General features: G+C 45.4%; 3 protein-coding genes across 5 annotated transcripts; 2 read left to right on the plus strand and 1 right to left on the minus strand.

The window, feature by feature from the left end:
• Nucleotides 7637–52247, minus strand: STX6 (syntaxin 6). Its single transcript, XM_018060677.1, has 8 exons — nucleotides 51972–52247; nucleotides 34407–34576; nucleotides 32513–32607; nucleotides 21839–21901; nucleotides 18851–18976; nucleotides 17523–17629; nucleotides 13264–13358; nucleotides 7637–9235 (listed from the first exon to the last, which is right to left on the minus strand). Exons 1-8 carry the CDS (start codon nucleotides 52004–52006, stop codon nucleotides 9159–9161), a joined length of 768 nt encoding a protein of 255 aa, XP_017916166.1. The 5' UTR covers nucleotides 52007–52247; the 3' UTR covers nucleotides 7637–9158.
• LOC102190537 (major histocompatibility complex class I-related gene protein) lies at nucleotides 52423–85389 on the plus strand. 3 transcript variants are annotated; one of them, XM_005690943.3, is made up of 6 exons: nucleotides 65075–65236; nucleotides 76046–76306; nucleotides 76973–77248; nucleotides 78270–78545; nucleotides 79145–79246; nucleotides 83180–85389. In XM_005690943.3, the coding sequence occupies exons 1-6, from the start codon at nucleotides 65182–65184 to the stop codon at nucleotides 83218–83220; spliced, it is 1011 nt and encodes a 336-aa protein (XP_005691000.2). In that variant the 5' UTR covers nucleotides 65075–65181; the 3' UTR covers nucleotides 83221–85389. The 3 variants fall into 3 exon arrangements, with proteins under 3 accessions (XP_013825871.1, XP_005691000.2, XP_013825869.2); XM_013970417.2 differs by lacking the exons at nucleotides 65075–65236; nucleotides 79145–79246; nucleotides 83180–85389 and adding an exon at nucleotides 52423–52521 and having other exon boundaries at nucleotides 78270–79137; XM_013970415.2 differs by lacking the exons at nucleotides 79145–79246; nucleotides 83180–85389 and having other exon boundaries at nucleotides 78270–79137.
• Nucleotides 113167–115364, plus strand: IER5 (immediate early response 5). Its single transcript, XM_018060679.1, has one exon. The coding sequence runs from the start codon at nucleotides 113413–113415 to the stop codon at nucleotides 114394–114396; it is 984 nt and encodes a 327-aa protein (XP_017916168.1). The 5' UTR covers nucleotides 113167–113412; the 3' UTR covers nucleotides 114397–115364.

Below are 144179 nucleotides of genomic sequence, written 5' to 3' on the forward strand. Positions count from 1 at the left end.
CTCCTTTAATCTGGTCCCAGGTAATCTCAGGATGAGCTTCTCTGGTTCCTTCAATCCGGCCTCAGGTGGCCTTCTCTGGAATGAAGAATGCTAACTTCTTTCATTTGTTGGGAGTTTTAGTCAAAGTGGGCTTCCCTGGTCACCTAGTCAGTAAAGGATCCACCTGCAGTGCAGGAGACCCAGGTTTGATCCCTGGGTCAAAAAGATCCTCCAGAGAAGGGATTGGCTACCCATTCCAGTACTCTTGCCTGGAGAATTGCAAGGACAAAGGAGCCTGGCAAGCAACAGTCCATGAGATCACAGAGTCAGACATGACTGAGTGACTAACACACTTAGCCAAAGATACTGTTATGTGTATCCCTTCCTTGAGAAGGAACCAGGACCCTGCTGCAAGGCTGCACAACTGTTTCTTGACTGTTTCTCCTTTGTCTCTCTTCCATTTCTTCCCTGATTAGCAGCTATTCGAGTCTGCCCTTTGGAATTCAGGGAAGGGCATGGAGGCTGGAGTCTGTTCCTTACAAACAAGAAAAGGGGGACAGAAAGGCTTCCATGTCCAGGAGCCCCACTGGGTCCTGCTCAGTTTCAACCCCTGCATGCTGACTATGGCCCCCTCTGCTTAACTCCTGTAGAATCTCATCTCAAGGGCTCTTCCTTGCTTTTCTTTCCCCCATGGAACTGCTTGTTTATCCTCCACCAAACTTACCTGGCAACAACTGGACTTCCCTGGTTCATCTGCCCATTTCCCACCCCAGGCCGTCACCTGATCCTCTTCCTTCCCTCCCTCTCCGTCATGCTATCTGAAGTTTCCCTTTCTCCTAGACAGCCAGAGCACCTGCTTGAAAATGGCAACAGCCTTCCTTGGCAGGCAGCTCTGCCCAGCTCTCTTAGGCTGGGGTTTGGCCAGGTCGCAGTGCTGGGCACCGAGGAAGGGGCTGCTGCAATTGGCTCTGACACTCTGCCCACAGAGCCAGGCCTTAACAGCTGTCCTGCCAGGCCTGGAGGGTATCCGGGCTCTCCGGTGGATGCCCAGCTGCCTGCTGGGCCTGGCTTTGTCTTGCCCTTCTGCAATCTGGACTCAGGCCCCGACTCACAGTGTGAAGCTGCCCTTAGGGGTCTGGCCCGATGCCGGGTACCGGGTAGAGGCCTTCCCTGTCCTTGGGATGCCCAGGGTGAAAGCAGCTACAGCTGTGCTTAGAGACAAACCAGTGTGCCAGGGGCTACGGTGGTAGCCCCAGGCAGGTGGCCCCATTGCACCTGGTGAGCAGAAAGGCTTCCCAGGAGAGGCAGCTTTCCTCCCAGCTCAGTGTTGTCTCAGGAACAAGGAGCGCTGGCAGCCATGGGGCTCACGGTGACCTTTGGATGCCACAGCTTTCTCATCCTGTGCTCCTCAGCCTGTCTCCAGGCTTTTCTGAGTTTATATAATGAGCGTGGCTCACCTATTTTTTTCTACACATTTCCAGCCAAAGGAACAAAAGCTCCAGAACATTTTATCAGCAAGGCTGACCTGCCTGAGGTCCTTGACCAGATTTCTTGAACTCTACAGCAGGCTTATAGGGTTTGAGTTATGGTCAAGTTCAAGGTGGCTGGTGTCCATCATTGCCATCTTCGGCACTTGCAGTCCAGTGCTTTCACCTGCTGCTTACTCGTGCGGCAAGTTATTTATTTGAGCCTTCTTCCTGTCCTCAGCTTTACCTGTTTCTCCCGTTAGAACAATGGCTTGGCGAGAGAAACATCTGCTCGCCACCCGAAACCTAGATAGTGACTCTTCAGAAGGGCTGCACCATCCGTCAGAACTTGGTTCCCATTCTATCATACACTGGTTGTAATCTTGGGGAAGATTTGTAATTGCTCCATGCCACAGTTCAGACATTACAATGGGCCTCAACAGTATTTCCCTCATGGGGTTGTGAGAATAAACAGAAACAGTCCCTCAGGCCTTGGTCAAAGATCTGCTGGCGTACCAGATTATCATCAAATATTGGCCAAAAGTATTAGCTTGATTAGCTACTAATGAGATAAAAAATTTTTGGCAATTTGCTTTCCTGGAAGAGTTGATGATCCTTCCCGAAGGCTGCCCAATCTGGTGAGCTTTTGTGAATGGAGACAGAGCCATTTAATGGTGCTCATCCGGGTGGACAGAGACTGGGAGGGAGGAAGCAGCCCTGCAGAGGTCAGAGAGGCTGGCTTTGGGAGCCCACGTCCCAGGGCAGGGCGACTTCTGGAGCCCATCACTCCCTCCCTGAGAGGCGCTGGTGGGGATGTTTGTGCTCGGGCTCTGCCGGTACCAAACAGGGGCCACTGCTGAGTTCTGACTGCCAGCACCCTGTTCCCAGACAATGGGCACCCTGGACATTCCGAGGATGGGGCACACATTCGAAATGTGTCCTCGACAGTGAAGACATCGTGGTGGCACAGATGGGTCTGCCCTTCCTGGGGGTTCCGTTTGTGCCTCTAGCGTTGCCTTTTAACATTCCCAGTGTGAGCTTTGTGTAAGACTTGCAGCCAGTGGGACCTCTGGAACAACAGCAGAGCTGGGAGTAGGGCCAAGGTGCTGGGGGAAGAGGACCTCTCAGCCGTGGGGATGTGCGTCTCCCCTTGGTCCACGCCATGGGGTCCATGTTGTCCCGAGGTGTGGGGAGGTGATCGGCTTTTATCAGGAGATACGAAGAACCATTTCCTCCCCTGGAAAGTTACTGAAATTCTCAATAAGCAGGCACTCCTCTAGTGAGGCTGAATGTTGACTCGCCTCTGCCCCTTCTAGCTATCAGGTCAGGGGGTCATGAGGCTGAGGACTTGGGAAGCACTGCTGGGCCGATTTCCAAGCGAGGTGCGGGGGACACGGTTCACAGCTCTGCCCCTCGCCAGCTGTGGATGGACCTTGAGACTCCTCGTGTCTGAGTTTCCTTAGGTGTGGATTTGAGGTAAGGCTAAATGAGGAAATTTCTCCAGTTCACATAGGCATTTCCAGTACTAGATGCGTTAACAGAACGTACTAGAACAGTGCCTGGCACATACACAGAACGTGCTCAATCTGAGGACGATGATGGCAAAAGAAGTGAAGACCCCGTCCTGAATGAGCTCACATAGCCCGACCTTGTCCCACAGAGCTCAAGGCAAGCTCTTCTGACTACCAGCTGGCATGGGCAATATTTTTGTATGCCAACACTTCAGTAAAGGGCAAGCCGGGGACTCAATTCCTTTGTGTTCTAGTCTCTCTGACCCCCAGGTGCCTCATCCCAACTGAAACTGTGCTGTATGATATTGTGAATGCATAGTATGGCCGGCTGGGGGTTTAAGAATTCATATATAACTTAGCCAGAGAAAACAATTTAGAACTCACATCTCACACCAGCCACAAACTTTCCCACCCCAGACATATGTGCATGCCCATGTTTATTAGTGCGAGCAGGAGGAGGGGAGGCAGCTGTTTCGGTCTGAAAAGAACTAAAAATAAAAACCAACCAAATAAAAAACCAGGACAAAGTTCATGGTCTCTCCATTTCTCTTTAATACTGAACAGTATTCTTTGTACAGTTGTAACGTGATTTCAAGAGTAGAAGTAAGAAACATTATTTACTGATAAACTTCTGGGTGTAAAAATATCACTTTTAAGGATGGCTAGTGGAGGCTTTTTTAAACACAAGTATTTTTCAAAAGTTTTCAAGTTTATTGTGTCAACAAATTTTAATGTCAGGATTACAATCAAGGCCATGAAGCTGTTTATTTTACAACAGGGGTGGTTTACTGTAGCCTAAATTCCACAATGCAGGGAGCAGTGGTTCTCAAACTTGGGCGGGCATCAGAATCCCCTGGAGGGCTTGATAAACAGCCCATGGGCCCCATCCAAGTCTGGAGGTCTGGGGTGGGACCCGAGAACCTGCATTTCGAGCAAGTCCCCAGAGGATGCAACTGTCGCTGGTCCCACTCCACACTTTGCTGAGCTACTGTGTAGAGGAAGCGAGACCTACCTACAGGGAGGCTAGAACTGCTGGCCCCAGGGCTCTGACACTGTTCTCCTGGGGTGACAGAGCTGGGGCAGAAGCACCATCTGGAAATCACCACGGCTTTTGCATTTCTAATCACTGATCTCACCTCTTTTCATTTGTACCTTCTAGCTAATTGAAAATAAAATGCTCTAAGGTTATTTATCCTTGAAAGAAAAAAACAATGGTTTAGTCCTGCTGAGCATTGCCACGAATTACACAACTTTTAATTACACTAATTTCTGATTACAAGTGAGCCAGTGGAAGCATATTTCCACTTACGAAACCCGAATCCATCATCATTTACAGCTTGCTTGCTTCAGCCCTCTCCTGGTTTCCAGGCGGGCCCCACCCTGGGCGTTCTCCCAGCCCGGGTCAGTCAGGACGTCATTGCGTGATGCTCACAAGCAGTTCCAGTGCCTTATTAGTGGGACACCTGCCTGGCCTCCCCTCGCCCCGCACAGACAACAGGGTGCACTCACACTGTTTTCCTGAGAATTAGGACGGCTGCCTGTCCCGGAACCGACTAACCGTGGGGTCACAATTCCCATTCAGTAGCCGTCTCAGCCAAAACCTCCTTTCTGCAGAGCAGGAAAAGAACCTCCCTGACTTGGTCCCAACCCCGGGGCTGCCAGAAAGCTGGGCTAGAGCAGGGCGCTGGGCTGCCGCCAGGGAACAAGCCTGCGCGCTCCGGTCTGCGGACAGCGAAGCTGGGTGGTCTTGTTTCTAATACCCTCCTGGACAATCAAGTGGCTTCATGTTGGATAAGTTGTAACTTTTAAGAAAAAAAGAAAAAAGGCAAAATACACTTTCTCCCAAAGGGTCAGGACCGTGAAACGCTCGCGTGCAGCCCAAGCAGCACGGCAGGCGCCTGGATGCTGCCGAGGCACAGGTCGCCTCGGCACGGCCTCGGGGAAGCGCACTTCTGGGCACGGGGCACGTGTGAAGGAAAGAGCTCCAACACGCTAGCTTGGATCAGAGGGAAGCCAAGTTCTGGTCCGTCCTTTCTCACCTCCCCAAGTGTCTGCCCTAATAAAGAGACGGTGATATTACCTAACAGAGAACTTCCAACCCACGGACATTGCAGCAACACGGCCAGAGCGCCACTGTAACATTCAGAGCCTCGTGTCCATCCAAAAGCAGAAGATGTCAAGTGGCTGGGCTCAGCGGGGAGCACAGGTCGCTACGAGCCTACGTCCTGCCACTGAGGTCAGCCTGTCCCAGAGAGTGGGTGGGCTCCCTGGTGCCAGGTCTGGAGTGCAACCCACCCAGTGACCCCCATGTCTGCTGAGGGAGCTGAAAGTGTGTCATCTCTGAAAACAAGAGGACTGAGCTAAGTGACAAAGTCCTTCTGAGTCTACTGTTAAGGATGCTAACACCCCAGAAGTCGGCTAGTTGGGAGCTTTGGCCTCCAGGTTCACAGCAGGGCTGTTCTGGTCTCTGAGGGTTGTTCTCTTGACTCAGAACTTTCCTGGGTTTCTGGACTCGACAGCTGATAGCGGTCGGCAGTGTCCCTTTGAGTGTTACCAGGCAGACCAAAGGAGCTCCTTGGTTTCAGCACAGGCTGGGAGCTGGGTACAGGTAACCAGATGGGGCAGAAAGGCTACCTCCTCCTGCCAGGGAGTGCCCCCTGCTCACCCCACAGACGTAAAGGCTGGGAGGGGGAGGCTGCAGGGTCCTACCCTGGGCCCCATACTCGCGCCCTGTGCTTGGGCATGGGGCTGCCTGACTGCGGGCCCTGTGGCTTCACCTGCTCTCTGCACTTGATAGACAAACAACAGTCTTTAAAAAAAATTTTTTTTTCTTAAAAAACCTGGAAGGCGGGGAAATGCCAGTGAGAGGACGACAAAGAGGGAGCACTGGCAGTACTGTGTTCCATATTTTAGAACTTTAGCTTTCTAGACAGTCCGAATTTTGTTTACAAATTTGTCCTGTGTACAAGGTAACACCAAATGGTCCAAATTCCAGCGTGGAAAAGCAACTCGTATTTATCAGTTGGTTTTAGATCTTCGGATGCTATGAATTCTCGAGAAAGGTGGTAATGGTCTCACTTGACAGCCAGGGAAATAACCAAAAGAAAAATCTTGGCTCCGCCACTTTCACTTACAGAAGGTAGAACACTTCACAGAGACAGATTTCTGCTGGAGTTAAGACTGCATTTCTCTTCGCAGCCCTTAATCTCACGAGGTGAGAAGGAGTGGAAGTTGCCAAGTTGTTGGCTACCAGACCCATCAGTCTGTCTAACTCTGGCTAAAAGCAGAGAATAATGGGCAAGTTACCAAGCTTTTCCCCCAGCTCTGGCGTCAAGAGCCTCATGTAACACACATGCTGTGACATCCAATTGCCACGCGGTAGCAGCATACAGAGCGCGTTTGTGATTTTTCACAGTTCACACAAAGACAAGATAAAAAACCAGGACTAAACACTAAAGGTGTTCGGTTTCCCAGCTGGATTCCTGCTCTGGCGAGTTCTCTCAGTGGTTCATTCCCCCATTCCAACCACCCTGCCCAACCAATTGATCAGTAAAATGTTCTCCCAGTAAACAGAAATTGAGCTCTTTCTGTTATCCATCATATCCTGCCAGGTTTCTTAGCAATGACGAGTATGGCTGAAGTACATGCTGAGGAGGGGAAAGGCCCCATGGCTATAGGAAGTGCCTTTAAGCCTCATGGAGGTATCGTGGGCATCTGCTCCACCCTCCATTCCGCTCAGGGTCAGCAGACCACTGCAAGGAACTCACAGCATTAGGTCACTGATGAGGAAACATTTATCCTTAGAGATGAATCTAAGCCCCTGGCATGCTCTGTCTGCCACAGTCTGGAATTTCACTGGAGAGCCTTCAAATGAACATTGGTCTGCAGTGACTGCCCAGTCCTGATATACAACAGCCAGGGTCAGACCCAGGATCAGGTCACCTGGGGCTGTGTGGCTCCGACAAACACATTAAGAGGTGGCCTATCAGAGAACACCTCCAAGGTCAGAAAGGGAGAATGCTGCGTTGCCTGGATTTTAAGTAAACTTTCTAAACAGTTTCCTCTTCAGTCTGGCCTGCAACAGCCACAGTTTAGCAAACACCTTAAATGAGCAAGTTCGCCAACTCTCAACATCCCCAAACAGTTAGTAGTTAAGCCTCAGCATCACAAAACTTGGTCCCTGAAGCCTGGGGAGAACCTTACTAATGACCAGTGTGTTCCCAACAGGCCCTGCAGACATGATGTCAGTTTCGAAGGACATCGTCAATCTGATAACACCCGGAGAACAGCGTGGCGTTTAAACAGGGGAATCATGTAATTCATCAAGAAGCTGGCTGCTTTGTGTAACATGGAAGGTGGGGATCACAGTACTGAGACAAGGTCCACATGGATGTTTAACAAAGACATTTTAAGGACCAGCTGTGTCTTTGGCTTGTAGGACACTATTTTAACAAGCTCAAAACTTGGAGAAGTAATCTAGTACCCTACATCTGAAGCCATTTGTAAAAAATCACTTTTTCCCCTAATTTGAAAAGAAATAACTTACATATCAAGTAGAGTGGAGTGTAAACGTGGATGTCAACCACCCTTTTAATTTTATAAACCTGCTTTCAGCTTCTCATCCACAGGCAGATTTCCTGACCTACCATGATCCTAAACATGAGAAAATACCCTTCTTTAAAAAAAATTGTTATGAGAATTTATTCCAAAGTGCAATTCAAGAGTTAGCTGGGCAAGCACATCATTGCAAATCACACACACACAAAAGGGAAAACAGAAGCTCAACACAAACAAAAAACCAAGATACAAACAAAACAAGGGGGAAAAAAAGTTAAGTGTGCTGAGGAATGGACCCCGAAAGATGAGGAGACGGGAGTCGAAGCCAGAATTCCGCCCAGATGTTGCTTCACAAGTGCAGAGGGAGATGGTGGGGAGGGATCAGCAGCCGCCACCGCCACACGCTGGCTCTCGGCTCAGCTGCTACTTCAATCCTAGGTTTTCATCAGGGAAGTTATAAAAATATATACACATGTACACTGGAGGCATTTTAAAAGTCACCAGAAGCTTGGAGTGTATAGTGTCTCAGCAGAGTCAGCAACTAAAACCCAATGAAAGCATCTGTCATTTAAATCCGGAAGGGCTCAGTTATTTGAATGGATGATAAACCACATCGTCTTAGGGAAAAATGAACCGTGTTCACCTTCCCATCCTTGCAATTACAGGGTAAGAAAAATCTGGTCCAGAACTAACCTTTTTTGACATTATGGTTTTTAATAAATGTCATTAACGTACTGACCACTCCCAGCCCTCAAGGCAGAGTGCTGCTGGAATAAAAGAATTGCCGTGGACGCCACCCTGGGACCTCAGGCCACTCACATGAGCCGCTGAGCTGCTCATTTCAGGGTCCTCCTAGGAATGCAAGTTGCCCCTCTGGGATGGTGGCTGTAGGAAAGTGGCACGAATCCAGCAAGGGCCTGACCCTGGCGACCTCACCCGCCCTCCACAGCTGTGCCCTGCTGCTCCGTCCTCCCTTTAATTCAAGCCACAAGCTGCCAGCAGCCCCAAAGCCCAGAGCTTTTCAATCTTTTCCACTGGTTATTCCTACCACAAAAAACAGCGCCTAGAGAAGCACTTTCACCCTAGCACTTACCCCTGCAAAACCAATCACTGCATCTTCTGTCACAAAGTACTTCTGAGCTCTCTGTCCCCACTAACCACCAGCTCTCAGGGGTGAGACAGCACTGCCTCGACAGGATGCGAGACCTATCCAGGCACCCACACCCCGCATGGGTGTTTCTGCAGTGGCCAGCGCCAGCCGTCTGAGAGGCGAAGGGTCTGAACGGGAGAAAAGAGCTGCCAAAGACGGATGGAATGAGCGTCAGCCAACGTGAGCCGAGTCCGCGAAGTTTTCTGGATTCCTCCAAGGCCCTCCAGGGGGAGTGAGTTCCGGGGGTGCAAAGCAAGGCCAGCTGTCCTCAGAATGGGAGCCGGGGAGCCGGGAGAGTGTAGTTGTTGACTTCCTCTGCCCACCGGCCCTCCCCACACTGGGCTGGAGGTGCTGCCTCCACGGTGGGGTCATGGAGAGAAAAGTCAGCTCAGGCTGTGCTTCCAGGAGAGGGTCGCAAGGAGCGGGTCGCTGCGCGCTGCTTCTCCCTGTCCCCCGGGGTGTGTGTGCAGCAGGAAGCGAGCCGGGGCCCCGCCGTCACAGCGCTAAGAAGAGGATCAGCACAATGAGCAGGACCACGAAGAGGACCACGATGGCACACCACTGGCGCCGATCTGGAAGGCAGGACACGAGAGTCAGCTCTCCCACGACCCGACATTCCCCAGGACACGGTTACAGGACAGTTAAGGCAACACCTGGGCACGGAAAGGGCACAGAATGGGCAAATGATGGCAAAGAGAGGCCTGAATCTGCCTGGGCACCTGGCACTCGACTGCTGCTATTCCTGGCCTGCCCATACCCCAGAAGTCAGCCTCGTAAGAAGTACTGGCTTTGTGTAACGGGTCTCTTAAGACCTACCGGCTGCAGCTTTCTGCTGGCAGTTATCACATCCCTGGAAAAGGTGTTGGCATTGGTGTTATACGTCAAAGCTCATCCGCTTTAATCTCCCACCAAAGTCACATCATTTAACTAAACAATAATCATGGTCTTTTCTCAAGGAGCACGATGGGAGGACAGAAAGGAGACAAAAGCTGCTGGTGGTCACTTCAGGAAACAAAAAGCTGAAAAAGCAAGCTGTAGTATCATGGGTGTGTGATGGGCTTCGCACCATCCTGGGCAAGAAAGATCGCTTTAACCAGTATTAAAGCAACTGACATGAACATCTCTAAGTCAAAGTGTCTTTTCTGAAGCTTTCTGCCCTACTCACAGTTTAGAACAGGCACAGCAAACAAAGTGGCCAGAGCCCATCTAAGTGACCCCAGAGCACGGTGGGCCCGAGGGACGGACGAGAGCAGGGCCCCCACAGTCCTTGCTGAGCGCCCCTAACTCACAGGGCTGCCGGAGGACCACGCAACACGAGTGTTCGCACACTCTGTGGGCCCACACTTGGCACAGGATGCTGTCCTCCTCAGGATGCGCCCTTTGCTTGGGCAGATGTAGGAAGAGCAAGCCGGCTCCCCGCAGAGGACCCCTGCCATTCTGCACAAAAGGTCAAGCTGAGATATAGCCTGTGACACTGGAGATCAGCTGCTAGAAGGAAGAGTTCTGTTTAAGTAGAAGTAAAAAGGTATGTCTACCAATTCATCAAAAGTTTATTTGAAAAATTTTAGCACAACACTACTATTGAGAATTACATTGTAAAAAGGTCTGAATCTAGGGAAATAGACCACGAAACTTTACACAAAGCAATGCTAGGTCCATAAAAGAAAGAAAGTCATATAACTAAAGGAAATGTCGCAGACAGCAAAGTCTTAGAACCGGTCAACAGAACCGCTACCAACCAACAGTAAGTAAAGCAAGTACCTTTCCAGTGGCTCACTGTGCTCTCCGTCACACACGCCAGAAACTCACTTAAGCAAGTGGGATTAAGATCAAGACCTCAAGTCCACCTATTCCTTTCTGAGACAGGACTAGTCCAAAGGGCGTGGGGAGGGTGAGTCTGCCTACTCCAGATAACAGTATTCACCTGTTTAACTATCCTTTCAATGGTCCAGAAAACTCAAGTATCTAGCCTTCTTTCATCTACTTAAAAATGTTTACAACAGTTTAAAAATCCTCTCATTAAAGTGATTAATCTATATTCTTCTAGGATGATACAGTCAAGGTAAATACCTCCTAGCTGCCTTGGCCAAGGCATCCTGCCATTTTAGACCTGAACTTCCAACAGTGAACCAGCTTCCCATCAGCCTCTACCCAGCCCTCCTCCCACCTCCAATCACTTTCTCTTCTGCAACTGCACTAAACAGGGGTTTTCATCAAAGAGCACACAAGCCAGCACAATCCAGGAATGTGCTTTTAAATCCACTTTCCTTTGAAGTGGTAAGTTGCTTCTATGAAGTGTGAACTGGGTGACCCCAGGGAGCTGTGTTACCCTGGCAGACTTCTCCCCAGAAGGGGTGGGTACTAACCACAAGGGTTTTTGTGACCCCAAGTGAAAGGTCCTAACCAGCCTTTTTGCAAGCTTGGACCTGTCTCAGAAAGTCAGGTGGCGGGGAGGGGTGGGGCGCGGAACCCCAAAGGGGCCTCTACAGGATTTTCCAGCTCTCAACAGTCTCCTCCCCTAAAGAGAAAAGACCAACAACAGAATTTTGGAAAGTGAGGGGAAGAAAACCTGGGTATCCACTCAAAACAACATACTTCTTTGGGGTAGGAGAATGACAAGACCAGTGTCTCTCTTGGGTCATTCAAAAAAGTAAGTATGGCACCCTGGCAGATTTCTGCCAGGAAAGCAGCCAGCCTCGGGAAGGGCAGGGGTCTCGCCTCTGCAGGCCTGTGAAACGCGGGCGTTCACTAACTGCCTAATCACACGCAGTGTGTCCTGATACTCTTTCTTTATATGGAGGCTTGATCAAAAAGCAGTGAACTTTCCCAAAAGTTACGAAGAACAGAGACAAACACCAAACGGCCCCGTCATCAAATCAAAGCCAGCACAGCCAAGGAGGAGGCCCTGTGCTCGCTCTCTTTGGGGAGCAGATATTACAATGAAGGCCACAGGCAAGCTGTCCAAACCCAGGGGCCTTTCAGCGTAAATGCTCTGTTCCCTGGCTCTCCTTCTTGAGGTATGGCAGGACATACCTCAAGTTCTTACTTGCTCCCCAAACTTTTTTGGGGGGAGAAAAAGTAGAAGACAGCGTGAGCAGACTTCAGTGCTGTTTATACACACGGAGCGGCTGATCACAATTCAAGTTCTTTTCTAAATTACTCCCAGAATGCTGGAGACAAGGACGCAGTGCGTCTTCATTACACTGTCTTCTCCACCAAACCGGTGCTGAAGCAGCCACTTGACTTTGCCACTAATACAGACACTAGTGAAAGACCTGGTTGAAACTGGTTATATAATACTGCAGTAAAAAGCTTTTTTTTTTTCCTTTAAAGGAGAAAAAAAGAGGGAAGGGGTGGAAGAAGAGAGAACAGAGGTAAGCGGGGAGAGGACTTCACAAAACTCCCTTTAGATGTGTGGAAGATGAAGTGAGCTGGGGCCTGCCGCAGGCAATGAAGAGCCTACTAGAAGCATGAAGCGTATCTGCCCCTAGAGAGAAGGAAGGGAACCAGTCTAGGAGCTTCCCTTTGTCTTAAGTGTAACAGGTCCTTGGCCCCCCAGGGCCATCTTCTGCCTGTCTTACCGCCCCCCTTTTTTTTTTTAAACAAACACTTACTATGTACTAATACATGAGAGACACTATTAAACATCTGTACACTAATTATTATTGATGACCTTGAGAGGTAGGCATCATCCTATTTTTTTATATATAAAAGAAACAGAGCCCAAGAGAAGTCTTATGTAACTTGACTATGAGTTAAACAGCTGAAAAGCAAATATACACTTGTATTTAAATTTTGCCTCAAAAGGCAAGAGTGGACTGTTAGATTCTGTCATACAGATGTAACAAGAGGAAATCAACTGAAGAAAGGTGTCAAGACACAGGGGATGTTCTGATGGGGGAGGGGTTGCTCTGGTTCAAGAGCACTTAGGTGACCTTGAAGGATGCCTCAGTCCCTTCCTTCACCCAGAGTCTCCCACCAAATAGAGGAAAAAAAGATACTCTATTTTCTCTGATTTAAAAAGATGTCATTTCTCTTAGAGAAGATAGGTTGTAGTAACAAAAAATAGTCACTGGTACACATTTTCCTACACAGTAATTTGAAAAAAGTTACTTCTTCATCCCCTGCCTGGTACAAATTTGCTGGAATAGTTCACTACGGATTCAAATAAAAACAGTTTAAATGAGATCTGCAAGGCTATCCTCTTCTGAAATGTAGAGGTTTTTCCTTCAGTGAAAAGTCAGTGCAGGAGAAACAGTAACTAGCTCTTACTAGTTGGGAATTGGGAAACCAATTCCCTCTTTTGGCAAAGAAATAGGAAAAAAGGAAAATGAACGATTTTGTAAGTGCAAAGAAAGTTACTCCACCAGAAGAAACGTCAGCACCAGCCTCGCATGGTGGGGACCACGAGGCTCTTCCCAGGTGAAGGCCACAAGCCGAAGACCAGGCCTGTGTGTGCTAGTCTTCCATCTCCTGACCCCAAAGTCTAGCAAAAATGTGCCACAGGAAAGGGATCTGAACAAGCGCACCCATGAGACACCCCCTAGACTGTGTCTCTCGAATTAAGTAAGAATTCTGGAGCTTCAAAGCACATACATACCGCTGGTCATGTGCGATACTTTTGCAAGTTTCTTCATCACATTGTCCAGTCGAGACTGAGTGCTCTCCAACTCGTGAGAGAAATCATCCAGCATACTAGAAGGACAAGCAGACACAGGAGGCGGCTGCTCAGCACCGCTCCAGACACAGTGCCCATGGAGCTAAATTCCTGGGATCTGCGCCTCAGTCTTCGCAATCACCAAACAGACAACATTGGGATTCAGAGCCCCCAATCTTTTTATCCTTGGGACATATCTGTTTTTGATTTCGGAATTTTGGAAATCTGAAAAAGTAGTCAGTTACATACACTGTGTATTAGCCAACACCCCCAGCAGAGTCTGGGGCTGTCTTCAAACACCCGAGCTAATATTTCTGCAAAGAAAACTATGAGGATTCATGGCTGCAGTCAGTTCAAGTCAGGTTCCTCTGTAACAAGAGCTTGCTGTGAATTTTTTTAGAGCTTTCTAGACTGCAGAACTGCAGCCAAGGCCAACAGGGACCTGAACATACAATAATACAAACTCAGCTGCAGTGCAGTGTAGCAGAAAGAAGGCTGTGTGAATCAGACAACCAGGCTTTGCCACTTGGTACTTTGGACAAGGGACCCTTATCTGTAAAAGCAGGCGATCCTATCAACAGGGTTCCCATAAAAGTCAAAGCGTTTGTTGCTCAGTCATGTCTGACTCTCTGGGACCCCATGGACTGTAGCCCCCCAGGCTCCTCTGTCCATGGAATTCCCCAGGCAAGAATACTGGAGTGGGTTGCCACTCCCTTCTCCAGGGGATCTTCCCAACTTAGGGATCAAACACTAGTCTCCTGCACTGCAGGCAGATTCTGTACTGTCTGAGCCACCAGGGAAGCCCCACACAAAGCACTTCACAGTAGCGTGAGTTAAGAAATGTACTTTGATCACATCATCATCTGCTTTAAGCCACCCCGTGCTTTACCATAAAGCCAGGCAGCCTCAGGACTGGACTCCGTGCGCCTCGTCTACATGCACAGAGAACCAGCTCCCTGAGGCTCACACTGCTTGTTGCCTAAGGTGTGGCTAGGAAAGAAAACACCACAATACTCATACCACCAGTGTTTATTTCATAAATTACTAAGCATTCCAAACTATTCAACTTTGGATTAATGTATGATTATGCTGAGGCTAGAATATGACATACTAATTAGTAACCAGAGGGCTTACTGACAAGGCTTTATTCGCTCCTCTGGCAGCACCAAGGGCAGCGAGCATTCCCGGTTTGGGTCTGGGCCCACAGGAGGCACCTGAGAGCCCTGCAGGATTCAGGCAGCCAACTCCTCATTAAGTCATTAAATGACCCCCATGTTGGCAACTACACCAACAAGCCTTTGTCCCTTACCTGAATTTTCAAATTAAAACATTTTTTAGCTCATTTTAGATTCCGGTAGCATCTTGGCCCTGCAGCTGGCAGACCTATCCACACAGGGCAAATGCTGATAAACAAGAGCTACCTCTGTGTACTGTGTAAGACCTTTCTTACTCAAGACAAAAACGGGTAAGTCATCCAACCTCCAGGCCAAGGACACGCATTAACCACGCACTAACCAAGTTTCTTAGGTGGCTCAGTGGTAAGGAACCTGTCTACCAATGTAGGAGATGCAGGTTCGATCCCTGATCCAGGAAGATCCCCCTGGAGAAGGAATGGCAATCCACTCCAGGATTCTTGCCTGGGAAATGCCATGGACAGAGGAGCATGGAGGGCTACAGCTCTTGGGGTCAAAAGAGAGTTAGATACGACTTAGTGACTAAAGGACAACAAAATGAAAAGAACCAGGTTTCTAGCCTAGCTCTGTGCTGTCCAAAAGAAATACAATGTGAGTCTCACATGCCACTTAATATTTTTCAGTGGCCGCATTTTAAAAAAGGGAGCTGAAGTTAATTTTAATAACCTGTTTTATTTAGCCCAATATACCTAAAAAAAACTATCATTTCAATATGCAATTTTATATTTTTTCACACTAAGGCCTTCAGAACTTGGTGGGCATTTATACCCAGGGCCCTTCTTAGTCTAGACTGGCCACATTTCATGTACTCAATGGCCATGTGGGGGCTGGTGGCTACTGTACTGGACAGCACAGGTCTAAGTGCAAGACCCACTTTTTCCTTTTAATTTACCTATTTTTATTAGAGTTACATACATACATAGTTTGTAGAGCCAATCAGTCCTTTTGTAAAAAAACCACAGTTGTCCGCCATCCCCGAGGGCCACCGCTTTCAGCCCCTCCACTATTCTCTGGGTGTATTTTCCAGTTTTTGAAGCTACATGCTGGCGGCTCAGTGTCCGGATCCCACTGACTCTGCACAGTGAAAGCCTAGGGCTTAGCCCCCTTCCATTCCATTCCCCACCTCTGCATCCTTCCCATTTCTTTTCCTCCTTCCCTCCTTCCAACAGAACTGTGTCCTGGTTGGATAAGGTCGACATCCAGGATTCCCACTGTCACCAGTGAGTACATGCTCTTCCCAGCTGGGGGTCCGGGGCCTCAATCACACTGCTCTGGGCTCTCCCCTCTGCTCACCGAGGACCCCGTTTTCTCAGGTCTGTTGAGTTGGGCACCATTCATCTTTCTGCTTTCCAGGAGCTAAAATGTTAAGGTCACTGTTTCTTATTCCAAGCTCTATGTCCCCATAGATTTTATGCCATTAAATACAAATTAAAACCTCTGTTACTGTTCTAGTGGACTTCAGAGTAGGAACGGAGATAAAGAGGTTGTGTTCAGTTCACCATCTTTATCTGGAAGTCTGCCAGGCTCTATCATCTACCCAGCCAATGTAACTGCTCAAATAATTAGTTCTTTCCCATCCGCATAGTGAATTTTAGGGTAAGAATGCATTTCAGACAAATTAAGCTGCATGCCTAAGCTCCTGTTCTGCCACCTTCCTACGTGGCCTCCCTGCTTCCAGTCTTTTCCACTGTGGTTCACCATCAAAACCACAGATGGACAGATCTCCCCCAAACATAAACCTGATCATGGCATTACTAATACAACCTTCCCTGGGGTCGTGTCTCCCATTGCCCTTTGAATGACAAGTCCTAACTCCTTACCGTAGCTTCTGGGGCCTTCCCTGATCTGTTCTCTGCCTCCCTGACTTGACTCCTGTAACCTCCCTCTCAACCCCCGTGCTCTAGACACACTAAACCTCTCTGCTGAGTGCACATATCACCTCTAAATCGTTACAAGGACTCTTCCTTCCAGGAGATCCTCCCCTCATCCTTTCCTCCCACCCCACCTAGTACCTTCTACTTATTCTTCAGTCCCAGTTAAACCTCTCTTCTCTTCTCAGGGAGTTTAGACTGAGTCAGGTCTCCAGTTCAGGCTGTTAGGGCCCTCAAGGCACTACGCACTCCCCCCACTGGCAGCCCTCCACTTCTGTTACCCTTCATGACTTGCACCATTTCTGTAATATCCGTTCCACTCAGTGAGCAGTGAACCCTTGATGGCAGAAACCCTGTCTATTTCTCTTGGCTGCTTTGTGGACCACCCTGAGGCCTCCCAGGAGAACAAGATGTCCAGTTTGAATTTGTAAGAAATGAATCCATACGGTTAAACAGAAAATCAAGGTAGGAGAGTTTCTGAAATATCCTACTAGATTTTTTTTTTCCCCAGAAAAAATATTTTGTGAAATGGTAAAGGTAGCATATTTTAAGAATTCTGGTTTTGGTGTCATACTTTAGGAGTGCAAAGAGAGATTGTTCTTAAGGAAAAACGAATCCAGATGTTTTTCCTGTGCTTTTTTCTAGAAGACTTTTTCACTGTAGGAGAAGATTTTTTTATTAGTTGGAATTAAACTTGTACTCCCCCCCCAAAAATCAAAATTTAAGATACAGAGCAAAAAGTTCCATTTAATACAGCAGGAAGGGCATGCAATGATGAAGTTAAGTTAGCCCATGTTCTATCCTCTTTGGGACAAAAAACCTCCATGGAGCTTACACAGCCCTAACAGTTTCACATTCCTATTCACAGCAACACTTGAAGTCAGCTGTTCAGAGGAATTGGTACCTCTTTTGCAGATGTTTAAAAATACTAATAACTTTGCCTAAACCTTCTTGAAAATTGTATCTGACGGATTTGCCTTTTTTGGAGAGGCTAATCTGTAAAACAGAGTGAAGATGCAGCTAGAAACAAAACAGCTTTCGGCTTTACTAGCCATGTAATCGGCAGGCTCTTCAGGGGTCTCCTAAGATGGCTCTTTCCTTCACCTCTCTGCGGCAAGAGGGGCATCCCAGTACTCACACGGCCTGCTCCTCCAGCTCCCCTCCGATGCGCTGGGACATGTTCTTCAGCACTCCGATGCTGCCAGAGACCAGCTCCAACTGCTCATCCTGCTGTTCCACGATCAGCTGGTGCCAGAGAAATGGGAAATAAGCAATTAAAATCCATCTTACCTGGTTCCAAGCCCAGCACTCGAGCAGCTGCTAGCTTCTTTGCCAACTCGGGACAATTCACATTCAGAAGCAAAGCCCAGAAATCAAAGGACCAGACCGTCCGCCTCAGAGAACACGCTGCTCAAAAGGCTGGGCTGTCAAGCTACTGATATCCCCTGCTGATCCAACTTGTGAAACAGTCAGCGGGGCTTGAAACCACCCAGAGAGATTTACCCTGGTTGGCTGAAGTCCAGCAAGGGACAGACAATGGCCAAAAGCACCTGTGCAGTGACCACGGACACGTGGGGATGCTTGGGAAGAGGAAGCCCGCTGCCAGGGTCAGGGTCTCAATTGGCAACAGCTGGCCACAACTTAACTGTAAGAGAAAGTCTGACAGGTCTCTGGACATGGGAAAACTACACACACAGAGTCCTTTGCTCCCTCCTCAAGGACACGTGCGAGGAGGCTCTGCGGCAGTAAGCTACCTTGCAGGCAACTTCTGAGCACAAGTTACTTTTAATTGTGCTGCAGTAGCCTCACTTTTCATTGAAAAAAAAAAGTTCGCTTGGTTAATGGCAATTTAAGTAGACAAATGGTTAAGCTGATGTGCTAATGGAAAAAGATCAACACGTATATATAAAACACAGTATTTAAGAACTAATAGTTTTGATGGGGTGGTAATGCTCAAATCCCCAGACACTTTACTATTAGCTTCCTTTAATTAATACAAATCAAAAGCAACCACACAAATGTAATCAACCTTTCCTTCTACCCCTTAACCTCCACCAAGCAATGATTTTTTACGTCTAATGGAACCAACAACCATTTTCAATGAAAAAACAAGGACTCAATTTTTCTCAAAGTGCCTTTGTTGAAATGAACAAAAAGCTGAGTACAGAAGTGGAGGCTGGGGAAGAAGCTGCTGTGCTTTTAAATCAATGGCCTTCTCTGTCAGTTGTGGGTGTCTGGTCTGCTTGTCCTAAGAGGTCTAATCAAGCTTGGTTCTCTTGAAACTGTCATGCTCTGAAGGGTGTCTTAAACACCCTTTATGTAAGCAACCTTCACACAGGTAGACTCCGGCAGCTGTGGGGCTAGCTCTGGCCCCTCCTGCCTGTCATTAGCAACAGGGCCCTGGCTGGCAGAGCAGTGGGGAGGGTAGTGCTGGGCCTCCCACCTCCCCGTCCTGCACTCAGGTACCTGCTGCTGTGCCTGCTGCTCCTCGATGAAATGGGAGTTGGCCAACTGAAGCTCCCGGTCGAGGCGCCCGTATTTATCCGACGTTCCAGCGCTCCAGTTCTGTCCGCCACTGTCTCCTAGCAGGGCCTGTGAAAGCGGGGCCAGGGGCAGCAGGGCAGGAGGGACAAACCATTACTCTCACTAAACAAGGGCCCCATCACCATGATATGAAGAGTCCTCCCACTGCTCATGAGCTGTCTTTCCAGGGATCAGCTTTTTATGGATTGGTGCAGGTTGGTGCCTGCGGAGTACAAATCAGAGAATGCCATGAAGGGCACTTTCTATGGACTCACAAAAGAGCTCTGTCCCATTAAAAATGCAAGTGAGAGTCAACTTTAAAGCAATCTTAAAGCCCCTCTGTGCACTGCTTTGTGGATCGTAAAGCACTTGTTCTCACAGGACCAGCTCTTCCTAGCACCCTTGGAATTTCACTGGAGACCTGTTGAAGGTCCAAGTCTAACTGATTCCAGACATCTAGAGTCCTTTCTATTTAAGTATGAGCAAGGAAATTTTTGGTGTTCAGAGGAGGGAGGAGATAGTTCCCTAAAGTGACAAGAAACTAAGTCATAGTCCCTCATGCAGTGAAGGCACAAGAACCACCAGTGTCTGCTCAGTGTGACCCACAGATGAATCCCAATGCCCTTCAGCTGAACTAAAAGGCTAGAGGTTTCCCAGATGGATCAGGGGTTGCTTCAGCAGGGAGCACGGCCACAGTGGGGGCCTGACCCTGATAACCCAAGCAAGGGTTGGCCCTGATGTCAGGGTTGGCTCCACCCGGGCCCCCAGATGCCAGGGCTGGGTTTCCTAGTATGAATTTGAGGAATTCTGTAGTCAGAAAAGGTTAAGTTTGGGAATGTTTTCCTTCACTGAAGAGGCCAGCCAGGAATGTAAGCTGACCCTGCCTGGGATCCCCACAAGCCTTTTTAACCAAAGAACTGGACCAAGCTAGTGGCGAGGATTCTTCTATCTTGTAGAGCTGCCAAAACTTCTTACCAGGTACCCTTTAGCTCTGGAACTGTTAAAAGTCTACCTGATTCCTTGGTTCTCTGTCTGCAAAGCCCCTCAATAGCCACACTAGCCTTGCCTGACTTTCAGACATGAATTTGGCCAAATGGCCACATTTCAGAGGCTACATTCAGGGAAGTTCAGGATGTATGTTGAGTTCTGGGGCAGATATGAGAAGAGGACCAGGATGCCTGAGAACTTCCACAGCCCAGAGCCTTAGTCAAGAGTCTGAATGGTGACTGTCTCTGGTGTAGAGCAGACATAACGTTCTGGGGGGATGCTTCTGCTCCACCTGGTCATAGAGCTGTTAAGATTGAAAGGATCCTGCTCGTTTTGATGCAAAGACTCTAATGAGTCTATGGTGGATACTGGGGCCTAGTAACAATTTTTTCAAGGTCAGAAAAAGTCTACAGTGCATCATTAGGCTATGGATAGAGAACCAGAGCTCCTGGGGCCACAGTCATGGCTATTTTTTCCTAGCTTATCCATGGTCTACACTTGGGTAGGCATATGGCATGCTGTTAAGAGTTACCCGTGAAGCTGTCGAGATCCCCTTGGTCTGACCTCCAGGAGTTGGTTAGTGAGAAAGAAGATGGAGAGAGGGCCCAGAGCACTGGGGACCAGCCCAAGTATAGCTGCCAAAGCAGGAGGCCTTGGCTTTGCGAGGATCAGCCCAGCACCCGGTGCTGGAAACAGCCGTGAGGTGGACTCTGTCCACCTTCCATTCCTTGAATGCCTGTGACTCGAAGACATTTTGTTGTAGTGTAGTTGCTAAGTTGTGTCCGACTCTTGCGACCACATGGACTAGCCCACCAGGCTCCTCTGTCCATGGGATTTCCCAGGCAAGAATACTGGAGTGGGTTACCATTTCCTAGGGGGTCTTCCCGTCCCAGGGATCAAACCCAAGTCTTCTGCATTGGCAGGTGAATTCTTTACCACTAAGCCACCTGGGAAGCCCGAAGATATTTCACTCATCGCCTGAAACAAAATTCCCAGCCACAGTCAGGAAGCCTCTGCATAAATGTACGTTTTATTTATGTTAGTTCACTGGCTTTTCCAAGAGTCAGCGCCAGATGGGATGGCTAGCTAACATCTTTTCCTGTCTGCACTGTTGGGTGGATGGGGAAAAAAACCAACAGTGACTTGGAAAGTGGCATGTGGGGAAAGAAAACAGGAAAATTAAGCTAGAAGATATTCAGAGAGTCCTCTTCCCTTTAAGTGGGTCAAGAAATACCTACAGGTATAAAGTGAAGAGTGTATCATAAACTACTGATTCCTAGTTAATTAAAAATGGTGAGCTGTTCTTCAATTATCAGCTGACTAAATTCAAGGACTGAGTGTCTTGTAGCTTTTATTTTTGATGTGTCAGTATCTGGGCTTTGGTTTCTGAAATTTATTAGGTTTCATAATTTATTTGTAATAACTTACAAAAACTGGACCTCACATCAAAAAAGAAATAAAAAGATACATGAAACAGTGAAAGATTCAACACATATTTAAGTTTCTTCAACTACTTTATGTAAAGTTTCAGTCATTAAATGTCTAGAGCATCCTACACATGGGCAGCTAGAAATCTAAAAAAACAGAAGAGAAACACCATGACACAATCCCTCCCTACTCACAAAGAAGCTTGAGGTCCAGCAGAGAAAATGACAAGCAAGCAAGCAATTACAGCTCTTAACAAAGCACCTGGCACACAGAACGTGCTCCACAGGTGCAGAATAAATGGCTTGTGGCAAGGGCTATGAGGTACACAGAGCGTGCAACGGGAGCCCAGAGGCGAGAACCAGAGGGTGTGGCGGGGGAGGGGGGAGGCTGCTGCCCTCACTATGGGCTCAGCACCAAGGTCTTCTGCTTGAAGACATGATACATGGATGTCAGAATTTGTCAAGGCCACGTATCTGTGTATTTTCTGTGATACTGTATATTCCAACGTTTACTCACCTGTCTATTTTTCCTCTCAGCTAATGCCTGCACAGATGAAGCTGACATCTGATCCTTCATGTCCTAACAAGATAAGCAGAAGACCAGAAAACAAATGAACATCCTTAAACAAAACTGTGGTTAACATTCTGCACATTAGCAAAATATACATAATTCAATATTAACTTTTTAAACAAAAAGACAGTATTTTTTGCCTTCTATTTTCAGTCTCAAAAATAAAGGAAATAAAGAGAAGGACATCCCCTTAAAAAGAGGTAACCTGGATACTAAATTTAAATATGAGGAAAGAGAAAGTATTTTCTGGGTACCTACCACAGCCAAAACCCTGTTAAACACACACACATAAGATCACTATGTGATCCATCCACAATGACCCTATGAAGCTGGTGTTACCTTCATTTTACAGTTGACAAGACTAAGATCTAAGAAGATTCAGATACTTTCTCAAGGTCACACAGCCAGTAAATGGCAATCCTGGGTATACACACAAAAGCTTGTGTTCAGTGCTCGTATCTTCAAGTATATGCTGTGCTTAGTCTCTGTTGTGTCTGACTCTCTGCGACCCCACACACTGTAGCCCACCAGGCTCCTCTGCCCATGGGTTGCCATGCCCTCCACCAGGAGATCTTCCCAACCCAGGGGATCGAATCCAGCTTTCCCACATTGCAGGGGGATTCTTTACCATTGGAGCCACTAGGGAAGCCCAAGAATGCTGGAGTGGATAGCCTATCCCCTCACCAGGGGAACTTCCTGACCCAGGAATCAAACTGGGGTCTCCTGCAGAGCAGGCGGATTCTTCACCAGCTGAGCTACACGGGAAGCCCATCTTAAAGTATAATACATGTTAAAAAAAAATGCATACTTTAAAGTATACTTACCATTAAACACCAGAGAATACTTTCAAATAGTGATGAACTGGTCACTTTATTTCTGAGTTGGATTCATGGGACATATGGACTATTTCTAACACGAGTATTTTCTTGAGTGGTATAAAAAAAATTTTGTATGGAAAGAAAAAAGAATGTACCCATTACTTAATCTATTGCAAAACATCTTATTAAATATGAGCCATCAGCTGCATATGTAACTACAACCCAATACACCTTAAAATATTCCAGCTAAGTACACGATTACTGTAAGTTTTCTTTAAAAAAAAAAAAAAAGGATGCCAAAATATTCTTTTCTGTTGGCTCATAGGCTACTTTAGAGGTGCAAACGTTGACGTATTAGGCTTTTACAAACTTCTTGCAGGACGCGTGACAAGGGACAGGTAGATGAGGGTGCCACAGCTTTCCTGATTCCTCCTATGGGAAGTTTGATAACCACCTCGCTGCAACCTTCAGTGTGCCCGGTCCCTCCTTCAGCAGATACTGACTGCTGCGTGCCCACACACAGCAGTGATGATACGGACAGGGCCCCTGCCTGACAGAGCTCACGTCACGGTAGACAAGCAGCAGCAAATGGCAATCACACACACACACTTCAACAAGGTGACGACCATTCTGGAAAGAAGGGAGTCAATGGGGCTGCAATCCAGTGGGTGAGCACCACTCTAGAAAGACAGCGATGATATCTGATCGAGACCTGAGGGCCTAGAACAAGCCCAAAGCCAGAGAATTCCAGGCAAAGTAAACAGCAAGCTCAAAAGCCTGCAGGCAAAATGGCTCAATCAACGGTTTAGCTTTTGAGGAGACTCGCTGCTGAAGGAGCCATTGCGTGCTGGGAGCTGGACACGGGCGACCAAAACAGGCAAGGGCCATCAAGGTGCTTAGAGCTTATACAGAGGCAGTGATTGGCACACTAGCCCTGTAAAGAAGTAGATGTTAAATATTCAGCCTTTGTCATGTTTTGTTTTTTTTAAACCACCCTTTAAAAATAAATGTAAAACCATTCTTAGATCTCATGGGCCACAGAGTGCAGGCCCCTGTTCTAAGGCAATGGGAAGCCTTAAAGTATTTTGAGAAGGGCTGTGGAGTATTCCGGGTCATGTTGTAAAAGATCACTCTGGTTATTCATTGGGAAAAATGCTGGCAATTGAGCAGAGCAGAAGTGAAGAGATCATCTTACTGTCACACATTCAAGGGCTGTCCAGGATGGGAAAGAAGTGCCCTGACAGTGGGAGCCTTCAACAGGAGGGCACAGGAGCCCTTGGACGTGATATTGGGCAAGTAAGTAGGGCATCTGAGGGTGCTCAGTTAACCCATAAATTCTAGGAATCTTTACCTAAGTTAATCTGTTCACAAACCTCAAAAGAAAAAAAAAAAAAAAAAAGAATGCCACCCATAGAAACAGAGAAAAAATTTACTTAGTAAAAAAAAGTATTCACCATAAAGATCCAGACACTGGCATACTTAAAATAAGAGAAATGGTGATATAAGCCATATTTCTTGAATGTTTGAGATTTACCTGAGTCAGTCACCTGAGGTATTATTAAAAATGCAGGTCCCTAGCCCCTACTCAGAACTACTTACTAAATGAGACTTTAAGGAACAGGTCTCCCAGACGAGAAGCTGTTTGACAGGCTCTGATCCACACAAATTCTAGACGCCTTCAAAGGAGACCAGTATGCTATTACCTCCTGGACTGCAGGATTCCTTTTCTAATTATCAATTAGAGTTTAAGATGACATTCTGATTTTCAATCAAACAATATGAATAGTATAATCTCACTTATTTAGTGTATGTCAATAATGACACAAAGCAAGTATCAGAATTGCTCACTGGCTAGGGTGATGTACGCTTTTGAGAAATGCATTTAGGGGGACTTCCATGGTGGTCCAGCAATGCAGGGGGTGTGAGTTCAATCTCTGGTCCGGGAACTGGGATCCCATATACCCTGGAGCTACTGAGCCTGCGCACTCCAACTACTGAGCCTGCACAGCGCGACTAGTGTCCATGTGCCCCAGCGAAAGATCCTGCATGGTGGAACTAAAACCCAACACAATAAATAAGTAAAAACATATTTAAAAAACCACATTCAATACACTTTATAATAACCTTTTAAAAGTACTGAACACTGTGTGTGTTAGTCACTCAGTCATGTCCGAGTCTTTGTGACCCCATGGACTGTAGCCTGCCAGGCTCCTCTGGCCATGGGATCCTCCAGGCAAGAATACTGGAGTGGGTTGCCATGCCCTCCTCCAGGGGATCTTCCTAACCCATGGGAGGAACCCGGGTCTCTTACATTGCAGGCAGATTCTCTACCATCTGAGCCACCAAGGAAGCGCCCTATTGAATATTACTTGCATAATAAAAATAGCAGCACACCTGTATGGGAAAAGTAACTTTGAAGTTCTAGTTGAACTCTGAACATTATCTGTAGAATGCATTTTTGCTCTTAGAAGGTAAGACAGTGAGGGGGAAGTAATGGTACACACGAGGATTTCTGGGGGTTGCTGGGAATGTTCCGGAATGCTTCCAGGTGTTGCTTCCATGGCTGTGATCAGTTTATAAATTCTTCAAGCTGTATACGTGGGGTGTATATACTTTTCTATACTGTTATATAATTAAAATGTTAAAAAAAAAAAGAACTATTGCTCCTGAACAATGGCTAGAAGGCAAACCAACCCTCTGAAAATAAATCTGGCATTTTGTATTAGCAGTTTTGATATTTGTAACAAATATCCACTGCCTTGACCTAGTAATTCTAATAGGATTTACTTTAAGGAAATAATATAAAATACATACCAAAACAGATATACAAAGATGTATATCGCAGTTTTAATTATAATGTGAAAGAATAAATAAGCATCATATCCAAGCAAGAGAATAGTAACTGATAGCAAACCCATACAATGTAATATCATGTATCAGATATTACACTTAGGAAGAGAGTTCAGTGAACAATTCACAGAAAAATACAAATGCTCAAACATGAAAAGATGTACTAACGCATTAATAATCAAAGAAGTACAAGCTAAGAAATATTTTTCCTGGTTAGAGTGGGAGAGATGAAAAAGATGAACACTACTTAGTGTTGCCTAAGGTATTAGGAAATACAGAATATGCAGTTTGCTATTAAGAAATATCATTGATAAGGTCTCGATACTTTGAAAATATTTATCTGTGTTTAAAATGGGCATTTTCATTGAACTTTTTAGTACTTAAATATCCAGGATACGCTCACAGAGATAGTTTCTGAAGTATGGTTTGTAATTGCCAAAAATTAATCACATAAATATGTACCAACAGGGTCAATGATCAAACAAATCGTAATAGAAGCAGGTTAGAGAAGAGAGCATAGCCTCTCATGTCAAAGACCTGGGTTCAAGCTTAGTTATGCTTTTTAATAATTATGCAAGGTTGGACAAATTACTCAATTTTTCAAAGTGTTTATTTCTTCTATATAAGATAGTATTTTATAGGGTCATTGTGGGGGATTAATAAAGTATGCAACTATGAAAAAGAATACTCTAAATCTACTCTGTCCAATAGCCGTCAGCCAACTACGGTTATGCACTGAGCATGTCAAATGGAGTTAGTACAACGGAGGAATTAAACTTTTGACTTAATTTTAATTAATTTAGATTTAAATTTAGTTACTGGAAAACTTTCACATATGTCTGGAAAATCTGGGTATTTTCCAGTAAATCAACCTTTTCAACTGTAAGTTTTATAAACTCTAAATACAGATGAAGTATCCCCAATGAAAAGTTCACTTCTGAATTGAGATATGCTTAAATATAAAATATATGCCAAATTTGTAAGTTTTAGTAAAAAAATTTTTTAAACTTTATAGAAATCTCAATTATTTTTATATTGATTACATGTTTAAATAACAGTCTTCTGGGTATACTAATTTAAATAAAATATATTAAGTTTGTTGTTCATTCGGTAAATTGTGTCTGATTCTTTGTGATCTCATAGACTGCGGCACAGCAGGCTTCCCTGTCCTTCACTATCTCCTGGAGTTTTGCTCAAACTTATATCCACTGACAGAGAAGGCAATGGCACCCCACTCCAGTACTCTTGCCTGGAAAATCCCATGGACGGAGGAGCCTGGTAGGCTGCAGTCCATGGGGTTGCTAAGAGTCGGACACAACTGAGCGACTTCACTTTCAAGCACTGGGGAAGGAAATGGCAACCCACTCCAGTGTTCTTGCCTGGAAAATCCCAGGGACAGCGGAGCCTGATGGGCTGCTGTCTATGGGGTCGCACAGAGTCGGACACGACTGAAGTGACTTAGCAACAGCAGCACGTCCATTGAGCTGGTGATGCTATCCAACCATCTCATCCTCTGTTGCCCCCTTCTCCCTACTGGTTTCTTTTTATTTTTTAAATATGACCACTAGAAAATTAAAGACAGCTTGTACTTTAGTGTTTCTATTAGACAGCATGTATCTGTATTGATAGAAAACTATGTCCACAGTATTTTTTCATATAAAAAAATTACAGACTAATGTCATTTCTTTAAAAAATATTTTCAATTTCATTTTATAGAAATGGCTAGAAAAAATATATAAAACTGATTATTTTTATACAGTGGAATTACAGAACAGAGGCGAGGCACATTTTCACCTTTCTTATTCACCAAAATTATTTGCATTTTTTAAAAAGTACAGATTATTTTTAATTTTAAAACTTAAAAACGCTTATGATTACATAATAGTATAATCACAACTATGTACAAATAAAACAAAGTTCTGGTTTTGCGTTGTATTTTGAGTTTAGGTTTCTTTTTCTGTTTTTTCTTTTTGTAAAATTCTTCTAATTCTCTTTAAAAGCATATGTGTGCGTGTGCTCAGTCGCTTCAGTTGGGTCTGGCCCTTGGTGACCCCATGGACTGTAGCCTGCCAGGCTTCTCTGTTCATGGGATTTTCCAGGCAGGAATATCGGAGTGGGTTGCCATGCCCTCCTCCAGGGGCTGTTCCCAATCCATGGATCAAACCCATGTCTCCTGCATTAGCAGGCAGGTTCTTTACCACTAGCAACACCTGGGAAGCCCTTAAAATGGGCATGCATTATTTTAATGAAATACACATTTAAAAGTTCCCATTTTAAAGTTTTCCGCTTAATAAAATATGTGTGTATGTGTGGGTGTTTGTTAGCTCCGATAGTCAGTGACCTCAATAGCTGTGTGGTGCGATTCCTGAGTTTGGCATCACAGACGGCAAAGAGCTGTGGCTTTCACATTCAGGATGGTCCTTTCTTTATGCAGGGTAAAAACTGCCAGATACCATGCCACAGATCACCTTCTTATTAGGATTTGGGATTTTAAGTTACATTACTAAACAGTTTTGAGTATTTCGTAACACCTGTCATGCCAAAAACGTAATTAAAACTCATCTTCTTTCTAATATAAGAAGTTTAGAATAAGCAGTCAAGAAGCAGTTAATACTTATAAAATATGGATCACTTGTCAAAAAAACAACAAATAAATGAAACAACTTCCTGTGTATGCTGTTCCCATTTTGCACCATCTTCCAAGCTGAGTGAATAACACACTGTAAATCCCAGTGCTTCCCACTCAGAGGACTCACATCCCGGCGTCATTTGTAGTGACACAGTATGCCTCACTCTTTTTGATTAACCAAAGCCATTTCTATCATGACTTATAACTGACTATAAACAATTCTTAGATTTGAAGAGATTGGATTTTCGGGAGAGGGTGCTATAGTTCTGATTGCCTTTGAAAGTTCAAAAAGTTGCAGACTGTTAGTGAGGATCATTTACTTGTTACAGAAAACCAAGATCCAGAGAGGCTAAATGACTTGCCATGCTGAAAATTTACTAAGGTCTCAGGAGAGCCTAGAACTCATGTCTTCTCACTTCTTAGTCACTATTTTGCCACTGACTGCAAAAACCTTTCACTATTAAGTTAACCCAACGTCACTTCTGCAATAGATCTCCGTAACACAAATATATCACATGTGAAATCTCTGATATATAGGCAACTCTACAAATGTAAAAATGATTACCTCAAAAATACCAAGGCTATATCCACAAAAACATGAATGTTTGCTTTCTTTGGGCTTCCCTGGTGGCTCAAGAGGGTAGAGTCTGCCTGCAATGTGGGAGACCTGGGTTCGATCCCTGGGTCAGGAAGACCCCCTGGAGAAGGAAATGGCAACCCACTCCAGTACTCTTGCCTGGAGAATCCCCATGGACGGAAGAGCATGAGGGGCAACAGTACATAGAGTCGCAAAGAGTTGGACACGACTGAGCGAATTCACTTCACTTTGCTTTCTTTAGAAAAAAAACTGCTGATAAGACTTAATAAAAACTGCACAAACTAAAGAGACACTTGGAAAAACATACATAAGACTTTTTATATAAAAATGGCTTATTAAAAAGCAAAAACAGTGGACATTAATTGAGAAGAAACCCAGAGAAAGGTTTAGTTCTTCAGACAGGATAGCTACAAAAAATGTATAACGTATCACTGCCTGCCCAAAGGAGAAAGCACAATTGGCACAAATGCATCAAAATGCATTCCGTTCAGCAACTGAATGAAAGCTAACTGATACTGGTAACAAAGGAGTCTGCATAAACTTGTGGTGTACAAAGTCCTAATCTGAGCCTGGTCTTGTGCTAACTCTCTGAACCCAGGCTATCAGTGTCCTTGAAGTGGAACTCAGAGAGCTCTGGATACAAATATTGTCTAGTTGAATGTAACAATACTGAATCAATACAATGCTTCAAAAAAAAAAAAAATCAAGTGTCAATTACCACTTCCTTTTCTTCCACAAAACCTCAACTAGAATTTATTAAAATCAGAGAAGCAAAAAATCAGTTCAGTTCAGTTCAGTTGCTCAGTCGTGTCCGACTCTTTGCAAGCCCATGAATCGCAGCACGCCAGGCCTCCCTGTCCATCACCAACTCCCGGAGTTCACTCAGACTCACGTCCATCGAGCCCGTGATGCCATCCAGCCATCTCATCCTCTGTCGTCCCCTTCTCCTCTTGCCCCCAATCCCTCCCAGCATCAGAGTCTTTTCCAATGAGTCGACTCTTTGCATGAGGTGGCCAAAGTACTGCAGTTTCAGCTTTAGCATCATTCCTTTCAAAGAAATCCCAGGGCTAATCTCCTTCAGAATGGACTGGTTGGATCTCCTTGCAGTCCAAGGGACTCTCAAGAGTCTTCTCCAACACCACACTTCAAAAGCATCAATTCTTTGGCGCTCAGCCTTCTTCACAGTCCAACTCTCACATCCATACATGATCACAGGAAAAACCATAGCCTTGACTAGACGGACCTTAGTCAGCAAAGTAATGTCTCTGCTTTTGAATATACTATCTAGGTTGGTCATCACTTTCCTTCCAAGGAGTAAGCATCTTTTCATTTCATGGCTGCAATCACCATCTGCAGTGATTTTGGAGCCCCCCAAAATAAAGTCTGACACTGTTTCCACTGTTTCCCCATCTATTTCCCATGAAGTGATGGGACCAGATGCCATGATCTTCGTTTTCTGAATGTTGAGCTTTAAGCCAACTTTTTCACTCTCCTCTTTCACTTTCATCAAGAGCCTTTTTAGCTCCTCTTCACTTTCTGCCGTAAGGGTGGTGGCATCTGCATATCTGAGGTGATTGATATTTCTCCCGGCAATCTTGATTCCAGCTTGTGTTTCTTCCAGTCCAGTGTTTCTCATGCTATACTCTGCATATAAGTTAAATAAGCAGGGTGACAATATATAGCCTTGATGTACTCCTTTTCCTATTTGGAACCAGTCTGTTGTTCCATGTCCAGTTCTAACTGTTGCTTCCTGACCTGCATACAGATTTCTCAAGAGGCAGGTCAGGTGGTCTGGTATTCCCATCTCTTTCAGAATTTTCCAGTTTATTGTGATCCACACAGTCAAAGGCTTTGGCATAGCCAATAAAGCAGAAATAGATGTTTTTCTGGAACTCTCTTGCTTTTTCTGAATCAGTTAGGTACTATTAACCCACCACTGGCAAATAGTAACACATTTCAAATTAGAAGAAGGACAAAAAACTCTAAAACATTCAGTTGGATCACACTGTTGAGTCTAGTTTAGCTCTCAACTCTAAAAGACTCTGCAATATTGTGAAGTATAGATGATTTAGAATACTTATTTCAAAGAATGTACTTTAAAAAGCTTTTCAAATACTAGAAAATAAAGTTTGGATTACACTTTCAATTATACCAACTCACTTAACTTTTCTGTATTGACCTCTGAATTTTAATGTGCAGAACTTATAAGTACTACCTTGCAGAAAGAATATATATAATGATTAAAGAATATATGCATCACTGCAAGGCATCATTTAAATATCAACATCTACAGAAGTCATCTTCAGAAAAACCTATCACAAAAAATTTAAAAAGCACATGCTATATTTATAAAGTAAGTAACTCGAAAATTGTTTACCTTACCAAACAATATACCACCTAACAACAGGGCTTCCTTATCAGAATATCCTCTGAACTGGCTCTGGACTAGGAATGCCTAACCCAAATGTTCACTGTGCACATGGGGTGTACATGCATGCTCAGTCACTCAGTAGTGTCTCTGCTACCCCACATGGACTGTAGCCCCCAGGCTGCTCTGTCCATGGGATTTTCCAGGCAAGAATGCATGAGTGGGTCGTCATTTTCTCCTCCAGAGGATCTTCCCAACCCAGGGATCTAACCCACATTTCCTGAGTCTCTTGCACTGGTTGGCAGATTCTTTACAACTGAGCCACCAGAGAAACCCATAGATGAGGCTCCTAGATCCAAAAAGGTTACCGCCCCATTAAAACATGGGTTTATTTCTAAACAATTTTTAGGTATATGGATACAGAAAGACAACTAACGAGCAAAGCAAGGAACAAGAATCTTTTAAAGCTCAGTGATAACCTACCATTTGAAATAATTTCAAAAGGAAATCACATGACATGGAGTCTTTGGCAAACACATAGCAAGGTTCCTGCCTAAGATGACTCTTAAAAAGCCATATGTTAGCACTGGTATGATCCCAAGTCTTTTTATTCAAGGAAGCTGCTTTCTAGTACATATGTTAAAGACAGCTGGTTCTCTTACATCTAGTTATGCTAATCAACTGGCTTAGCCATATAGTTTCAAAATACAAACATATCTTAATGATATTTCACGTACATGCTATTTTCTCTTAGGTCTTTTTAACAATAGGTTAATATCTAAATAATCTGAGACTAAAGATTTTTTCCCCTTGGATTGATTTCTTATGGGCTGATGATTGCTTGCTTGCTCTGGATAACTCCCGAAAGGCTGTCAAGCAGTTGTATATGGAAATGTCAGTAACTGGGTTGCAAGAGTTCCAGAAGCAATTCAGATGGTAGAAGAGGCCGCCATCCAAACCCAGTAAGAGCACTCTTCACAATGCAAAGTGATTACCAATCAATCAGGAAACCAAATGGTTTCTACCATAGCAGTTCTTTTTGTCTAGCAACACAGCATACTAAGAAATAAAGAGGAAAAAAGACAACTGGTCTGGAAGAGTGAGACGGATGGACAGGAAGGACACAATAACCTTCCCAAAGCCAGCAGTCTACTCCCTCATTTTTGCTCTGAGAAATAAGCCTGATGATACTAACATCAGATTTCTTTTCTATCAGAGAAATTATATGTGGAAACTGTCATTTAACTCATTTAAGGAGGAGTTTCAGAGCTGACCTAGTAGTTCACATTAAGGGAAAGAGTTTGGAGTGGTCCGACTTTTTCTTGTACAAGTAATACAATAAGATTTCATTCCTTACCCTGACAACCTGCCGAGTACTTGTGATGAAGGCTTTTCTTACACTCAATTCGGTTGCATCAAGGTTGAATTTCCTAGGATTTGCTTCAACTATGCGTGGGTCAAAAAGTCAAGGTAAAGCAATTTCATCAGCCAAAACCTAACAACCAACATCAGTGTTAAACCACAGATCTCTCACAAGTAAGCAATAAAATCTGGCCCAATTTTTGAACACACAGTCAACTTACACTGATCATCCTCAAACTTTCTCTGCCCACAGCTATACAAGGGTCCTTGTGCCCCAAGGCAGAGGTGACCTGCCTGGGTTCACTACAAACCCATGGGTGTCTGGCCACAGCTGAGCTAGGCTCTTCCACACGCCTGCCACTGTTTTGACTCCAGATCATCTTTGCAAGCTGTTTTCATTTGCCATCCCGCTTCTGTCAAGATGCTAACTCTGCTTTTTAATCTAGAAATCGAGGCTTCCCTGCTCTTCTCACCCTGACCCTGGGTCACTCCATGGCTCTCTGCACTCATCTCTTATCATCTGTAAGGATGCACTTGTGATGTTATGTGACTAATGTCTGTTCTCCCTCCTCCAAGCCCCCTTCCATCCCCACCATAAGTTCTACAAGGGTTGGTACACTTTTGCTTATCAATCCAATATCAGTAACTAGCAAGATGTCCAGCACATAGCACACTCAATGACTATTTGCTGAATGACGAATATCTATTAAAACTTTTGTTCTCCTTATCTCACAATTTCTCTATCTCCCCCAATCTTTTTCTCTTCCCTCCTATCACGAGGTAGGACATATCTCCCTGTAAGGGTGCTTTTGTTCCCACCCCTTCACGTATTTCTCTTCTACTAGTTTTAGAGAACACATCTGTCTTTTAATAATTTAAAAGGTGCCCCAGGGTCATTTTGATGAAAAGAAATTATTCACTCCACAAGTCAACTCTATATGAACTTGTGTGCTGACTATAGACTGATCCTGACAAAATCTGGTTTCCTTTATGTTTTGTTACACTCAAAAAACAAAACAGGCCTCAGAACAGCAAATGGCATATCTTCAATCTAAAGTTATGATTGAATATTTCCAGTTGAAAAAACGGCCATGTAATCCAACTTTTACAGTTCCCTGGTTCATCCATCATATCAGCGAACTTACTTAACATCAATAGCATGACTTGGCATAATAGATCTGCTTTAGTAAGTGCAGTTTCATGGGACAAGATGCCTCTCTAATGCTCACTAGCACTTAACAGGAAAGTCTGGGGTAGGATTTTCTTTTGATCTTTAATTACCAATGTATGACATTGGTCTGTATACACCTCCTCAAAATAATGACAGCTAACATTCACAGAAGCTCTCTGTGGGGACTTCATGCAAGTCCAGTGGTTAGGACTTTGAGCTTCCAATGCAGGCATGCAGGGGCACAGTCTGACCCCTAGTTGGAGAACTAAGATCCCACAGGCTGCATGACTCAACAACAACAAAAAAGAAAGTTCACTGGGTCAGGCACCATCCTAAGCTCTTTACCTGATAAACGTCCAACAATCGTATGAGCTAGGTACAACTGTTACCTAACGTTCTACTGAAAAGCAAAGTGCCCAGAGTCACAGTTAGCAACTGGCGGAGGCAGGACTTGAACACCCAGTCTGACTACAGGGTCCAAGCTCAAAGCCACTGCACTATGCGGCCTCTATCTTGTAGAATCTGTCATGCACTGAAGCAGAATTTGATGATTCTACCTTAGCCTCCTGGGCAATGATTTTAAGTGTGCCATGGTACAAATAAGAGCGACATCAATGATAAAAGGCAACATCTAATCTATGTATTTGAGACATCTGAAGGAAAACCTGTCCATTTGTCTGTCTGCCTCACATGGCACAGATGCCTCAGAAAAGGATATTGATGGTTTCGTCGAGGTCCTCTAGGTCCCACTCTATGCTCCGGAGGTTGTTCCTCAGCTCGTTGGTGGTCCAGTCGATTTCTTCCCTTGTGGCTGTGGATGGGTCCTGGAGGAGTTCTGTCCATCTCTGAAACAATCCCTGTGCAGTGTTGACTGCTTTCTGAACCTCTCTGTAACCAGGTAAAGGGAAAGGAGAGAAATGAGACAACACTTACTATGAACAAGTTAACACAAGACTTATGTTAATCGTTACAATCAGACCCCACCCTCAGCAATGAACCACCATTCCCCAAAGTGTTTCTACGTTGTTACAGAAGGCTCTTCACGGACAAATATCAAAATTTAAAATTTAAAAATAACAGTCTGAGTATTATGTTTTCAGTTGATTTCAAAATGAAACAGCCACCACTTAAGCAGCTATAACATCAAGCTTGTTCGTAAAGTCAAACTGCTAGCCGCTCAGTTGTTTCATTCTTTGCGACCTCTGGCTGCTCTGTCGGTGGGATTTTCCAGGCAAAAATACTGTAGTGGGTTGCCATTTCTTTCTCCAGGGGATCTTCCCAACTCAGGGATCAAACTCGCATCTCCTGCATTGGCAGGTGGATTCCTTACTGTCTGAGCCACCAGGGTGTCCTTTAAATTTTGTAAAGAACAAAATTTAATTTTTCTAACAGACCATACTTAAAAGCAATCTAAGAAGCTATAATACAAATTGACTAAAGGACCATTAACATTCACACATGCTGCTAGTTGGTGCAAAGTAATTTGTATTCAGATGAAGATTCTAAAACAACTGTCTTTTCCTTAGGAAGACTGCTGTGAAAGGGGGGTAAAAAAGGGTAGATAGAAGAGTTACTGTTACACAGCTTGGCTTTTAGAAGGTAAGTATTTTAACCTGAGACATTTTAAAATTCAAAATCTCTTTAGAAGATTCCCCAACAGTATTAGCTTTAAATATCTCTATTGTACTTTCTACTCTGCACTGAAGATTAGTGTGCTTCAAGTACAGGGGGTGAGACTAGGCCATTAAGTACTATGGTCTATTTTCTCTTAGATTACAGATACAGCCGCAAGGTCTTAAAATCCTTTCTCCCCACCACTGGGCCAATATCTACTATTACATGTTATAATCTAACACTACCATGTATAAAAGCCAAAAAGGAGTCATTTTATAATCATGGTCTCTTGTGTACAAAGATTATAACCTTCATGCTCCTAAACGAAGATATCTGTTATGATCCTTCCATGATTTCTTAACCAACTCTTCTGGGTGTTCAATCAGTGTGCTTGTTGCCTATGGCTTTAAAAAAGGGAACTGCACGCATCCTGTTCCCTCTGACATTTCAAGTGTCAGAGGAGACGGCACTAACAAAATGAAGAAAGGTACCTTATAATATCTTGGACTGTGAATACTGATGAGAACTAAAAAGCTGAATGTTAAATACAGAATTACAGACACTGGATCCCGCTGAATAACTCACTGAGCTATGTGGCCCACAATCAATCTACCACGAACAGCCTACTACGTTCACAACCAGTTCGTGGGTTAAGCAAGTCCCCTCAGTGTTCCTCTCACATCAGCCCTAGGCTTTCAGTGCTAAAGAGAAACTCTACCTGAGACAAAAAGAGGAAGGACTAAGTAACTGAGATGCAAATCTACTATTTTTACTCTTTATTGAGGTTTCTGGCTGATCTGGTAAAGAAAAGGGCATACATTTTCCCATAATATGAAGTACTTGGTGAAGGGAAGTTTGTGTTGAATTGTGTTGAATATCTTCTCTGATAATAGAAGGCAGAGTTAAAAAGTTATCTAAGATGATACATCTCATTCTAAAGGACATAAAAATTACCAGTTCTATAAACGAAATCTGAATTCTGAATTGCTTTTTGAAAACTAGAAGTCTCAGGCTGGAGCATACCACATTCTCCACCACCAACAGACTGTATGATGCTGGAATTAAAACTCTTAAGCAGTGATCCATAAACTTTCAGTCTCAGGGCTCTTCTGCACTTTTCAAAATTACTGAAGACCCCCAAAGAACATATTTTGATGTGGGCTCTTTATCTGGTGTCACTTACCATATTAGAAATTCAAACATATTTTAAAATATTTACCAATTAATAAAACATTACAACGAAATTACTGTATGTTAATATTATGCAAAAAATTTCTAAAACAAAAATATTTAGTGAGAAGACTGGCACTGATTCACATTTTTGCAAATCTCTTTAATCTCTGGTTTAACAGTAGGACAGGAATATTCTTACAACTGCTTTTACACTGACTGTTTACATACATTTTGGTTGAAGCGTATGACAGAAATCCAGCCTCATACAGATATATAGTTGGAAAAGTGAGGAGTACTTTAACAATCTTTTCAGATAACTGTGGATATTCTTTTTTGTCGCTCTAAGAAAACTCGACAAGTGGCAGTTTCTTAAAGCTTAGTGGCAATATGGAAGCTGAAACTGCACCAAAGACCTCGTGAACCCTCATACATTACAACTCACTGCTCCATCTTCTATAGTGAATGAATCTTTTACCCACACGTACTGGTCATTTGCAAAGTATTATTTTACCGAGCATCAAAGATCTTCCAAATGCTGACTCATTTCATTACACAACATCCAAAATCATACAATAATATCACCACCAATCCCACCACAAAAACTTTAACTATTTGGAATCTGTAACATGATACAAGTTGAATCAAGCTTCCCAAAACTCTTTTCTTAAAAAAGGCTCTAATTTCATCATCCGTAAAAATATTGTCAGTTGTTTTCCAAGAAGTGACAGGATCACCTCATTCATTTTTGAGAAAATCTCAAGGTTTTTAATGGATAATTCTGATCCTTGTGAGCACATGCAAGTCTCAATAACCAGTCTGCAAGTCATTCTTTAAAGAAAAAATGAGAGTCCGTGGAGGAAAAGTGAGCTATTTCAGCTTGCAACTGCATCACAGAAGTGCCTCCTGTGGAGTCAGTCATCTTACAATACAGCAAAAGTGCCCCGTACACTCTCTCATGCTGTCACAAAGAATATTAAAATGTGTACTGAGGTCGGGAGAAAACAACTGTGAAAACAACTTCTGATTAAATAACGTGTATCTACAATATACATATATATATTAAACTCTCAAAACTTAACCCAATTTTAAAAATGGGCACAATGAAGACCCAGCACATTCCAAAATAACCAAATAAATTTTTAAAAAAGAAAACTGATTTCTTAAAAAAAGGGGAGGGCAAAAGATCTACCCAGTCACTTCACTAGAGATAACATACAAGTGACAAGCAAGCACATGAAATGATGCCCAATACCATTAGTCATTAGAAAAATGCAAAATAAATCCATAATGAGATACCACTCCAAACTTGGAATGGCCTCACACAACCAACTGACAATGCCAAGTGCTGACCAGGTAGTGGAGTAACTGGAACTCTCATGGATTGCTGGTGGGAACATAAAATTGTACAGCCATTTTGGAAAACAGTATAGTCGTTTCTTAAAATTAAACACACAAAACATACATTTACCATATGACTCAACAACACCACTTCAAGATGACACAAAAACACACACACTCACACAACAACCTGCAAATTCTTACAGTGGTTTTAGTCATAATAGCCAAAAACTGAAAACAAGCCAAATGTCCTTCAACCAAGGAATGGACAACTCTGGTACACCTTCACAATGGAATACTACTCAGCAATAAACAGGAACAAACCATGCCTACATGCAACAATAAGGACAAATCCCAAACGTATCATGCAAAGTATAAGAAGTTAGATGGCCACACAATGTATGCTTCCATTTCTGTAACATTATGGAGGAGGCAGAACTATAGGGAGAGAAAACAGATCAGCAGTTGCCAGGTGCTGGACATGGGGGGAGGGGCACAGAGAGAAACTTCTAGGGGTGATGGATCTGTCCTACAGCTTATTTGTGGAGGTGGCGGTTACTGACTACATGCATTTGTCAAATTTCACAGAAGTATACACTAAAAAAGGTCCGTTTTATTGTTGGCTAATCATAACTTTTAAAAAGTGAGGAAAATGGAGAAGGAAATGGCAACCCACTCCAGTATTCTTGCGTGCAGAATCCTTTGGACAAAGGAGCTTGGCAGGCTGCAGTCCATGGGGTCACATGACTAAGCATGTGTGCATGAGGGTGGAGGGTGACAGGTTGGTAGTAATAAACTGGTAGAACTAAAAAAAAAAAAAAAACAAAAAAAAGTGAGGAAAAGGGGGGACTTCCTAGGCAGTCCAGTGGTTAGGGCTCTGCACTTCCACCAGGGGCCCAGGTTCGATTCCTGGTTAGGGAACTAAGATCCCACGGGGTGCACACTGTAGCCAAAAAAGAGAAAGAGAGACAGAGACCAAGTAGTTTTTTTTTTTAGAAACGGAAAAGTGTTATTGGGAATCGATGAGATAAAATTAATATTTCTTTTACTGTTTCATGAAGAACAATCTGAAGGAAACATGATTCTCTTATTTCTTTTTCACCATGAGGGAGGAATAGTTTTGGAGCCATTGCATTGATTCAGGAAAAGGCACAAGCAGTTTTACCTGCCACTGCTTTTGCACCATCAGTTTACGTGTTAACATGATGAAAAAAAGTAAATAACATCTGAGTAGCATCATGAAAAGCATTTGAAGCTAAGGGGCTCTGCTATGAAAGGATCTTGAGGTGGCCCCCACACTGGGAGCCAAGGGCCATACTTTCATCACCACAACTTTAAAGACACTGATCACTCAGACTTGAGGGGAAGGAGGAGCAGGTGGGTGGATTCAATTCTAGCAACAGAGAGTGAAATCAAAGAGTCCTAAAGCATGCAAGAACTTGAGCATGTCCTAAAAAAGAAATGAAAGAAATGGCAGGAATTAGAAAAATGCTACTAAGCAATCCCAGGATAACATTCAAAACCCCACAGGCCCGGCCAGTGACCTGGCTCGTATCACTCTCAATCTCTTATTTTTTTAAGAGAGGTTTCATTTTTAGTTTTCAAGTAGTAGCACAGACATAAGAAAGTCAAAGTAGTCTTATTTTACTTTTCTAAGATGTGTTTTAAGGGACCAGAAAGGTGGGAATGGTCAGCAGTGGTTCTGATCTGAAAAGCCAGAGAACCTGTAGTATGTCAAGGAATCCCATCTTAATAGCATCTATAACAGGGTCCCTCAAAGTTTATAACACCTCCCAATTTTTCTTCTTTTAATATCACTTCAGCTTAGTATTAGCCTGAAAAAGCAAGCATGGAGAGAAAATGTGTGTCACAAACAAAACCTGTTTTTAAGCCAAATATTAATGGTAACCAGAATATCCAAAAGAACTTGGGATTCCTGAACAGTTTCAAGACACATGTAAGAAGTACAAGAAGCTAACTAGTGATACAACCCACTCAACTCAGAACTATTTGTAAATACCTGGGACTAAATATTCAGAATCACCTGTCATTCCAAGTAAACCGATGAACAGGACACAGGAGTACACAACCAGGCCAGCTATTTGGTATTTGGGAGGATCTCAATAGAGAAGAGCTGGTGGAGCTTTCTTCACCTGCTTTTTCAGGAAAGGTACAGGGGTTGTTTCTGCATGAACTGGTGTGCATTCCCACTCATGTATTTGCACCATCCTCTGCTCATGGTTAGCGCCCACCACACACTGCGCCCCTGTGAGCATGCTGCACCCTGCGAGGAGCTCTGCAGCTGCCAACTCCTTAGTCAACGGTGACCCACTGTCATCCGCGGTCTCTGCAAAGGTCGAAATCACAAGATACTGCCTCTTTCTCCTGTTGAGTCTGTTTCAGCTATTTTCAGGTTTTTCTTCCAAGTGCATAATGGGAATGATTAAAGTCCGGTGCTCAGAACTTTCTACGAGGGGCCATGTACACTTTGAATTTCTGGAGTTCTTTGGCTCAGCTTCTTGGTACAGAGGCTTCCCTGGTGGCTCAGACTGTAAAGTGTCTGCCCACAATGCGGGAGACCCGGGTTCGATCCCTGGGTCAGGAAGATTCCCTGGAGAAGGAAAGGGCAACCCACTCCAGTATTCTTGCCTGGAGAATTTCATGGACAGAGGAGCCTGGCGGGCTACAGTCCATGGGGTTGCACACGACTGAGCAACTTCACTCACTTCACTTCAGCTTAGCTATCTTCTTGGTAAGTAACAATCTGCTCACGGACAGCTTTGGGTATCATGTCTGACACCATTTCAACAAAAATCTTGCTAATTGCTTCCCTAGGCATTACAGGGTTAGCTCCTGACCAGGAGATATCTTTCAGCCCCTTGAAGGAGAGAGATGGCTAACTTCCGCATCTGCTGCAGATGCTTCGAAGTCAGTCTTGACTCACATATTTCATGGATAACAAGAGTCACAGCGTGGAAATACCAGGGAAGAGGCTTTTCCCCTTGCTGTCCACCAAACGGCCCATCAAAATGATGAGCCCCATCACATCCTCACGGATAACAACTTCTATGACCAAGAGAATGAAGGCTCTTCACTGTGAGTCATACCAGGGCCCATGGGACCACTTGTAACACAGAGCTTCTTTCCAGCAAGCAAATGTCAAAAATGAAAACACAGCCCACGTCTTTGAAGAATGTATCTTTTAAGCAAAATTAAAAGTAATCCAAGCTTTCAAAACTGGATTCTTCCATTCCTTAAAAAGAGTTGAGACTGGCAGGACGAAACCAACCCAGTTCTTCTGTGGGGTTTGTCTTTTTTTTTTCTTTTTGGCCACACCATGAGGCATGTAGTTATCTGAGTTCCCTGACCAGGGATTGAACCCTTGTCCCCTGTATTGGAAGTCTTAACCACTGGACCACCAGGGAAGTCCCCGTTTGTTTGAAGCTAGCCCAGCACTAATTGGTTAAGCCCCTACCACACAACATTCTGCCAAAGAATTGATGCTTTTGAACTGTGGTGTTGGAGAAAACTCTTTGAGTCCCTTGAACTGCAAGGAAATCAAACCAGTCAATCCTATAGGAAACCAATCCTGAATATTCATTGGGAGGACTGATGATGAAGCTGAAGCTCCAATACTTTGGCCACCTGATGCAAAAAACTGATTCATTAAAGACCCTGATGCTGGAAAAGATTGAAGGCAGGAGAAAGGGACAACAAAGGATGAGATGGTTGGATGACATCACCGACTCAATGGACATGAGTTTGAGCAAGCTCCAGGAGATGGTGAAAGACAAGGAAGCCTGGTGTGCTGCAATCCATGGGGTCACAAAAAGTCAGACATAACTGAGCGATTGAATGACAATACAACATCCCAGTCTGTGCCACCATGGAGAAAAGTTCACCATCCCAGCCAACCCTTTGTCTGGGTTTCAGGCAAAGCATCCAGATGTCCATAAAATCATTTCTTAGCTGGATCTCACCAAATTTGTTGGTAAGATGGGAGGAAGAAGTGTTTCAGCCATTAGGGAGCTTCAGTTTCCCTGAACCTGTCATTCAGTTGGGCCAACCAACTGCAGGATAATCATAGGTGCAGCCTCTACCAGCCTTTTGATTTCTCCTTTCTTCTTTGACCATCCTGATAGGCTATGAACTGGCATCTGTTCCAGTCACTCTGGTTGTATAACAATGACCCCCAAAATCAGTGACAACAAATGACCATTTCTTCAGTTCAGTCGCTCAGTTGTGTCCGACTCTTTGCAACCCCATGAATTGCAGCACACCAGGCCTCCCTGTCCATCACCAACTCTTGGAGTTCACTCAGATTCACGTCCATCAAGTCAGTGATGCCATCTAGCCATCTCATCCTCTGTCATCCACTTCTCCCCCTGCCCCCAATCCCTCCCAACATCAAAGTCTTTTCCAATGAGTCAACTTCGCACGAGGTGGCCAAAGTACTGGAGTTTCAGCTTTAGCATAATTTCTTCCAAAGAAATCCCAGGGCTGATCTCCTTCAGAATGGACTGGTTGGATCTCCTTGCAGTCCAAGGGACGCTCAAGAGTCTTTTTGAACACCACAATTCCAAAGCATCAATTCTTTGGTGCTCAGCCTTCCATGCATGGATTCTCTGGGTCAGGAATTTGTGCCAAACACAGAAGGGATGGCTTGTTCCTGCTCCACACTGTCTGGGGCCTCAGCTGAAAGACTCCCTGGGAGAGTGGCCGTGGCAGGAGGCACTCCTCAGCAGCATCTCTGTGCCTGCGTCGTCTCACCGCATAAGCGCTGCAGTAGAGCTGGGCTTGTATTCCAAGTCACAAAGATGTGACTGGAAGCTGAACTGGGTGTCTTTTGTGACTTAATCCTTAGGAGTCGAGCAGTGTCATTTCTGCCTCATTCTGTCAGTCAAGGCAGTTACAAAGGTCTGCCTGGGTTCAAAGAAAAGCAACGAAGATCCCAGCTTGATAGAAGAAAGCCAGCTTCCCAATTTAAGAAAAGCAAATGGGACAGGATAGATATTGGACGGCCACCTTTGGAAAAACACCACGGGCTGCAAACACCTATGTCTGGAGCAGCACCTATGTCTGGAGCAGCACCTATGTCTGGAGCAGCACCCATCGTGTATGTCATCCTGTATGTACGAAACAGGGGTCCCTGTTTCACCAACGCACTGAGAGGCTACTGAAGGCAGATGGTTTCCACTCTACTGATGAAACTGAAAAACATAGGCTGTGCGAGCCTCTGCAGCCCTATCATTTTCCTACCCTGTACCCCATCGGCCTGTCCCACCAACAACCCCTCAAAGGAGCTCTTTTTACTGCCTGACTTTCACACTCAAGCCATTTGTGAGGGGAAACACATAGCTGCGACCCTTGACCTTCCTGCCATTTTCAAATTCAACTTCACTGTCATAATATCTTTTGCAATAATTCTCCTAGAGGCAAAAAATAAATAAATAAATAAAAGCCTTTAATCATCTACAGTTCTAGACAATTTTGACCTCAACCTGCCGCTGCTTCCACACTCCCCTGGGACAGTACTACTGCCCCAGTGACACTGCAGGTCCCAGTCACGGTGACTTGAACTCGTCCTCGTTTTCAGTGTACTTGACACCACAGCCTTTCTATTTTCTTGAAACTCTCACTTCCTTGTTTTTGTGATATTGTGCCATTTTAGTTTCTACTAATTTTCTCTTTCCTCTTCTTCCACCTGGTCCCAGTATTTCTCAGCAGTACTTTTACAGCTTCTAGGTGCTCATCAACACTAGTAGGTTCAAAGGAACCCTTGAAGCTGATGACTTCCCAATTGCCATCCCAACCCTAACCAGTCACCCAGGACTAATTCCTATATTTCAGCTGTCTCCAGGATCATTCCATTTGCCCAGAACCAAGCTAATCATAATCTCCCTACAAAAAAGCAAGTATTCAAACAACAAAATAAAAGAGAGAAGAAAAACAACTGTTCCTTCTCTAACTTCCTCATTCTAGTTATTAGTGACACTGTTTTCCAAGATTTGAAACTTGTCTAGACAAGCATCATCTTTGATTCTTCCTCTTACTTCTCACCTTGCACAACCTCTACTTAAGCTGCGTCACTGGATTTTAGATCTAGAAGGAACTTTCACAATAACCAGTCTGCATTCATTAAACAAATAAGAGAACAGGGGCTCAGACTTCTTGGCTTCTGATCTCAAGTTCTTCTGACCCAGAGCACAAGGTGCCTTCCAGTAACAAGACTTTTCAACCCCATCTTTGCAAAGCCTCCTGACAAATCTATTTTCTTAGTGAATCAGAAGACCTGGGTTTGAGCCCTCAGAAGTTGTCTGAACACAGGCAAGTGGCATGGTTTTAACAACTGCTAAAACCGCCTCCTCATTAAGAATTTACAAAAGCAAACATTAAATTTAAACTCCTCAACTGGGTATTCCATGCCTCCTCCTCCCCACAAAGGGGCCAACTTTAATTTCCAACCTGATTTCTCACTGAAACAAAATCTGTTTCAGTTGGCAGCTCTTCTTCTCATCCTCCCTTTCCTCATTTCTGGATCTGGACTTTCGCTCACCGCTTCCCCATCTGGAAGAGTCCTTACACCTCTGCAAATGAAAAGCAGACACTTCCTCCATGGCTCAGATTAAGGCCCTACTTGCTTCATGAAAGCGTCCCTGACCAACATTCCCCGGGGAGTCTTTTCCGTCTCCACAGCATCTCAGCTCTGTTCCAAAATCTTACATGCAATCCCTATCGTCTATCACCTAAACTGCTTCACACAGCTGCACAGTGCTCTTCAAACCAGGAGCCAAACAGAGTATCAGGAATTCAATAAATGTGTAACAAATGTCTGCAAAGTGATTTTTACAATGAAACATCTGATTGGGGAGTTGCCTAGGACTCCACACTCTCACTGCCAAGGGTGTGGGTTCCAGTCCTGGTTGGGGAACTAAAATCCCACAAACTATGCAGCAAGGCAAAAAAAAAAAAAAAAAAAAAAAGAAAGAAACATCTGAAACATCTGATGGATTTTCAAAAAGGAGAAAATGAGACTTGACTTATATTCAATCTTATTGGATAACAGTACTCTGTAAATAAGGATAACTTTTCTCAACATTGTGAATAAAGTGCACAATGCTTGCCTTCAAGGAGCTCATAAAAGGTTCTACACAGAGACAAGAGATAGAGGATAAGACAATGTAACACAGATTGTTTTGCTCATCTGCTTACTTATACCATTATTTCAACAGGATCCATAGCCAAGAACATAGAAATAAAAACTATCCTCCTTTAGGCACACAAAACCTCCAAACCAGCAAAATATTAAAGGAACACAATATTTATGCCTTTTCCCTACAGGAGAGGCTCACTTGGTACAAAATATTCTCATATTCCACCACTCAATTTCTTAATGGCTTATTTTGATTACAAGCTACAAACAAAAGAGAGGTAAAAACTACAGATCCCAAAACTCAAAACGGGATCATTCATTCAACAAACACTATGTAGGACTTTACTGAACACAATGATGAAAAAAACATGATTCAAATATGGTGTGTTTCACCTAGCAAATTAGTCAAGGTTTCTTCAAATGAGCATCTCAGTACTGGCAAGGGATCAAGGGAAATGGGTCTGTCAAATTTTGCAGGGTGGAGTGGGCTGTAGAGTGGAGAGGAGTGTATCCTGGAAGGCAATTTGGTAACATGTATCAGAAACTTTGAAAATGTGCTCGCCCACTGAATCAGCAATTCTGCTAGAGGAATAAAGGCCATGGAAATAATCAGGAACAGCAATGAAGACCTGTGACAAGCAGGGCTTATCATTACAATAATTGTAATAATTAGAAATTTAGAAACATCATAAATGTCATCCCAGGTGATGAATTATATTACATTTATATGACAAAATACAAAGGCAGTCATTAAAAAGCCTCCCCACCAAAGGCATGCTAAGGATATACAGATATACAGATGAAAAGTTTGTAAGACAGTATGATCCCAATTTCTTCATGATTAATAGTAACAACAATACCAATTTATATAAATCCTGGCCTTTCCAATTACAAGCTTATGAACTTGGAAGTTTGTTGTTTTTTAACTAATTTTGTTCATTTGTAAAATGGTAATAACAACAGTCACTAGTGAAGTTGCTCAGTCGTGTCTGACTCTTTGCGACCCCATGGACTGTAGCCTACCAAGCTCCTCTGTCCATGGGATTTTCCAGGCAATAGTACTGGAGTGGATTGCCATTTCCTTCTCCAGGGGATCTTCCCGACCCAGGGATCGAACCCGGGTCTCCTGCATTGTAGACAGATGCTTTACCGTCTGAGCCACCAGGGAAGTCCAATAATAATAGTACTAGTACCTAGTTCATAAGGATTAAAACGACAACACCTGGCAGGTTCTCAGCACAGTGACGGATATATGATAAGAGATCAAAAACTGATGGGTACTATTACATAAAACTATTAACAGAAACAGATAAGAAAGACACCAAAATTTTAACTATTTCTGGATGATGGCATTTCAATGAATTTTTTTTTTTTAATATTTATGCACGTGGCTGCACTGGGTCTTAGTTGTGGCACGCGGGATCTTTAGTTTCAGCATTCAAACTCTGAGTTGCAGCATGTGGGATCTAGTTCCCTGACCAAGGATTGATCCCAGGCCCCCTGTATTGGGAGCTTCAGAGTCTTAGCCACTGGACCACCAGGGAAGTCCCTTCAATGAATTTTTAATCCTTTAAAAAATAGTTTTATTTCCTACGTTTTCTAAAATGAGCATATGTTACTTTAAATGTTACTCCAAAATAAAAACAAAACAAAAAACCAGTAAGACATGGTCTTTCCTCTTAGAAAGGGCAGACTGTTTGGAAGGAGACACATAAACAGACGTTTAAAAGAGAATGTTTACTGAGCACTTGATGGATGCCCCAAACTGTGCCAAGACAACATACATGCCTTAACTCATTTAATCCTCATAACCGATAAAGCAGGCATTGTTAAGCCAATTTTGTACCTAAAGAAACAAGTTCAGAGAGGATAATGAACATGTTACATCAAATAATGGATAGAGGTGAGATTCCAACCTTAGATCAGCCTGATTTACACAGTTCAGTTCCTTCACCAAATCTCACTGCCTCTGGAAGTCACATAAAAAGAAAAATAACATGCAGAGCACGCATTTCCTTTCCCTTTGCACCTAGCTTTGTTTTTCTTACAGAATCTACTACCACCTGATATACCGTATATTTGTCCACTTGTTTACCAACTGTCCCTAGAATATAAGCTTTATAAGGACAGGAAAGTCATTTGCTCACTGCTGGAGCTTTCGCCCCTGGTAAACAAACAGAGAACAGACCCTCGGTAAGTGTTTTAGAATGAAGGATTCTGGACAGAGCTGTGACCTGATTGCGTCTCCAAGGTCACATCCGGCAGCAGTGCAAATGAAGCTTGCTGAAGAGGCCACTTATAAGAGTCCAGGTGGGAGAGGACAAGGACATGAATGAGGGCGGAGGAACCAAAACCAGAGAGGAAGAGAATTCCAGAGATATCCCGGGGATGCACTAAGAGGACCTGGTGACCAAGTGGACACAGGACTGATACAGAGTGTGGAGTCAGGAGTGAACAGGGCGAACAGGAGGAAGGCATTTTTAGGTAGCGGGAAGGAACTGACAAAGAACTGGGGGTAAGATACCCACCCCATAGCATGGGAGACGTCAAACAATTAGTAAAATACACAGAAGAACACTTGAGAGAGAGTTGGGTCAGAGTGACTAGAGTGCGGGATGTACACAGAACCACCTGATGCAATGGGAATGATCAAGCTCACCCAGTGAGAACACACATGAAGAGGGTCAACTAGGCAAACTACAAGTGAAGGGCCGGTCTCAGTTCATTCAGCAGGGCTAGGAGTTCTGGGAGCAAACATACCACTGAGAATATTTGGGCCAAAGAGCCCAGCTGCCCAACGGTGGTGGTTCTCTCCCATGTTCTGCTGTTCTGCTCTGAACAAGACGTCGACAGTATCAAAATCTCACAAAGCACTCAGACACTGATCACTGAATATTTAAATTAAAATAGCTTTCTAACTGGTCTCCTTTTTAATCTTTCTTCACACAGATGCACCCAACACTACTACCAAATCAATATTCTCAGGACCCTAATTTCATGTCATTTCCCTGCTTTTCATAACTATTCATGGGGTTCTCAAGACAAGAATACTGTAGTAGTCTGCCACTCCCTTCTCCAGTGGACCACATTTTGTCAGAACTCTCCACCATGACCTGGCTGTCTTGGGTGGCCCTACGCGGCATGGCTCATAGTTTCACTGAGTTTCAAAAACGCTGAGTGCCAAAAAAATTGATGCTTTTGAAACTGTGGTGTTGGAGAAGACTCTTGAGAGTCCCTTAGACAGCAAGATCAAATCAGTCCACCCTAAAGGATATCAGTCCTGAATATTCATTCATTGGAAGGACTGATGCTGCAGCTGAACTCCAATACTTGGGCCACCTCATCTGAAGAGTTGACTCATTGGAAAATACCCTGATGCTGGGAAAGATTGAGGGCAAGAGAAGGGACGACAGAGGATAAGATGATTGGATGGCATCACAGACTCGATGGACATGAGTTTGAGCAAGCTCTGGGAGTTCATGATGGACAGGGAGGCCTGGCGTGCTGCAGTCCATGGGGTCCCAAAGGGTCAGACACAAATGAGCAACTGAACCGAACTCCCTGCTTTGAAAACTTCCAATGGCCTCAAGATGAGCTCTTCTTGATTTTATTCTACCTGTTCTGTGAAGTGTTATCAGTATGAGGAGAACTAGACAGCTGAATGTTGAATCCTGGGTCTACCACCTATTAGCTTTGTGACCCTGGGGAAGTAACTCAACCCCTCTGTGGTAGCTCAGTCTCTCATCTGTTAAATGGGGCTAATACCCACACCATAGAACTCTTCTTACAAAGCGGTAATTCTTATAAAATGCTTACTGAGCTTGCAACACCTGGCATTGATGTGGCATCCTTTAAATGTCAGCTATTATTATTATTACTTCTCCAAATAAACTTCCTACTCCACCTGGGATGCCCTCCTTGATTTCTAAACACACCATGCCCATCTGAGGGCCTTTGCTGGCCGTGTTCTCATCTACGAACCACCATTCCTTACCAACCACAACCACCAAAGAGAACTTATTCAACATTTATGCTATATTCAAGGTGGCAGGCTGGACATACAGGAAAAACAAACAGTTCCCACCCTCAGAGCTCACAGTAATAATGACAGAGAGCCAGAGGAAGAGGTGCGATAATGTGTTACAGGTGTCAAGGAGGCACTTTCTGGAGGCAGTGGAGATGCTGACTTTGAATCCTGAAAGCTGAGTGAGTGCATCCGGCAGACTGGATGCATATGGGGTCAGAGCACCCAGTCCCATAGTCACAGTCACTGTACTGAGTCTGGAGATCCTGGAGCTCTGGGCAGGTACAGTAGGCAAAGGGTAGAGGAAGGCTGCATCACAAGGCCAGGAAATCTTGAGACTTTCCTCCAGACAACAGGCAGCCACTAGATGATGTTAAGTAGGGAACTCCTGCTTGGGTTCTAGAAGAGCTACACCTGTCCTGCCCAATATGGACGCCACATGTGACTGCCGAACTATGCCAGCCTGACTGTGGCACTAAGTTTTAAATTTTAATTAATTTAAAATTTAAACCTGATACTCAATTCACTTACCAAAAAATTTAAAAATATACTTGGAACAATTTGGGTATGTGAATCTACTTTTTCAACTGTAAGTTTAATGAATTCTAAAAACAGATCAAGTGTCTCTGATGAAAATTCAGCATCCAAATTGAGATGTGCTGTAAGCGTAAAACACACACCAGATTTGAAGACAGCACAAAAAGGGTGAGAGTCTTCGTTAATAATCTTTATAATTATCACATGTTGAAATATTTTGACTATATCAGGTTATCGATGACATTAAAATTAACTTTACATGTTTTTCACTTTCCTTGTCTACTAGGAAACGTAAAATGGCATGTGTGGCTCACACTGCATTCTGGAGAGCACTCGTCCAACAAAACCAAGGCAGACGCAAGAGGAAAGAGACTGGAAGCAGGAAGACCAATTAGAGACTCTTCTTGATGAGTCCAGGAAAGACACCCAGGACTGAATCACCTAAGTGATACCCATCTTCAAAACCCAATTCAAGACCTGCGACTATGTCCAAAGCTTTTCCAATTGTAACCTTTCCTAATGGGATGCCTTTCTCCAAACTACTAGGGGACTTAATCATCTGTAGGATTCACTTCAGCACTTAACCATTTCCACCAGTCATTTCTACTTAATTATTGGGTGACTTGTTTCTCAGATTAGACTACCAGCTCCTAGGCTAAAGGTCACAATTTAGGCTTCTTTCATTTTTCCACATCATGCAGTGAGTGTATTTTCAAAACTTTTAATAAACAGAGGTACATGGCTCCCCATATATTTCACCACATTATCTGGAGACACTCATGTAGTTAATTTTACTTCTCCATAGCAAAAGGTTTTGATATCTTAAAGATATGAGCTAAAACAATGTACAAGTCAAACAAGACTCCTGGCCAATGTTCCAATAAAGCAGTGATATCTAATCAGTGAGCAAGCCCTGGCAAACTGTACTATCAGGAAAAAAAGTCAAGATGGCAGAGCAATTTAGCATTTTCACAAATTCCATTTTAAAATGAAACAAAAATTTTTGATTATCTACAGCCTCCACTGCCAGACATAACCTTTGAAACCTAAGAATTAAGAATGTTTAAAGGAAAAACACACAGCTTTCACATTTAAAAATTAACCCCTAAAAAAAATCAATTCTTCTAATAACATTTTCCAGGTAGAGATCTATGTATTATTAATCATCTAAACTCAGATTTTCCCACCTAAAGTCAGGTAAAGGCAAAAAATTTTAGGGAAATGTTAAAATATATATAAATGTATCTTACTGTATCATGGATAATAAAGTATTTCACCTAGAGTATCACTTAAATTTTCTTAGAAGAACCTTTAAAAAAAAAAAATCACATACACCCTCAAGCAACTGGTCAGCTTTTACCCTTACAGAAATAGAAATAGGGAGCTAGGAACTAGTTGAAAGCAAAGCAGTACTTTAGGGTGATTAGCACTGCTCTCTCAGGAACTTTGCAGTTCTCAAATTTTTAACGTGTTTGACATTTAAAACAACAGTTGTAACAACAGGATCCATCTTCCCTGTATTTGTTTAATGGCTACAAAGCCTATGTAACAGAGTGCCATTAAAGTTTCTGGGTATCTGCAAACAACTGAGCAAAGATGGAGTCACGACAGCTCATAGAGAAAAATAAGTTTAAGGCTATTCGAGTCTGAAAGGCAAAGGAAGAAATGGGGGAAACCTGTCAAACAGCCTGGATGAAATCAGGGAGTTAAAAAGCAAGCGCTCATTTCCTTTAGCACTGTGGGAAAAACCCAGTGCTAACAGAAAGCTAAGGAAAGTTTAGTTTGGCTGATTTCATTTTGTTTTCCTTCCAACATCATCACTGAGTTTGAACGGCTGCTTTCCTCCCCTCCCATTACTCAGAAAAAACTCCCCCACTGAATTGAGTCGTCTTCCGGAGCCAGGCGCCCCCGCCTCCAAGCCTGCTAACGTGCTCAGACGCCTCTGGGCATGTTGTGGTCTCACCAGTCTGCGGGGCCAGCGCTCCGAACTCAATGGACAATAGGAGCTCACCCCCGTCTACGCCAACTACAAAGCTCAGGAGGGCCATTTCCCTTTTCCTGCCCAGATGCTGTTTTTCCCCCTTCGAAGCAGGGCCCCGTGCTCCACTAAAGCCCCATTTTGGTCTGGGACGCCTAAGCTCCCTTCCCACCTGCAGAAATGCTGAACCCCTCCTCCCGTTCAAACAAGTTGTAGGGCAGCGCACAGGCCAAAGGGGACCCCCTCCCCAGGGGCTTGACTGGGGGCGTGGGCTTCAAAGTTCAGGTAGGAAGGGAAAGGGATGTCTCCGGACACTTGATCATGGCCCTCCAGGCTAAGCCGTCCCCACTGTCCCCACGCCAGCCTCTACTTGCCTCCCATCCCCCCTACAACGAGGAGAGGCGGGGAGGTGCGGGCAGGCAGCACGGCCACCGCCTCTTCCAGTGGAGCCCTCGGCAACACTCACCCTTTCACCACAAAGAAGGGGTCCTCCATGGACATGGCGTCCCGGCCCCCGGCCGCCTCACGTTTGCTCCGCGCACAGGGCGCCCGCGCCCTCCAAATTCCCCTCTGCCCACCCTATCCGCCTCGCGTAGCGGCCCGCGCCTCGGCCTGAGGGTCCCGAAGCCTCTGCGCGCGCAGGGCGGGGTGCACCGGCCAGCCGCTGGTCCAGCACTCGATGGGCACTGCCGACCAAATCCAGACTCTGAAGCCGGCCCCGCGGCTGTACCCTCCCCCGACTCCTCCCGGAGCGTCCGGCCGCCTGGCTCCGCCCCCAGGTTCCTCAGCCTCGGCCAATCACGAACGCCATCCGCCGCACCACTTCCGCACCCGTCCACACGTGATCACAGCCGACCCCGCCCCTCGTTGCCGGGTCCTAGGCACCTTGTCACACGACCCTGGAGGCGGGGCTCTGGGGGCGGTGGAAGAGGGCGGGTATTCTCTCCACTCGCCCCTCAGGATTCAGGGGCCGGAGCTGCTTGTCCCTACGCGGGAAAGGCATTCGGGTGTCCTAGGTATGCATTAGTATCTCCTTTGCATAATTCTTTCACCTTTCCTCTACTTTTGATACTTGATTTTGAAAACATATTGATTTAGAAATCCATCTCGTCCTCCACTTACAGTAAATCCTGCTCGTATACATTATCTGACTATATTGCACAACTTTATGTAGGTCTTACTATATCCAACAATGCGCTGAAGGCTGTATGTACATCATCTCAATATTCTTGGGGGGAAGGTATTATTACCATTTAGTAGATGAGAAAAGTTCAAAGAGGCTTCGAGATACAACCTGAACAGGGCAATCAGAGAATCTGTGCACTTTCCACCGGACGGCTGTGTTTTCTATTGCTGTGTACCTTTCTCGAAGTGACCAGTAAGATAATTTTTTCATACAGCATGTGATGCTTCCCAGGAGGAAGAACTTTTGAGGGACGAAGGAGGGGCCAGATATGGCAACTTCTTCTCAGCTAAATGGTTCAAAAGCACTTCCAAAAAGTATTTTGGTCAGAACAGTTATCAAATTCATATGCTAGATATGCTGTGGGGTTTGTGAACGTTAATTGCTGACTATCTTTGAGCACTTCCTGTATGTCAGGCACTGTGCTAGTGTTATCTCAGTTGCTCTCAGGAGGTAATTACTGTTGTTATCCCCATTTTACAAATGAGAAATCTGAGACTCTTGCAGGTTAAGTGACTTGCTTAAAGTACCAGTCTTTTTGGAGATGGAAGAGTCCTTTGAACCAGACAAATCCTGTTTGAACCTGAGTTCTGTTATTCAGTCCCTCATCTATAAAGCGTGCATAATAATATTTAGCTCGTGGATCGTTGTGAGGGTTAAATAAAAATGCACGGAAACCCCAAGGCCCCAAGGAAGTAAGGCAGTGAAGTCAGGGAAACTAGTCTGGAAGCTGCTGTGGTCATCCAGCCTGAAGGGCTGAGGACCAGAATAGGACAGCAGAGCAATTGTAAATGGAGAGGAAGCAGACAATCTGATAGATATTTCCAAGGAAAAACAAAACACCTAGACGTGATGAAAGGCTGAATGGGGTTAAGGGGGAGAGAGGTGAAAATCAGACTCCAGGCTTCTCTGAGACCCTGGAGGAGCAGCTGAAGGAGGTCAGATGTAGGGAAAAAGAAGCTGTTGGAAGAGAACTGTTTTGCTTCCGAACATATTGAGATGGGGAACTCAAAAGGGATCAATCATTTTTCATTCATTCAACAAACACATGGAAATTGAAGAGAAGATGAGAATAAAGATTAAGAGCCATAGATGCAGCCAGACTGTGCTCAGTCACTCATTTGTGTCCGACTCTTTGCAGCCCCATGGACTGTCGCCCACCAGGCTTCTCTGCCCGTGGAATTTTCCAGGTAAAAATACTGGAGTGGGATGCCATTTCCTACTCCAGGGGATCTGCCTGACCTAGGGATTGAACCCATGTTTCCTGTGTCTCTGGCACTGACAGGCAGACTCTCTAGCCCTATTGCCACCTGGGCAGCTGGATTACCTGAGTTCAAATCCTAATTCTGCTATTTCCTGAGTATTGTGTCTTGGGCAAGCTGCTTAGTCTCTCGCTGTCCTCAACTAAGAAATGAATGCCATAATAGCACCTTGCTCATAGAGTGTCCGGAGAAGGCAATGGCACCCCACTCCAGTACTCTTGCCTGGGAAATCCCATGGACAGAGGAGCCTGCTAGGCTACAGTCCATGGGGTCGCCAAGAGTCAGACACGACTGAGCGACTTCCCTTTCACTTTTCACTTTCATGCATTGGAGAAGGAAATGGCAACCCACTCCAGTGTTCTTGCCTGGAGAATCCCAGGAACGGGAGCCTGGTGGGCTGCCGTCTATGGGGTCACACAGAGTCGGACATGACTGACATGACTTAGCAGTAGCAGCAGCATAGAGTGTCATCAGGATTAAATGAATCAGTGTCTGAGAAGTGCTTAGAATAGTACTAGCATGTGTTGTAGTCTTACTAAGTGCTAGGCACTGAGGATACAGAAATGAACAGGCTTGGTCCTTGACTTCAAGGAATTCTCAGACGAGCAGGAGAGCAAGGCCAGTTACATAATGAAAGAAAGGCGTATGTTGCCAGAGAAACACGGAGACAAGCCACCAGTCTATTTGTGTGTGGGGGAGGGTGGGGAGGACTTCTGAACAATGGCTAGAGGCAGCCAGGAGACAGCAGGGCAGCCTTTAGAGGAGCCATGGCAGGGGGCATTGCTGGAACGGAAAGAATAGGATTGTGGCAGCAGGAGCTAAGGCTGGAAATGGGCAGGCCCTTGATTGTGATGTTAAGAACTGTGAATACTCAGCTGAGGGAATTGACAGGATAATTCTGGCATTTGACATAGGTGCAGCAGTGGCTGAAAGGTCAGCTGGCAAGTCATGGCCCAGAGAAGGGGTGAGGGTGTCCTGAGATAGGCTCACTGCAACTAGGATGGAGAGGGGGGATATTTTTGAGAAATTCTTTAGAGGCAACATGCGGGGATTTGGTGAGTGAATGGTTCCGCGTTCAGCGTTTTCAGAGTAGATGAAAGAAGTAGTGTTTTGGAGTTGGAAGTGGGTTGTTGTTAGTTCCAGTCACTGAGAAAAAGAACATAGGAGGGCTAGATTTAGGGTGGACATAAATTAACTGCTAGCTGGTTGATTTTCCGGGGCTTCCTGGGTGGTACACTGGTAAGGAATCCACCTGCCAATGCAGGAGACACAAGAGACATGGGTTTGATCCCTGGGTCGGGAAGACCCTCCTGGAGTAGGAAATGGCAACCCACTCCAGTATTCTTGCCTGGAAAATTCCATGGACAGAGGAAACTGATGGGCTACAGTCCATGGGGCAGCGAAGACTCGGACACAACTGAGGGTTAGAGCATGTATGTTGGTTCTCCCCACTAAACTGTAAACTCGCAAGGGAGGGAGACTTCCAGTGTTACTACCACCTCCATGCCTGGCAGAGCCTCTTATTATCTGTTCCATGAAAGGGGTGTCTCTTTCTTTAATATGTCATTATTTCTCAAACCAACCCAGACCTTGGCCTCTGCTGCCCCAGGGAAAGGGAAGCATAGCTAAAATGGAAGGAAAAATAAACGAAGCTCTTTCTTTTCCCTCTTCTGTTCTTTTTTTTCTTCTTTTCTTTTTCTCTTCTATTCTTTCAAATTTAACAGGCCTCAGATCCTGGCAGAAACAGAAACATAATAACTCAGGAAGAATACTCAGCAAAAAGTCATCTCCTCTACCCACTCTCCACCCTCCACTACCTTTCGAAAAAGAAGAGTGAAAAATTCTCATGGAGTGAAAAAATCAAAACAGTAGTTGCCTTTGGGTGGGGAGTATGATTAGGAAAGGAAACTTTCTGGGGGCTCGCGATTTTCTGTATTTTGACAGGACTGTAGGTTACACGGGTATGTGAATTTGTCAGGACTTGTCAAGCTATAGCACTTAGACTCTGTCCATCTTGCTGGAAAAGGCAAACATTCCAACTCTGAGATTTTGAGTGGTCAGCCGTGAAAACCTTGGGTCTCTGAGCAAGTCTCCAAAGTTAGGAGAGTGAGTGGAAGATACTACTGGGATCCTGCAACGCATCTTGTGCTTAAATAGGAAATGCCAATGCAGAAAGAGGGCACAGGCCACCAGGTCACGAGCTCATGAGGATGAGCATCAGAAAGGATCAAATCACACCCTGTTGCTAGGAATGCCAGAATAAACCCGGGCCACTTCCAACCCCTTAAAAGCTGTGAGAGTCCCATATCACTCCTACAAGCGGATCTCTTCCATTCTCAGATGGGAATGGTATCTAAACTGCTCCCTCACTAGGTCATTTTAAGGATCAATTGGAATGTTAAATGTGACTACGTTTTGCAAAGTGTTTAAAATACTCTGTGTCCCCCTAGGTCCTTTTAAAAAATAGTTTTGAAAATTTTAATTGTGGTAAAATACACATAACATAAAATTTTCCATCTTAACCATTTTAAAGTACACTGTTCAGCAGCGTTTACAGTCACATTTTCAACCAACCTCCAGAACGTTTATTTGCAAAACTGAAACTCTGTGCCCGTTAAACATGTCCTTAGTCTCTCCTCCCCCATGCCTGACAACCACCATTCTACTTCCTACCTCTATGAATTTAACTTCTTTAGATACCTCGTGTAAGCGTTTGTCATACTCTCCTACAGTATTTGTAACACATGTATCTCACACAGTATTTGTCTCTTCATGATTGACTCTTCACTCAGCAGAAGGTATTCGAGGTTCAATCATGTTGCAGCATGTGTCAGAATTTCCTTCCTTTTTGAGACAGACATTCTATTGTATGTATACATCACCTTTTGTTTGTTCATTCTTGTATTGATGGACACTTGGGTTGCTTCCACCTTTTGACGATTGTGAATAATGCTGCTATGAACATGGATGTACCAGTATGAAGTTGAGATACTGTTTTAAATTGCTTTGGGTGTATACCCACAATTGGAATTGCTGGATCATAATCTTCTGAAGAACTTCCAGGCTGTTAATAGTGGCTGCACCATTTTACATTCCCGCTAAAAGTGCACAAGAGTTTCCATTTATTCACATCTTTGCCAACACTTGTTATTTTTTTATGTGTGGTTTTGTTTCTATAGTAGCCATCTTAATGGATTTGAAGTATGTCTCATTGTGGTTTTGATTTGCATTTCCCTAATAATTAGTGCTGTTGAACATTGTTTCATGTAAACATTTCACTGTATAAAATTCCCAAACTTAATTTTTATTTTTTAAAATTTTCTAAATTTTTATTATGTATTGGAATATAGTTGATTTACAATGCTGTGTTAGTTTCAAGTGTACAGCAAAGTGAATCAGTTTTACATATATCTATTCTTTTTCACATGGCTTTCCCATTTAGGTTATTACAGAATATTGAGCAGCATTCCTTTGCCAAACTTTAAATACATGGTTTTCTATATAAATAAACAAATGGCTTATTGGCCATTTGTATATCTTCGTTTGGAGAAGGGAATGGCAATCCACTCCAGTATTCTTGCCTAGAAAATTCCATGGACAGAGCAGCCTGGAGGGCTACAGTCTATGGGATCCTAAACAGTTGGACTCGAGAAAGAAATGGCAACCCACTCCAGTATTCTTTCCTGGGGAATCCCATGGACAGAGGAGCCTGGGAGGCTACAGTCTGTGGGGTCGCAAGAGTTGGATACACCTGAACGACTAAGCACAGCACATATCTTCTTTAGAGACATGTCTATTCACGTCCTTTGCTCATTTAAAAATTGTGCTTGTCTTTTTGTTGTTGCATTCAACTTTTTGAAACAAGATGGAGTAAGGGAGAAAAGTGCTATGTAGACGTTAGGTATTATACTCTTCATCTTTATCCCAATCTTTTAAACGCCCTGAGATGCATGCGTTTGTTCTGGAGCACTCGAGAAGACACTGGCTCTTGTTGGCATCCAATGACCTGGCCATGTCTGCATTTCCCAGCACCAACCATAGGGAATATCCACATGCAAGTTGTGTTTTCTTTCCTTATATATCTAACACAAGAAAGTGATTAACAATTTCTGAAACATCCATTTAATGGTCACCAAAAATGTTGTTTAAAATTATGTATGACATATATAGAAAATAGCAAGACAATATTATATTTATAATATGATTTTAATTCTGCTCATTTTTATATAAAGAAACACTTTCACACATAGAAAAAAGAAAATGTACTTAAAGTTTGACCATTTTCTACAATGGAGTATATACTTGGATAATCAGAAATATAAAAAGTAAAAAAATAAAGAAAAATTGAAGAAACATAAGTGAGAAAGCCAAGTGACCACATATGCAAAAGTATAACAAAGGTTCAGTTCATTTCAGTTCAGTCGCTCAGTCGAGTCCAACTCTTTGCGACCCCATGAATCCTAGTACGCCAGGCCTCCCTGTCCATCACCATCTGCCGGAGTTCACTCAAACTCACATCCATTGAGTCAGTGATGCCATCCAGCCATCTCATCCTCTGTCATCCCCTTCTCCTCCTGCCCTCAATCCCTCCCAGCATCAGAGTCTTTCCAATGAGTCAACTCTTCGCATGAGGTGGCCAAAGTACTGGAGTTTCAGCTTTAGCATCATTCCTTCCAAAGAACACCGGGGCTGATCTCTTTTAAATGGACTGATTGGATCTTCCTGCAGTCCAAGGGACTCTCAAGAGTCTTCTCCAACACCACAGTTCAAAAGCATCAATTCTTTGGCACTCAGCTTTCTTTATAGTCCAACAACATCCATACAGGACTACTGGAAAAACCATAGCGTTGACTAAATGGACCTTTGTTGGCAAAGTAATGTCTCTGCTTCTTTGCTGTCTAGGTTGATCATAGCTTTTCTTCCAGGGAACAAGTGTCTTTTAATTTCATGGCTGCAATCACCATCTGCAGTGATTTTGGAGCCCCCTAACCCCCGCCAAATAAAATCTCTCACTGTTTCCACTGTTTCCCCATCTATTTCCCATGAAGTGATGGGACCAGATGCCATGATCTTCGTTTTCTGAATGTTGAGCTTTAAGCCAGCTTTTTCACTCTCCTCTTTCACTTTCATCAAGAGGCTTTTTAGTTCCTCTTCACTTTCTGCCGTAAGGGTGGTGTCATCTGCATATCTGAGGTTATTGATATTTCTCCCGGAAATCTTGATTCCAGCTTGTTCTTCTTCCAGCCCAGCGTTTCTCATGATGTACTCTGCATAAAAGTTAAATAAGCAGGGTGACAATATACAGCCTTAATGTACTCCTTTTCCTATTTGGAACCAGCAGAAGATATTAAGAAGAGGTGGCAAGAATACATAGAAGAACTGTACAAAAAAGATCTTCGTGACCCAGATAATCAGGATGATGTGATCACTAATCTAGAGCCAGACATCTTGGTATGTGAAGTCAAGTGGGCCTTAGAAAGCATCACTACGAACAAAGCTAGTGGAGGTGATGGAATTCCAGTTGAGCTGTTTCAAATCTTGAAAGATGATGCTATGAAAGTGCTGCACTCAATATGCCAGCAAATTTGGAAAGCTCAGCAGTGGTCACAGGACTGGAAAAGGTCAGTTTTCATTCCAATTCCAAAGAAAGGCAATGCCAAAGAATGCTCAAACTACCGCACAATTGCACTCATCTCACATGCTAGTAAAGTAATGCTCAAAATTCTCCAAGCCAGGCTTCAGCAATAAGTGAACCGTGAACTCCCTGATGTTCAAGCTGGTTTTAGAAAAGGTAGAGGAACCAGAGATCAAATTGCCAACATCTGATGGATCATGGAAAAAGCAAGAGAGTTCCAGAAAAACATCTATTTCTGCTTTATTGACTATGCCAAAGCCTTTGACTGTGTGGATCACAATGAACTGTAGAAAATTCTGAAAGAGATGGGAATACCAGACCACCTGACCTGCCTCTTGAGAAATCTGTATGCAGGTCAGGAAGCAACAGTTAGAACTGGACATGGAACAACAGACTGGTTCCAAATAGGAAAAGGAGTACATCAAGGCTGTATATTGTCACCCTGCTTATTTAACTTATATGCAGAGTACATCATGAGAAACGCTGGACTAGAAGAAACACAAGCTGGAATCAAGATTGCCAGGAGAAATGTCAATCACCTCAGATATGCAGATGACACCACCCTTATGGCAGAAAGTGAAGAGGAACTAAAAAGCCTCTTGATGAAAGTAAAAGAGGAGAGTGAAAAAGCTGGCTTAAAGCTCAACATTCAGAAAACGAAGATCATGGCATCTGGTCCCATCACTTCATGGGAAATAGATGGGGAAACAGTAGAAACAGTGTCAGACTTTATTTTTGGGGGCTCCAAAATCACTGCAGATGGTGATTGCAGCCATGAAATTAAAAGACGCTTACTCCTTGGAAGAAAAGTGATGACCAACCTAGATAGTATATTCAAAAGCAGAGACATTACTTTGCCGACTAAGGTCCATCTAGTCAAGGTTATGGTTTTTCCTGTGGTCATGTATGGATGTGAGATTTGGACTGTGAAGAAGGCTGAGCGCTGAAGAATTGATGCTTTTGAACTGTGGTGTTGGAGAAGACTCTTGAGAGTCCCTTGGACTGCAGGGAGATCCAACCAGTCCATTCTGAAGGAGATCAGCCCTGGGATTTCTTTGGAAGGAATGATGCTAAAGCTGAAACTCCAGTACTTTGGCCACCTCATGCGAAGAGTTGACTCATTGGAAAAGACTTTGATGCTGGGAGGGATTGGGGGCAGGAGGAGAAGGGGACGACCCAGGATGAGATGGCTGGATGGCATCACAGACTCGATGGACGTGAGTCTGAGTGAACTCTGGGTGTTGGTGATGGACAGGGAGGCCTGGCGTGCTGTGATTCATGGGGTTGCAGAGAGTCGGACACGACTGAGCGACTGAACTGAACTGAACTGAACTGTTGTTCCATTGTTGAAAGGCAGATATGACATTTAGCCTCTTCTGTGAATTTGTTAGTGCACAGGGAAGGAAAAACCACAATCTCGCTTGGTAAACTAGGGAGTAACAACAATAGTTATAATGATTGCTAACATTTACTTACTATGGACCAGACATTGTCTAAGTAATAGACAGGCATACTCTTCAGAAGTGGCTTCAAAATTTCTACATGGGGCAGGTTTAGAATGTAACTTCTTTGGACAACAGGGCTAGGAGACTTGAACTGACTTTAGATAGCAGACCCAGTGTATGTTTTGAAATTATGGGTTATTTGAGATGGTAATTATGTGTATGTGGTAATGATGCTCTAAAGTCCCAAGAGGGGCTTGCCAGATGGCGCTAGTGGTGAAGAACCTGTCTGCCAATGCAGGAGATGCAAGAGATGTGTGTTCCATCCCTGGGTCAGGAAGATTCCCTGGAGGAGGAAATGGCACCCCACTGCAGTATTCTTGCCTGGAGAATCCCATGGACAGAGCAACCTGGTGGGCTACAGTTCACGGGGTCGCAAAGAATTGGACACAACTGAAGTGACTTAGCACACATGCACACGTGCACCAAGCAGGAGTCACAGGTTCGATCCCTGGGTCAGGAAGATCCCTGGAAGAAGGAAATAGCAACCACTCCAGTATTCTTGCCTGGAAAATTCCATGGGCAGAGAAGCCTTCCAGGCTACAGTCCATGGGGTCACAAAAGAGTTGGACACAACTTACCAACTAAACAACAATAACAGAAGTCCCAAGAAGTGACAGATCACCTCTTAGTTCCATCACTGCTGATTTCATTGAATCCACACAACTCTATAAGGCAGATATTGTTATGACCCCCATATTCCACAAGAGAAACCCGAGGCTTGGAGAGGTTGATAATTTGTCTAAGTCTCATAGGTATGAAGTGGCAGAGCCCCATTTGAAGACAAGTTTGTCTGACTCCTAAACCCATGTTCTTTGCTATAGTACTTTACTGATCATTTGTACAAGGGCTAGCCTTGTTCCAAAATTGGTGAATGGATTTTACCTAACCACTGAAAATCGCTCAAATCAGATTTCACAGACATAATGCAGGCACATGCAGACACACACACACACACCCCTGTTGAACTTCTTAAAACACCCCAGAGGAAACTACTTATTGAAAGGGATAAAATACACTACAGTGTATTGAAAACAGTTCAGTTCAGTTCAGTAGCTCAGTTGTGTCTTATTCTTTGCAACCCCATGGACTGCAGCATGCCAGGCCTCCCTGTCACAATATATTTAATGAATTAGACTTTTTGCTAACTTAATAATTTGTCTTTCGGTCTTTGAGGATGACTTGTCCCATTGCAAATGGGTCAGATTCTTCAGAAGGACCTCAAGATATATATAATGAAACAGTGTTTAAAAACCAAAGACATAGATCCATAGTAAACAAGATAAACACAAACTACTCTGACAAATACAGCTTGGGGTTCAAGGATTAGACAATTGCTCAGAGGTAGAGCTAGTTCCCAAGGAGAATGAATAGGACACTTCTCACTCCAATGCTTTCCAGCTTAGTCGTGCAGTCTTCACTTGTCCTTTAAGATACTGACACTTATTAAATCCATTTACTTAAAAATTTTAAGACTATTAAGGCTATGCCATAAAAATGCATGTTGGTACTGGGAAATTGTTAAGCGAAAAATAAATTACAAAATAATATTAGGATGTAAAACTCTGTTTTAGTAAAATGAATCCCCCTAAGTGTGTTTGTATACATACATATATAGTCACCGGAGAAGGCAGTGGCACCCCACTGCAGTACTCTTGCCTGGAAAATCCCATGGACGGAGGAGCCTGGTAGGCTGCAGTCCATGGGGTCGCGAAGGGTCGGACACAACTGAGCGACTTCACTTTCACTTTTCACTTTCATGAATTAGAGACGGAAATGGCAACCCACTCTAGTGTTCTTGCCTGGAGAATCCCAGGGACGGGGGAGCCTGGTGGGCTGCCGTCTATGGGGTTGCACAGAGTCGGACATGACTGAAGCGACTTAGCATAGCATATATAGTCACAGCAAAGTACTGAAAAGAAATATACTAAAATGTTAACATTGGCCTTCTCTGAAGAGTGATTTTTATCTTATTACTCTGATTTTTTAATGTGGTTTCAAGTTTTCTGGGTTGTATTTGTTAATTTGCATTTAGGATAAAATGACTTAAAAATGAAAAGCACAGTCACCATACCTACTTTCTAATGTAAATGCTGCAGTACAGTATGCAGTTTTGTAACAAGATAGGAACAGAAATTCAAAGGAAGACATGAATTCCCTGCTGTGAGACATCAGTGCTAGTGAGAGATCCCAGGGACTGTTGGGGGCTCTGAGAATGAGAGGCACAGGGGTGCATTTGTTAAGTGAAGAATTAAGGGAAAGAAAGAGAAGGGAAGGAGGAAGAAAAGGAAGAAATACAAAGGTCTGAGAAGACAAGGTGCTAGGAGATGCTGAGAGTTGTTAAATATCATTATTATTTCATTATTTGGCTTCTTTTTTTTTCTTTTGGGATATGGAGGACATGTAGTTTTCTGTTGCTCCTAGAACAAATTACTACAAAACTAAGTGCCCTAAAACAACACAGATTTATTCTCTTACAGTTCTGGAGGTCAGGTATCCAAAAGTGGGTCTCAGGGGCTAAAATGAAACTGATGGCAGGGCTGTGTTCCTTTTGTAGGCTCTAGGAGAGACTCTCTTCTTTTTCTTTCCAGTTCTAGAGACTGTCTCAATTTTATAAAAACCCTTGAGATTGGACCCACCAGATAATCCTGGATAATCTCCCCATCTCAAGATTTTAAAGTTAATTTTATCTGCTAAATCCCTTTTGCCACGCTAGGTAATATATTCACAGGTTCTAGAAATTAGAATATGGGTATCTTTGGGGTGAGGAAGGGGGTGTTATTCCACCTAGCGCAGAAGGAAATTGGTATGTTCTACTATCTACCTTGTACGCTGTAAACATAACCTCATCTAAATCTTCGACAAGCCTTGTGAAATATATGTCAGAATTTGCTTTTAAAGCTGAGGAGACTGATGCCAGTAGGGAAGGATGGGGGGAAGGGATAGTTAGGGAGCTTGGGATGGACATGTATACACTGCTGTATTTAAAATGGATGACCAACAAGGGTGTTCTATATAGCACAGGGCACTCTGCTAAATGTTATGTGGCAGTCTGTGGTAGGAGGGGAGTTTGGGGGAGAACGGATACATGAATATGTATGGCTGAGTCCCTTCATTGTTTACCTGAAACTATCACAACATAGCTTCTTAATCAGCTATACCCCAATACAAAAGAAAAAGTTTTCAAAGCAAAATAGATAAATTGAGGAAACTGAGCCTCAGCACAATTTGGGATTCTGTACAAGGTCAAGTAGCTAGGATGCAAACATCCCAGGTCCCTGAGCAGGAGCTCAAGCCAGCCTGCCTGGTGGCCTTGCCTCCACTCATCTCTCCCACTCACCTCTACATCCTCTCTCCTGTCTGGGCTTGTTCTCCAACTCCCTGAACAAGCTTATGCTTCTGTTTCCCAGGTTATTGTGCTCTCCTGATGACCATGTAGCTGTGGCTTTGTGCTGAGGTTTGCTAATCGAGGAAGCCAAGCCTGCTGCCCCTCAGAATCTTCTTTAAGGCCCAGGTCTCCTTGATTCAGCAAGCATTTTTGAGCTATTGGGCTGGGGGTGCTACAACAGCATGGAAGATAGATGTAAGCTAAAAATGACAGGATAGTCTAGGGGATACATATTATATCAGACATGTGGACTGCAGCATTATAGGAAGCCAGAGCAAGTCCTGGGAACTTTGTGTGAATCTTTCTCATGGACCTTGGGTGAAATCTAAGCTCCAGGGGGACCAGAACTGATTTATCTTTGTGTTCCCTGTGTCTTTCTTATAGCTGTGCTCCATAAATATTTAGAAGTTGGTAATAGGACCAAGATAGGAACAGCAAAAGGAGCAATCAGTGTCTCAGACCAACAAAGGGTTAAAGGTCACTGAGGAAGGCAGTGCTTTAGTTTTCTGTTGCTCTCTATGCTACCTAGCAACTGATGACACCATCATTTCCACTGTTTTGACTGGGAGAGAGACCTTGAATGTCACAGTTGCTGAATCACCAAAAAACGGGGAGAGCCGATACAGTACAGGTTCTTGAAAGATCAACAGGGACCTATGAGTGTTTTTGTTAAAAGAATCAGAAGAGAAGGATTCTAGAGGGGCTGATGATGCTCCTGTTGCCTCTCATCATTGTATTAATGATGAAGCTCAGCGATGCTCGTGAGTACCCCAAGTTCTCTTTACTCTAAACTCCCCAGCTGAGGGAGCCTCTGGGAAACAGTTTGTCTTCCTAAAACTCATGGTGAAATGAAGAAGCCAGGGGCAGAAAAGTGTGTTTATTCAACCCAGGACTTGGAGTGATGAACTTCATGTGTGCAGGATCTTGATGTTACCCACCTTTTCTGAGGGGTTGGAAGCCATTCTGGAAAGACGCTCTGGGTAACTTCCTCACTTCCTACTTCCTTTCTGAACGTTGCTCCCTTTCTTTTCTGCTCATGCCTTTTCTTTTACTTTTGTTTTTCCTCCCTGCTAGCTTGGTGAGTCTCATGAGGATGTGGTCAGGGTTTCAGGGGCACTGAAGAGTAGAGCAGATCCTTTGTTCACATTTATTTGTTTATCCTCCTCACCACAAGCCCTACCTGTAACACAAGATCCCGGAAAGATAAAACCATGGTTCTGAACTTGTGTATTGGGTGTAAGAATTATCCACTGAGTAGAAAAACGCTTTCATTGTATGGGGAACCTGTGTTACTAGGGAAGCAGTTGCTTTCTGTTTCCCCCAATACACAAGAATACTGGTGGGCTGGAAGCAACAGGCTTCTCTGCTCTAAGCAACTGCTTTCTCAGCTAGAGTTCAGCACCCACAGGGGGTTGCTGGACAACATCTAGGCTACCATCACAGGCAATGATGCATGAGCATGATGGGAAGGAGCTCTTTCAAAACATCTGTGTGTTTTTTGATGACCTACTATGTGATGGCACTTTTGGGGACATGACCATGGACAAGATAGACATAGATCCTAATTCTATAGAACTTAATCCAGAAAAGTCCTACCATTCAAGTCAGAAATGGGAAAGACTGAGGGTGAAGGTAAGAGACAGAGGATAAAAAGAGGGCAGGGGTGATATTTCTAGAAGGTAAAAGCCTATATATTACCTGTATTTGATTCTCAAAGAACTCTCCAATAATGAACAGAGTCTGAAGTACACGCAGGTCTTCCACCCACAGTCCCGGGCTTTCCCACAAAATCATAGCGTCTCTGGATGTGGATGCTTGGCACTTTGATAACTGGCAGGATGAGAACCAGTCATGTCTGAAGGGCAGGGAAGGTCACCTTGTGCTGGCTCTCCTCTTGGCTCCTTCCGCTGCATCCTTCTCTGCCCTGTCTTGTGTCCTGGGGGGTTGACTGCTACAGACGACATCACCCGGTCTCTCTCACAGTCTGATTTCTGTTTGGGTTCACCCAGTAGAAGACACCGAGGGAAAGCAATCAGAGAGCGAAGCGAGGTTGAGGTATAACCTTCTTCTTTTCCCTCTCTCTCTAGTGCCTCTATAATAGCTGTGTCCCTCCGCAATATAGTTTTCCATGAATGGCCCCTTCTTCATGGTTCTAGCTACCATTGGGCTTCAGGAACACTATTTGTTCCTCTAATCGCTACAACACTAGGGCTGGTAATGGCTTCCTATAACTGCTAGCTTCTGGGTTCCCTAACATCCCTCATTTGTTCCTGTAACCTTGCTCACAGCTCTGTGAAGAGTCCCTCCACTGAAGTTTCTTCATGTGACTCATCTAGAGGGAAGGCTATTACCTGCCAGGACCCTGACTGAGCACGCTGAGCATTGAGGAGTGCTAACAGGGAAGGGAGATGGGGCTATGAAAAAGGACCTGGTCTTCTTGATATTTGGACCTAATGCTGGCCCTGAGTGGGAGCTTCTAGAGGTGGAAATGCAGGGAGGAGATACCAGAGTGTTTGAGATCACAGAGCAATAAGATCACTCCAGCATCACTTCCAGTGTGGTGTTCTCATTGACTCCATAGCCTTCAGTAACCTGCTCTTGCCTCTGTACTCCCATAGGTCCTGCTCCCAGTTTTATAATTTTCTATCTACCAAAATCTTTCAGTCACGGCTCTCCTTAAAGCAGGGGAGAAAGATCTCATTTTTCTCGTTTCCCTTGTATGTTCTAGTGACCAATAGGCACTTAATAAATACCTCCTGGGATTTATGTTCCAAGGTGATGTTTCTAAGAAATTGAAGTGATCTGACTGTATGCCATAGAGCAGGAGTCCCCAACTGCCGGGGCCAAGGTAAGTGGCAGGCAGGTGAGCAAACAAGCAAAGCTTCATCCATATTTATAGCTGCTCCCCATAGCTCGAATTACCACCTGAGCTCACCTCCTGTCAGATCAGCCACAGCATTAGATTCTCATAGGAACTCTCAAGAACCTGCCGCGAACTATGCATGGGAGGGATCTAGGCTGCATGCTTTTTATGAGAATCATCCTGAAACCGTCCCCCACCCCTCGGTCATTACCGAGTCTGTGGAAAAGTTGTCTTCCAGGAAACCAATCTGCGGTGCTAAAAAGGTTGGGGACTGCTGCCATAGAGAACTGGGGCAGCAATAATGACTAAATTCATGACTGTGGTTTATTCTGGTTGCAGAATTTGTATGAAAAAGAAAGAGGTTTCCAGCCTGTGGGAAACTGGGAGCTGGGCGTGGTGGGTATAATCAGGCGGGGCAGGCATGGGATCTCGCTTGCAGAGCCATATGTGGTTTGTATGGCTGATCCTGAAAAACACCAAGGTCAGTCTCTTGATGTTATTCATAACTCTATGGATATTGCAATATGGATGCTATATCAATCTGGTTCATGAAGTCCTCCACAGACAAGGACTGATGATAGACAAGTCCCCAGAATTGTCAACTGGGCTAGTGTTAAGAGACAGGCTTGCAAATTATCTGCTAAGAAATGACCTTGCGTTCCAAGAGTTAACAGGAGAAAATATGGGCACTTGCTATAGACCTTATTAGACTTCAGTCTGTTTCCATGGAGCTGTTGCCAAGGTACATGCAGTAGAAATTTCTCCAAGATACTGTTTTACTTCCCTAAGGCCCTCTTCTTCTTAGTTGACATTGAATCTATCTAAATCTGAGAAATTCAACTAATTTGTAGATTTTCTTCTGACTAGTGGGAATATTTGTCTATTCTTACTAAAACCCATTGACCTCGGTCATCCTCTCACCCTAGAGGATTGCCAAGGTCTCAAAGGAAGGGGCCTAGTTTAAAGATAAAACACATGACTTTTTAAATATTTGCTTTATGAAACCCAAATTGAGACAGATGATATAGGACATTCTTTCTGATGGCCAAGTTTATATTTATTATGGAAAACCTTTCAAGAGTATGAGTACCAAATCCCATTTTGTTACAACTTCAATCAATCATTTTATAAGAATAGAATTCATAAAATTGTAATTCTTCTGGGAAATAGGAGACCTGTGGTCATCATATACAGAGAGTACTGGGGGAAAAACCATCAGGGGTCATTCATTCATTCTCTGAAGGTCTACATGGCCCACAGTAGTCTCCTTGCTGTTCCTCAAACACATGGAATGGGCAACTTTCTGGAGCACTTGGGCTTGTTGTTCTATCTGGAAGGTTCTCCTATGGCTGACTTCCTTTCTCCATTCACATCTCTGCTCAAGTGCCACCTGCTGAGATGGCCTTTCCTGGTCCCTCTACCTGTAAGATCATCCCTCTTCACATTCTATTTTCCTTGTTTTTGTCTTTTTTTAAAATTAGTTTTTCTCTTTTTAAAATTTTCTCTTTTTTTTCCATTATTTTTTTCTCCATTAAAAAAAAATGTTTATTTTTGTGTATGTTTCCTTTCCCTGCTGTATTTCTCTTCAAAATCCTTATCAGCAGCTGATCTTGTGTTATGTACTTACCTACTGCCAGTCTTCCTTCTAGAAAGGAGTTCAGATAGCTGGGACATTGATGTGTTCATTGCTGTATTCCTAGCAGTTAGGACTGTGCCTACTGGAAGTTCAGAAAAGAATAAAATTTAAAAGGGACACTGGTAACCTCCAAAGGGTAGCCTTAAAAGAATAACTAAAAAGTCAAACTGCCACATTCAGCACTTCCTGGCCCCCAACAAGTTTCTGTAGTGAGAGGAGTTGTTAGGAGAGACTGGCAGTTCTTGAAGTGTATAGAGCCACCCACATCACTACATAGTTGGACAAGTGTCCAAAGGCCCTCTTAACTAAAAATATCACCCTCCACTTCTCCCTCTCATTCCCACGATGCCTGAAATTCCAGACAGTAGTTCCCAGGAATCATAATAATTTTGACTGTGTTAAGGCATAGGGCCACTTGGGAGGGCCAACAAATAATTGGGGCTTTGTTGAACTGGTCATCCAATCAGGACCCACGGCCAGTTGTAGGAAGGTCTGGAGTCCGGTTCCCCTGGGACAGGAAAATCTGGGATTAGTGAGTCATCCTTGACACAAGGGGGCGGGAGAGAGCAATGATGAGCTTTGTGAGGAGCCTGAAACAGAGCCTGGGATGGGGAAGGGCCTCTGCTTCTGAAGAGCTGGGCAGTCTAAGGCAGAGAGGCTTCCTGCTTGAGAGGTCAGAGGGAAATTCTTGGGCCCTCTACTTAATGGATTATAAGGATGATCTTGGACAGTTTCCTTTGTCTCTCTGAACCCATTTCCTATCTGTGAAATGGGAATTTTCAGAAAGTGAACAGTGTTAGTCAGTCAGTCATGTCCAACTCTTTGCAACCCCATGGACTGTAGCCCACCAGGCTCCTCTGTCCATGGGATTCTCCAGGCAAGAATACTGGAGTGGGTAGCCATTCCCTTTTCCAGGGGATCTTCCAACCCAGGAATCAAATCCAGGTTCCCACGTTGCACACGGATTCTTCACTGTCTGAGCCACCAGGGAAGCCCTGGGAATTTTAAGATCTACCTCAAAAGGTTGCAGGGCTTCTCAGGTAGCTCAGATGGTAAAGAGTCCGCCTGCAATGCAGGAGGCCCTGTTTCGATCCCTGGGTTGAGAAGATCCTCTGAAGAATGGACTGGCTACCCACTCTAGTATTCTTGCCTGGAGAATTCCATGGACACTGGAGCCTGGTGGCTACAGTCCATGGGGTCACGAAGAGTCGGCCACGACTGAGTAGCTGAGAACACACACACACACACAAAAGGTTGCAATGATAAGTAAATATAATTCATGTTTATCAAAGACTTAGCATGGTAGCTATCACATGGTTTGCACTCAAGAAATAAGTGTGGTTCTGAGGGTTATGATTCAGATTTTGCTGCGCTCCATGGCGCATGGAAGGCCTAACTTCCAAGTAGGTTTTCCACCTCCTCCTTGTGGCATTTCTGGATCCCTTCATGGGAGAGCAGGATGTCTCTCCTAGTTGCTGGAACATTCCATTGGTGCCTCTTTTGTGGCACTTACTGCTTGCTGCCATATATTCCTGTGTTGTATTTATTTTTGTCCCATTCTTTGGCTCTCCAATGGGCTTCCCTGATGGTTCAGCTGGTAAAGAATCCGCCTGCAATGTGGGAGACCTGGGTTCAATCCCTGGGTTGGGAAGATCCCTTGGAGAAGGGAAGGGCTACCCACTCCAGTATTCTGGCCTGGAGAATTCCATGGACTGTATAGTCTGTGGGGTTGCAAAGAGTTGAACACAACTGAGCGCCATTCGCTTTCGTTTTCACTTTGGCTCTGCAATAATACTGTATTCCTCTTACATGTAGAAACTCAAATATCAATTGCCCTCATGGATGACTATCTGAAAATACATTAGCAGTTATTGTCATTTCCACAGCCTTTGTCAAAATGGTCCAGCTAGTTCATCTACAGGCTAAAAGGAACATAATTTCGGATGTAAAGTCACCACTATATTTGATCTGATTGCTGTTCAGTTGTGTTGTTCAGGCTTTTAAGCAATGTCTATCAGAGCCTATTGGGACAGAGCAGCCTCTTTGAGAAGCAGCTTGACTGGCCTAGACAGAAGACCAAATTCAAAATTGTAGATTTCAGTCCACTAAGTGGATTGATGTCGATAATCTGCTCATGGAAAGAGAGAGAAAAACCCAATTTTGTAATTATTGCAACAAGAAAAAAGAATCAGAAGGTCAGAATGAATCATATGAAATTGCCATTTTGGTAGATCAAAACTAGTCCAATAGAGGTCTTTTCAAATGATTCAACCTTCATAGTTACATGGAAATCTAATCATCTGGGCAGCATATCCATAGGAATATAACTTATCACAAGGTCTAATGTATCATGAGAGAAAGGATACCATGAATTTTCTCCTGTCTTTTTTTTGTTCTGAGTTACTGACTTAACATCTGTCAACCAACTTCCCATCACAGCTGAGGTAACATTTTGGAAGCCCAAGTAAGAAGCAAGCGTGGCTCATACCTATGGATACACCAGATGGGTAATTGGGTGCATGGCAGAGGAAGGCGACCAGGCTGTGATGTCTTGGAGCAGAGCCACACCTTGACTGCACGAGGCTGGATGGGCAGGCGACTGGCAGATGGAGGCCAGCCTTTAGGGGCAGAGAACCCTTTGAAGTCAGGGCTGGCTAGTGGAGAAAAACTGCTCCGAAACCAGGAACAAGACTTGGAGGTTGGAGAAAAGGGCATTCCACTGTCCTTGAAACATGTGTCTCTCTATTGGCCTCTAAACTCTGGATTATGCAAATCTTTATGAAGTTACATTTTTGTAAGAAAGTAAAATTACATGGATTGTAGATATTATGTATAGAGATGATGTCAGTGATACTCATTTAGAATAAATAACCCCATTGAGCAGTAATACCCCCAAGTTGGTAATACTATTTTTTGTTTGTTTGTTTGTTGACATCTGCTAGGCATGCAGACCCCAGATGTCATAGAAGGAAACCCAGTTTCCGAGGGAAGTTCTATGTGTCAATGACTCTTTTTGTCTATATGTCATTGAACTCTTTTAAAAATCCTTCTTCCTCCCTCTCTCTCATTCTTTGTCTGGGACTTGATTTCTGTGAGGCTTTTTGCTATCAGAAGCATGGAAGCAATTCCTACTTATTTCTTTTCCCTTTACCCCCTCAGCTCCAGCCCCAGGCCTCACTGCTTTTCCCGGAATGTGCCAGGTTGACCTTTCCTTGGGGCCTTTGTACAAAATCTCTCTTCCTGGACCGCAGTCCCCGGACATCTGCCTGGCTCTCTTGTTCCCTGCAGGCACTTGTTCAAAGTCTTCTCAGAGCAGCTTTCCCTAACTCACACTGTTTAGAATTACATTGCTTAGTCCTCTTTGCACCTTTATTTTTATCCACTGCACTTTTTAAATGACGGGTTATATGTATTTATTTTATATTGTCTGCCTTTCTTGTGTCCTCCCATTGGGATGTAGGCTCCAGGAAGGCAGACATTTTCACCTGTTCTGTCTGTGATGTGTTCAGAGTCCAGAACAGCGCCTAGCACAGAGAAGGTACTCACATGTTTGTTGAGTACTCAGATGGAGACTAAGAAAGTGTGAGAAAATGTTCGTGACTTGCTCTTCCTTTTGCCTCCATCTTTGAGCATTTGCATAATCTATGGAGGAACCACAAAACCTTTCCAGATGTGGAGAAATAGAACCGTTTGCAAAATCGGTTGCAGATTCCACCATATTACACCTTTTGTAGACTCTAGGCTGCATGTAAATTAGATTTCAGCTCTGCTTCCCATTCACCAGCTTGCCCCTTATGAAAAGTACTTTTTAAAGTATAAGTTCCTGGGAATTCCCTGGGAATTATAATTTAATTTTATAAAACTAAAATTTTATTTTATTTTATTAAAACTTCTATTTTAAAGTTTAAGTCAAGTGGTTAGGACTTGGAGCTCTCACTGCTGGGGTCCTGGGTTGGATCCCTGGTCAGGGAACTAAGATACCCATGTGGTGAGGCCAAAAATGTTTTTTAAATAAAGCATAAGTTTGAAGTTAAATTGATTCACATTCACTCCAGCATAATTAATTATTTTGAAGCAGAAAAATAGAGTTTTGCACACAGTTTATAAATACCTACAAATATTTAAGTTCCAACCATGGGCTAGGCTCCCTGTGGCTAGGACTTGTAGGAAATACAGAAGGAAGAAGCTAAATCCCAGTTCTTAAGTATCTTAGGACTGAGAAATGGGTAGAAGGTGAACAAAGATAAGAAATAGAAGGCAGAATACAGAACTATTGTTTTGGGGATAGAGTTTATGCCTCTGCTTTACCCTAACTTGTTTTCATAAGAACCAACACTTCTTTGATGGTCTTATGTCCAGTCTCAGAGGTTTTCAGTAGGTTGCCTCCCCATTCCAGCCCCCACCGCCACAGGAAGGGAGAGGGGTGGGGAATAAAAGGTCAAAGCAGTACAGAGGGACCGTGGGGCCTTTATGCTCTGCCCAGGCCTGGGGGAGACCAGCCTCCATCTTGCTCAGCACCACAGCTGACATGCAGGATACTACCTCCAGGGAGGGGGCCCATGGGACATGGGTGCTGCCAAAAACTGCTCCCACTCCAGCTGGAGGAGCAGAGAGAAAGAAAACTGAGAAAGAAAGAAAAAAAACTGGAGGAGCCTGCAGGTTACAGAGCTAGTGCAATTGGTCGGAAGGGGCCGAGGCTGAGTAGGCCTGGTTCGGCCTCAGGGAATCCTACTCCCCAGCATTATTGAGGTGAGGGTTCCCTGGCCTTGGGGAGGCCTATTCTAAAAGACAGTCTGCACAGTATGGATTCTTTCATAAACAGCTTTAGAAAAAGTTATAGCCAGACGTGCATGCACAAAAATGAACCCAACCATTTTGTGAATTGTGTTTTTTTTTTAATTTGACTTTTTTCTTAAACACATATTTAAAATGAAGAGGAAAGAGTAAACTTCATTAAGTGGCATTCAACCTGGGGGCTCACCCTGACCCTCATCTGAGGTTCTCCACAGTGACCAAGGCCGTGCCTGAAGATCTGAGCATTCACAAAAGGGACAACAGTGGAATGAGCTACCTGGAAAAAACTGGGGGAAATGATGTCTAGGGCAGCGGTTAGACACATACAAGAGAAGCCGTGGATGTGGCTTCACATTTCAGAGTGCCCTGCTCCAACAACTCCCTTATCCACATCCTTCCCCACAGAGCAAGGCGTCCATGAGGCCAAGCGGAGGTGCTTGCCCTGGGTCTGCACCTCGCCACAGGTATCTGGAACCTGCAGCTCTCTGCCCAGATGACTCAGGGCTGCTTGAATTTACATGGGCCTCTTCCTTTGGTCCATCCGCCTAAGGATGGACTATGCTGCTGGTAAAGCCTCTGCTAAGTCCAAGAGGTGGCAAAGAGGCAGTGTTTATAGATGGAGCCTGAAAGAGAGAGCAGGGTGTCTACATGTGGGCACCAGGCCCTTAGCAGAGCTGGGGGAGTTGGGGTAGGTAGAGAAGAAGGTGGGTCTCAGGCTAAGGCCCAGGGGCTGGAGGACGGAGGCTAGCTTTCTCTGTGCCACCACCAAGTCAGGTTTTTGAATTTGAACTTGGGCTTTGAGGTCATACAAAGGGATATTTGTCAAGGTAGGGAGGGTAGAACATACTAAACAGTTCGTTAGCTTGATTTATCCCTGTAAGATATTTGGGCCTCTGGCATGTGGGCCTCTTCTGATCTCTTGACACAGCCTTGCAAATGTCAGGGCTGGTCTCGGCGGCTGTCTTTAGAGATGCATTTTGCTGATTGGGGAGGATGTTGATGGGTCAGGGGGCAGGAGGTAACAAGATAAAAGGCCTAGAGATGGGCATTTCCAGACAACAGTGAGCAGAGCAGGGAAAGAAAGCCACCGTGCTGCATGTCTCCTCCCCGCCAGCTCTTTGGCAGGACATGGAGGCCCTTGGTTTCCTCGGCCTCGGCCCTGCTTACCTCTTAGGTGTCATTTCTCCTCTCCTCTGTGATGCTTGCTGAGCTCCAGCATCCTAGGCCTCTGGTTCCCGCAGTGAGCCCCGCTCTCCTAGCCTCTGTCTGTACAAATTGTTTTCTGTTCTGCTCCTACTGTCTGTCCTTTCTCCTGTGTCCCTGCTCAGCCTCATTGCCTGCTCACCTCCTCCCCATCCCAGCATCTCCCCTAAGACGTATCTTCTCTAGAAAGTCTTCCCTGAGGGCCCACACCTTGCACTGACCCCATTATGACACCATCCCATTCCTTCTAGACTGTGCTGGCTGTCTCCACCAGGTGCGGAGCTTCCTGGTTGACACGAGAGAAGTTCAGTGCAAAAGCAGCAGAGAAAGTCATGCAGTTTTGTTTCATCTTAGCCGGCCTTTGACCATCAGGGACTATGACAATTCTTACAGTGAGGTTTGGCTAGAAGGAAAAAGTAGAGAAAGAATAGGAAACTGGTTTTCAGAGTTGGTTTGATATAATAGACAAAGCATTCTGCTTTTTAAAATTTGAAAATTAAATCTTTTAAGGAAAAATTAAAAATTTTCCTTGGGAGGCCTGAGTCTCACTGTGGGTCTGTCGAGCAGACTAACCAACCTGGGGTGTGTGTGTGTGTGTGTGTGTGTGTGTGTACATGTGTATGTGCATGCACAGCAGTAAGATAGGGGCCCTCATTTATCACCCTAGAGCCTCTGCTGGTGAAACCTGGGGGTTGGTTATCAGGGTTTTCAAACCCTCAGAATCCCTCAGGGATAGATCTCCCTGGAGGGGCCAGTGAGTGGTCCTGGGCCCCTCCTCAAAAGACCAGAGCACTTTACTTCACCTACAAGTTGAGTTGCATGTGAAAATGTTCAACCTGAGGTTTCCAACCTGAACAAAACAGGCTCCAAGTCTTGGCTAAAGCTCTGAAGTCCTTTCCAGGTTGAAGTTCCTGGGATTCTGTGATTCCATAAGAGGAAGTAGCAGCCGGGTCCCTGAAAGAATGGGTGCAAATGAACACGGAGGACTATCATGAGGTTTAGATGGAATCTAGCAGCTTATGTATCTGGATCAGCCATGACCCTAAATATCTGCCTTCTCTGCCTCTCTCGCAGGGACTCACTCTCTGAGATATTTTCGCCTGGGCGTCTCAGAGCCTGGCTATGGGATCCCTGAATTTATTTCAGCTGGGTATGTGGATTCTCATCCCATCACCATGTACAACAGTGTCTCCCAGCTGAAGGAGCCACGTGCCCCGTGGATGGCGGAGAACCTGGAACCTGATCACTGGGAGAGGTACACACAGCTGCTGCGGGGCTGGCAGCAGGCGTTCAAGGTGGAACTGAAGCAGCTGCAGCATCACTACAATCACTCAGGTGGTGAAGGCAGCGGGGATGAGCACGTTCCGTCTCTAGCCCCCAACCCGGTAGAGGCCCCTGGGCTGACAGTGACTGTGAGCTGAGCTGCATTCTTTTGGCAAAGCTCGGCAATCTTGTTGATGGGGTTCAGTGCCTGCCATCTGTCCTGTGCCTTTTCCACATTGTCTGTTTCTTCCCCAGGACCCCATGTGCCCCCATGTCCTTGTCCCATCCCCATTCAGGCTGCTGACCTGCAGCTTCTCCTTTCTCCTCCTGAATCTAGCCGTTGCATGTCTTATTTCCAGGCTTAATGAGGTGCTTGCTTATCGGCAATGACTTACTACATTAACTTTCCCTGGGGTTATTTCTGGCTCCTGGATATCTCTCCCTCTTCCACTGCAGTAAAAATTTATCAGTTAGTTGTTCCCAATATAGGATAACTCCACAAAGCAGGAATTATCATACTCCTTTGACATGCAATAGGTACTCTGTAGATACCTATGTATAGGTGGGCTTATATCACAGGAACTTCCTGGAGACTCAGTGATGCCATGCCAGGCCTGTGCAGTGATGTATTCTGGGGTAGAAGATGCTTCCAGCCATGCCCCTAGTCAGATCATCCTGGTACCCACCTTTACATACGCATGTCAACCCCTCCCTTCCTGCCATTCATGTGTCTTCCAGGGTTTAACACTTACCAGAGAATGATTGGCTGTGAGTTACTGGATGATGGAAGCACCACGGGATTTCTCCAATATGCGTATGATGGACAGGATTTCATTATCTTCAATAAAGATACCCTCTCCTGGATAGCCATGGATAATGTGGCTAACATCATCAGGCGGGCATGGGAGGCCAATCGGCATGAGTTACAATATCAGAAGAATTGGCTGGAAGAAGAATGTATTGCTTGGTTAAAGAGATTCTTGGAGTATGGGAAAGATACCTTACAAAGGACAGGTAAAGAGGAGGGGGACTCCTTGTCCCCACATCCTCAGAACTAGTGGTTTCCTGTGTAACAGTCCTCTAATTTAGCTTTTAACCATCCTTTTCTGAAATCTGTTCTGTTAGTTGGGCTACAGTGACCTGTAACTCCCCCATGAAAACTTTCCCTAGGTACCTTTTTATCAGCATTTTAACAACATTCAGCAATTCTACTTGTTTTGAGTGCAGTATGTCCAGGGACACTTCCTTTTGGGGGATTCAGTGAGATGAATCCTCCCATCTCCTGTTAATGATAAGTTGGGTAATATTGGGTTGGCCAAAAAGTTCATCTGGGTTTTCCTGAATGAACTTTTTGGGCCGCCCCCCAATACTTTGGGAGGTAATGCAATTCTTCAAGCTTTGTAGTAACCAAGAGATCATACAACACCCGGATGAGTAAAAATCTGAAATTAGAAAAAAAGACAAACAGAGGGTCTTTGCTTTCCTTAAGAGGTTAGGATAAGATTCCTTTCAGTAAAAAATTCCTCTTATACATCAAAGATATGATTCAAGTGGTCAACTTTTAGTTAACACAGACCTTTTCATGTATGATCTCATTATTCAAAATGAATTATGTCTGTATCATGCTGTGGGAAACTCCCAGACACAATGTGCCTTTTCCCACAGGAGTGATGTTTAATGGGGGTGCTTTCCAGAGCTATGGCAGCCCCTTGGGGAGGCACCTGCACTACAGGTATGAATATGAACTCTCTGTTCAAGCACATCGGTTTTGGAGGCAGATGACTGGAGTTTGTTTCAATTCTCCCACTCACTAGCTGAATACTCATTTTCATTTTAGTGGTTTCAGGTAACAGAAATCTGCTCAAACTGGCTTTAGATCAAAGAATTTGTTATTGGTGAACCTGGGTTCTGGGTCATTCTTATTTTTAGATGTTTCCTGCAATGAAGAAAATTGGGAAATGCAGTTGCTGTTTTCTAATATTGTACACTCAGTACATAAGATACTTTAATTATAACTTGAACTTCTTTTTTCTAGAGCCCCCCAAAGTCCGAGTCAATTACAAAGAAACTTTCCCAGGGATTACAACTCTTTACTGCAGAGCTCATGGCTTTTACCCCCCAGAAATTTCCATAAACTGGATGAAAAACGGGGAAGAAATTGTCCAAGACACAAATTATGGAGGCATTCTTCCCAGTGGGGATGGGACCTATCAGACTTGGGTGTCTGTTGAGCTGGATTCTCAGAATGGTGACATTTACTCCTGTCACGTGGAGCATGGCGGCGTCCACATGGTTCTTCCGGGTTTCCAGGGTAAGGCTGGGGTTGTGGCTGCCTGGGTAGTAAGACTGAGGAAAGGTGGTGAGCAGGAACCGTGGATCACTGTGTGCTTTGGAACAGGTCTGTTAAATCAGAGGTTCTCTCAACTTTTTGGTCCCAGGGCTCCTTTGTATTCAAAAAATTATTGAGGACCCCAAAGAGCTTTTGTTTATGTAAGTTATATCTATTTCTATTTACTCTATTGCAAATTAAACATTTTTTAAAAAAAGTAAACACTGAAAACATAGCATTCTATTTGCTGTCAGAGTGATGATGTCATCTCATATTGTGTGGCCTCTAGAAAATTACACTGTGCCCATGTGAGAGATGGAGATTAAAAAAAGGGGGAGGTGGGGAATCATGACTTAGATCTCATTGACTCTCTGATTGGGTCCTGAGGATACCTCGGGCATTCAGACCATACTGTGGGAACAGCTGTTCCTGTTTCAGATTATTCTCCACACAGCTGTGAAGAAGTCATAGTAAGAAAAGTAGTATTGGGCTTCTTGATCACAGGAAAAAGTCCCCAAAAGATAACAGAGAAGAGCAGGAGGACACGTGGAGTTTTTCCTCCCTGATTTGTTTACTTTCAGATTCGGAAACTATGCTTCTGGTGATGAAAGCTGTTGGGTTCATTGTCCTCGCCATTGCCCTGGCTGGAGTTGGCATCCTAGCCTGGCGAAGGAGGCCCCGAGGTAAGAGGCATGTGGAAGGATCCTGGGGATGACAGACTGTCTCTCCACAGCTCCAGAGTTTTATTTTCTGCACCTGCCACTCCAAGCCCCATTTAGAACTGGGTTTGGCCTCATTTTGTACCATAGGACCCAAAATACCTCTCTCAGCATATAGGGAACACACCCCATGGATGATGCTTGCAAGGAGAGTGGTCTGTTTCCTAAGTGGTGCCTGATGTCAACAAAGTGGTACAGTTCCTGTCCAGATGGACTGTCCTTTGTGCAGTTGGTTCAGAGACGATATGGTGACATTGATTTGTCTTTTTCCAAATGATCTCATTATTATTAATCACTACTCACCTTTTAAAAATAATTTATTTGAATTGGAGGCTAATTACTTCACAATATTGTGGTGGTTTTGCCATACATCGACATGAATCGGCCATGGGTGCACATATGTCCCCCCCAATCCTGAACCCCCCTCCCACCTCCCTCCCCACCCCATCCCTCTGGGTTGTCCCAGAGCACCGACTTTGAGTGCCCTGCCTCATGCATCTAACTTACACTAGTCATCTATTTTGCATATGATAATATACATGTTTCAATGCTAATCTCTCAAATCATCCCACACTACTGACTTGAGAGGATTTTGTCCTTTGTTTCAAGACTTCAGTAGCTTTTCCCATTTTGACAAACATTCTGTCACAATCGTGTGGAAGTCCTTTTCCTTCTCCTTTTTTTTTTTTTTTTTTTTGGTCTGCACTGGGGCTTTGCTGCAGCACCCAGACTTTCTCTGGTTGCAGCGCTTGGGCTTAGTTGCCCCGTAGCATATGGGATCTTGTTTCCTGACCAGGGATTGAATCTGCATTCCCTGCATTGAGAGGTGGATTCTTAATCACTGGACAATGAAGGAAATCCCTGCTTTTTCTTCTAAATTCATCTTTCAACCCATGAAATGTGGAAGAGTAGATCCCTTTGGAAAATGGAACTCAGGGTAAGAAAAAGGAAAGGAGAAATGAGACATATGGGTTCTTGGTACCTGGGGAAAAACTTCATCCATTCCATAAACATGTATTAAATGCCCCCTGTGTTCTAGGGATTGTATTAAATGCTGGGCTATCACAATTCAAAAGACAGACGCAATCCCTGTTAGAAAGCTTACAGTCTAGTCTTGCAAAGGTCATTTCCCACCTCTGGCTTCACTAGGTGCTCAAGTTGATAAGAGCATAATATTGATGAGACCTGAATTATGGGTTTGAACCTAGTTGTGGGCCAGGAATTTGGCTCTACTTCACAGCCATAGTATCACCCAATTCAGGTGATACTGTTCAAAGTGTGCTATTAGTTAAAAGACACACCAACCCTGTACAAGAAAATTAACTCAGAGTTAATGGATCATTGTTTTCTTTATAAAAAGTATAGTTCTAACCCGAATCTAATAAGTGATAACTGCTGAAGCAAAAAAAAACTTTTTCTTCTTTTCTTATAATGATAAACCTCTCTCAAGGATGATATGCACCGTGAACTCCTGCTTTTTCATCTTGTGGAGTTTGTGAATTTGAGTTGAAGTTTCTCAAGTAGTAAGAGAATCTTGACCAAGTGAGCTAAAAATGTTTCTCAGAGTTTCAGTTCAGTTCAGTTCAGTTCAGTTGCTCAGTCGTGCCTGACTCGTTGCGACCCCATGGACTGAAGCACGCCAAGCCGCCCCATCTGTCACCAACTCGCAGAGCTTACTCAATCTCATGTCCATTAAGTTGGTGATGCCATCCAGCCATCTCATCCTCTGTTGTCCCCTTCTCCTCCTGCCTTCAATCTTTCCAGCATCAGGTCTTTTCCAACAAGCCAGTTCTTTCCATCAGGTGGCCAAAGTACTGGAGATTCAGCTTCAGCATCAGTCCTTCCAATGAATATTCAGGACTGATTTTTTTTAGGATGGACTGGTTGGATGTCCTTGCAGTCCAAGGGACTCTCAAGAGTCTTCTCGAATACCACAGTTCAAAAGCATCAACTCTTCGGCACTCAGCTTTCTTTATAGTCCAACAACATCCATACATGACTACTGGAAAAACCATAGCTTTGACTAAATGGACCTTTGTTGGCAAAATAATGTCTCTGCTTCTTAATATGCGGTCTAGGTTGATCATAGCTTTTCTTCCAAGGAGCAAGCATTGCTTAATTTCATGGCTGCAATCACCATCTGCAGTGATTTTGGAGCCCCCCTTCAAATAAAGTCTCTCACTGTTTCCACTGTTTCCCCATCTATTTGCCATGAAGTGATAGGACCAGATGCCATGATCTTAGTTTTCTGAATGCTGAGTTTTAAGCCAACTTTTCACTCTCGTCTTTCACTTTCATCAAGTGGCTCTTTAGTTCCTCTTCACTTTCTGCCATAAGGGTGGTGTCATCTGCATATCTGAGGTTATTGATATTTCTCCCAGCAATCTTGATTCCAACTTGTGCTTCATCCATTTCTCATGATGTACTCTGCATATAAGTTAAATAAGCAGGGTGACAATATACAGCCTTGATGAACTCCTTTCCCAATTTGGAACCAGTGTTGTTCCATGTCCAGTTCTAACTGTTGCTTCTTGACCTGCATACAGATTTCTCAGGAGGCAAGTCAGGTGGTCTGGTATTCCCATCTCTTTAAGAATTTTCTACAGTTTGTTGTGATCCACACAGTCAAAGCCATTGGCGTAGTCAATAAAGCAGAAGTAAATGTTTTTTCGAGTTGACTCATTGGAAAAGACTCTGATGCTGGGAGGGATTGGGGGCAGGAGAAGAAAGGGATGACAGAGGATGAGATGGCTGGATGGCATCACTGACTCAATGGACGTGAGTCTGAGTGAACTCCGGGAGTTGGTGATGGACAGGGAGGCCTGGCGTGCTGCAATTCATGGGGTCGCAAAGAGTCGGACACAACTGAGCGACTGAACTGAACTGAACTGAAATGTTTTTTCTGGAACTCTCTTGCTTTTTCTGTGATCCAACTGATGTTGGCAATTTGATCTCTGCCTTTTCTAAATCTTTTCTAAATCCTGCCTTTTCTAAATCCAGCTTGAACATCTGGAAGTTTACAATTCACGTACTATTGAAGCCTGGCTTGGAGAATTTTGAGCATTACTTTGCTAGCATGTGAAATGAGTATAATTGTGTGGTAGTTTGAGCATTCTTTGGCATTGCCTTTCTTTGGGACTGGAATGAAAACGGACCTTTTCCAGTCCTATGGCCACTGCTGAGTTTTCCAAACTTGCTGGCATATTGAGTGTAGCACTTTCACAGCATCCTCTTTTAGGATTTGAAATAGCTCAACTGAAACTCCATCACCTCCACTAGCTTTGTTCGTAGTGATGCTTCCTAAGGCCCACTTGACTTCACATTCCAGGATGTCTGGCTCTATGTGAGTGATCACACCATCATGATTATCTGGGTCGTGAAGATCTTTTTTGTATAGTTCTTCTGTGTATTCCTGCCACGTCTTCTTAATATCTTTTGCTTCTGTTAGTTCCGTACCATTTCTGTCCTTTATTGTGCCCACCTTTGCATGAAATATTCCCTTGGTATCTCTGATTTTCTTAAAGAAATCTCTATTGTGTTCCTCTATTTGCATTGATCACTGAGGAAGGCTTTCTTTGCTTGCTATTCTTTGAAAGTCTGCATTCCAATGGGAATATCTTTCCTTTTCTCCTTTGCCTTTTGCTTCTCTTCTTTTCACAGCTATTTGTAAGGCCTCCTCAGACAACCATTTTGCCTTTTTGCATTTCTTTTCCATGGGGATGGTCTTGATCCTTGTCTCCTGTACAATGGCACGAACCTCCGTCCATAGTTCTTCAGGTACTCTGTCTATCAGATCTAATCCCTTGAATCTCAGAGTTTACTGAGCACTGTATAATTTATTTTTGAGCTATAAGAAAAACACACACATATCTAACTACAAACTCTTTTTTCTTTCAGGGAAAAACAAAGTCATCTACCTTTCTACACCAGATCACTGATGGGAGATGGCTGTTTTCCAGCTGTCTCTTCTCTAGGAACCATGGCCTCCTCTTTCCCATATGGACTCAAGTCTAGCACTCAAAGCTCTTGATCACAGCTGCAAGAGACACAGATGTTGCAGGACTATGCATTTGTAATCTATGTACATTTGTACACATGGCAGAAAAATAGGAGCTACAAAATGTTATTTGTCCTTTGGCTCTAAAAAGACTGTCAGGTATCAGGCTCTTTCGATGGAATCTTTTAGAATGTGCATACTAAGTTGCTTCAGTCGTGTCTGACTCTTTGCCATCCTATGGATTATAGCCTGCCTGGCTCCTCTGTGCATGGGATTCTCCAGGCAAGAACACTGGAGTGGGTTGCCCTGCCCTCCTCCAGGGGATTTTCCCCACCCAGGGATTGAACCCACCTCTCTTACATCTCCTGCATTGGCAGGCGGGTTCTTTACCACTAGTATCCTTTATCACATTTCCTCTAAATATGGCTGCTCTTCTGACACAACGTTTCCTTACATCCCATTTGTCAACAGTGGTTTACAGGTAGATTAGAGAACCTCAAGGCTGGGAGAAATCTTTAATCCAAGGCCAGAAATGTTTTCTCCAGTGCCTTTGCCTTGAGCATCTAGCCTCCGCTTGAATTCCACCAATGACGGGCACCTCACTATATCATAAAAGGCTTTTCTCTTCTTTCAGGAAAGTGTTTACTATTCAAAAGCTGTGGGTGCCATGGCTGTGACCCTACAGACAGGTGGGACCATTCCATGAGAACAGTCAGCAAGTTTCTACAACAGCCTGTGAATGGTGGGATCATTTTACACCTTTCCTGGCCTAAGAGGAAGCAGAAGTGCCCTGTTCTTATGGCAGCTCTGCCTGGCAGCTGGGCATCTTGGAAATATACCTTGTCAGATCTGTCCTTCTGTCTTATATGGGAAAGTAAGAAAAATAATAATCAGACATTATCACCATCAGTGGAAATACAGAAACATGAACCCAACTGCCATCTTTTAATGTAAAAATGATAGTATGTCTCAGAAGAGGGTTCAGTTCTAATTTCTACCCTTCCTCTACAGGTTTATTGTAGATGGGCTCAACTCACCTTTATATACGTGCTTTTTCTCTATACATCTGCACTGGGAATAAACAGAAATCCCACTGTGAGAATTAAGATTCCCTTGATCCTCCTTACTCTTTCCAGCCTCTTAAAATCCTCACCATCACTTACCCTCATCCTGCCCCTGTGTAGCCACTGGTCCTCTGGTTGACCGCCAATTCTATATTATCTGTCCCACTTCACCAACTCTGTCTGACAGCACACCTCAGCTCTAATACTTCGACAGACCCAGCTTTGACAGCTGACTTTAAATGTGTACATCAGACTTGACCTTTGCTCTTTCTTGACTGTGACATTTACCCCCCGGCTTTAATCATCACAGTCGCAGGTACAGACATTCTCAGTGTGCCAGGGCGATTCCTTGCTCCACTGTCCCCACCTCCATCCATGGATGAAGCTCCCACCCTGCGTCTCTTTCCTGGCACCAGCTGAGTTGCATAAGAGCACATTTGTGTTTGTTTATTTTGCTTTCAGCGTTGCCATGGGCGATTTCCATACCATCTTTTAAGCAGTGTTGCACTGTGAAGAGAGCAGCTTTATTTCTGGGATGGTTTCTTCTTACAATTAGAATAGTTAGGGACTTAATATATTTTTGAATGGACACTTACAGTGATTCAGGTGCTATATCTATATAAATGTCTTGTCTCTCCAACTGCACGGTACTCTCATCAAAGATGTTAATAGTCAAAGCCTTTTTGTGTTGCCAGAGCCTTGCCCTGCACTTAACATGTAATAAAAATGTCTGTATGGATGAAGAGGAGAAGGCAGAGGCAAGGGCAAGGATGTAGTGAGGAGACATCCAGTAACGCACTAGCAGCATCTCTGTTTCTCCCTTGGGGATTTTATAACATAAAGAGAGTTATATAAATGTAATATAAAGGGATGATTTTATACCTTTGTTTTACAAGTGGCTCAAGATTACATTATTTTTTTATAATGTTGGACTTCTTGCTTCATTAGCTCATGTTTGTTGATTACAGATGCTCAGCAACTGGAATCTATGAAATATTTGATAATCTAATTAAACATTAAAAACAATTGTGCTATCACCACAATCATCTTTTGACTTTGGATTGTCTTTACTTGGGCATCCTTTGTAACTCAGCTGGTAAAGAATCCACCTGCAACGCAGGAGACCCCAGTTCAATTCCTGGGTCAGGAAATTCCCCTGGAAAAGGAATAGACGATCTACTCCAGTATTCTTGGGCTTCCCTGGGAGCATAGACAGTAAAGAATCTGCCTGCAATGTGGGAGACCTGGGTTTGAACCCTGGGTTGAGAAGATCCCCTGGAGGAGGGCGTGGCAACCCACTTCAGTATTCTTGCCTGCAGAATCCCCATGGACAGAGGAGCCTGGCAGGCTACTATTTGGGTTGAGAATACTGGATGAGAAATATGTTCAGCTCTCTTCTTATTCATCTTGTTTTTTAGATTCTATTTATTATACATTTTCTTGTTAAGCACATACAGACCAAGATGTAGCATACTTAAATGACAGTGTATGAGGGAAGGGAGGAAAGCGGTTTGAAGAGCAGAGTGAAAGTCAGGCAAGGCTGTCCTGGCCCAGGCTCCTCTGTCGTACGCAGGAGCTGTCCCATCAGAGAGCTGGCCTCCTCTGCCTCTCCCACTATTTCAAGTTCTTCTGGCTCATTCCTTATTTCCAAGGAACTACATACTTGGTTTTTCCCCTTCTCTCTGTTTTTAACCTAAGGAGAGATTGGTTTCGCAGTTGTGGCCCTGAGGAATAGTCATCCTCTAGGGAGGCCAGTTGATCATTTTCGGGCAGGGTCCCTCCAAGTGGTCCCACCTTGTTTTCATCACCCGTGTCTGAGGTCTTTGTCCTAACGTGTAGGTCAAGCATCCCTGTAGGTGCATAAACTGGAGTGTCATTGGGTTCATTTACTGTGGTTGCCAAGTGGTCAGATACTTGTCTCGGCTGGTCGGTGCATCTTCCAGCAGCAGAGTCTACATGAGAACAACCCCTCACGGTCAGACAGTGCCTGGAGGCCCCAGAATTGATGCATGGGTATGTGTGTGTCGGGGGGCAATTCTTGCTCTTTAGCTCCGCATTTCCAGGGTGAGCTGTTCTTCCACGCACCATGAGTTCACAAAACGTTCTCCAGGGAGAGAAAGGCATTTGCTCAAAGTGCCAGTGGGCAGCAGCTCTGGAGGGGTGTGGGGTCATTTGTCTTCCAGCCCAGATGTTTTCCACTTGACTGCACTGCCCTTGTTGGAGGAAAAGCTGCCACTGTCCTTCCTGAAATGCCTTCACCACCTCTCTTTTTTTGGACTTTTGCCATCTTTTAGCCTTTGATCTCACTGTAACATCTCTGCATCTCTCTTTCCCTTTGGGCTCCCTTTCTCCAAAGTCCTTTCATCTTCCAGTTACCCCTGCAGGCTGTGTAACAAATCCCAAGCCCTAGTGGCTTAAAACAACAGCAATTGTTTTCATCATTAATATCTTTCAGAGTTTCTGTGCGTTGGGGATTTGGGTAGGCAGTTTTGGCTTGGGGTTGCCGTCAAATAGTGACTGGAATTAAAACGGTGCAGGACTGGAGCAACTCAGGGTGGAGGGTCAGGCATCTTTTTCTCTGTGTAGACTCCAGGGCTCTCCATGTGGTCTCTCTGTGTGGGTTAGATTGGGCTTCCTCACAGCATGGTGGCCTCAGGGCAGCAAGACCACTAACACGGCAGCTAGCTTCCCTCAGAGGAAGTGTCCGAAGAGATGAGGGCAGAAGTGGCCTAGCCTTGGAAGCCACACCATGTCACCTTTGCCATGCTCTAGTTAGTCAAAGAAGTCACAAAATCCTGTTCAGGTTCAAGGGGAGGGTATACAGACCTCAGCACTCAATGGGAAAATTGGCAAAGTCACGTTGTGGGAAGAACATGTGGGTGGGAGCTATGGTTGTGGTCCTGTTTGGAAAGCCAGAGCCCGTCACACACTGTCTCACCACTCTCTCCCCATTCCACAGTGCATTAGTGTCTTATGACTGCCACAGCAACCCACTGCAGACTGGGCGGCTCTGGAGCAACAGATTTCCCATCTCACTGTTCTGGAGACCAGAAGCCCAAAATTAAGGTGCTGGCAGAGCTGTGCTCCCTCTGAAGCCACCAGGGAAAAGTCTGTGCCAGGCCTCTCTCCCAGCTGCTGGTAGTGCCTTGGCTTGTGGCTGTGTGACTCCAGTCCTCACTGGTGTTCTTCCTGTGTGTGGGTCTCTGCGTCAAACGTTCCCTTTTTATGAGGACAGCAGTCATGCTGGATTAGGGGTCCATGCTACTCCGATAGGACCTCATCTTAACTAACTACATTAGCAACTACTCCATTTCCAAATAAGGTCACATTCTTAGGTACTGGGCATAGGACTTGAACTGGGGGTATACACAGTTTAACCCATAGCACACCTCTGCCAAACCTCTGCAAGCTCTTCTCAATCTAGCAAAATTTCGTTTTGCTCCAGTGAATCAGCTGGCACTTAGGAAATCAAAATAATTAAACAAAATCTCCCCAGAGTGAGACTGACTCGTAAGCAGTCCACCTGACCTTAACTCTGCATAAGAGGAGTTTAGTCAAATGAATCTGGCAGAATTTTGCATATGGTTTTGGGGGAGTTTGGGGGACCGCAATCCTTTCTTTAAATCATACCACTTGGTTTTTTTTCATTTATAAGGCTCATCCCCCCAACCTTTGCCTGACAAGGAAAGGTATTTTTGGCCTCCAGCTTTCATCCCTGATGGTGAAAGCAGCTGCTCATTGATATACTTGCCCAACAGCTTCTCCTTTAGAGACTGAGACTTCTGATGCCTGCTCTCTTTGGTTCAGAGGGAAGATGCTGGTGTTTTTCAGTAGGTTAAATATGCCTTCAGACCCCTGGACACAAGATCTCTGGAAACATTTAGCTGATGGGGACCCTCTGCTGAGGAAGAAGCCCAAACTGGGGCTCCAGAGGAACTCACCAAGCTTTCACTGTGGCCTCCTTCTCCTTCTCTCTTGCTTCCCCATAGTTGGCTTGGCTGAGTAAAAAGAACACCAATTATAGCCACCTACACGAATGATTTACCATGTGGCTAGATAGACACCATCTATGCCATTATATGTATCTTTATTGTAAATCTTATTTAATTACAGTACTAAACTCTGTCCATTTACTCCATCTCTGAACCAACTGAGGAGGGCCACAATTAAAATACAAGGGACATTTGTGCAAATTAGAAAACTATTTCCTTCCTCTGGGTGAATGCTGACCAAGGCCAGGTCATATGGCTTAGCCAGCAGAACGTAGAGTATTTCTACCCTGTGTGCCCCTTTGGTGAGATGTCCTTGTAGAGGGCACAATCTTACATGACAGCTCTAATCCTACCATTAGAAAATGGATAGAAATTGGCTGTAGACTAAGACGAATGAATTGGTTTGGAAGGGAAGGGTGATGGTGGAAAAATACAAGTTAAGTCATTCAAATGGTAGAATTAGAAGTCCTATTTGTGTATACAAATGGCTAAAATTATCTGAAAGGCTTTACATAACCCTATCATGGAGTTTATTTATGGCGATCTATTTTTAAATTTCTATGTCATATTAGACAGTCCATTTGCACGATGCCTTGTATGTAGTAGGAACTCAGTAAATACTTCTTGAATGAACCAGTACAGTATTTTAATTAGCTGGTCCACGTGTACTGGTGCAAAAGAACAGTGTCATCTTACAAATGAAGTCATAGACGGGAAATATCCCACTCAGGATTGCGTGACATTCAAGGGGCCCAGGATGAACACTCCAAGGATTCATCCGAATTCTTCAAAGGTTTCATCAGCATCAACATTCTTTGTTTAATACTTTATCCTGTTATTGCCTTGTCTGTGAGATTAGGTATCCCAAACATTCTAACCACACTCCTCTTCCCACACACACACATTAGCGACAAGGACAGATTTCAGAGGTTCTTACCTTCAGCCACCTTTTTCTGGAAGGTTCCAAGAAGAGGTGCTGATAAAAGAGTTCTCAGCCATCTCGGGGGCTTCCCTGGTAGCTCAGTGTAAAGAACCTGCCTGCCAGTGCAGGAGCCATGGGTTCAATCCCTGGGTCAGAAAGATCCCCTGAAGAAGGAAATGGTGACCCACTGCAGTAGTTTTGCCTAGGAAATCCCACGGACAGAGGAGACTGGCGGGCTACAGTCCATAGAGTCGCAGAGAGTCAGCCACGACTTAGCGACTAAAGAAAAAAATCTGTGGCTATCACTCAGCCATCTTGGGGACCCAGATATCTGATACTTAATATGTTTCTTTTTATTAAGGATTCTGAAACTACTTGGAGGTATTTAGTTAATAATGCAAGTTTACATTTTCTTTGCTTATTTATCTTGTATTCACTTTTGGCTGTGCTGGTCTTTCTCGCTGTGCGGGCTTTTCTTCAGTTGTGGTGAGCAGGGGCTACTCTCCAGTTGCTATGTGCAGGCTTCTCACTGAGGCGGCTCCTCTCGCTGTGGAGCACAGGCTTTAGGGCACAAGGACTTCAGTAGCTGTGGACCTCGAGCTCAGTAGCTGTGGCTCCCATATTCTAGAGCACGAGCCCAGCGGTTGTGGCACGCAGCTTTACACAAGTGGGATCTGTGGCAAGTGGGATCTTCCCAGACCAGGGATTGAACCCGTGTCTCCTGAATTGGCAGGCAGATTCTTTACCACTGAGCCACCAGGGCAACTCAATGAAGATTCTTGAAATACAAATTCCATCAATTCCTACTCATCACCTATGAAGTATAGGAAACAGTGCTAAAGAGAATTGATCATGTATATGTTTTCCTCTCCTGCTTCCTCCCATTTAGGGTTAGGTGCACTGAGTGACTTCACTTTCACTTTTCATTTTCATGCATTGGAGAGGGAAATGGCAACCCACTCCAGTGTTCTTGCCTGGAGAGTCCCAGGGATGGGGGAGCCTGGTGGACTGTCGTCTATGGGGTCGCCCAGAGTCGGACATGACTGAAGCGACTTAGCAGCAGCAGCAGCAGCAGCACCCTCAGCAGCACCCAGGAGAAGCGTCTGCCTTTGTTCCGTGGTGGGGGTTGGGTATGAGAGAATGCTTGGGACCAGAAGGTTCTGAGTCCATTGGAGCTGGACAGTTGGAGTGAGCGGCTGAGTGGCAGCAGTAAAGCTGAGTTGGCCTGGAGCCCTGGCAAGCCGAGGCTGGGGCTAAGGCAAGTGCTGTGGCAGCAGCCAGACCTCTGAAGATGCAAAACCAGGGCCAGAAGGTGGCAACAACTAAGGAGAAAAACAGATTCTGAGAAAATAGCTTCTTAAATGGAAACTAAATTCAGGGAACAGGAGACTCCAGAATGAAATGGGAAGCTACCAGAATGGAAAAGGAAGTGAAACCAAGGGAGAAATGAGACATTCACCCCCAAGCTAAAGCAGTCTGCTTTTCTCCCTTTTTGAAGAATCATTGTAGATTCTAAGGTGACATTGTTAACTGAACTGAGTAAAAGCTCTCTATTTTTTTTTTTTTTAAACAGCAACATGACAGTAGCCTAAATAAAGAATTCTGGGAACACACAGAGACAACACAAACTCAAAAGGTGAGACAATTCCAGGAAAATCTGGAATAATAAAAAGTAAAACATTTGGAGTCCATCAGCTGCCGAAATACAGCCCTTTGACGTACTTGAAAAGATTCCAGCGCTTATACTCTGCATATCACTCACATAATGGCTGCAGATATGTGGCCCCTGCATGACGCACCACGGAAGTCACTAAACCAGATGTAACCCCCAGAGGCTGAGAACTTGGGCTGTCTGCCATCTGACTTTTAAAAAACTGAATTAGTCATTGATCCCTGAGGAACAAGGAGGGTTGAGGATGAAAGACAAGCTGCTCTAACCCAATTTAGGTCTTGCAACTGAAATTGAGATCAAATTTCAAAAATCTGTAAACTTGCCCAGCTTCACAGACCTGTGATTTGTCTACAAGATGACATGTTTATAGGCCCAGTGATGCCATTTTTAAGGATTGGCTTCTGCCACAATGAATTAGTCATTTCTTTGTGTGGCACTGCATACACCATACCTTCATTAAAGCCATAGAGTTTATTTATTCCAATTTCTCATTAATAATCTGCCACGGATACTGATACTCAAGTTAAATTCATATGTCCTTTATTAGTTAATCAGCCACTGATAGACTGTATGTTCCATGAGGGCCAAGACACCAGTACCTGGCACAGAGTAGACATTCAATAACTGTGTATATTGACTAAATGACTTTCTGTAATATCTACTATGAGCCAGACTATACAGAAAATGGTACCCAATGATGTTCTGAAAGTCAAGTGCAGAAATGGCCCAGACATGTACTTATAAGCAAGTCAAGCTCACGTGATAGAGAATGATTCTAGGGAAGATAATCTGGAATGTACTTCTGTAAAATAGACCCTGGGCTTCATGTTAATAGAAGAAATACAATTCTGATAATGACCTTTGGGGATAATGCCGAAAAACACAGGTTAGATAGAACTCCGGAGCCTAATGGAGACAGGAAGGCTTGTTTATAAGCACTGCTTTAGTGAAGGGGAGGGGAGAGAGAGGGGAGGGCTGGAAGAGCCCAGGGCTGCCCTCCCGCTCTTCAACCCCCCTCCCCCTGCCGCAGCAGCTGTGCTGGGCTTCCAAGGTCAACAGGCAATTGTGGTGGTGACATCGAGGAACTCAGAGATGTCCAGCGAGACAGAGGAAGTCCTAATCCTCTAATTTCCTTCTGCCTTCCCCAGCTGGCCAGTCCTCAGAATCCACTCCCTTTCTCAACCCCTCAGTGCCTTTGGCTCTGGCCCTCAAAGGACACTGGCTACTCTGTGCTAAAATTTATGTTTCTGCACAGCTGATCTCTCTGGCTAGACTGGATGCTGCTTAAGGACACAGTCTGAACTCAACCTCTGCCTCAGTTTTAAAAAAACAGTTAAGTACCTCTTTCCTAGTGTTAGTGTGGGAGTCATAGGAGATGTGTGTGTGTGTGTGTGTGTGTGTGTGTGTGTGTGAAAGCACTTGGCACAGCGTGTGTCTCTTCCTCTAGGTTTTCTCCAGGGACGACACCTTGTGCCCCACATAATCATAGCTACCATTCACGGAATACTTCCTGTGAACTAGGCACTTTACATATATGGGTCTCTTTTCGTCATAATTTCAGCAGCAGGTCTTATCTCCATGTCACTGAAATTCAGATGTTACATTTCTTGATGAGGTCAGAGTTCATAAATGACAGACACACGAGTCAGACCCAAGTCCTTCTCCACATAGAGCTGTGCTCTTTCCAGTACCTCACCCTATCTGCACATAGTAGGCACTCGACTGACGCTTGATGAAAATGACAAGGTATCATTTACTCTAACGGCTCCTCTGGTGGCTCAGATGGTAAAGCGTCTGCCTCCAATGTGGGAGACCCGGGTTCGATCCCTGGGTCAGGAAGATTCCCTGGAGAAGGCAATGGCACCCTACTCCAGCACTCTTGCCTGGAAAATCTCATGGACGGAGGAGCCTGGTGGGCTGCAGTCCATGGGGTCGCAAAGAATCAGACATGACTGAGCGACTTCACTTTCACTTTACTCTAAACTATATTCTAGGACTTCCCTAGTGGTCCAGTGGTTAAGAATCTACCTGCCAAAACAAGGGCACATGAAAAGATGCTCAGCATCACTAATTACTAGAGAAATTCAAATCAAAACTACAATGAGGTAACAGCTCATACCAGCCAAAATGGCTATCATTAAAAAATCCACGAACAATAAATGCTGGAGAGGATGTGCTTAGAAGGGAACCCTCCTACAGTGCTGGTGGGAATGTAAGTTAGTACAGCCACTATGGAGAACAGTATGGAGTTTTCTTATAAAAAAACTAAAAATATAGCTCCCATATGGCCCTGCAATCCCACTCCTGGGCTGATATCCAGAGAAAAACACAGTCCAAAAAGATAGATGCACACCAATGTTCACTGCAGAACTGTTTACAGTAGCCAAGATATGGAAGCAATCTAGATGTTCATCGACAGAGAAGATGTGGTAAACATATACATAATGGAATATTACTCAGCCATTAAAAAGAATTATATAATGCCACTTGCAGCAACATGGATGGACCTAGACATTGTCATGCTGAGTGAAGTAAGTCAGACAGAGAAGGACAAATATATGACATCTCTTATATGTGAAATATAAAAAGAAACGATGCAAATGAACTTATTTATGAAACAGATTCACAGCTTTAGAAAACAAACTTAAAGTTGCCGGGGTTAGGGGAAGAATACGAGGAAGAGATAGAAAGTTTGGGATTGACATGTACACTTTGCTATATTTAAAATGGATAACCAACAGGTCCTATGAAATAGCACAGGGATCTCTGCTCAATGTTAGGTGGCAACCTGGATGGGAGGGGAGTTTGGGGTAGAATGGATACATGTCTATCTATAGGAGAGAAGGAATACCTGTGAAAGTAGGTATTCATGTCCGACTCTTTGTGACTCCGTGGACTAATACAGTCCATGGAATTCTCTAGGCCAGAATACAGGAGTGGGTAGTCTTTCCCTTCTCCAGGGTATCTTTCCATCTCAGGGATCAAAGCCAGGTCTTCTGCATTGCAAGCAGATTCTTTACCAGCGTGGATACCTGTATATGTATGTAAATACATACTCACACACATGTTAATCAACTATACACAAATATAAAATAAAAAGTTTTTTAAAAAAAGAATCGCCACCAATGCAGGGCATAGGTTTGATCCCTGGTCTGGGAAGATTCCACATGCCATCGGGCAACTAAGCCCATGTGCCGCAACTACAGAGCTTGTGAGCTGCAGCTACTGAGCCCGCCTGCTGCAACTACTAGAGCCTGTGCTCCACAACAAGAGGTGCCACTGCAGTGAGAAGCCTGAGCACCGCAACTGGATAGTAGTCCCTGCTCGCCGCAATTAGAGAAAGCCGCGACCAAGACCTAGTGCAGCCAAAAATAAATAAATAAAAATTAACAAAGCGAAAAGCTATGTTCCATGGTGAACCTTGGGAACAAAGGAATCAAAACAGCTTTACAATGATTCAGAAAATTAATAAAGTCCCTCATAAATTTGTGAAAGTCTGGATCTTTTTGCTCAGCCTTTGGTGATGTGACTTAAATGCTGAATAGGGCCAAATGAAGCACATAGAGAATTGTCATGTGTTCCATGGAAATGTCAGTGAAGGCCATGGATAAGATTCATTCCTTGGCAATTGTCGGCAGATGGGAAGAGCTGAGGCACAAGGGGAAAACGGAAAGCTCTTCAACTTGCAAACAAACTCACCCAAGGTAGATCCAGGGATACAAAGGATTTTCAAACTGGGATGTCAGGTTAGGGGTTATACAGTTAAATTCTCTCATTTTACAGATGAGAAAGTTGAGGCTTAGAGAGAATAAAATGATTTGACAAAAGAAATGCTAAAACTAATTACAAACTTTATATCTTTATAACATAACATCACTAGTCATTAGGGAAAAACAGATAAAGATCACGGACTATCAGTACACACCTATAAGAAGAACTAAAATAAAAAGCAGTGACGACACCAAATGCGGGTAAGGATGCAGAGAAAGAGAAACTAGATCACTCACCCATTGTTTACAGAACACCGAATGGTCAAAGCAGCATCGTTTGGCCATCTCTTTAAAAACTAAAACTATACTTATCCAGAAGTGAAACTGCTAGTAATTTACTCCAGAGAAATGAAAACCTATGTCCACATAGAAATCTGTACACATTGTTCATTGCAGCTTTATTTGTAATAGCCAGAAACTGGGAACAACCAAAAGGTCCCTCCATAAAACAATAGTCCATCCATGCTATGGAATATTACTCATCAGTAAAAGCGAATAAACTATTTATACATGCAACAATTTGGATGAACCTCAAGAGCATTACGCTAAATGAAGAAAGCCAATCTCAAAAGGTCAGATACTACATAATTCCATTCTACAACACTCTCAAAATGACAAAATTTTGAGAAATGGAAAACAGATTAGTAGTTACCAAGGTCAGGAGTAGTTGGAGAGAAGAGGCTGGATGTGGCTATAAAGGGGTGGCATGTGAGAGATAGTAGACTTGTGTCTTGACTGCACTGGTGGTCACACAAATCTACACATGTGATAAAATAACGTAATAAACTGTGGAAAATTGTGAAAGAGATGGGAATACCAGACCACCTGACCGGCCTCTTGAGAAACCTGTATGCAGGTCAGGAAACAACAGTAGAACTGGACATGGAACAACAGACTGGTTCCAAATAGGAAAAGGAGTACATCAAGGCAGTATATTGTCACCCTGCTTATTTAACTTCTATGCAGAGTACATCATGAGAAACGCTGGGCTGGAAGAAGCACAAGCTGGAATCAAGATTGCCAGGAGAAATATCAATAACCTCAGATATGCAGATGACACCACCCTTATGGCAGAAAGTGAAGAGGAACTAAAAAGCCTCTTGATGAAGGTGAAAGAGGAGAGTGAAAAAGTTGGCTTAAAGCTCAACATTCAGAAAACGAAGATCATGGCATCTGCTCCCGTCACTTCATGGGAAATAGATGGGGAAACAGTGGAAACACTGTCAGACTTTATTTTGGGGGGGTCCAAAATCACTGCAGATGGTGACTGCAGCCATGAAATTAAAAGACGCTTACTCCTTGGAAGGAAAGTTATGACCAACCTAGATAGCATATTCAAAAACAGAGACATTACTTTGCCAACAAAGGTCCATCTAATCAAGGCTATGGTTTTTCCAGTAGTCATGTGTGGATATGAGGGTTGGACTGTGAAGAAAGCTGAGTGACGAAGAATAGATGCTTTTGAACTGTGGTGTTGGAGAAGACCCTTGAGAGTCCTTTGGACTTGTAAGGAGATCCAACCAGTCCATTCTAAAGGAGATCAATCCTGGTTGTTCTTTGGAAGGAATGATGCTAAAGCTGAAACTCCAGTACTATGGCCATCTCATGCGAAGAGTTAACTCATTGGAAAAGACTCTGATGCTGGGAGGGATTGGGGGCAGGAGGAGAAGGGGATGACAGAGGATGAGATGGCTGAATGGCATCATGGACTCGATGGACATGAGTCTGAGTGAACTCTGGGAGTTGGTGATGGACAGCGAGGCCTGGCGTGCTGCAATTCATGGGGTCACAAAGAGTTGGACACGACTGAGAGACTGAACTGAACTGAACTGATACTCACATATGGTATAAGTACTGGTTTCTCGGCTTCCACATTAACCATAATTATGTAACTGTAACTGTGGAGGAAACTTGGTGAAGGGTACAGGGGGCCTCTCTATACTATCTTTGTGCTTTCCAGGAAATCTATAATTATTTCAAAATAAAATATTTCTAAAATCAAAGCCACTTGTAATTATGATACTCGTAATTATTTGGCTTCTTTGAAACAAGTTCCACATAGATATTGGCCAGATAACAGACTGATACTCCTAGCTTGTTAAAATGATCTGTGTCTGTTATCATAGCTACCTCCAAACCCCTTTTTCGAAAAATTCCATTTCGTTTGCAATCAGTAAGATTGTAAAATTAAGACACTTACGGAGACCCATTAACAATGGAGTAATCTGAAAAAGCTGTCTTATTAGAATTTGGTAATTTCATGTTACAACATTAAAATAATTTGTTTGGGAAGTCTTTGGAACATTTCCACTGTTTTAAAACCCCATAATAGAAGAAGTGTAAGGTATTTGGTGCCTGGATCTTGCTGCCATTTGAAGGCACCCTCACCCAAGGCAAGGTAAGCATCACTGACTTATATGAGCAACAATACTCAACACTTAGTGGTGAGGAGCTCAAGATGATTTGAATGTTAAGCCTCTTTTTGCACAGTCTTAAGACTGATTATCCTTCAGCCATTCTGACTGTTGGGTTCTCAAGTTAGTTCCCTTGCAGTGGCTGTTTTCTAGTTGCTTACAGCTGTACCTTGAGTCTACAAATACATCACCCATTTTCTGTGGCTCTTAGTGACCTAAGAGTTATGACTAATGCTTTCCATTATGACTGTACTGATCAACCTAATGAATAAACCAGTTAAGTGCATAGTTCCTTAAGGGGCAGATCCTTGTGGAATTGATCTGCATATGTGGTTAGGTGTGATGCAGTTAATCTCCTTGTAGGGAAGACAGACAGGTAAGAGTACAATAGAAATTCATCGTGATTGGTCCTACAATAGAAGAAAGGTAGGATAGAAGACGGCAAATTCTTTGAGGAGAGGGCAAGGGGAGTGCTGGGGACCAAGGCTCATGGTGTCAGAGAAAGAGGCTTGAGCTGCTTTTTCTTCTAGTAGTTGCAGAAGAAGATAACGTACAGTAAGATAAGAGTGAGTAGGGGAGTTCCAGCCACTATCCAACCCTTAACAAAGCAACATCTGCCCCCGAAACAGGGAACTACAGGTATCTGCGTTGTTCACTGAGGTATCTCTAGCACCGAGGACAGTAGCTGGCACATAGAAGTGCTCAAAAAAATAGTTGTTGAATGAACAAATAAAAAGAATACATTAAAACTCGTCCTCTATATCACCTTATCCCTAACTACTTTTCCATCAGTTCAGAGTGTTACACAGTGGCATCACAGGAGCCAAGAAAGGCAATTTCAAGGAAGAAAGTGTATTCAGTGACGTTAATTCATGTCGTATATCGCGTGGGGCTGAATGGTGCCATACCAGGTGTTCCCAGGGCCCAGCATGTGGCCCAGCACGAGTATACAGTGCCTCTTCACTGGATGAATGACGTCAAATAATTATTTTTAAGAGTTAACTAGAATATTGTGTTGGCTCTTTCTGTTCTCTCATATTTTGTTAGTTTAGAACCCAAACTTCAGGGATTTTAATAAACGCTGGAAATATTTAGGAAACATCTCAATTCCTTTTACCTTAAAATATTTCTCCACTGCCACTAACTCAGCAAATAAAATTGGGCTACGCAAAATCTTTTTTGTTCCTCTTTTTCTAGTCTGTTGGAGCTGGAAAGGACCTTAAATGAACTTCATCGTTTCATAGATTAGGATCCGAGACTGTGAAGTCCCATGGCTTGTTCAGGGTCACCAGACCAGCTAGGGGCAGAACCCTGTGAGAATCTAACTCCTCACCCAGTGATCTCTCCACAGTCCCCTGCTGTTTTTCTCTCTCAAAAATTCAAAACAACAGATGTTTCTGGGGGGTACCTATTAGATACAAGGCCTTCCCCAGTGGTCGAGTGGTAAATGCTCCACCTGCCAGCGCAGGAGACTCGGATTTGCTCCCTGGGTCGGGAAGATCCCCTGCAGAAGGAAATGGCAACCCACTCTAGTATTCTTGCCTGGAAAAATCCCATGGACAGAGGGGCCTAGCAGGCTACAGTCCATGGGGTCTCAAAAGAGTTGGATACAACTTAGCAGCTGAACGATAATTAGATATAAGACAGTAAGCTGGCGGTTTCCACTGGAGAGTCAGATTGAAAAAAGGTCCCTACCTTGAACAATTTTATAAATGAATGGAAAGAAATACACATTTGAGGAAGATTCTAGAAAATATATGCAAAAAATAAGTTGTGTGGATAAATCCATGTGGCAATGAATTTCAACTTGAATGGGAGAAGACTTTGGAGCAAATGTGACACCTGAAGTGTGCCCACTCTGCTCCATAGGGAGAGCGGTTGAGGGTGTGTAGAGGTGGGGGCGTCAAATCCTTCACTGGTCCCAGAGACCATTTTCAGCATAGCTGGTGGGGTTGGAACGCTGCTCACCTCTCACTGTCTTCTTACAGGAGAGGCCAGGAACCACGACAATGTCTAGGCCAACCACAGGTTTTCTGAGCAGAGAAGAAAGAACCAGGCTCAATATTTCAGGCACATACTTACGTCCTTATTTTTTCGTAATCTACAATGTTCCTAAAGGAAGTTTTTTTCGAGCCAAGAGTCTTAGTTTGCAGTTATAGTCGGTTCAACTTGATTTTGTAAAACCACCTCCAGAAATGCCCAGGATATTAAGTGATACAGGACTGCAGAGAACAGTCAGTAGAATTAATGTGCTAATGAGGTAGTAACACAGCTTTGCTCAGGATTAACACATTCGGGAGCCAACCAATTAACCGCTCTTTCTAAAACCTCCCAGGCATATTCTGTGTTCAGAGCTTGGTAAATCTCCTAGCCTTTGTAAATCTCAGCTCTCCTATGGTTTTTGTTGTGTGTGTGTGTGTGTTTTTTTTTTTTTTTTGGCAGGGCTTGGGGAATGGGAGAGGAGTTAGAAAATGAAAAGTTAGCTGAGTGACAAATCCCAGTTTAAGCTATCTTGATGTTATATCAAATACTGATTGCATGCGTGCTAAGTCGCTTCAGTGGTGTCCGACTCTCTGAGACCCCATGGACTACAGCCCGCCAGGCTCCTCTGTCCATGGGATTCTCCAGTGAAGAATACTGGAGTGGATTGCCATTTCCTTCTCGAGGGGATCTTCCCAACCCAGGGATCAAACTCGGGTCTCCTGCATTGCAGGCAGATTCTTTACCGTCTGAGGCACCAAGGAAGCCCTGGTTACATATCAGAAAATCACATATTTGTTTAGCATCATCCCAGTCCTTTATGGATTTACACAGTCTTCCCCTCCACCCAATTTGGGTCAGGACAGAAGTGCTCTCTGAGCTGCAAGTACTCTATTTTGACTGTTAATTCTGGCACTAACTTTGCTCTCTAATTAACATCCCTGTATCAGGCAGAGTCCTTGCCAAGGTAAAAAGAACATAAGCATCTCTGGATCCTAACATCTAACATTTGAGTCAGTCACAGATGCCTTTGTGGGAGGGTCCTTTGGAAATATAACAGCATATATTCCTCTCTTTACTCTAAAAGCCCTTCTCAGGTCTCCAGAATATCCCTTCACTTCATGAGGCATTTTTCTTCTTTAAGATGTTTGACAAAGTCAAGGCTGAAAAAGATAAAGTCACAAAACACTTTACATTTATGGAGCTATATACCGCTCCTCCATCCTCTTCCCTGGAAACTTTCCTCACGGGAGGATACCCGTCTTTCTCCTAAATCATTAATTCAACAAATGTGTGCTGAGTGTAACCCTGTGCATGCCATGTACACTGCTAGGTGCTGAAGAATATACATGAAGAACAACTCTTGTTGGAAGGTCAAAGTTAATCCCATCACTTTTCTATTTTGTTTATCTGTTAGAAGAAAGTTTGCCAATTGTATAATCCCTTTTCTAAAATATCAACAGAAAAAGGGATAATTTCTGAATGTTCCGAGTGTCTTCCTCTACTATGAATTCTATCCATCCATCCATCTATCCGTCCATCTGTCCAGCCACTCACCCCAACACTTGCAACATTGTGTTGCCTTCTTTGGACCAAATGCTGTACTATGCACTGAGGATGCACACCCATCTGCTAACAACCTCGGGGAAGTTCCAGTCCAGAGGGAAATGGTTGTATGATCAGACCATGAGCCAGAACACTACTGTTAGAGTGGAAGCATGTACTCAACACAAAAGGAACCAAGCCCATGGCTTCTAGCAGCTGAGGCTGATTGTGAGTTAGTTCATGGAACAGTTCTTGATAACTGTTTTAATTCCCTTTGGGTATATTTTCAAGGAAATTTAGAAACAGCAAAACCTAGAATTCAATTTGATATGTATAAACGTTTAATCCTTTGGGGGCGTATTTGGTCCTTCTGTTTCTCCGCTTCTCTCCTTTACCTTCAGGCTCCCGACCTTGTCAAAGGCAGGTTGTTAGTCTGTTTCCTTTGTTTAGGGCATCTTGTGCTTTCCCTTCCCATCCACATTCCCACTCACGACAGCAGACATTTCAGGACCCCAGAGAGCTCGGGTTGGCAGAGCAAGTTGACATGCGGGAGGCGGGAGAGGTCGTCTTTCACAGAAAAGCATGAGAAAGAGGTAAAAATGGCAGGCTGAGAGAGCAGAGAGAGAAAGAGGACAAGGCTGAGAAGGAAGGAGGAAGAAAAAAGAAAAAAACAGCAACCCCAGCTTTAATCAGATCTCTCCAGACCTGGTGTTGAGCAATTTCTGTCGCTGGGAGTCAGGTTTAGAAAAAAGCTGGCTGGAACGGTCTTGCCCAACATGGGGGCGATGTGGAGCAGAATTACAGGAATACCAGAGGACTTGACTCACTCACCGCGAATTGCCTCTTAAACAGAGATTTTGCTTCGAAATTATGAACTGGGGGTGTGAGGTGGGGAGAAAACCTTCCCAGCATCCATAATGTGTTGCTTTCGAAAATTATTATTTTGGAGCACAAGCTGTTTCCTGTCTTTAAAGCCTATTATCTATTTCCCTTCCAGGTGGAGCCTGGGCTGCCTGCTAATTTAATCCCCTGGGCTTCTCCCTCTGCCTTCAAGATCTCACAGAGATGCAGGCTTCATAAAGAGGGCACCTTTGTGCCTTCCTCCCCGGAAGGCCCCCATCTATCCTGGCAGCCAAGGAGATGCTATTTCGGGAAACAGCAGCTGAGTGGGGAGGATTGTTAATTGTTTGTCAAACCCTTCCAGTCTAGTTAGGTCTCATGGAAGGAAAAAAAAGAGGGGGCAAAGCCATACCCTTTTTTTCATTCTATTTTACTTTCCCATCTGTGGGGTCGGGGGGAGGTGGGGGAGGGAGAAGCTGGGAATAAGGGGTTTCTTTTCCTCTTCAAAAGCACAAGCACACAATCTAATGTCTAAAAAAAAAAAAAAAATTCTTCTGCCCAGTTGGAAACATAATATTGGCCCAAGAACCAATCAAAGTAATTTTAAAATTGTTTATAAGCCTCAAAACAAACAACAACAACAACAAAATCCCAAATAAACAAAAATCCCGTCACAATGGAAGAAATATCAGGGTCTCTGTTATCCAGGGGGACCGCAGCATTTATTCAAACCACTGTGGCCAAACTAAGCAGATCCCCCGGCACACCCGCACCACCCTCCCCACTCCCACCCCGCCCCTGCCCCTGCCCCTGCCGACTCCCACTGACACACTGGAAAACAATTCTACACAGGCACACTAATCGGAACAGCCGTGGTGACACACACTCAGTCCATCACAGCGTGGACAAATTCAAAATCAAACAGAAAAAGACCCACGTTGAGACCGGCTCCTCAGGACTCTGACCTCAGGGGCCCCCCACGTGACTCTGAAACTTCATAAGCATTATGTCAGCCTACGAGGAAAAGACTGGGAACCAAAATCTTACGCTTCTTAAAAGGGCAATGCCACAAAACATTTTCTAACTGGTTTTTCTTCCTTAACCCGTTCTCATGGAAGGATGTCTAGACCTACCTCACTTTCAAAGACCACTTTCCTCCCCCACAACACACAATGATCTTTTTGATATTTTCAAGGAATGTCAAAAGGAATTATCTTTTAGTATGAAAGGAGTTGAACTCCAAGAACTTTAGAAGTGATAATGGTGCAGGGATGGGTATGAGAATGCTGCCTATTTTATATTCATTTTTCCTCAAAAGCACTCAGGCTGCCTTATAAATATAAATATGCTAATCCACACACTAGCTCCTGGTTAGAGAGCAGATCTGAAACTTTCTTTCACACTGGAGGATGTGTCTGTATAAATTTACTCAGAATTTGCTTAGTCAAAATGAGCATGAGATGGGCTAGTGATCTGGGGTTTTTTAACTGAATGAACATTCATGTTGAAATTTAGATCAGCTGTGTTGATCTAAAATGGACTTGATTGGTGATTTAGAATTTGTTCCATTGGCTACAGCAATTAGAAGGGGAGCAGGGAGATGAGGCAAGGCTTTCTTACTGGCTGAAAGAGATATATGTTACCCCTAAACGAGGTGCTGATACCCAATAGGCTTTTTGGTAACCAGTAATGTTTAATTAGAACAGACTCAGACACTAAAGAATCTGCCTGGAATGCAGGAGACCCAGGTTCCATTCCTGGGTTGGGAAGATCCTCTGGAAAAGGGAGTGGTTACCCACTACAGTAGTCTTGCCTGGAGAATTCCATGGACAGAGGAGTCTGGTGGGCTACAGTCCATGGAGTCGCAAAAAGCTGGATATGACTGAGTGACTAACAGGAAAGCTACTAGGACTTCCTTGATGGCGCTGCTGCTGCTGCTGCTAAGTCGCTTCAGTCGTGTCCGACTCTGTGCGACCCCAGGGATGGCAGCCCACCAGGCTCCCCTGTCCCTGGGATTCTCCAGGCAAGAACACTGGAGTGGGTTGCCATTTCCTTCTCCAGTGCATGAAAGTGAAAAGGCAAAGTGAAGTCGCTCAGTCGTGTCCGACTCTTAGCGACCCCACGGACTGCAGCCTACCAGGCTACTCCACCCATGGGATTTCCCAGGCAAGAGTACTGGAGTGGGTTGCCATTGCCTTCTCCCTTGATGGCGCTAGTGGTCAAGAATCTGTCTGCCAATGCAGGAGATGCAAGAGATGTGGGTTTGATCCCTGGGTTGCGGAAGATCCCCTGGAGAAGGGCATGGCAATCCACTCCAGTATTCACACCTGGAAAATCCTATGGACAGAGAAGCCTAGTGGGCCACAGCCTATAGCGTCACAAAGAGTTGGACAGAACTGAAGCAACTTTTCATGGACACAGGCAAGTAACTACTTCCTCAGTAATAATATCCCACACTTGTAAATAGCATGGCAGAAAAACAAACTATCAAAAAAACTCCACTTTATTTTATGTGAAAACAGCTCTTAAAGGGAAATGGTAGAGCTTAGGGTCATGAATAATTGTAAGCCAGGGTAAGATAAAGTGTATTCACTGTGATAGTTTGGTTAACGTTGCCACTAGAATAACTTGTCAGGTACTCTTTCCTCTAATTTAGTTGGCTGTCTTTGAATATGTTAGTCTCAAATGTGGAGAACCCATTAATTAGTTTATCAGATGGTTACTGATCCCTTGATATGTACATAGCAATACTCAGTTTTCTGGGTGTTGTGGAGACGGGATGAAAAAAAATATAATGTGGCATTTCTCAGCACTTTTTAATGTTATTGGGAAATAAATATATCCACATCAAAGTTAAATAAATGACATGTGAGTAAATAAAATACAAAAAAAGAAAAAAATAGATATCATAAGATAATAAGTGGTTATTGTGGTTTTAAGTAACAAATGAATGTTGGGTTATGAGAGAGTATGTGCGCCCAAGTGAGCACACTGCAAACACCAGCGGGCATGGAAGGCTTCCTGGAAGAAGTGATGGTGCAGCATTTGGGCAGGAGGAGAGAGTGCATTCTGTTGAGGAAGTAGGAGATGAGATATATACCTTTGATCAGACCTGTCCAGCTGAGGAAGAGGTGGGACAGTTATATTGCTCAGGGTAAGAGAAGGGTTGGAAAAATTTGCCTAGATTCATAGAATCGTAGAATTCTAAACCTGAAATGATCCTAAAAGAATCAACTAGGCCACCGGTTCTCAAACATGGCTGCACACTGAGCTTTAAAAGAATCCACTGCCTGGGTCTCACTCCAAACGTTCTGATTTGAGTCATCTGGGGTGAGGGCTGGAAGACTCCAGATTTAAAGCCTCCCCAGGTGATTCTAATATGCAGCCATCATTTGAGGACCACTGATTTTAGTCCAACTGTCCAATTTTACAAGACAAGGGCCACCTGCAAATCTGTCCATGCATAGCTGGTAAGAAGCCAGGCTCTGTCCCCTTGTTCCACTCCAGGCTATTTGTCTTTAACAGTGTATTGTGTAGTACTCTGGGGACCAGGCCAGAGGGTTGGATTTTTGCCATAAAGGTCATGGGGAACCACTGAAGGTTTTTGTGCAGGAAAGTGGCACATTAGAAACAAATGGTCCTGCAATTCCAGGTGGACTTCAGAATTGAAAAGAATCAATACACCCTACAAATGCACAAAACTGAGGCTGTCCAAGTGAGTATGTTTTCTCTCTGAAATTTAAGTGTGCATGGTTGTATTTTGAATTTTAAAATAATATTGTGATAATTTATGTATTATATTCAGATAAGGAGAACTGGGCTTCGCTAACTTTGTGGCTACTTCTCAGTTCTAAAAAGAACTTTCTTCTGGCCAGTTAGCTCTGGTTTTTTTTACATTTTTCTTTGATTTTTCTCCTCACCTCTATAACCATCTAAGTGTTTCATGTTTCATTTCCTTTTCATTTTATCTTTCCTCTGCTCTCCCCCTTCACCAATCAAGGACATTTGTTAATTGCTCACAATATGCTCATACATATTTATATGTCCACACCTCCCAATCCCTTTATTACCCATAGGGCAGTGTTGTCCAATAGAAATATAGTTTAAGCCACAGATCTAAAAAGAAACAGGTTAATTTTAATAATTTTATTTAACCTGATATATTCAAAATCTTATCACTTCAACATGTTACCATTCTCTTTTCGATACAAACTCTTTGAAATCGGCTATATGTTTTACAATTACAGCATCGATTTGGATGCTAAATGTTCAAATTTCAAAAATATGACACAAGGACATCCCTGGTGGTCCAGTGGTTAAGCCTTTGCCGTCCAGTGCAGGGGACCTGGGTTCAGTCCCTGGTCAGGGAACTAGAGCCCACGTGCCACAACGAAGAGTTTGCCTGCTGCAACTAAAAATCTTGAATGCTGCAACAAAGATCCCACATGCCACAACTAAGACCCTGGGCAGCCAACTATAATAAATAATTACACGAAAAATATTGTAACAAAGTCAATTAAGACTTTAAAAATGGTTCACATCAAAAAAATCTAACAAATAAAAGAAAAGGTGGCACAATCGGGACTTCCTTGGTGGTCCAGTGGCTAAGACTCTGTGCTCCCAATGCAGGGGGCCTGGGTTCCGCCCCTGATCAGGGAACTAGATCCCACATGCATGCCACAGTGAAGCTCCTGTGAGCTGCAGCAAGTAAGACCCAGTGCAGCCTAAATAAATATTTTTTTAAATGGCAAAATCAAGTTGGGTTTCAGGCAAAGGATTTTATCCTATTTCATTTTTTAGATGCAGATGAAACAAAATTCAAAATTCAGTTCCTCAGTGGCACTAGCCACATTGGCCTAGGGGCTCCAGTATTGAGCAGTGCAGGACTAGGGTTTTCTACAGTGGTGTTTTCACACTCTGTGACTTGAGAGGGTACCATGGTCATTTGAATGAGTTTGAATGCTGTACTTACTGAGGGAATTTGTTTTTCTTTGGAGTATTAAAGGAGACAAGGTATGACAAAGGTGATCCTAAAAACAACCTAAGTTTCTCTGAACTAACATACAAAATTTAGGACAAGATGGGGACTGGGGCTGTAACAGTTTCAGAAAGGAAATTTTGAGGAGGAAGAAGACTGTCAGGTTTTGATGTCCACCCTTAGTCGAATGTTATTTGAAGATAAAGAAATTTTATAGTTGTCAAGGTGCCAAGAAGGAAAAAAAAAGATGTAAAATATGCCAGGATAGTGAGAGAAAGTTGAAATGAGGATTGCCTGTTTCAGAAGAGCAACGGCAGTATTATTTACATAAAAGTGTTTATAGTATGCTTTTGTAGAGTTTTCCTCCTAAAGAATGGGATGCCACACATATGATTACTCATTTACATAAAGCAACTTTGACTCCTCCCAAATTCCAAATTTCAAACATTGAAAGGTAGGTACAGTGCAGATAATTTGCTATTTCACTCGCCCACTTCTTAACCATGGTTACTTATCACAGAGCTGTTGTATGCATGGGGCTTCCCTGGTGGCTCAGTGCTAAAGAATTCACCTGCCAATGCAGGAGACATGAGTTCTATCCCTTGGTCAGGAAGATCCCCTGGAAAAGGAAACGGCAACCCACTCCAGTATTTCTGCCTGGGAAATCCCATAGACAGAGGGGCCTGGCAGGCTACAGTCTATGGGATTGCAAAAGAGTCAGATGACTTAGGGACTACATAACAACATTGTATCCATGATCCGTGGCCGGTTTGCATTGTTCTTATAGTGACTAGACCCCATTTAAGGCAATATTAGCTCTGTCATCATCTGATAATAATGCCTAGTCATGCAAATGAGAAATAAAGTCAGTAGAGGTAGGCAGCAGTCCATGGGATCCCTACGAGTCAGACACGACTGAGCGACTTCAGTTTCACTTTTCACTTTCATGCATTGGAGAAGGAAATGGCAACCCACTCCAGTGTTCTTGCCTGGAGAATCCCAGGGATGGGGGATCCTGGTGGGCTGCCATCTATGGGGTCGCACAGAGTCGGACACGACTGAAGCGACTTAGCGGCTTAGCAGTAGCAGAAGTAGGTGGACAGGCCTTGTGTTAAAAGGAATCTTCAGATCAGAGCTTAGACAGTGCTTGAGTGGGGATAGCTGTGACCACACTCAGTGTACTAAGTTGCTTGTGCCCAGTGGAGAAGATGGGGTGAAAGGGCAAGACAGACTTCATGGACTTCCTCTGGCCACTTCTAAAGCAGTTGCTTGCTCTGTCCTTCTGATACCCCCAGTCTCATCATGCTACCAATTACTCTTTTTAACTGAGAAAATCCTGAAGATGACAGCAAATTCTAACTGCTTTCTAAAGCTTAGAAGAACACGTTCTATACTTTCCCACTCTTTTGGCAGGTGAAGGTGAAGCTTGCTGATCCTGAGAGCTCAAGTCCTCCAGATATGAGCTCTCAAGGTTCTGTTTTACTGTCTCAAGACTGAGGAACTCCTGACAATAACAGCAATCATGCTCAATTTGAAGTCAGCAGATATTTATTGAGCACCTACTAGTTGGTATAATAAAAAAAAGCATTCAAAATTCAACAAATGCTAACAATTACACCTACTATGCGCTCAGTACTGAGCTAGGCAGTAGTATAATAATAACAATTATGAGAAATAAATACTTGTGTGATACTCAGAACTGTACTACACTGTAGATATGCTTATAATTCCCATTGTACACAATAGGTGGCTGAGGTACAGAAAGATGAAATAACTTGCCCCTGTTACAAAACATGCTTTACTTATTTCACCTAGATGTGAAATAACGTTCCTAAAGGTAACAGCAAGAAGTGAAACAAGGGTAATATAGCCCCTGAGTCCCAAACTCACCACGCTTTAGAATTAAACAGATTCGAAGCTGAAGTACACTCTCTTCCATCTACAGCTGTATGACTTTGGGAAAAATCACTTGACTTTTTAGAGTCTTAGTTTCCTCTCCTGTAAATGGAGATAAAGACATCTACTTTCAGAACTTTGTAAGGATGATGTATAATGTCTCTACAGTGGCGAGCTCAGTGCCTGGTCAACAACATCATTATTCAGTTCAGTTCAGTCGCTCAGTTGTGTCCGACTCTTCGCGACCCCATGAACTGCAGCACACCAGGCCTCCCTGTCCATCACCAACTCCCGGAGTTCATCCAAACCCATGTCCATTGAGTAGATGATGCCATTCAACCATCTCATCCTCTGTCATCCCCTTCTCCTCCTGCCCTCAATCTTTCCCAGCATCAGGGTCTTTTCAAATGAGTCAGCTCTTTGCATCAGGTGGCCAAAGTGTTGGAGTTTCAGCTTCAGCATCAGTCCTTCCAATGAATATTCAGGACTGATTTCCTTTAGGATGGACTGGTTGAATCTCCTTGCAGTCCAAGGGACTCTCAAGAGTCTTCTACAACACCACAGTTCAAAAGCATCAATTCTTCAGCACTCAGCTTTCTTTATAGTCCAACTCTCACATCCATACATGACCACTAGAAAAACCATAGCCTTGACTAGATGGACCTTTGTTGACAAAGTAATGTCTCTGCTTTTCAATATGCTGTCTAGTTGATCATAACTTTCCTTCCAAGGAGTAATCATCTTTTCATTTCATAGCTGCAACCACCATCTGCAGTGATTTTAGAGCCCAAAAAAATAAAGTCTCTCACTATTTCCACTGTTTCCCCATCTATTTGCCATGAAGTGATGGGACCGGATGCCATGATCTTAGTTTTCTGAATATTGAGCTTTAAGCCAACTTTTTCCCTCTCCTCTTTCACCTTCATCAAGAGGCTCTTTAGTTCTTCTTCACTTTCTGCCATAAGGGTGGTGTCATCTGCATATCTGAGGTTATTGATATTTCTCCTGGCAATCTTGATTCCAGCTTGTGCTTCTTCCAGCCCAGCGTTTCTCATGATGTACTCTGCATAGAAGTTAAATAAGCAGGGTGACAATATACAGCCTTGACGTACTCCTTTTCCTATTTGGAACCAGTCTGTTTTTCCATGTCCACTTCTAACTGTTGCTTCCTGACCTGCATATAGGTTTCTCAAGAGGCAGGTCAGGTGGCCTGGTATTCCCATCTCTTACAGAATTTTCCACAGTTTATTGTGATCCACACGGTCAAAGGCTTTGACATAGTCAATAAAGCAGAAATAGATGTTTTTCTGGAACTCTCTTGCTTTTTCCATGATCCAGTGGATGTTGGCAATTTGATCTCTGGTTCCTCTGCCCTTTCTAAAACCAGCTTGAACATCTGGAAGTTCATGGCTCATGTATTGCTGAAGCCTGGCTTGGAGTATTGTAAGCATTGCTTTACTAGCATGTGAGATGAGTGCAATTGTATGGTAGTTTGAGCATTCTTTGGCACTGCCTTTCTTTGGGATTGGAATGGAAACTGACCTTTTCCAGTCCTGTGGCCACTGCTGAGTTTTCCAAATTTGCTGACATATTGAGTGCAGCACTTTAATAGCATCATCTTCCAGGATTTGAAATAGCTCAAGCTGAATTCCATTACCTCCACTAGCTTTGTTCGTAGTGGAATTCATTAATCCAAGTGTATATGCACTTGGTGGGCTTCCCTGGTAGCTCAGTTGGTAAAGAAACTCCCTGCAGTGCAGGAGACCTGGGTTCAATCCCTGGGTCAGGAAGATCCCCTGGAGAAGGAAATGGCAACCCACTCCAGTATTCTTGCCTGGAGAACCCCATGGACAGAGTAGCCTGGTGGGCTACATACAGTCCCTGGGGTAGCAAGAGTCAGACACAACTTAGTGACTAAACCACCATGCACTTGGTATGGCCACCTCAGGTGTCATAAGCTTGAAATGCTGCCATACCAGTTGGCAGAAACTCTTGAGTGCCCCTCTTTCAGGACACGCAGCCCCTCCTGCAGGAGCCTGCCCAAAACCCCTGCACTGGAAGGGCCTCCAGGACCTGATGGTCAGTGCCTGTGTCCTACAGTTGTAAAATATTTTCACTATCTCCTGGCTACAAACATGAGATGGGCTCCTGCCTATGATCAGAGGGCAGTTGGGGAGCAGCCCTAGGCATGATGGGAAGAAGTAACGGGGACAGTGATGAAGGTGTATGGAGGATGGGGGGACTCCCCGCTCAGGTGGGTCAGGAAGGCTTGGTCTATCAGGGACCAGTGTGGGTTGGGGAGAGCATCCAGATCATCACTAAAGTTCCTTTTGTCTCTCGCCTTTTTCATTCTTACTACCTCCACCTGGTTCAGACCTTTACTACTCTTTGCCTAAAGTCCCCCTAGATCTTCATGATTAAGTGGTCCCCTTTATAATTAAGTGGCATTTAAGGATGCTGACTGCTCTAGAATCCATTCTGTGGTTCCCTTAGTAAACAGTCTTTGGTAGCTTCCTCATCTGCTCATAGGTATCCACAACCCTCAATCATGTAACCCCAGCCTCTATTTTGTCTTTCCACTTACTGTAGGTGCCTGGCACCCCTGCCAAATGAAGTGTTCCTTACAATTGACTCAGTGGCCCCTGCTGCTTGGAACTTGTGGACCCCACCTCTGGGATTTTCAGCACCCTCCTCAAATACAAATTCTTTGTTCCATCTAGATTCCTTCCTTTCCTTGTCTTTTCCACCCCAAGTCATGTAAGGTGTGATGTTCTAAACATCCATTGCTAGCATGTGATACCTTGTTTTCTCTTCACAACAGCTCTAAGAGGTAGGCACTATTACATCATCTCTATTTTAAGATAAAAAAGACCAAGGCACAGAGAAGTGAATTAATTTTCCAAAGGTCACACAGCAGGCAAAAGGTAGAGCTGGGATTGCAACTCAGGAAGCTTATCTTCAGTGCCTGAGTTCTTAGTGTTTTATAGTGATGACTAGCTCTCAAAGAAAGAGAGAATAGAAGAAAAAAATTGCTCATTTTTACATTAAACACATGGCTTGTTTTTGTAGTTATTTGTGTTGTCATTTTATCTCCTTCTTTAGGTGAGCTGAAAATTCCTAGAGCAGAGAAACTCTGGGTCTTATGGACTAGTGTCTGTTATCATCATTAAGTTGTGAGGATAGATAATTACTGAGCCATCACATCCTGATTATGAATTAGCCTAATCAAACCTGTCTTTCACTAGTACTTTTCCCAAGTAAATACATTACTTGGCCAAACCCTGATGCAAGATCAGGCTAGCGTTCCACGTGGACTCCAAGAAAACTGTGCTTAGTTTGGTGACTCAGATTGTGGATGAGAGTTGCCAGTCATCGGAAGATACTGCATAATAGAGCAGATGTGTATGTGATTTCTCCTTTTTAGACTTGGAGAAATTGAAGCATCCTGAGGTTATTCACCCAGCATCAGGCAGGTCTGTGGTGGAGCTTAGCTGGGACAAACTCAAAATGACTCTCCAGGAACCCAGTTTAGGACCCTGGACAACCCTCTGGTGTAAGGATCAGTAAATTGACTAAGTCATCGACTGACCAGAAAATTCTGGAACACTCTTCCGCTAAATTTTTACCTTGACACAAAATAAAATTATGACATCATGATGGGATTACAGGACTTCTCTATTTGTACTTTTATGACATGTTAGTTTTTTTTTCCCCAAGGGTGGGTTGGTCAGTCCTCGTGTTGAAGAAAAATCGTTGTCAAGAATGTGAACCACCTTTCACTGTAGCTGATGTTACAACTGTACTGGTTCTAGACACTAGAGAACAAAGTGATAAATACTAGCTTAAATAGAGAACCAAAAACTTTGTGCTGCTGCTGCTGCTAAGTCGCTTCAGTCGTGTCCGACTCTGTGTGACCCCATAGACGGCAGCCCATGAGGCTCCCCCGTCCCTGGGATTCTCCAGGCAAGAACACTGGAGTGGGTTGCCATTTCCTTCTCCAATGCATGAAAGTGAAAGTGAAGTCGCTCAGTCGTGTCCGACTCTTAGCGACCCCATGGACTGCGGCCCACCAGGCTCCTCCGTCCATGGGATTTTCCAGGAGAGAGTGCTGGAGTGGGGTGCCATTGCCTTCTTTGTAGGTAGACACAAAAACTTTGTAGGTAGACACAAAACCTTCCTGAGTAGACAAAAACTTTGGAACTTTCAGAACCCCCGTTTTCTTTCTTTGGTGTTAAAATTGACAGGTACTAGAGTGTATGTGACTTTAAGAGGCAAGGGACTTAACCAAAATTAATATCTGCCAAATATCTTGTAGCAAAAGTATGTTATCTAGGCGAACCCTGTGCCGCATTTTGCCTTCGTCTCCATTTCTGTTAGGTTGCGCGGAGCTTACAGGTGTATGTCGCCTTGGAAACGGTGGTGCGGGGTGGGAATGGGAGGAGAGCTGATCCAGGAAGGATCGAGGCTTTATTGCCGAACGAAGTCCACCACCATACTCGGATGAAAGTTCGAATGGTTTAGTTCGCTCTGGTTCCGGGAAGCAGCGCACAGGCCAGCACCTTTAAGGACAAACAACACTGTAGCTGTCCCGTTCTCCGTATTACCGGGGCTCGCAGCACTGTCTCGGGCTAACCGCCTGCAGGCGGTCGCGCGCGTCTCCCCCTTTAAGAACCTTCTCCGCGGGACTAACGTTCGAATAGCCCTGGCGCCCCTCCTCGGTCTCTGATTGGCCGCTCGAGGCGCACGAGGGCGCGCCGATGGCCCCGGAACGGTTGGCGGCCTCTCGCGATTGGCTGTCGAGAGGGCTTTATAAGGCGCCGGGCGGCCAGCTTTCCTTCAGTTAGCGACCGGACGCGAAACTGGCTGTGTTGCTGTAGTGGGGAGGGCGTGGAGGCTGGTGAGCGCGTCGTCAGAGCCGTTTCTCTTCGGGAGTCTTCACAGACCGAGGGTCCACCCCCCGTGGCGGACTTGTTGGCACTTCTTGTTCCCGTCTCAGCTTCGGAACGTGGGCTGGGGCTCACCCCTCACCTCCGCGCCAGCCCTGGGAAGGAGGAGGTAGGATGGAGTTCAAACTGGAGGCTCACCGCATCGTCAGCATCTCCCTGGGCAAGATCTACAACTCGCGGGTCCAGCGCGGCGGCATCAAGCTGCACAAGAACCTCCTGGTCTCGCTGGTGCTCCGCAGCGCCCGCCAGGTCTACCTGAGCGACCCGTGCCCCGGCCTCTACCTGGCCGGTCACCCGGGGGCCCCAGCGCCGCCGCAGCAGCCCGAGGAGTCGGCGGCCGGGCCACCCGCGGGCTGGGGGGAGCCACCTCCGCCGGCCGGCCGTGCCGCCTGGCCGGAGCCCGAGCCTCAGCCAGAGCGCCCTGCCGTCCCAGAAGTGCTAAGGGCGGGTGACTCGGAGCCCGCGGCCACGGTGACGGCCGCCGGGGACACTCTTCAGGGCGGAGAGGCGGAGGCGCCGGAAGCTGCCTGGCGCCGCGTGGAGGGACCGCGAGAGACGGCGGTCGGAGGAGCCGGGGGTCCCGCCGAAGTCTCGGGGGTCTTCCCCGAAGGGCCCGAGGCAGCGCGCGGCCCCTGCGGCTGCCCCCCGGGGGACGAGGACAAGCTGAGCGCGGCCCCTCGCGTGGACGGCTGCCGCGCGTCTCGCCCCGCTGCAGCTGAGCCCCCCGCGTCGCCCCCCGTCTGCGCCAGAAAGCGCGGCGCTGGGTGGGTGGGCGGCGGCCCCGCGGACTGCCCAGCGCCCGGCTCGACCCCGCTCAAGAAACCCCGCCGGAACTCAGAGGAGCAGCCGGGCGGGGCGGCGGCGGCCGCGGAGGAGGAGGAGGAGGAGGAGGAGATGGAGACCGGTAACGTGGCTAACCTCATTAGCATCTTCGGTTCCAGCTTCTCGGGACTCTTACGGAAAAGCCCCGGGGGCGGCCGGGAGGAAGCGGAGGGAGAGGAGAGCGGTCCGGAAGCCGCTGAGCCCGGGCAGATCTGCTGCGATAAGCCGGTGCTGAGAGACATTAACCCTTGGAGCACTGCCATCGTGGCCTTCTGAGCCCCCGCGGTCCCAGTGCGGAGAGGAAGTTGAGCAGCGGGCGTCTCGACGTGAGGGCTGGGCCTCTCCCGGCGGCGAGGACGCCCCCGAGGCCGTCGGCGCCGAGCGCGAGGGGGTGCCGCCGGGCGGCACAGACTGCCCTTGGGCTTGGCGGCCGGCTGGGCCGAGCCTCTCGGTTCTCCTTTGGAGACTTCGGAGTGGGAGACTTATTGGAAGAGGACGGCGATCGTGGACTTTTGTGTCTGTGTCTGTGTATGTCAGTTTGTCTCATTGAATTAAGGCTATTTTGTCCCTCTGGAGAGCGTCCCTTCCCCGCGGTTTAGAAGATTGGGGCAGACAGGGACTTTCCTCTGCCGGCAGCGCCGAGAAGGAAGCGGCGAAAAAGGCCGGGGCCGGGGAGTTCCCCGTTCGCTCTCGGGGGAGGAAGGGACTTTACACACACCTCTTACATGAAAGCTAGAACCGCACCGAGGCCAGGAGCGGCGTTTCCTCCCAGGATTTCCTCGGACTAGAGGGATTTAGTCTGGAGTAGAGACTTGTATTATTTCTCTCCTTCCCCACTTTTCTCTGTCACTGAAGAAACGTTTATACCCTGTGATTACTCGGGGAAAGGGAGTGTTAGCGGCCCTTGTCTTCCTCACGGAGGGGAAAAAAGAGCTTGATGAACTTCACAGAAGAGTTCAAGCTTGGAAATACGGAGTTTATAGAGAAAAGATTTATTTTTTAAAAGCTCTAGATCAGAACTACTACACAGTGCTTTTAAAAAGTGTTTAAGGAAACAAAGTTTACAGACAGAAGCCCTAAGTGGAAAGGCCCTATGGTTTTGTAGATAGTAACTCCAGTCTTTGTTGTATAAAGGTTGGGGGAACTGACAAGGTTTTTGTACAGTATTTTCTCTTTCGTTGTATTGATTTTTGTATAAAAATGTAACTTTACGTGTCTAACACGTATTAAATATTTTGAAGCAACTTGACTGCCTCCTTGTGTGTAAATCGCCTGTCCAGGTTACAAGGGAAGTGGGAGGAGAGCAACTATGGTCCGCCTGGAAAATTGAAGACGTGGTTCTTACTATCAGTTGTGCAGACTGGGGACATTGTTTGCTGGCTTCATTTATTATGGAGAGAGGCACATTTAAGCTTTCTCCCTCACATCAGAAGACTGCTGTTAGGTACTAATATCAGTGGTCTGCCAGTTTATTGAAACCTGCCACTAAAACTCCCTTGTCTAAAGTCAATTTAGGCAATTTGATTTTTAGCCCAATCTGATAATGTCTAATATTAAATAAACTGTTTAAGTGCCAACTTCTGAGGCCCTTTCCATCCACAAAAGTGTCTTCCACTAACACTTTTAGTTTCCTGTTATTAATAAAACCTGAGGGAAACTGCCAAGACTGACATGGCCAGCTGGTCAGGTCTGCCTCTGCATTCCAGTGGATGTCAGGATGGAAATGTCAGTGCTTTAAAATTTTTTTAAAAAATTATGTCTGTAGAAAGTAAATGCATCAGTGAAAGGAATTGGCTTGTGTCAAACTAGATAAGGTTGGAGGCCTAGGAGGGCTAGACGAATTAGCAAAGCCTGATTTGTTGGGTGACATCAGTGTTTTGGCTGTGGGTCATGGTAAATAAATACTTTGACAGCCGAGACACCTATTGATACATTTTTGGGGGGTCTAAGGCAGAATGTTCAGTATTTGAAGGGTAGTCAGTAATTTCTCAGAAGCAAATCAGAGAATAGTGTCTTAAAATATGGTTGCTAGTTCTTTAAAAGATGGAACTGGTCTAAAATAGCTTATGAATAAACTGGGTGTTTATGAGGCGGGAAAAATTGAGGGAAGAGGAGACAAACCTCTAAGAAGGGATTATTTTGCCTTTGAGCAGAAGCATAAGGGAGTGCTTCGCTCTCCCTAAAGTCCTGACAGTGCGAACTTCTGTCAGGCCAGTAGGTCCCATGTTTTGGTATTTTTGCAAATCTATCTGTGACTGGTTAAGTCAAAGGAATTTTCTATGTTATGCTCCATCACCATAAATAATATATTCATAAAATTAAACATTCTCTAATCAGGGTCTTGTTAACATTGACTTGTTTTGCTTTCAGAAATTAGCTACTTCACTTACAGCCACAAGAGATCCATTGAGTGTGACTGCTTAAACTGGAGGTGTCTAGGGCCTTAATTTTGCAAACATTTCCTGTTGCTAGAAAGTAATTATTATGCTTGAACAACTATCTCAGTGCATTTTTATATTTGAAAGAAGGGAACATTTGGTGTGTTTGAGTTGATAGGTTTTGCTTGAGATGAAAATCTCCATTGATCCTTGTTTTCACATTGAGATGAACCATGGGACCATGAGTCTGCTTAGTTTAGAAAAGGTAAATGGATATATTTGATAGGGAAATACAGCTTTGGAGAAACCAGTAAGGATGATTTTTTATTGTAGAAGCAGTATATGTCATGGTTAGAGCTGGGCTCTGGAGCCAGACGTTCTGAGTTTGTATCTTGGCTTTGCCACTTACTAGCTGAGGGATCCTGGGCAAGTTACCTCATCTCTGTGCCTTAATTTTTTCTCCGTTATGAAACTGAGATAATTGTGCCTACCTTGTAGGGTTGTGAAAATGCCTCTAAAGTTTTTAGAAAAGCACATCATAGGATAAGTAAGCATACAATTGTTAGTTGTTAATGTAGAAGTAAGTTCTGGGTATAAATCAGATCTATGGTCAAAAGAATTGTGTATATTTGTAAGAAAGGAGGGAAAAGGAGAGTCTTTTGAAATTAATCCAATCTGTGAATTTCGGGTTCTTTTATTCTTGTATTTCTCTGGACACTGGGCAGTTCACAAAGCTTAGTCAGAACAGTTTTGCTGTTCTGTGTGTCTCTCACCAACCCTGTGACTTTGCTGATTGTATCAAACAGCTCTATTTTCAGCAAAGAGTAAGCAAGAGTGAAAACAAGGAGCAGAGATCTTGTTGACATACAAATGCTTTCTGTGGATGAGCAGAGAGGAAAAAAAAAAATAGCCCACAGAGTTATTTTTAGACTGAATTGCTTGGGCATAGACTGTTTCTTAAGCCATGTTAATTGATAGGTCCTGGAAAAGAGCCTTCCCAATGCCAGGATGGGGTTATCAGATTCAGTGTGACCAGCAATGAATCATAGTTTTAGTACCTAACCACTTGACCACTCAGGGAGGGAATTTTTTGATCAATTAACCTCAGGTCTGGCCTGGAAAAATTTTTTACAGATATTTAAAGTGTTTTCTGACAAGGACTCCAGGAAGATCACATGAGTAGTGAATAGAGGTGGTCAGTTTCAGTAACGTCTCAACTGTGACTCTTTCAACTTGTATTCCCTCTCAGAAACCACTGATTATATTTGGGGAAAGAAACTAATGCTGGAAAGCTTGAGCTGCCCCTCCAACGTGACTGCCTTTGCTCTAAGGCACCTAATGTAGTAATAATAACCCTTGTATTCCTACCATTCACCACTGATTGGATCTGGGGATAAGAAGTGGAAGCAGATGGACCATCTAACAATTTTGGTAGAATGCTTCTCAGAATAAAGATATAATAAATAGCAGGAACAGAATTCATAATGACAAAACTTTATCATTGGATTAATCTGAGTTGCTTCAGCTTGCTAGGCATAACTACTTGGCTTAGAGCCTGTAAGATGAGGTCAAGAGGGTAGTACCCACTGTGACATGCCGTATGATGGACATTTATTTCCTTATACTTTTTTTTTTTTTTTAAGTAGAGTTAGTTCAGTTCACTGAATAACCAAAGAACTTCTGATCTCTTGCCCTAAATATTTTATTCTTGTCCTGTTTGTGAATTTTTTATTCTCCTAGGCTTGCTTTTATCCCAGCAAGTTCCTTGAAGAAGACAGGAATGAAAAGAAACACTGATCCAACCCTCCAGTGACTATAAAAGAAGCCATTCCGATTAGGTACAGAACTCGGGTGGGGAGTGAGGTCTGCTTCCCAGGATTCCTGGCACTCTTTCCAGTAATGAGCAGTTTGTCTCTCAGCCTTTGAACCATTGTTCACATTTAAAATTCCACCCAGTGGAAATCCTTGGGAGGAAAAAGACAGTAGAAGCAGAGTTGATGTTAGGAATCATTGTGATCTTAACTTGTGGACCTGGGAGTTTTTCAGTAGCAATTCTGGAGGGTGCCCTAGAGAAGAGAAAAAGAACAAAAACTCTAAAAGGATACACACATCTAGTAGAATTCCCCCTTCCTGATTGAAACACAATTTTCCCCAATGTCTGCCACCGCCCTTCTACCCCAAGTGGGAAAGAGGTTTTTAAAAATAAGATCTCTCTCTAGCAGTTGCTCTGTCTCAGGAGAATATAGCCCAGCTGGGATATTGCTGGGTTGTATCCTGGGGTTTATCTCAGACCTTTGGAATCCTACAAGGAGGGAGGGAGAAGCCTCCTGGGACTGGATTCCTGAAAGGGCCTCTCCCTGCCTGCTCTGCTGACCAGCAGCAGCCTCCACCTCTGGATGCTGCCTGCTTCCGGGTAGGTGAGAAACAGTACTGGCTGTCAGTTTTGGGTCTCTGCAGGAAGAAGGGCTGGCCCCTGTCATCACCACCAAGTCTCCCCAGCAGGTCTCTCTGGGGACTGGCATTAAGTAGGTCTGTTGATATTTTATATAATCGAGTTTTCTAGGACCCGATCACAAGTCTCTGTGTGATAAACCACATTCCTAACTTATAGGATAATGGTGAGACACAGCTTTCCTTTTCTACCCCTTTTAGGCACCAGGTCAGCCCTAATCCCAGCCCTCTGCTTTCTCCCTGGGCTCTCAGGACTGCGCTTCTGTCAGGCTGCCCCAGCCCAGTCATTCCTTGAGATGCCAAGGCAAGACTCCTTTCAGTTTTTCTAGAACTCAGGGGTATGCCAAAGCTATGTGTTCCCACCTGCTTGTTCTTCAACTCATCTGACCTCTCAAGTCTTTGGGCAGGGAGGCTGCTGGAAACTTGCTTTCTCTAAGGTCAAAGAAAACCATTCTGTTCCCTCTCAGAGAACTGAAGTTGTCTCTGAGGGCAGGATTTCCTTAGGCTACTCCCCACACTTGATGCACTTCCTGAATCCAGGATACCACCAGTTAAGAGTTTTTCTCCAAGTTGATCCACAAGTGTATGACTTTTTCTAGCATCATCCTGCCCTTTAAGTCATAGATACTTGCTTCAGTGTTGTAGCTGTTTTGCCTTTCCGTCGATGCTGAGTCTAAGATTCCATCCTTTTCTGAGTGTGCTCACATTTATTGTTTGTCTGGGGAAAGGTCTGAGGAACAGGGAAGAGCTATGATTGGGAATGCTACCACCAGCTACGGAGCAGAGCTGGATTTCTTGACTTCGAGGCTTGCAGTCTCCAGAGACTCTGCCTACCAGAGATCAAGTCACATCTGTGATTACTGGTCATCCAATCCCAGATTCTAGCATAGAAGTTGGGACTGGGTATGGGAGTATTTATCCTAGAAACAGGAACAGCCACTGAAAAGCAGCTTGGCTTGTGACCAGATGGGGGAAAGGAAAGGCAAAGCCTGGCAAGCACACAGGCTACATAGCTCCCTCTTCCTTTGCCACTTTCTGAATAGGTAATGAGTCCACAGGCCCCTCTAATGGAGAAGTCTCTCTCTCTTTTTTTTTTTTCCCCTTAATTTTTTAGCCACATCACATGGCATGTAGGGGAATCTTTCTCCCCCACCAGGGATCAAACACACGCCCCTTGCATTAGGAGCACAGTCTTAACCACTGGACTGCCAGGGAAGTCTCAATCTCTTAAGCGCTTCTTTGCTTTGTCTCTCCTCTCTTAGACTTTGATCGATTAACAGAAACTTTTTACAGCGAGTTATTCGAAGTAGGGGTGGGAGTAGTCATAATCCCTGAAATCACACAACAAAAGTGATGGGCAGCAAGTGAGCTCAGACTGTGAGGTGAGACTGCGCGGCCCAGGACAGTCGTGGTGGTGGGGGGACTCACCACTGAGTCAAGTTCTCGCACAGTCAAGGTCTGCTTTTGCCTGAGGGACTTCAGCACCCCACTGGCATTCTCTTCCCTGGCTGCTCACAAACTGTGCCACAACCTTCCATTTTCTGCAGACAATTTCCAAGCTTTATTTTTGGTTTGGAAAAGGGTGGAAGCACCTTGACATGTGCATTTATCAACAGAGCCTTCTCTCTGTGTATGACCTACTTTAGAGGCTAGAGTTGCTTTTATGTTTATGGCCGTGGGAGAAATCCCTGAAAGAGATTCCCTTTAGAAGCTGAACTTAGAGTACATGGAACGCTATGCTGAGGTCGTTATTACTCTCTGATTTCTGTGGTTTTCTCCCTGCATTCCACTCACTCGGTTTTCACAATGTCTTTGAACAGGCGCTCCTAGTCTGCACTAAGGAAGGCAGCTGCAAAGATGTGGTGTGTGGGAGATTCCGGCGTGTGGGCTGGCCCAGCTGTCTGCTTCCCAACCTTTTAGTCACCTCAGCATGAGGCATCTGGCCTCAGCCTAACATGAAGTTGGCCTCTCCTTAAAGCCCCTGAGCTCCTCTGTGAGGGGAGGGAGGAGAGGAATGGTCTCCTACTTGTCAGGAAAAAGGAAACAAGGTCCAGAGAGTGAGTAGAGCACCTTGAATGACCAGGTGAGAACCCAAGCAGAGGCCGTGCTGGAATTCACCCCTGGACTGGGATCCCTCTGAGCCAGGGACTTGTAGGTCAGAATCTGATGAAAATGTGACTCACTATTTGGAGAGTCATTCATCTTTCTCAGTTTCTATTTATAGCTAAAAAAAAAAAAGTATCTACTTGCCTCACCGTTGTGATTTGAAGATAAATTAGTTTGTAAAGCAAAGTCCGAAGATATAAACAACTCAGCCCTGGGTCCCATCAATTAGGTATTTACCGGAACATGCAGGAGAAACTCATCAATAGGAAATACCAAAGTGCAAACAGCAGGATCCTGGCCCTCATGTAGGGTGGGTTACATTCCAGATGAGATGCAAAAACAACCCGGAAACCACCGTCCCCTCCCCAGAAAATCTGACCATAGATAAGTGTGATCTAGCCCTTTGCTCCTCAAAGTATGGTCTTTGACCCAGTAGCTTGGGTCATCTGGGGGTCTACCAGAAATGCAGAATCTCAGGTTCCACCCCAGACTACTGCATCTGCTTTTAACAAGATTCCTAGGTGACCTGCATGCTCGTTAAATACAAAGTTCTTTCCAGTAGTCTGGATGGAAAGGGAGTTTGGAGAAGAATGGATACATGTATAACTGAGTCCCTTTGCTATCCACCTGTAGCTATCACAGCATTGTTAATCACCTGTACTCCAATTTTTAAAAAAGTTATTTCCAGTGATCTGGAGGGAAGGGTCGTTTAGGGGCAGGGGGTGCTGTCTAGCGTGAACTTCTCAACTTGAGGTCACCCAAGTCTAGTTCCCTCTAGTCATTCCTTCCTTCACACACTCCCTCCTCCACATGGGACTAGCAGCAAGCTTCTGGGCCTTTCATATCCTACTCTCCAGGGGCAGAAAGGCCAGGTTTAGAGATGGTCCTTAAAGCTGAGAGCAGGAAGAAACTGCGGGCAGGAGAGAAGGGACCTAGTGAAGGGGAAGCATGAAGGTAAGGCTGGAGTAGGAAGAGGGTGCTGTTGGCAGGACCACGGTTGGTGGAGAGGTGGGAGTCAGGCTTGTGCTCAGAGAGATGGGCAACATAAAAGTTAAGGAAACCGGGACCACTGAACTAAACATGGTCCTTGGTGAATTTTGAGAGAGATTCAGGCAGAAGATGGGACAGAAAATTTGATTATAAGAGAGTGGAGAGGCTGTGGAGGCTCCAGCTGTAGCTTTCTCCTCAAGAAATTTGACATAAAAGGCAAAAGAGAACCAGGATAATTGCTAGAGAAGATGCTGGGTCAGTTGAAAGGGTGTGCGTGTATCTTAAGACAGAGCCAGTGGGCACTGAAACAGCTATATTGAGATGAATGGGTTTTGAATACATAAGCTACTAAGTAAGGGTCTCTTATCAGAAGGAATAAACACTTTCTTTTCCTTCTCCTGTCAAATAAAAGGAGACTGGAGAAGCTCATAAATCACTCCAGGGACCTTGTTAATATCAGCCGCCCTGCATTCTCTTCCTCACTCTTGGCCCATGAAGACTCTTGCAGCTCCAGCCCCAATATACCAGTTGGCAAGGTAACAAAGGGCGGGAGGATCCCGGAGGATAAAGGATCACTCCCTGAAACCCTAGCACTGCCAGCTGCTAATCGAAAGATATATATTTCTGATGTTTTGTCCTCTTTATATATGAGAAATTTAAAACATCAGAATACATGCATGTGCTCTGAGGAAAGCAGGATTGGATGTTTTGTTAGCGGAAAACACACACACACGTAGTATGCTCTCATTTGGAAAGCTAGTTATGAGTGAGCATGGGTTCCTGCGTAAGAGCTTTGCTTTTCCTTCCCTCCCAAGAACGTCTGACCTCATCTGTCATTCTCGGCATTATAGAGGATTAGTCTGAGACCAAGAACAGGTTGAGACATGTCCAACAATGAGGTTCCGGATGCTGAGAAGAGGAAGGGAAGTTGAGCAGTTTTAGGTGTCTTAAAGCAACTGATGAGAGGTTTAAGGAGATGGGAGAGGAGAGAGGGGTAGACGGCTGTTGAAGGCAGGAGTGACAGATGTCTGTGATGATTTCAAGAGACACGATGAAAATGTGTCATTTTCACAGGAAGAATGTGAGAAGGAGGAAAAGGTAATGAACTGAGAGCTGCAGTGTATTCAGACACAGCCCTGTCCAGATGGAGAGCTGCATTATGCCCCCCAAAGTCCTCTGGAACCCTCGGAAATGGAAAAGAATGAATAGCTCTACTAGAGGGGGGCGGGGGTTGCATTTTCTACCAAAGCTGGAGGACTAGAGCAACCTTATTCTTGGATCTTCATCACAAGTTTTGACAGGTCAAGGTGAGACCTTAGTTTGCTAGGCTTTCCACACTTACATCATTGAGAGACAAAAGCAATGCAGAGCTCAGAATTCCTCCAGTGGGTCTGCTTTCTGTCCTCATTAGATGAAGCTATTTCTAAAAACAAACAGATCATCTCCTCTCAGGGAAGCCCTGGTGGCGGAGCGATAAAGAATCTGTCTGTAATGCCGGAGATGCAAGTTCCATCCCTGGGTCAAGGAGAGCCCCTAGAGAAGGAAATGGCAACCCACTCCAGTATTGTTGCCTGGAAAATCCCACAGACAGAGAAGCCTAGCGGGCTACAGTCCATGGGGTCGAAAAGAGTCAGACACGACTTAGGGATTAAACAACAGCATCTCCTCCCATGTGCTCCTGCGCAGACCCTTTCCCGCCACTTCCAGTGTCTTCCCGTGACTGCAGTCTGCTTCCTCTATTCTAGTTCCTTCTCCGGCACCAAGGGTGCAGACCTTGACCTTGCCTTGCCTCACCTCTCCCTTTTGCCAACACATCCAAACATATAGCTCAAGCTGGAGCTTCTAGCTCCATGAAGATCATTTTCCATCCCCTCTACGGTCCCCACTGTTGCCTGCGTCATTCTTCCAGACCTTACTACTTCGTTCCTTCTCCCCTTTCCCTCAGCCTCCCTGCCCCCAGCACTGAATAACTAATGGATTACTCAGTTTACCAGAGAGTTTTCGTGATATTATCAGCCTCTGAGTCAAAAGCCTTTAATGACTTCCCATACTGTCTGTGAACTCCTCTGCAGGCATGCAGCCTTTTATGTTTATTGTCTACTCTGTGCTGGGCTCTAGGTACAAATAGGAGCAAGGAACTTGATGTTTAGGTGGGAGGGGGATGAAAAACTCCCTGGAAATCAGGCTTCATACTGTGGTGACAGGGGGACATTGATGAGGGGTGCTTGACTGGAGCATTGGTGGGCGGGGGGAGGTTCTTGGGAAGAGGAGGTTATTTCTGTAGTGAGTTCCCAAAGACTGGAAATGAAAGAAGAGGAAAGCCTGGAGGTAGGGTGAGGCAGGGCTGGTTAGAGCGGTTCCATAACTCAGGTGAGAAATGACTGGACTAGTAGCTGCAGCCGCACTTCTCAACACCTATGGTACATTGTCTTGACTGTTATTTAGGTACATGTTTTTTGTTTTTTAACTTTCTGAAATTCTTTTCTTCTCCCTTCCCCATCAGATTGTAGATTCCTTGCAGGTGAGTGCGGGCCCTTAATCTTATCTGTGTAGAGGCCTTTCAGTGTCAGGATCTGAATTGATGGGGACTTCCCCAGTGGCTTGGGGGGGGGGGGGGGGTATCTGCCTTCAATGCATTAGACACAGGAGATGCAGGTTCAGTCCCTAGGTTGGGAAGATCCCCTGAAGGAGGGCATGGCAACTCACTCCAGTATTCTTGCCTAGAGAATCCCATGGACAGAGGAGCCGGATGGGATACAGTCCATGGGGTCTCAAAGGCTCCAACGTGACTGAGCATACACACACGAACTATAAAAAGTGAAAAAAAGAATGGGGACCTAGCAACAGTAGTCAGTGGGGGAGCCCAAAGCCAAACAGAAAAAGGAATGTGAGGTTTCTTTTGCTCAGACCCCAATTCTTTCAGCAGCCCAGCTGGGTTCCCACTCTGGTTTCTGCAAAGAGAATTCAGAGTCACCTCTTTCTTGCTAAATTCTCTTCCCCAAAAGGCTCTGAAGGCTGTAGGGTTACTGGAGTAGGGAGAGGGTAGCAGCACCTTCTGATTCTTTTCCCGTTTCCCAGGATAGACAAAGAGCAGTGATGCTGGCAATGGCCAGGCCAACAAGATAGTAGCCAGAACAGAAGCTTCTGCCTCTCAGCCCTGGGGCCATGGACTATCACTTGGAAAGCAGGCAGAAGGTGGTGAAATTAGCCTTGAGAAGCTAGGAAGAGGTGAGGGGGCTGGAGGGAAGGCAGTCATCCTTTCAGACAGTGAATAGAATCAATCCTTCCAGCCACCTCTCCAGTTGCCAGGCTGTCTTGTGGGTAATTGCTTGTTTACTCCCATCCAGTTCTCAGAGGCTGTTGGACTCTTGCTGCTCTGGGAGTTGTGGGTTTACCGATCCCCCTCTACCCTCAACTTCTCCACTGTACTGAACCTGCTGGGAAAGAACAAAGACCAGAGTTCAAGTTCTAATGAGGTCTCCAGTGAGGCAGAGGTGATAGTCTTCATTTGGTCCCAGGCAGAGAGATGTTGAAATCCCAGAACCAGCCCCTAAATTGGTTGGCCTGTGTGCGGACTGAGTGCCCTGGGGAGGTGGGCAAACCTCTGGTACTTGGGTTCTAGGAGAGAGCAAGTAGCCCTTCTGGGATCATTTCTTCCCCAACCTACAGTCTTGCTCCCCAGACACGGCATTTGAGTGCTGCAATTTAATAAATCCCTGAAAGGCAGAGTGGATTCAAGATGTGATAAATACAAGCATGCCACTTGTATTCATAGAGAAAACAGTAGAAAGTGAATCCTCATATCTAACTCTTAAGAACTTGGGCTAATGCTCCCAAAACAGAACAGATAGATGTTAGTCCCTTCATTAACTCAGGGCCTTTTCTGCATTTCTATTGTGAGGGATGATTCTCTATTAGTTTGACTGTTCCTCTGGAAGCTAGCCATTCTACGTGAACATTGACACTTGCTGGTAAAAGTCAGAGGTATGCAATTCATGTCTTCTCCTAATTAAAGCACATTTTTGATTATTTACAAAATGGCTAGGGCTGTAATAAACTAACCCTTAGGAGACCCCCAGCTCAGACAATCAAACAAACCTAATTTACTATAGAATGTCAATGTGAACCTAACTGCAGAGTTAACTGTTGCATCTCCTTAAGGATATTAGGTCCCTTAAGGACTGCCTTGATTTCTGTTATGTTTGGTTCTCCTCTTTGGCCAGGGCTCTGGGGAGGCAATAAGAATCCTTGGGCAGAAGGAAGAGGAAAAGTATCTCCAATGGCATGTGGAGCAGCTCTGCCTCTTTCTTCCCTCCATTGTACTCAGCTCTCAGCAGACTGTAGCTCCCCGAGAAGCCATGTTTTCCCAGGATTCCTCTGCCTGGAATGCTTTCCCCACAAACCTGCTGGGCCAATTATCCTTGTAGACAGTCTTCCTTGCTGTAATGGTTTGTTCATGTGTTTCTCTTTCTGACCAGACTGTGCCCTTCCCATCTCTAAATCACAGTCATCTTTCTAGTCCCAACATCCAAATCAGAATCAAGCACATAGGAAGTACTTAGCATTAGTTGACTAGCTATCGACTGGGGAGACTTAAGTGTTGGTTTGGCCCATTCACAGTCTGTGTGACTTTCAGCATAGTCACTTAATCATTCTGAGTTTTAGCTCTTTCATTTAAAAATAAATCCTGCCAATTCCAACTCACACAGTGAGGAATTAAAAATGAGACAACTGTGGAAGTGCTGAACAAAACGCCAGGTGGTAGAGGTGGTAGGAAGGGTGCTCGGCTCCAAGCAAGACATATTTGTCTTAGGCTGCTCAGGCTGCCGTAACAAAATGTCGCAGACTGGGTGGCTTACACAACAGAAATTTATTTTCTCATAGTTTTGCAGGATGGAAGTCTGAGATTAGTGTGCCAGCATGGTTGGGTTCTAGTGAGGGCTCTCTTCCTGGCTTGCAGATGGTTGCTTTCTCATTGTATACACACCTGTGATAGTAATGGGGCAATATCTTCTCCCTCTTCTTACAAAGCCATAATCCTTGTGCACTCACTTAATTTTAATAATCTCCTAAAGACTCTATCTCCTGCAGTCACTTTGGGAGTTAGTGCATCAACATACACAAGGAAGAGCTGGGAACACAATTCAGTTCATAGTAATATTAAAGGAGATTCAAGAGCACACAGAGCTCCCTTCAGTCCTGTCCCTAGGCACTCCCACTTGCAGATCTGGCGTCTCTCTGAGTCCACAAACCCTTTCGTCTTGTTCTCTGGACAACAGATTGTCTTTCTGGTCCTGTGTCAACATTTATTCTTTTTATAACTTCTATCTCTTATTGGGGCTGCTCTTCTGGGCTTGGTTTTTGGTGTCTACACTGGGGTTGTATAGTAGTTGAAGCCATCTTATAGGCTAAGAAGTAAAAAGGAAATCATCTGATGTTTTGATGCCAATTTGAGCCAAGGATACAGGAGGAGTGGCCCTGGAAAAACAACTGAATTTCTTCCCCCATTCAGAGGTGCCTGGAAAAGAGGTTGTCTGTGTCTTACTAGTATATCTGGGGAAATAACCATTAAAGTTAATGCGAAAGCATTTTGTAGCTACGGTATATGAATTATGACTTGTGTATCAGTTTATAGGTGTCCCAGTAACCAAAGGACTCGTGTGGCATATCCTATGGCTTATGAAGAATACTTCATACATTATCTCATCTTCACAACAATCATTTCTCAGATGAGGAAATTTACACCTAAATGGCCCAGCAAGTCTCATGCCTAAATCCTTTGACTTACGTCCCCAAACTCTTTCCACCATACTAAAGTAACCCCACCAGACCACTTCAAAGAAAATTCAGGACTCTTAGAACTAGCCAAGCCAACTCTACACACTCCTCCACTCTGATCATGGAGAACTGGAAACTTATTTGCCCCATATGAATCCTTTCTTCTGTTTGGAAGTTTATGGAATTTGAAGCAGCAAATATATATGGAATGAAGTAACATTCTTAAGACGAAAGGATTTTACAAATGCAGAGTATTAATTATTGTATTAGGTTCCTTTGATATGAGACCAAATTTCAAGGGACCTTGAATGCTTTAAGTATATTCCGGTGGGATGCCCTGCCCATCCAGGACAACTGAGTGAGATAAGCACTACCTGGTTTTAATCATATCCCGTCACTAAAGGGGAATCTTTTACGTGCCATGGTCTCTACCCTGCAGGAGTTCGCCTTCCAAGAAGTAAGGGGTGGGCTGCGCCCCTGAAGAGGGATGGCGGAAAGAACACTCTTTGGTCTGCCCCTTTCTCCCCCTTGGGTTGGGAAGATCCCCTGGAGAAGCGAAAGGCTACCCACTCCAGTATTCTGGCCTGGAGAATTACATGGGTACAGTCCATGGGGTCGCAGAGTCCGACACTACTGAGCGACTTTCACTTTCATTCTCTCCCCCCACCCTACCCAATTTGGTCGGTCAGTCTCAATTCTGAGCCAATCACCTGGAAGTTGAGACACTTGAGGATCCCCAAAACGTTAGCACATCACATCAACAAACAAAAGCTGGAGGGTGACGATCTTCCTCTGGGAGGGACGGGGTGGGGGCGTCGATCCCATCCAGGAGCTAGAGGGACTTTTCACAAGGTGCAATGCACTTGGGGAGGGCTCCCTGGAACGGACGACTCCGGCGCCCGACAGCGATTCCCCCTCCAGCCCAGACCTCTCGGCCCACACTTCCCCGTTTTTCCGGGCGGTCGGGCAGGAGAGAGAGCTTTATTTTCCCGCCCCGTCACCTGGCTGCGCAGGCCGGGGACCCTCGGCCAAAGCCTCCACCCATCGCCGGAGGAAGGGCGGGGAGGTTCGGGAGGCTTTCGAGGGGCTGGAGGTCAGGCGGCGCCGGGAGAGGCTCCGAGGAGACAACGCGGGCCGCCTAATGCTCCCGCAGCCTCGGCCGCCGCGGAGCTTCCTCCCCTGCTCCCGCCTTTCCGGGCAGGCCGGCGGCCGGGAGGGAAGGCTTCCTGCGCCGGCTCCCGCGGCGCCTGCGGCCGGGCCTTTCCGGGGCCCCGCCCGAGAGTTGGTCCGGCCCCCGCCCGCTGCGCAGCTGGCGGGAGGGCGGGACCCGGCCCGGCGGTGTTCTCGGATTCGCGCCCCCCGCAACCGCCGGCCGCGGCCACAGTTGCCAAGGTTACAGGGGCGGGGCGCGCCCAGGTGGGAGGGAGGCTGCTTTGGCTCCGGCCGGCGGACCTGCTCAGCGGGCGGGGCGAGACCCGCCTGGGGCGGGCGGCGGGGGCGGGAGTCGCTGCCTGGTCGCCATGGGAACGGCGCAGCTATTTCCAGCCCCCGGGTGGTGCTAGTGGCGCGGTGCCAGGGTGCGAGGGTATGGCAGGACAGCCGCAATCTGCTGCGGCCTGGGACTTGACAATGCGCCCCTTTTGTAGCGCGGGGCCCGCGGGCAAGAGGCCCGGGTAACTGGAGGGCCGCCCCCCGCGCATCGCGCCTCCTCCCGGGCGCTCCCCGGCGTGGAGCCCCGCGGCCCCGGGCGCTCCCGGCTGCACGTGCAGTCCCCGCCGCCGCCCTCGCCTAACAAAGCGGGGCCCTCCCGGGCGCGTTTCCTTCGTGCCCCCCTTCACTCGACGGACCCTTTGATTTCTTTTCCATTCTCATCGTCATCTCTGACTCGTTCCACCTCTCACAGCCGCCTCCTGGAGTGCCTTCTCTTTTGTGCTCGCCAGCTCAAGTTTGGCCCTCACCCCAGAGCTTTGCCTTAAAAACCGACTCCATTTGACCTTGCCCCTCCCCCACGCTGTCATCCTTTGCTGGTTTAACGCTTTTGTTTCGAGACCGACTGCTCTGTCTTACCTTTTCTATTAGCCGCTGGCTCCCCTACCTAACACAAGCTACTTTCTGTTCTCAGCCTTTTGAAGACTTCCCGAAACCCTCTTGACATCTCTGCCTCTTTCCCAGTTTCCTTTCCACCTTTTACTCGGAGGATTGTGGACAGCAGAAGGGAGACTGCAAATGGCTACCTAGATTGAGCTCCCTTTTATTTCTCGCTGCTGTTGTTCAGTTGCTCAGTCCTGTCTTTGTGACCCCATGGACTGCACCATGCCAGGCTTCCCGGTCCTTCACCATCTCCCGGAGCTTGCTCAAACTCATGTCCATTGAGTCAGTGATGCCATCCAACCGTCTGATCCTCTGTCCTCCGTCCCCTTTTCCTCCTGCCTTCAATCTTTCCCAGTATCTAGGTCTTTTCCAGCGAGTCGACTCTTCGCATCAGGTGGCCAGAGTATTGGAGCTTGAGCTTCAGCATCACTCTTTCCAATGAATATTCAAGGGTTGATTTCCTTTAGATTGACTGGTTTGATCTCTTTGCTGTCCAAGGGACTCTCCAGTCTTCAGCACCACAATTGCGAAGGCATCAATTTTTCCGCACTCAGCCTTTTTTATTGTCCAACTTTTGCTGACACCACCCTTTTTCTGTGACCCTGAAATCTCATTGTTTGTGTAGTGTAGGTGACACTCTGGTGGGCTTTTGGGAATTCTGCTGCCGTCACCATTACCTGTCCCTCTGATCGTAAGCTTAGGTAAAGGAAACTTCTGAGAACTGGCCAAAGACCCATGAAATGCAACTGGAGGAGTAAACTGTCTCTGCTTGCTCACTCTTTGCTTCAGGTCATACAGCATCTGCCTCTTCCCACCTCTAGACTCCCTCACCCAGGTCCATTCCCCACCCCCGCTCAACATCACATTGTTCATCCTTTGGCACCAGGGATAGAAGAGGAAAGGGCAGGTCCTCCTCCCCAGGAAGGAAGGTGGGGCAGAGTAGCTTGTGCAGGAAGGGAAGGAAAAAGGAGGGAAGGAAGGAAGTGGCCAACAGAAGAAGGTGGAATCCGGTGGGAGGGCTTTGCATTGTTTTAACTCCTTTCATTTTTAGCTCTCCAAAGTCAAGCCCAAGGTCATCCCAGAACCCCAGGGGGGATTGCCTGCCTGAACCCAAAGGGGATTGTCAGAAGCTTTCAGGGACATATTAAAGGGAGGTGGGCAGAGTTCAATGTATGCTGCAGATTCTAAAAACTTACATTTTTTGTGTATCCATTTCCTTTTGTTTCTTTTCTGTTCAACAAAGTCAGCTTTTTTAAAAAAACAACTTTTTTCCCCCGCCTATAAAAAGCCCCAGGATAGACCTATATGTCCTCTAAAAAAAATTTATGTAACATTTGTATGAGGACCTTTGTGAATCTACTCTTATAGTCTGGAATACTTCACATTTAATGGGGTTTATAGTTTATAAAACTCTCTTAATTCTACCTAATCTCACTCTTTATTGTTACCCCTACCTGGTCCCTTTCACCCACTAACTTTAAAACTCAGCCTTTCAGGGAATAAATATTCATCCATATTGCTCTCTAATATCCCCTCCACTCTTTTTCTGGCCAAGGCCCAAATTGCAGCCCCTAGGGACACAGACAAGAAAGTGTTTTGGTCCATTTTTGGCCTGTGGTCCAGTACCAGAGTTATTAAGTTATACATTTAAAGAGGTTTGTCATGTGACTATTATTGCATAGTGTATCTTTGCATCTCTGTTCACTTAATATCCAAATGCCTCGCAGCATCTCGTTCTTTGGAAGCCTCAGAGTGAAAACAATCGATCTGTGTTTTTGGAGAGCTTTCCTGAAATCTAATAACTTATCCTGCGGTTTGTCTTCCCATCTTGTGAATTCGTTATCAGTATCCTGAACACTGAGCAGAGGGCAGAAGGAGTAGGGATTTGTTTTTCTTAGTCTGGGAAAGCTCACCCCTGCTTTCTCCTTAGGCATACTCTCCTAGGGGAAAGTGTCATCAATAACATTTTTCTATGGCCTGGGATGGGGCTGAGGGTCAGGAACAGAGCCCAGCAACCCTAGAATCCTTTTGTGTATCTTTTGGTTTTAAGTTGCTGTCTCTTGATGGAGGCCTGGCTCTGTAGAGTTGGGAAAAGTATGAGCAGAACCATGGGGCTTGGCTTCCTTTCCTTCTGTCTTACTTACACAGTGCTCTAGAGAGAATTTTCTACCACCTTCAGTCAGCACACCAATCTGCAAGCTAGTCTGCCCTGGGCACTGCCTCAGGGAATTTACACTCTTGCAGAGAACACAAACTCTGCAACAGTTCCTGTGTGAAGGGGTGTGGGATGAAGCAGTGGGGAGAGGAGATTCATGGTAAATAGTAGAAAGGATTTTCTCAGAACTGGAGACCCCAACTATGACAGAGGCTGGGCCGCCTTAGGTATTTGTGGTCATGGAGATGGTCGTCTAAACTAGATAGCCACCTGTCAGAAACGCTGCAGTGCATATTCCTGTGCTGGGTGGGGGGTGAATTTGATGACCTGATGACCCCTATAAGTTCTTTCTAACTCGGAGAGTCTGATATTTTGAAATATATTGATGATCCTAGGCAGTGTTCAATGAACGATTCAAACTTTACAGGGATTCCATTCATCAATTATTTATTGAATGTGTGCTCTGTGCTGCTGCTCTGCTAGATGCTGGGGGGGACTCAGAGATGTGAATGGTGGGGTCTAAGATCTTTGCAAAGGCCACCGACAGAGCAAACTGAAGCAGAAAGCGTTCCAGACCAGAGTGAGAAGTCTTGCCCTTCTCAATCAAAGCCCAGAGGTCAGCCTCCCCTTACACCGTTGCCTTGTGATTTGTTTCTTCCTGAGATGCTAGATTGAAATATTTCCAGGGCTTTTGACTTCGAGGAGAGGGGCAGGAAAAATAACCTATATTAATCCAGAGAGAAGTGCTGAGGGAGTGAGGCCATGTCTGGAAGGCTGAAAGCTGGGTGAAATTAGACAACAACCCCTCCCCCACCAAATCAGGATATGCTGGGATGGGGACAGGAATGAGAACTGGGAGGAAAATGAGGTGGAAATGAATGGGCCCCTGTAGGAGGAGGTAATGAGGTGAATCAGAAAAATCTGTCACTGAGATCCAAGAAGAGACCGGGGAGGTTAGTCTCTCTTGGTCTTTTTAAAAGATGAGACATGTCAGTGAGAGGGCCTGGATTTATGAAGACAGATCTGTTTTGTTGGCTCCTACCAGGAGCCTGGGGAGTGAGCAGGTGGGGGCTCACTGTGGTTGCTGAGAAAGACGATGATATCCCAGCTCTTGGGCAGCCTGGAATCAGCTCTGGTCCCATTTTTCTTTTCCCATCTTTGGCAAGAGGAGTCCTGCTAAGACCTGAGAACTCTTTCCCTGGCCAGTGCTCAGCACCCTGCCGCCCTCCCCATTGGCAGCCTCCCCAGGAAGAGTCCAGGCACCTGTAGGCCAGAGAGAGTGGTGGGGTAGGGTGGACTGGGGGGAGGGTGGAGGGGATCACTGTAGGATGGTGAGTGTCTGGGGAAAGGGAGGAGTCCCTCACAAAGATTCTGATTTGCTTCTCTATTCAAGGGAACAACCAAGAGTCAGTTTAATTAGAGACCTTGGCAACCTAGGGGATGGAAACCTCTGCTTTGTCGGTGTATATCTGTGTATGTCCCAAATACTGTCCCTTTTCCATTGCCTGGGATAGTCTCAGAATACCATTGCTGAGAATGTCCTTTAGGGGGTCATGTCTTGTGGCTCCAGAAGGACTTGGGAGTATGATTTTAAGGGCCTTCCTGGGGGGAAGGGAGCAGTTTTATGTCCCTAACCACAACCCCTACTAGCCTACAGCTTCTTTTGGGATGTTGGTCTACTTTGAAGCACAATCTTCAGTTCTCACTGAAATGCCAGTGCTGCCTTTGTGGGCATGGTGCTGCCCTGGATCACCATCCGTTGGAAGGAGCGGACTGGCAAGCACAGGAGGGCCACCCAGCATGGACCAGAAACCTGAAGGAATGGGGTCTAGGACCAGGGAATTTTTCTGGGGATGGGCATAAGACAAGGAAGGAAAAAGTCCCAAATACCAGGGCTCGGGTTGGGAGCTGTTTTTGCTACCTTCACTCCATCCCTGTGAGCAGAAGGACTCTGAAACTGACCCAGGTCCTGGCTGCAGGCGCAAGGTATTCAACCATCTCTGAATTCTAGGGCCTGTGGACCCTCTAGTGTGGCCTGAGTCATCTCAGAATCTCTGTGGGTTAGGGGGATGCTGTCATGGAATTTCATTCTGCTTTAAATCTGAGAACAGGAAGGCTGCTGCTGGGAGTTTTGCTGTTGTCTGCATTCAGACCATCGCCATGTTCTTTGCTTTGAAGAATGAACGGAAGCCAGGAGCTCAGTTTGACAAGGACTCTGCAGGGAAATTGCGGGATGCTGTTGTGGGCTGCAGGAAACTCTTCTCCTGCCCAGATGATGGATGTGATGGGCCTCTGCGAAGGAGGCAGCCAGATGCTAGTTGCTTTTCAGGGTTTAGCTTTTAGTGCTGGGGTTCAGCTGGAAAGCCCTGGAAAGTTTTTCATGCAAACCAAGAGACGGTCAGAGGCACCACGCCTGCACTCAAAGTCCTCAATGTCACAGACCTGTGGGTGGCAGCCCTTGGATTTCTGCCTGAAGTGGGCAAGGCTGAGAAGGGGAGGGGCTGAGTTGGCACCTGAAAGATGGGGTAGAGCAGGGATCCCCAGCCTCTGAGCCATGGACTGGTAACCCCCTGTGAGATCAGTGGCAACATTAGATTAGAAATAAAGTGCATAATAAATGTAATGCCCTTGAATCATCCTGAAATCACCCCCCGCTGCCCCATCTACGGAAAAACTGTCTTACACGAATCTGACCCCTGGTGCCAAAAAGGTTGGGGACCAGAGGGTGGACTCTTTAGCCCCAGAGGAACTGACCTTAAGGCTGGTACACTGGACAGACTGGCCAAGAGAGAGCCCTCTGCCCCCAGTGCTTTTTCAAGTGTCAAGGGCTTAGTTGTTGACTTGTAACTCAGGCAACACTGGTCAGTCATCCTCTGGGGCTCCAAGGTCACTGGGGTCTATTTCTGTGCTGACTGATTGGTTTTATCTCCCTTCTTAGCTGAGATGTTCAAGAGCTAATTGGGCTTAGAGGACTAAAAGAGGTTTGTCTTCACTTTCAGAGTTAAATCCAAATGCTATAGTATTAGGGACTCCAATCTTTGTGGTTCATCCCCTGCCTTCCATTTCTGCCTCATCTTTTGACACTATCCTGCATATAGACACCAACTGGTCACACTGAATTATTTGCAGCTTTCCAGAGCATAGCATCTTCTCAATCCTCTCTAACTTGGCCTACGCTGTTTCCTCCCCCTAAGAACACCCTTCCCTTTCGCAGTTCCAGAGATGCCTGGCCTTCCAAAGAGCTTGCATCTTATCTTTTTCGATGCTCACCACCCCTCCCCAGTCTAGAGTAAGCTGCCCCTTCTAAGTGCTCCAGAGGATGTTGTGCCTAACCCAAACCCTAACCATTACCTAAATTACAGCAGTTACCATATTATATTGTGGTGCTTTGCTCCTGGGTCTCCCTGAGAAGAAAACAGTTTCATCTGGGATTTCCTAGTGCTTAGCACAGTGCCCGATAACAATCAGCACTTGTGTATTTGTTCAGCTGCTAACTGCCTGTGTCCCCCATGCCCCTTCCCTCCCCCCACTAGAATTTAACCTCCATAAGAGCAAGGATCTTGCTTTCCTGGTTCACTGCTATGCCCCAGGGTCTAGCACATAGTAGGCCTGCACTAAATATTTGTTGAATGATTGGACAGGAGTCAGGGCCTGTGATTCACATTTTGGCTCTTCCCCTGAGTGCTCTGGAGAAGGAAATGGCAACCCATTCCAGTACTCTTGCCTGGAAAATTCCATGGATGGAGGAGCCTGGTAGGCTATAGTCCATGGGATCGCAAAGAGTCGGACACGACTGAGCAACTTCACTGGTTCACTGAGTGCTCTGGTGATCATGTGCAAGTTACTCAGCTTATCTGTGATGGTGTGGTGGGACAGGCAGTGGACCAGAGCACGGCCCTTAGGCACCACTTCAAGCCTTCAGTGCCTGGGATCCTATTCCAGCCAGTTCTGTGCAGAATTCCCAGACTTGTGTACTCGCAGCTCAGAAATGCAGAGGAGTTAATACCCTGTGGGACAACTCTTGCCCAGTGAGGAACCACAGCCAGTGGATAAATGCTTTCCCCCTTTTTTCTGGTGGATGATTTTTTTAAAAAATAATTTTTATTGGAGTATAGTTGATTTACAGTGTTGTGTTAGTTTCAGGTGTATAGCAAAGTGAATCAGTTATATATATACATATTTCCAGTCTTTGTTAGATTCTTTTCCCACCTAGGTCATTACAGAATATTGAGTAGAGTTCTCTGTGCTATCCAGTAGGTCCTTATTAGTTATCTATTTTATGTATGAGTGAGTGAGTGAAGTCTCTCAGTCGTGTCCAACTCTTTGCGACCCCATGGACTGTAGCCTACCAGGCTCCTCAGTCCATGGGATTTTCCAGGCAATAGTACAGGAGTGGATTGCCATTTCCTTCTCCAGGGGATCTTCCCGACCCAGGGATCGAACTCCGGTCTCCCACATTGTAGACAAGACGCTTTACTGTCTGAGCCACCAGGGGTAAAGTACTGTGTATATATCCATCCCAATCTCCCAACTCATCCTTTCTCACTTTCCCCTTAGCCCCCATAAGTCTGGTCTCTACACTGGTATGTGATTTTGAGATACATTTCAAAGTGTCCTCAGATGGTCCCATGGGACTGGTCCACCAGTTGACCCTTATGGACAGCTTCATTGTATAACTACTGTCTGTACTGGTGCTGCCTCCTGCCCTGTTGCTGCCTCCTTGGGCCACATTCTCAAATGTACTGCTCACATAGAAGCAGGCTCTGCTTTGAGGGAGCCAGGTGAAGACAACCAGTGTCCACTCCTTGTTCTGCTACCTACTAACTTTGGGTCAAACCTCTTAACTGCCCTGCTTCTGTTGCCTCAGCTGAAAAAATGGGTGTCATCATGTCACCCGAAGTTTGTCATACTGGATAATATATGGGAGAGCGTCTGCTTCAGTCCTTGCATGCATCACTAAAGGTTCCTTTCCTGTGTTTGTGAAAAGCCAGGCCTGGGAAGCCTGCTTGGCCGCCTAAGGGGTGAGGCCTTATGAAGAAATGTTACTGCGCGTGATCCCTGCTCCTCCGGCAGGAGCAAAGGGTGACGCGACTGGATGACTCAGCCATTTGGCAACAGGATCATTCTTCTCTGGAGCATTCTGTCAACATTGGTCAATGGAGTCTTGCAACATGCCTGACAGGTGGGAGGCGGGAAGAAGCAGGGTGTGGAGGCCAGGAGGGGCCCAGCCTGTTGCTCACGGGGCCAGAGGTAGCCGGCGTGTCTGAGATGCTCCTCTGGCACATGCGGAGGCCCCCTGGGAGGGGCAGTGACTCTGCAAGTTCTCTTGCTGTTCCCCACGTGCCTTCCTGCCAACCTCGCGCCCTTTCCTGGATGGCATCCTTCTGCTCCAAAGAAGGATCCTGGTGTTTTTCATCCTTTGTCTCTGCCCCCACCCCATGTTTTACCTCCAAAATAGCTTGAGTCCCAAAGCAATGAAAACTCATTTCTGGCCCTCCCATAGGTGATGGGAGACGGTTTTGGGGGGCACAAAATCTCCCTGGCTGCTCCTTAAATTGTACACTATATGCCCCCTTAGCCTACAGGTGAGGCAGGTACCAGGCACTTTAAGCCCACTGGCTCCCAGGAAGCTCTGGGAAATGACTCAGGAGGGCTGGGCTGGCTTTCCTGCTGTTTAGCCATCACCTCTTTGAGGCCCAGGCCTCTGCTTCCCACCCTCCCTGGCATTCTTCTGCTCTGGGCAGCCATGCTTGATGGCCAGAAGGTCTCCTGACCTGAAGGGACTGGTGGCCAGGGTGAATATCTGGATGTCACCCCCTCGCCCAGAGGTGGCCCCTTCTCCCAGAGCCACCCCTGCCACCTCCCAAGGGACTAAATTCCCACTGGTCCAGACATTTAGTGCACATCTGACTGGGGTGCCCTCTGGAGGAGCCCAGGGAGGGAGAGGGCCAATTGCCAGCAGCAGATAGGCTCTGCTGTCTCTGACTCCTCCCTGTCCCTGAGCGTTTGGGCCCCACTCCCACCTAGCCAGAGAATCCTGCCCTGTGAGCTCCTTATTGGTCAGGGGTGCTTGGAGACTCGCAGCTCAGCTCACTCTGCCCTCCCTTCCCACCCGCTACCTGAGTCACCAGGGAGCCGTAGCTCAGGGAACTTTCTCTGGAGGGAAGCCACTGACTGTAGAGGGGAAAGGGAGACTGATAACAGAGAAATTGTCGACTAAGTTCCTGAGGCCTTTCACCTCTAGTCTCCCCATTCCCAAACTGCTACTCTAACCCTGGCACATGCATCTAAGCTGTCATACCTGTATACACCACTTGCTGCTGCTGCTAAGTCACTTCAGTCATGTCCGACTCTATGCGACCCCATAGACGGCAGCCCACCAGGCTCCCTCGTCCAAATTCCAAATACAGGTGGCTAGTCGGCAGTCAAACGCCTTCCCAGCCCCACCCCTCTTTTTTGTATTCTCCATACTCCAGACCCATATAGCTGACCACAGATTGGAAACATGTCGTTTCCAGACCAGCAGCCCTGGCCTTGCTTGGGAACTTGAAAAGCAAATTTCCAGGCTCCCCCCAGACCTACTGAATACAGAGCTCTCAGGATGGGGCTCGCGCATCTGAACTTATCAGGTCTCACCAAGTGATTCTGATGTCCTCTGAAGTTTGAGAACCACTGTCTGATCACAATGTCGGCAACAGCCTAAACGGAGAAAGCCTTGTTCGGAGGAGGGACAGCCCTCGTCCAGGCAGGAGCAGCTAACTGCTGTCACAGGCCAGGCTCCCTCATGAACGCAGAGGTGCAGGAGGCCCCCGCCACTGATGACAATGCCAGAGGCACCTGGGGATCCTGAGAGGGCTCTTCTCGCTGACATCTCTTCCAGGCATTCTGGAAAGTGCCATGTCATTCTCCGAGAGAGAGTTTTCTGAAAGCCTGTTTTTTTTTTTTTTTTCACCCACTAAGCCTAGGCGGGGATCTCATAAACAAGGGAGTTCCCAGAAGAGAAGCAGTGGGCTGGCTTTATAGGCTTCTGTCCTCCTTCATCATTGCCATCCTGACAAGGCATGGAATTTTCTTTTACTCTTCCCCACACAGCTGACACACAGGAGGAGAAGGGGCTGACAGAGGATGAGATGGTTGGATGGCATCACCGACTCAATGAATATGAGTTTGAGTAAACTCTGGGAGTTGGCGATGGACACGGAGGCCGGGTGTGCTGCAGTCCATGGGGTCACAAAGAGCTGGACATGACTGACTGACTGGACTGAGCTGACACAGCTGACAAAGTTCCAGACATGACCACAGTGGGCAGGGGGTGGGGGTGGGATGGGAGTGGGGTGCTGAACATCCTCAACTCCACAAGTCTTCCTTAGCCTGGCCTTGAGTGGGCCACTCAGAAAAGAGGGCAGAGAGCAGGCCACCGGCTTCTCTGAGAGAGTCCAGCAAGACCAGCGCCCCCCCTTCCGCCCCCCTACACCCCAAACATCACCTCTGGTTCTCTTTGCCTGGGATCCTCCCTGCCCCCACCCAGGCCAAGGGTGTGTGGCCTGAGCCTCACTCCCAGCCTTCCTCCTGCTTCTTTGGGGGCCGCTCTCAGCTTTGGGGAGCAGCATAAGTGGTAGAACCGGTGTTGGAGCGCCCGGGGCGCTCTGAGGCTGTGGCTTCTACTCCTGGGAACAGCCCGAGGCGATTTCTACTCCCTTAGTCAGCACTGGGCGGGAAGGGTGAGGGCCTGGGAAAGGCCAGTGGTGTGAGCTCCTGTGGCAATCCCTCCTCGGTAAACACAGTAATAGCAGGTCCGGGATTATGATCGTTACCCTGATAATTATCAGCTGCAGCGCATGCCCTCGGAGGTGGGCCACACCAGCTCATCACTGCACAGGGGGCTGGGGGTGTAGCTTCAGATTTCCCAGAGCGCGTCCTGCAGTTGCTAGGCAACTGGGAGTCTGTGCCGGCAACGGGGATCTCATTTAGGAAAGTCTCCCCAGGCCTCCCGAACCTCTGAAATCTGAAGCAGCTGTTCTCCACATGTACACCTTGGATGACTGACTGCTCACCTGGTGGAGGTGGGGGGAGGTCAGGACGGGGGGTGTCAGAGGCTGGTCCCTGAATAAGTGAATCAGTCAGCCCGGGGGAGGGGGGCATGCGGGAAGGGAGGCTGGTCTCCGGGCCACCCTCTTGCTGAAATGCCAGAGCTGCTGTTAGGGCGTGGGGCCGAGTTCAGGTGTGTTACTGCTGTCTCCAGTTGAGAAGCAGCTCTGGGGTGGTTGCCTGGTACTGGCCAGAGAGGTCTAAGAGGTGACCCAGCGGAAGAGAAGATAAAGAGAGGAGGAAGGAGGGTTCACGTCAGTTAGCTTGTTTTAGTGGCAGGTCCCTTTGGGTATGTTAGGCAGACCCTAGTGCCTTTTGCACTCTTCTGGGGCTCCATAGACCAGAGGTTTAGGGGTTTTTTGGCTTGTTTTGGCCATGCCTCAAGGCACGTGGGATCTTAATTTGCCAACCAGGAATCTAACCTGTGGTCCCTGCAGTGGAAGCTCAGTCTTAACCACTGTACCACTAGGGAAGTCCTTCCATAGACCAGAGTTTGAGATCATGGAGAAGGAGAAAGCCCTCAGAGCTGCCTTAATTTCTTGCTAAAGGTGGTATAATCTGGGGGCTGGTGAACTGAATTTTCTCTGTTAAAGAACCTACATCATTGTCTTTGGCCTGCTTCAGGATTGCACTCCCAGGACCCTCAGCATCACAGGCTGGGGCAGGTGCAGAACAGGGAAAGAGGAGCGGGCAGCAGTGGAGCCTATTGGCTTCCAGCTCTGTCGACCTTGACCTGGTGCGCATGGCATTTTCCTGTTGAATTCTGCGGAGTGTGTCTCACTCTGTTCACGTGGACGGAGCCCCTGGCTCAGAAACAGAAATAAATCACCAAGGAATGAAAATTCAACAAACCTTCCTTGACCGTGGTGTACTCAGACGGGAACGGTACTGGATGCCAGGAGGAAAGAGGGGCCTGGGGGACTTGGTTCCCTCCCCTCAATGAGCTCACAGTCTAGGTGTCACAGGCACACTTCAACTGGAGGCCACTTTTTCTTCCTGGGAATGCGCCTCCTACAGCAGCCAGAGGTTGGGGCTTTGCCCTAAGGTGGAGGTAATACAAACATGTTTATCTTCCCAGGGCAAGATGTGCCTTGGGGCCTCTGCATGTCAGTTTGCCTGAGTCAGGTGGAAGATCACCTCCTAGTCTCTGGAATGTTGTCAGGCCAGGGAGGCGAGAAGAGGTGAGGTGTATCCCTGGTGTGGGAGTTGAGGAGGTGGACACAAAGAGCTGCCGGCTCCGTCTCCGGTCTCCTGGCAACCCTGACCATGATCCTCTCCATAAAGCCAGAACTGCCCCGAGGAGACCATGATGAACATGTTCTGTAAAGGTATTCAAACAAAGAAACATCCATGGTCAACATCACCTTCAATTTCAACAAATATTCATGGAATTCCCGCCATGTGCCAGCTGGGGGTTGGCGCTTTCCCATGGTTCTTATTTAGCCAGCATCCTCTCAATCATGCTAGGAAGTACGTATCACCCTCATTTTACAGATGAGAACACAGAACCTGGGGGCCGTAAGAGTACTCATCAGACTCAGTGAACTCAATGCCACTTGCTAGTTCTATAGGACACCACTTAGATGTCATTCAAATATTTCAAACTTCTTTTATCCAAAACTAAGTTCACTATTATCGTCTCCTCCTGGGTTCCCTGCCTAAGTAAATGGCCATTGGTCTAGCTGCCTGAAATCTGGAAGTTATCCAAGATACCTCCCCTTCTCTCATCTCTGCTTTCTGTATTTGTTTTCCTTACCGTCTGAATATCTCTTGATTCCACTTCCTCTTTCCTGTTCCTGGGTCACTGTCCTAATCCAGGCTCTAATAATTCATGAGGCTGCTCATCACAGTGGCCTCTACCTGGAGCCATCCCCCACCCCCCCACCCTACCCCCAGCTTTGCTCATCCAACCTTCTGCTGGAGAGTAGCTTTCTGTAGCTTTCACTATAAATACAAACCCATTATTTTAAATAAAAGGCTCTTTTGGACTGGACCTTGATCACCCATGATGCCATATCTTCTCTCCAGGGCCCCAGGCCCGGGGCCTGCGTGCAGTTCCCAGTGAGCCACACATGCCTGCGAGTTTTCTCAAGCTGGCTTTTCTCCCAGGACTGCCCTTTGTCTCAGTCATCACCACTCACTATCCCAACTCCCATATATGTCTTCTGACCTAACCTGAGCTTCCTGCCTTTTGGTTAATGTTTCCAGATGCCTGGGGTAGAGATGGTTGCCCCAGGCTTTGTGCTATCTGTCCCCAGAACAGAGAGCTTGGCTCTCTGCTAACCAGAAGTGGAATGATCTGGTGCTTGACCACTGTAGTGGTCATCTGTCAGAGGAACAACCTCAGAATATAGCGCTTTAAGTTGGGGTGGGGACACTGCAACATTACAAAAAGAAAATTTATAAAGCTATCCAGATAAATCATGGAGTTCATTGTTCAAAGGAACAGGTTTAGCACTTGCTGAAGCCTCCAGTGGACAGTGCTGGGCCTTCACATATGTCGTGCCATCTAACCAGTAGGTCTGGGCTGGGCCACAGACAGCCTGAATGGCACAGCCACAGTCAATTGGCAGTTACCTGCCAAACCTGGGGTTCAAATCCAGGCAAAGGCTTTGCTCCTGCTTCTGCCTCCTGGGGCCTCTCCTGTTGGGAGGCCAGTTTTCCAGTGTGGGGATTGTCTTTTGGCCATTTAGGGGCTTATCAGGACTGTGGCAAGGGAGGGGATAGGGATGGGGACCAGGGATGAGAGGACGCCCAAGGCCCCACAACTCAACCTCCTGGTTTTTCTCGTGTGTGGTCAGCACCTCTCATGGTGTCTCCCTGGAAGCACAGTTCCTGCAGTAAGATTGTCACAGGTAGCTCTGAAGACTGAGGTCACTGTGACCCAGGTTAGCATCAGGCACAGAGGGCCCAGGCCTGAGTGGTGTATATCAGCATGGAGAGAAGAAGAAAAAGAGCTAGGTCCATGGCGGTGGTGGTGGGGGCTCCTGGAAGCCCCCAGGGCGGGGGGCGGGGCTCACCCGCCTCTGGCTCTTTGCTCTAGTGCTCTCGTGCCAGCAGGCCCTTGGGAAGGATTGTTGTATGAATGAAGGAGCAGAGTGAGTTCCAGAGTTCCAGACTCCCTTCTTCCTGGGTGTCTGCCCCTCAGATGGGGGCCATTTCTGCCATAAGCCATCCCTGTTTCCTCTGCTCTCCCCTTCTCCCCTCCTCCCTCCAGTCTCATTACCCCTCCTGGGCAATTGGCATATTGCTTTACTTTTGCCAGGCTTCAGGGTCTCCTCTAGAAAGATTCCTTCTATCTTTATCCACCGGAGTGTCATTGCCTTCCTTCCCTGGCTCAGCAAGTATGAGGCTCTGCTGGAGGAGAAAGGAAGAGAGTAAGTGCCTAAGCTGGAGTACAGGTTGATTGGGGAGCCAGCTAGTTGACAGGCAGTTGCCATGGATTTTGATCAGAGGTGAGGGACCTCCAAGAAGACTTGCATGGATGGGGTTCAGAGAGGGCTTCTTGGAGGAGCTGACACCTGACCTGAGCCAGGAGCACTCACACAAAGATGAGAGTCAGTTTCCTTAAGTTTTATGCCCTAAGCTTTGACTCATTTTATTCCCAGTGGCTCAGACGGTAAAGCTTCTGTCTACAATGCGGGAGACCTGGATTTGATCCCTGGATCAGGAAGATTCCCTGGAGAAGGAGATGGCAATCCCCTCCAGTACTATTGCCTGGAAAATCCCATGGACAGAGGAGCCTGGTAGGCTACAGTCCATGGGGTCACAAAGAGTCAGTCACGACTGAGCGACTTCACTTCATTCCCAGCCCTGACCCTGAGGATGGGCAGGGTTAGTAGGAAAGGGAAGATAGTGACGGTGAATAAAGCGCCTTGCAGATAAAGGAAGCGGGCAGCAAGGGGCAGCGCCCTGAGGTGAGAGCCCCCAGAGCCTCCCAGGGGCTGCGCGTTGGGAGGGAAATTGCTGGTTCCTGGACCCCACTGATCATGCCCAAGGGGGTCACTGTCTCCTCCCAACGT

This window comes from Capra hircus, chromosome 16 (assembly GCF_001704415.2).
Source record: "Capra hircus breed San Clemente chromosome 16, ASM170441v1, whole genome shotgun sequence".
Classification (NCBI taxonomy): Eukaryota; Metazoa; Chordata; class Mammalia; order Artiodactyla; family Bovidae; genus Capra; species Capra hircus.

Coding starts and splice junctions, on each gene's coding strand:
- STX6 (XM_018060677.1), bottom strand. CDS start 52,006: ATGTCCATGGAGGACCCCTTCTTTGTGGTGAAAGG. Junction 32,608..34,406: donor GGACCTCGACGAAACCATCA/ATATCCTTTTCT, acceptor TTTTTGACCCAC/GCATAGTTGAAGCAAATCCT. Junction 21,902..32,512: donor GTACTCGGCAGGTTGTCAGG/GTAAGGAATGAA, acceptor TTATCTTGTTAG/GACATGAAGGATCAGATGTC.
- LOC102190537 (XM_013970415.2), top strand. CDS start 65,182: ATGATGCTCCTGTTGCCTCTCATCATTGTATTAATGATGAAGCTCAGC. Junction 76,307..76,972: donor GCATCACTACAATCACTCAG/GTGGTGAAGGCA, acceptor TGTGTCTTCCAG/GGTTTAACACTTACCAGAGA. Junction 77,249..78,269: donor AGATACCTTACAAAGGACAG/GTAAAGAGGAGG, acceptor TCTTTTTTCTAG/AGCCCCCCAAAGTCCGAGTC.
- IER5 (XM_018060679.1), top strand. CDS start 113,413: ATGGAGTTCAAACTGGAGGCTCACCGCATCGTCAGCATCTCCCTGGGC.